Genomic DNA, 144,179 nt, shown 5'->3' with positions numbered 1-144,179 from the left:
ATGGAAACTCAAATTGGGGCTCCGCAGTAACCTAGAGGGGTGGGAAAGGCTGGGAGGTGGGAGGGGATGCAAGAGGGAGGGGACATATCTACACCTATGGTTAATTCATGTTGATGTGTCAGTTAGAATAGGAAAAAGGAGTCCAGAAGGGCGGTGGCTAAAAGACAAAGAAGGGGAAAGTCCAGGAAAACAGAACAAAGGAAGGTCTGAGGACCGGAGTGAGAACCTCAGGTAAAACAAACAGCTCTCCTGGCAAGCCCAGTTTACACAGGGTAGGCTCCGGGGGAGGAGAAAAAACATATAAAAAGAGGAACCCAAATTGATCTGGCTTCTCTTCACATCTTTAGGGTTGGCCCACCCTCATGACTCAAGGATATAGTTTCCTTTGCTTTCTAAATAAAATTGAGCTGTAACACGGAGCTATAATGAAGGAGGAAACAGTCAGAACAGGCTCTGTCTTGAAAGCAGGACTCCATCTTGAGCCAGACTGTGGACTTTGACCTATATGCCCAGTATCTGTGGAAACGACATACCAGCTGGAAAACCAGGCCCCCAGAAGAAAGAGCCTCGGGGCTTGTACCTAGACTCTCTTTTGCCTAAAAAAATACCCTAGTTATCTGCGTAACAGAATAGAATCATACATTCTATTATGCTTATTGGAGTATGACCACAGGCCTATTGATAATTGTCCACTGTTAACTACCTAGGCTTTAGGCAAATGAATCACAGGTTAACTTTGATTATATCTTTATTTTCAATTGTTCAGACTAGTTTCAGGGAATTTGGGGAGGTGGGTTTAGGCACGTACACTTACAGTATATAAGGTTTTCACAAAAACTGGTTGGGGTCCTTGGCTAAGAGGAGATTCTGCCTTGGGAACTCTGGTGTAAATGGTGTAGCAAACTGCACTCCACTATCTGCATTGTTCTTCTGAGTGAGTTTGTTTCCCAGAAAGCGTGGCTACAACAGTGACTCTGGTCCCTCCGAGGGCAATAACACCAGTCCGTCCGTTGTGTCAATGAGACAGAACCAAAGAAATTACAAACTCCCTCAACAGATGCATGACAGAAATCAAGCCAATATTGTAAAGCAACCATCAACCAGTTAAATATAAATAAATATAATTATACATATTAAAAGAAAAATTTTGCCAAAACCCTTCCAGCTGCTGGAACCTTTTCAGGGCATGAGCCTCCTTATTTCCTTGCAGGGCCCTGCAGTAAACACTTCTCGGCTTCAGACTCCAACATGCCAGTGTGTCTGGCCTCACCGTGCATCCAGCACACGGACTTGAGTTAATCACACAGCCAGGTTTGTCCCAGATACATGTTGGCTAAGCAGCTCTCCTGTGCACCTTGGGCACTCCTGGGTGTCCTACTTAACCCTCAGTAAATTCTAAATGCAATCTTGTCCTGACTCCCAGTTCTTTCTTTAGCACCCTATAATCTGATGTTCCTTCTCATGCCGCCCATGAAACTCCACCTTCACTCATTTCACTGATAACCTAGTAAATGACGACCAAAAGTTATTCGCTGATTATTATCTCTTATTTCTTCCCAACATATGTAGCATTGCTATGTCTCTGGATCTTTGTACAGAGAGAAGATGTTCAATAAACAAGGGTCAGCGTTTGTTAACTTCTCCGACTTCTCCAGGCCCCCTGCCAGCTCTGCATCCACCAGCTTCCCGAGCTGTGTCACGCCCACATGCCAAAGCCCAGGCCGGAATCCGAACAGCCAAACACAGCCCAGTTCTCGCCTCTCTGCTCCGCACTGCAGGCCACAGGGACAGTACCTGGTTCCCTCCTTGCACGGACCCGGCATCTGCCTCCCCCGTGTTCTCCTCTCCAAGGGTCCCAGCCTCGATTTGCGTTTATGAAACGCTTGGGGAACTTTTTAATTGTTGGTGCCAGGGCCCCCTGTCAACCCAACTATTCTGACTTGATAATCCAAGCTGCAGCCATGGGCATCGCAAATGTTAAACGTCCCCAGGGGATGCACTTGCCCGGAATCTAGGTATACTTCGGGTCCTCGAGACAGAATTGCCAGCTTCCAAATACGGCAGCCTGGGAAGAAAAAAATAGGAACGCACACGCCCCCGGGGCGCGCAGAGGCCCGCGGGCGCCCCACCCCCGCGTGGGCGCGGCCGTCCCGCCCTTGGCCTTGGTCTCCAGGCGGCGCCAGGGATAAACCCCGAACCTCACCGGGCTAAAGCCAGAGACGTGGTGCCGGCGGCTGAACAGGCTGGCTTCTCTGCTGCAGCTGTCCCGGGTGAGTACCGAGGTCTCCGGGAGGCTAGGGTCGTGCGAGGCCAGCCCGCGGCGTTAAGGTTAATGGGGGTGGGGGCGCTGAGCATGCGCGTTTGGGGAGACCCGGCGGCTGGGTGCAGGGGCCCCGAGGCCCCCTCTGCGTCGGCGATCCACGCTTCCCGGTCCCAGAACCGAGCTGCCAGCCTCCCGCCCCATCCCAGAGCAGGGCGGGATTCCTCCCGGGTGTCCTCGTTTTCTTTCGGGCATTGTGCCCAGGTGCCCCACTCTCCGCTGCTCTGTGCACCCACCTTGGCCTTGGTCTGTCGCTGCCCCTCTCCAGACTTAAACACACACACACACACACACACTTCACCCCGTGCCCCCTTAGCAGGGCAGCAGAGCCCTGGCCTGGGAGGCAGGCCTCATCTGTTTATGCTGCACCAAGTTAGCTCAGCTATAGGACTAAGTGGGTAAGCCATGGGATGAAGACGCCAAAGAAGTCTTAGCCTGATGAAATTTAACACATATGTTCCCTGACTTCCTAAGGAGCAGTCTTTACACTAAGAGAGAGCCAGACATTTACCTGTGTTCCTCAGTAGTTACTATTAGCCTCTTTCTCTGGCATAGCCAAGTATCTGTAATTCATATGCTAGCTGGAACACCAGTCACAACCTTAGCTGGTATTTATTTTGCTGTCACTATGCGTCTGGCACTCTTCTGGCACATAGTAGGTGGGTGTGGATGGGAGATAAACCTGGCAGCACTCAGATCTAGCCCAGCTCCTCTCCTTCCACCCTCACCCTCACTCCCTGCCTCCTGGAGAGGGCTGTGCTCCATGGCACAATGGGTACCTTTTTTTCCCCTCCAATCTGCTCAGAAGTTTCACATAGGTTTGTTGTTGTTGTTTAGTCGCCAATTTATATCTGACTCAAGTTGTGTGCCACCCTATGGACTGCAGCACACCAAGCTCCTCTGTCCATGGGATTTCCCAGGCAAGAATACTGGAGTGTCAATCGAAAAAAATACTTTATTGCTTAAAAATGTAACCATCATCCTAGGCTTCAGCAAGCTATAGTCCTTTTGCTGGTAAAGAATATTGCATTGATGTTGATCGCTGCTGACTGATCAGGGTGATAGCTGCTGAAGGCTGGGGTGGCTGTGGCAATTTCTTAAAATAAGACAACAATGAAGTTTGAGGGGGAAAAAAAGAATGCTGGAGTGGGTTGTCATTTCCTTCTCCAGAGGATCTTCCCAACCCAGGGATCAAACCTGCATCTCCTGCATTGTAACAGATTATTTTCTGGGAAGCCCTTCATAAGGAGCAGTAGAGATCATATTATACTCCAATACCAGTGGTGCTAGTGGTAAAGAACCTGCCTGCCAATGCAAGAAACGTAAGAATCGAGGATTCGATCCCTGGGTCAGGAAGATCCCCTGGAGGAGGGCATGGCAACCCACTCCAGTATTCTTGCCTGGAGAATCCCATGGACAAGAGGAGCCTGGCGGGCTGCAGTCCATGGGGTCACGCAGAGTGAGACACGACTGAAGCAACTTAGAATGCAGCATGCATTAACCTCGTATAACTTCCACACCTTCCATATTTCATACATGTTGGCTTGTTCTAGTAGAATCCCCCTGTTCAGAGAAGGAAACTGAAACACAAGAGATGCCACAGTTCTTACCAAGGATGCAGAGAGGTCAGTGCAGTTCAAGATTTCCAACCCACAATCTCCAGACCTCACTGCCTGTGCCGGTACCCCGCAGACACCCTAAACCCCAATGAGGGGGACCTCAGGAGGCCTAGCTCTAGAGAACCTGGGAAGCATCTGCTGGGTTGGGTTAAGAAGTGGCTTGTCCCAGGGCTTGTGTCATGCCGGCATGGAGACAAGGGAAAACTGAAATCTAGAACCCCTGAAACGAATAACTTTTACATCAGCCAGGAGAGTGGTGAGGCTTCCAGCTATCTTCATGGTGCTGGAGACGCTGAGGAGAGAGGTAGACCATTGTCCCCCTGGCGAAGGCATACATCATGGGGTCCCTGAAAGGAGTTGTCCACAGCTGGCCAGCGTGCGTTTTCTCACAGAGGAGTGTTTCATGCACAGCCAGCTGATGTGGATTTTCTCGTGGAAGTAGTGTGGATGATGCCAAGGCTGCCTCCTGGGGAGGGTGCCCAAGGCATGGCATCCCTGTGGGAAGTCTGACTGTCTTCCTTCAGGCCTGAAGGAATCCATCCCCTGACTGTGTGTTTAAAACGAGAATCTGAAGACCACTGTTCACCCATTAAGCTACCTTCTCTCCAAGTCCTGTGGGCCTGGGAGATTCTATCAATCATCCAGACGCAAAGATGACAAAGAGTCTGAGAGCCATTTCATCCGAAGTGTGGTAAGCTGAGTGCTCCACAGCAGGAAGCACTCCTTGTTGGACCGGAACATCCAGCTCCCCCACCCCCACCCCCACTAGCATGCCTATTCCCTGGACACGTAGAGCAAACCTATCTCAAGGCTCACACTCTTCCATCCCTGTGCTGGGCAAGCTGCTCCCAAGCCCTCCCTTGCCCTGTTCATCATTTGCATGTCCAATCAAAGGTCACTTTCCACAGATCTCGCCTGTTGCCTCCTCCGTTGACTCCCATCTAAAACAGGTCTCCTGGCTACTCTCTAGAGTGCCGCCCTACACACGCAGTTTTCTTTATAACACTGCAGCTCGAACTGGTATATTCATTCTTTCATTAGACTCTTATCTCCCCAGGGCAGAGATTATGGGAGATGGGCCACCAACTCAGCCCCAGGGCCCAGCATTGTACCTGCACAGGATCCATGCCCAGGAAATGTGACAATGAGCTCACCTAGCCTGCACAAACTAGACCGGGATCCTGGCTAAGCCACACACACATTCTTTCTGGTCCTTGGTCCCATCTACGCATGCTTGCATGCTCACTCAGTTGTGTCCGACTCTTTGCAACCTCATGGACTATAACCTGCCAGGCTCCATCTGTAGAAAGAGCCAAGAAGCAGCAATTTAGTTTGCCACTTCCTAAGGGTCTGACCACACTTCAAGCCATCCTTTAATGAATCTATGAGAACTAGTGTGTCCTCAGCCAAGCTTCAAAGTCAGTGTGGAACTGCTTCACTTTACTAATGAAGTCCATCTTCTGTCCTCACATCCAGCTCTCAGCTGGCCACCCCATTCAGGGAAACCCCTGCCCACAGCACAGTATGCCCTTTCTCTCCTCGTCTGGAGGAAATAAGACATTCCCTTCTTTCTCAGGTGCTTGTTAGGAAAGCATCTTATACGCTCATTCTCACTAAAGTGTGAGTGACTGATAGGGTGGAGGCATTGAGCCCCATATATGTTTGCCTTTTATTCATTTGGCAAACTTGTCAGGTACTTCCTGTGGGCAGCACTGTGAGTCTGAGAAACAAGCTAACATGATAAAGTGCTAGCTGCGAGGCTGCATTGCGCTCACACATGCACAAACATTCTCATTCTACTTGCAAAACCACCCTAGACCACAGGACCAGGAGGTGAGGAGACCGAGGCCCAGAGGCGCAGCGTGGCCTGCCCCAGGCTCCAAACCAGACAGGCACAGGGCCTAGCTATCTCACCCCTTCCCCAGATGTCATACAGTTGCAGGGCCAAGTAGTAAGGGATATAGCGTGGGAGCCTCAGAGCCTGGAAAACAGGTACTTGTGCTGACGGCAAGTTGTAGGGGCCGAGGTTTAGAATGTCTAATTACTTCTCTTCAGGATTTCAACATTTTTCTCTTGAATCTCAGATTTTAAATAACAACAGTGCAATGAGGAAACAGAAACCTCAAAGGAGGCAAAAAATAAAACCAGAAGGGAGCAATTGTGTCATTAACACGATAGGGTCAAGACCTTGAAGGTGAAATCAACCTACAGGACATATTATGGAGAAAAACTAGCTATAAGAAAGAGGGAGCTTCTGCTTTGGGTTAAATGTAGCCGTGGTTACAGTTTCTGGGTAACGAGCATTTCTGTCACCTAGAACACATAACAGGCATTCGGGTATGTGATGAGCTTGGCACTGTGATGCAAGTTGGTCGAGATGGTCCCTGTGGACCCCCTCCCCCCTTTCTCAGTTCAGAGTCTGCTACCAACAGGGATGATTACATGATTCTTAGTTTCTTTCACTTCTGCAAGGAAGTATGGGCCCCATGGAATAAGGTCCTTATATGAGTCCCTCTTGCTTTATAGGTGTCAGCCAGAACATGGCCCTCAAGCTGAAGTCAGCCAAGAAATTGTTCATTTTCTTAGGAAAATCAGCGTTGGCTCTTGTGGAGGCTGTAGTGTTTGCTATAATCCCAAAGCCACGGAAGAATGTTGCTGGTGAAATCGTACTTATAACAGGCGCTGGAAGTGGACTCGGAAGGCTCCTAGCCCTCAAATTTGCCCAGCTTGGGTCGGTGCTTGTGCTCTGGGATATCAATCAGGAGAGTAATGAGAAGACCCACAAGATGGCTGGGGAAGCTGGAGCCAAGGGGGTCTATGCCTATACCTGTGACTGCAGCCAGAAGGAGGAGGTGTACAGAGTGGCCAACCAGGTAAACCTGTGTGCTTGCTCTTCCTAAGGGCAGTAAGGACTTGATGTAGTCTCGGATGTTCATCAGTTTCTCTGCCTTCCTCAGTGCTAATTTGCCTCTCTTTAAAAAATATAAGTGTGTGGGAATTAGCATTTTTGAGTTCTTGCTATGTGCCACACACCATGCTTGGCACCCTCTGAATTATACACCTATAAAGTCAGGCCTCTTATTATCTCCACTTCACAAATAAGAAAATGGAGACTTAGTGCAGGTGAGTTTCTCAGGTGACTTAACTGAGAAGTGCAGGTAATAAGTAGCAGAGCTGCAAGTGGGATGCGAGTCTCTTGACTCTGAAGAATGCCCTCTGGCCAGCTCATGTGCTGGTTGTCCGGGCCCCCTGTTACCATGTAAGAGAAAGGCTATAGCACCCTTCATGGAGGCATAACAAAAACTGAGAAGCAGGGCTAGTAAATAACCTGCTGGGAGTCACAGAGCTAGGGGAGGACCACGCCAGGAGGTGAACCCGTATCTAGCCTGATTGCAAGTCCAGCTGTTTCCCCCACCCCCAACAGTGATTTCCATTCTACCTGCATTTCTCTCACGTGGTCATATGAAAAGCGAATATGTTATTCATCCTAAAGACTCTTAACTGCAGCTGCCCCTTTGGTGACGGTAGAGAAGTATGTATAAAGAACACTTTCAGGAGCCCAGAGCTCCAGTGGATTTGCAGAGCCCGAGGAGATACATGCCCATGTGGTGGCCGCTTCCTCTTCCCTCATAAGGATTTCTCTAACCGCTTCTTGTACGAGCACTGCACACATCACTCCCCTGGACTACTTTTTTGTGGCTCTCAGTGTTCTCTGGTTTCGAGAGAAGGAAGAAAGTAGATGTGCCTGCTGGAAGGTTCCTGCCCAGCTTGTGGGCTCTAACAAGGCTCTGCTTGCAGCTTCTCATCTGACTCTCCAGTGGAGGGGTGTGCACGTCTCTGGCCAGTGAGTTCCTTTTAAGTTGTGACTTTTGTCTTTTACATCTGATACATGCGTTACCACCACCATCACCAATCGCACACTTACGGCAAGTCTGGGGATCCAGACCAGACAAGCTGGCATGGGCTTGTGCGGGGACCACCTTTCAAAGTGTAGAGGGCTCTGCTGCAGCTACTTTTGCAAACTAAGCTGTTTGCACTTGGAACACAGGCTCCTGCCAGGTTGACTTCCCCTGGCTATGAGCCACTTCTCTGTCTATGAGCCACTCTTAAGCAGTGACTGGTTCACATTTAAAGACAAAAGACTTTAAGACATTCATACTATAAACCAGCCATTTCCACTTCTTGTTCTTGATAGAGGAAAGGTAACCAGGAAATTTTTATCCCGTAGAGGAATAATCAAGGTGCAGATTTTTAGAGCTGATGTGACAGTGTTTTACTTCCACAGGGCCCCATAACTTTGAAATCTTGTGTCCCTAGATCATAGCTTGGGACCAATTTCAGAAAGTCTATCCTCGCCACCTGGCATCCTGGTTGAGTCGTTTATTGTTCAGAATCACACAGCCCCGTTCAGCATGTGATTGAGCCCCAGGAAGAGTGCCTTGACTGCTGTTCAGCTTTGATTTGACTAAATATTTCAGCCACTCTCCATATCAGACTTTAAGTTAGATTGTTTCCAGCACTTCCATCCGAAAATTTCAACATGAAACATGAGGTTTCCTTGGTCTCCGTTGCAATCCTAAACTTCGCCAAGGCTAGGGATCTCATTGGCTAGTGGACACTGAGCGTGTCACCTTCCTTGCTGGGACTCAGGCCTCCTGGGAGAGTGAGAGTGGCAGTGTCTGCTCGTCAGTAATCCAGCCCGTCTTCCCCGCTGCACCACCCACACAGGCAGGCTCACACCCACATCTGCACACCCACACTAGTGCACACACAGCAACAGAGCCAGACACAGATGCAAGTGGTGTTGCAGCCAGGCGTTCCCTCTGATTCGGGGAACTCAGGGCCCCTGCTATGTGATACAAATTACAGGAATGAGATTCAAAACACGAAGGCAAGCCAAGGGATGGCTCCACTGCCGGCTGTCAAGCCTGGAAAACCCTGTGCTCAAAAAAAAAACAGAAATTTGACCAAGCCTGGGTCACTTGCTCACGGTTTGCTCTAAAGGGAAGGCTCCAGTGGCACTCCCAGGACTTTTATTTCTTAAATGAAAGTTATTAAGTATCTAGTCTGGCCGGTGCCAGTGCGACAGCAACAGACGGGGGCCCCTCTGATCCTCCCTTCACAGACCTTACACCTAAACGTTGGTGTTGGGGAGAGGAGAACCAGCTAAGGGGTGAAAACAGGACGGACAGGTTCTGAGCTCCTGTATGTTTGAAACATTCATATGACTATCACACTCCCTCATTCCCTCCCTGCCCCACCCTCGCTGCTACAAGTGCCAGGGCTTGATTTACATGGCTGGTATCATGCCTGATATAGCACCACGTTCATCTAAAGGCTGTGCTGCTCATGCTTCTTTTTAGCAGAGGACAAAGTCACTAACCGTGTCACTACTGAGTATAAGAATAACGCTCCCTGTAGGAAAGTAGCATTGCAGGTGTTGCAACCACCATAAGAGGGGAAGACGAGTAGGCAGGCATTAGACTTAGATCTCTGATGTGCCATGAACTCTGCAGAGGAAACAGACATGCTTTGTTTTTAGAGGGCCTTGCAGCAGCAGTCTGTCTGAGTTAACAAGGACAGAAGCATCTAAAACCACAGGAAAATAAATCCAGTTCACGTAAAGAATTATGGGCGCACCTCATTTTATGGCACTTCACAGACATTGCATTTTTTCTACCAGCTGAAGATTTTTTTTTTGCAAATTGAACGTTTGTGGCAATCCTGCCTTGAGCAACTCTTAACGGCACCCTTCTTTTGACAGCATTTGCTCAATTCGTGTCTCAGCATCACATTGTTTCTCATGATACTTCACACTTTCGTTATTATATTTGTTCACCCAAATATAATTTGTTCACCCAAATAGCTGTCATCAGTGATCTTTGTTACTGCAGATCAGTCAAGGCTTAAATGATGGCTAGCGTTTTTAGCAAAAAAACATTTCTCATTAAGGCAACTTGTTTTTTAAACCTAAAGCAATTGCACAGTTAATAGATGACAGTATAGTGTAAACATAACTTGTATATGCACCAAGAAACCGAAACATCTGTATGACTCACTATGTTGTGGCGTCAGCTTCACTGCTGGTGGGGCAGGGGTGGGGGGGGCGGGGTCTGGAACTGAACCTGTGTATCTCCAAGGTCTCCCTGCGCTGCCCTGGTGGTGCTGATTTCCTTATCCAATTCAGGTGAAGAAAGAAGTTGGTGATGTTTCCATCCTGATCAACAATGCCGGAATCGTAACAGGCAGAAAGTTCATGGACTGCCCAGATGAGCTTATAGAAAAGTCTCTTGATGTGAATTTCAAAGCACATATATGGGTAAATACTTTTTCTTCTCGTTAGAAACGTCATTCCAAGGTGGTGCTAGGGGTGAAGAACTCACCTGCCAGTGCAGGAGACATAAGATATGTGGGTTAGATCCCTGGGTCAGGAAGATCCCTGGAAAAGGAAATAGCATCCCACTCCAGTATTCTTGCCTGGAGAGTCCCATGGACAGAGAAGCCTGGCGGGCTACAGTCCATGGGGCTGCAAAGAGTTGGGCACGACTGAAGCGACTTAGGCTTCCTCTTGTTCTCTTACAGTAGTGAAAGTGTTAGTTGCTCAGTCATGTCTGACTCTGCCAGGCTCCTCTATCCATGGGATTCTCCAGGCAAGAGTACTGGAGTGAGTTGCCATTCTCTTCTCCAAGGGATCTTCCTGACCCAGAGATTGAACCCAGGTCTCCTGTATTGCAGGCAGATTCTTACATAATCCACTGCAGAGTAGACTCTTACAGCAGTACTGGTCTTAAATAAAACACAGACTTCTCAGTTCTAGCTCAAGCTGTCCTCTCCTGATCCAACTTAAGCTCTACATCCCCACACCTCTGCTCAGGGAATCCTGCAAAGACACAGCTGCTCTTGTGTCCTAATCATGTACTGACGGCCAGTGTCCTGTCTGGTACCATCCCAGGCACCTCGTGAATAAGCCTTCAAACAGCCCAGTGAGATAAGGGCTCATAGAAGTTAAAAGTGACCATGCTTAGACATGACCAGGTGACCTCATCACTTGCCTAGGCAGGAACTCCCTTGAAATGAAAGGAGGCATAATTAACAAGCAGACATCCACCAGGTCTGTTTGGGGGCACACAAAGATGCACAGTCAACTTTGTTGTTGCTGTTCATTTGCTAAGTCATGTCTGACTCTGCAACCCCATGAACTGTAACACTCCAGGCTTTTCTGTCCTTCATTATCTCCCAGAGTTTGCTTGAATTCATGTCCATTGATTGAGTGAGACCATCCAACCATCTCATCTTCTCTCACCCTCTTCTCCTCCTGCCTTCAATCTTTCCCAGCATCAGGGTCTTTTCCAATGAGTCATCTCTTCACAACAGGTCCCCGAAATATTGGAACTTCAGCTTCAGCATCAGTCCTTCCATTCATATTCAGGGTTGATGTCCTTTAGGATAGATTGGATGGATCAAGGACAGCACAGAGATCCTTTAGGACTCTCAAGAGTCTTCTCCAGCACCAGAGTTCAAAAGCATCAATTCTTCAGCCCTCAGCTCTTACGTCTATACATGCCTACTAGAAAATCCATAGCTTTGGCTATGCGGACCTTTGTTAGCAAAGTGATGTCTCTGCCTTTCAATATGCTGTCTAGGTTTGTCATAGCTTTTCTCCCAGGGACAGCAAGCCCACAGCAGCCTGATAACTACATGCCTTGAACATTAAAAAGCATGATCCTGACTCTCAAGGAGAGGTGCCACACTCCAGTTGCATTGTCCTGGCCTTTGCACAGACCAGTAACATCAGCCTCTCCAGCCATGCACACACCCTTGTTCTGCCCCTCATGATCACGTCTCCCTGACAGGCCAGATGAGTTTAAAAACAAAGTGATATTTTTAAACTGAAACCAATAGCCACATGTCCTGTGAACAAAGTTCAGGAAAAATTTGAAATTCAAATATAAGCCAAAGGAGGAAAAAAGGCACCATAAATCTAAATAACCATATCTTTGACTGGTCTTACTGGTTTGTGGACTGTGGATACCACAATTAAGATTTTCCTGTACTGTTTCAATTATTTTATTTTTGTTGTGTTTTTAAAAGTCAAATATGAGCAAATGTAAGTTTGAGTAAATTATTTTTAATAATTGAAATTCCAATTAAAATACTTGAATAACCACCAGAAAAATATTGATCCACAGTTTAAACAGTTAAGGCGGTTACTTGCCAGATATTTAAGTTTGAATGTCCCATTTCCTTCAGGTATTTTTTTGAACTTAATTTTTTTCAATCATGATGATTATATAAACATCTGAAAAAACATATGTGCTACAAAATGTTAAATGTTTACCTTGATCTTCTTAGACTTACAAAGCCTTTCTACCTGCTATGATTGCTAATGACCATGGACATTTGGTGTGCATTTCAAGTTCAGCTGGATTAATTGGAATAAATGGACTGGCAGGTAAGAGAAATATGGTATTTCACAACCTCAGCTTGAGCAACAGCTCTGTCTAGGTTTGTCATAGCTTTTTTCCCAGGGACAGTGAGCCCACCAGCAGTCTGATAACTACGTGCCTTTAACATTAAAAGGCATGGTCCTGACTCTCAAGGAGAGGCGCCACACTCCAGTTGCATTGTCCTGGCCTTTGCACAGACCAGTCACATCAGCCTCTCCAGCCATGCACACACCCTTGTTCCGCCCCTCCTGGCTCTTGCTCATGATCACGTCTCCTGCTCATAATCAGCACTGACTTGGTGCATTAATAATAAATGGTAACAGATGAAGACATATGTTCAGTAAGGTAAGTTGTTGAGAACTTTATCATCCAGGGAAACTGCCCAGCTGCTATACTTACACGAAGTTGAACTATGCACTTTATTTATTTTTTTAACTGTTTTTTTTTTTAATTTTAAAATCTTTAATTCTTACATGCGTTCCCAAATATGAACCCCCCTCCCACCTCCCTCCCCATAACATCTCTCTGGGTCATCCCCATGCACCAGCCCCAAGCATGCTGTATCCTGCGTCAGACTGAACTATGCACTTTAGAATCATTAGGCCTTATGCAGTTGCTTGGAATTAATAAAAGACCTAGATGGGTGGGATAAGGAGGTGGGAGAGAAGCTCAGAAGGGAGGGAGTATACATATACATATAGCTGATTCGTGGTGTTGTACAGCGGAAACTAACACAACATTGTAAAGCAATCATCCTCCAATTTAAAAAAAAAGAAGAGAGACCCTACTTATAAATTCCTTATTCAAGTGATTAGCATAGTCACCTTCCCCGAAACTCACCTGACACTGTAATCAGGGTGTTAAGGAGGATCCTTCTGGGACTTCCTTGTGGTCCAGTGAATGGGAATCTGCCTTCCAATGCAGGGGGTGCAGGTTCATCCCTGGTCAGGGAACTAAGATCTCATGCTGTTTAGTCACTCAGTCCTGTCTGACTCTTTGCGACCCCACAGGCCACAGCACACCAGGCTTCCCTGTCCTCCACAATTTCCCAGAGTTCACTCAAACTTATGGCCATTGAGTCGATGATGCCATCCAACCATCTCATCCTCTGTCGCCCCCTCAATCTTTCCCAGCATCAGGGTCTTTTTCAGTGAGTCAGCTCTTTTCAACATGTGCCCAAAGTATTGGAGTTTCAGCTTCAGCATCAGTCCTTCCAATGCATATTCGGGTTGATTTCCTTTAGTATTGACTGGTTTGATCGGATCTCCTTTCTGCCCAAGGGACTCTCAAGAGTCTTTTCAGGGCAACTAAGCCCATGCACCACAACTACTGCGCCCACACTCTCGAGCCTGTGCTCCGCAGCTAGAGAAGCCTCCAAACTGCAAGTAGAGAAAGCCTGCACACCACAATGGAGACCCAGTGCAGCCAAAAAAAAAGAGAGGACCCTTCTGCTCTATGAATTTTCCATAAGTGGTCTCCCCTGGCTGGGAGCTTGGAGAAAATATCTTCACCCCAGGAAACCTAAAATTAACTTTATTTTGCTGTTCCATCGATTAAAGACTGGCAAGAATTTGTTGTCACTTCCATGTCCCTTGCAACCGACTTGACATTAGCAGTGGGGAGGGGATAAGACATACAAGATCTTTGGTGAAGAGGGCCCACTGGGGAGCTGGCTCTAGGAAGTCCTGCCCTTCCCCCCGGGGTGCCCCCCAGAGGTTCATCCATCAGAACCCTAATTGCAACACTCAGGTAGCAGACCAGCCAGCTTGGCTGACTCATAGCTGGTTCCAGATTCACAACACTGGTCTTAGCAAGTATCTCTCAGCTGCCACATAGGTTTCCAGAACCACTTATTACCCCAATATCAGCAGTCTGTACATGTCTCCCTGTAGCCTGGGTCTCCCTGCCTCTGTCCTCCTTAGAATCCATCAGGCATTATTATTACCCCTCTCTCTCCTACATCTGGGAAGTCACAGGTCCTTGACATAACCACAGGTGTATTTATAGGGCCTGTTATTCCTTTTGTTAGACACAGCATCTCTCTTCAAATGCAGGTCTCCTCCCTGGCTCCCTTAGAAACAAGTATTCCCGGTGTGGGCAGCAACTCACCAGAATCAGAACCACTGGGGCTGCTACTTGGAATGCAGGTTCCCTGACCCTGGGCTGTACCTGCTCATCCCAGTCTCAGGAGTAGAGGAGCTCAGTGAGCTATAGTTCTACCAGATGACTCATGATCCCAGAGGCGGCTCAAGACCCCTCCTCTCACCTCCCTGCACCCCTTGCCACTTCTGTGTCTTTTCCAGCGTCTGGGGCAGCAACTGCCTGATACCTTATGCCTGGCACGTGCAGCCTGGTTCTTGCTGGCTGGAGTAGCTGCTCCCCAGCAGAGCACCAAGGTGTGTGTTTTCTGCTATGTGAGGCAGAGGGTAGGATAAGTCACCTAAATGCCTTTTCTTCTCCTGACATTTCCTTTCAGCAAACTGAATGCCCAGGTTTTGACATGAAGTGAGTGTAACCAAGGACAGAAAGCTCAGAACTGACCCAGATACCACTTCCTCTGCATTTGAAGATAGTCGAGCAGTCGAGGTTGAAGGGGCAATGTGTTCTTTGCAACCCCATGGACTATAGCCCACCAGGCTCCTCTGTCCATGGGTTTCTCCAGGCAAGAATACTGGAGTGGGTTGCCATGCCCTGATCTTCCCAACCCAGGGATCAAACCCAGGTCTTCTGCATTGCAGGCGAATTCTTTACTGTCTAAGCCACCAGCAAAGCCCAAATAAGAAAAACTTTGTTTTCCTTCTGGAAGTGGAAGAGTTCCAGTTGGAAGAAAACTTGCTCTGACAGGTTATCATGACCAACACTGATCTCTGCTGCCTAGGCTTCCACTTGACTTATTATTAGTGTATGTTTTTTTTGGCTGCACTGGGTCTTTGTGGTGGTACTTGGGCTTTTCTCTAGTTTTGGCATAGAGGGGCTTCTCTTGTCGCAGAGTAAGGGCTCTAGAGTGCATGGGCTCCATAGTTGTGGCTCGTGGGCTTAGTAGCTCCGAGACATGTAAGATCTTAGTTCCCTGACCAGGGATCCAACCTGCGTCCCCTGCCTTGGAAGGCAGATTCGTGACCACTGGACCACCAGGGAAGTCCCTTGACTTATTATTTTATTTCTTCTGTGTGTCCTCCTGCCCCATTTGGGCCAGAGTTCTTTGGGACAGAACCCACATCTCGTGCCCCATGTCAGGGCTGCAGAGTGCCTTACCGTCACTGCCACGGGAGTGAAGTTCAGCTGTGTGACTCCCTGCAGCCCTGCTGTTCCTCAAGCCCACATGGCCATTGTCATCTGACCTTGAGGTGATCACCGACCTTCCCACTCACGCCTCACCTCTTCCAGGCAGAGCAGACCAAGATCATGTAAAACAGGAACTCTGAAATGGGTTGTCTCTGCCGGTATTCATGTTATGAGGAAATCTTCCTGTAATGCCATTTTAAAACTTTACACTATATTATAGTATCATTTGTCTTTTCAGATTACTGTGCAAGTAAATTTGCAGCCAATGGATTTGCTGAATCAATATTTTTAGAATCACTTGCCAAGGGATGGAACGGGATCAAAACCACTATCGTGTGTCCATTTTTTATAAAAACCGGAATGTTTGACGGATGTACTACTGGGTAAGCATATCGTTTGATTTCAAAGGAACTGTATTTTGAAAAATGATTGACCGTCGATTTTATTTTGTTCTGGCTAAAGTTATTTAAAAAGACTTTTCTAGCATTCAGCCTGCTTTATAAATGGTTTTAGAATTTATTTCCTTAGATGTGTTAGTGATTAAGACACTGGGTTTAATAGTGACAGTTTATCAAGGCTTGGAGAAGGAAACAGCAACCCATTCCAGTATTCTTGCCTGGGAAATGTCATGGAAAGAGCAGCCTGGTGGGCTGCAGTCCACGGGGTCGAAAAGAGTCAGACACAACCAAGCATGAGCACAGCACACAAACATCAAGGCTATATCCACGTCTTCAAGGCTGGCCTCAACCTGCTCCCCCATCTCCTTGGCACTCCTGTCACACACCCCCTTTCTGCCACCAGCTCCATCCTGCTCTCATCCCTGATTCCACAGAAGAATAAGAAGTTGTTGAAGGGGCATAAATATACAGTCTGCACTCATCAGATGACAGGCAGTTACTTTCAAAGATGCGCTTTGCAACATTTAGGCCATTTGTTTAATTTGGTTTCACATATGTGCCTATTATAACATCATTGTATTAATTAGAATCCCTGATTTCCACTTCGAATTCTAGTTATATCATTACTCACCATATTGATAATAAGAGAGCAAGTACAGAAAAATATCAAATCTGGAAGGAAAAGAAGCCAATAAATGATAATGTCTTGTGTGTGCATGCTTGCTAAGTCACTTCAGTCGTGTCCAACTCTTTGCGACCCTATGGACCGTAGCCTGCCAGGCTCCTCTGTCCCTGGGATTCTCCAGGCAAGAATACTGGAGTGGGTTGCCATTTCCTTCTCCAGGGGATCTTCTCGACCCAGGGATGGAACCTGTGTCTTTTATGTCTCCTGCACTGGCAGGCAGGTTCAATACCACTAGCTCCACCTGGGAAGCTCACAACTGTTTTATTGTAATTTTTAAGAATTGCTTTCTCTAATTTCTTTATTTTTTTTAACCCTCTCCCACCTCCCCCAGCTGTCCTTCTCTCTTACCGATTCTGGAGCCAGAATATGCAGTCAGGAAGATAGTAGATGCTATCCTGCAAGAAAACATGTACCTGTATATGCCCAAGTTTATATACTTCATGGTGATTTTAAAAAGGTAATGTTTCTGCTCCTATTAATTCTCAACATGCCAGTCCAGTCAACAGCTTACTCCAGAGCCAACAGAGAGGAGCCATTTAAAAGATAACTGGCGGTGGGGTGGGGGGGGGAGATAACAGTTTTTTATATATTTATATATTCTATATTTATATTTTTGTTTTCGTCTGTGCTGGGTCTTCACTGCTGTGTGGGTGTTTCTCTAGTTGCAGCGAGTGGGGACTACTCTGTAGTTGGGGAGAGCAGGTTCCCCACTGCAGCGGCTTTTCCTGTTGTGGAGCAAGGGCTCTAGGATGCATCCTGATTTAAGCGTCAGGATGGCCACATGGAGAAGATAATATTTGACCAGAGACCTGAACCTGGGAAGGGCAGGAACCCCCTGGATATCTCAGGCTGCCCCCAGAGGGACCATGAGCCCAGGGCCCTTTTCTTGTCCCCACTCCTAGGACAAGTCTCCGGTTGGCTGACTGTGCCCTTCCTCGTCCTGCGGTGTGAACGTCATGATGGACAGGAACAAAGTGTCAGGAGGGGCGACCGGGATGGAGAAGATGGACAGTCTTAGTTGGGTCTTGCCAAAGCTCTGAGGGGCTATTGCGTGGACTTCTCTCTGTTGTCCAGGAAAGAGGGCAATGACCTGTTTGGACAGTGGGAGGAACTGAGTGTTGAGAGCCCAGTTGCACTGTGAGCAACAGGGCGAGTTTGCAAGGCAGGATCAAGACTCCTCAAGGCTGCACGCTTCCTGTCCATCATTACAGAATGTAGTCAGGCCTTGAGACTGACACAGAAGTGAGTGAATAATGTAAATAAAGCAACGAGAAACACAGAGATCCTGGGCCAGTGTCCTCCCACATGGTGGACGAGCCCTAAGTGACCTCAAGACAGGGACGTTCAGGTGGGTGTGAGTGACTGATGTCTTCTGCAGCAAGTCAATGGCCCTGCTTTTCAGTGGAACTCATAAAGATGTCCCATGAATGATAACCAAGATGTTCCCTCTTGTGTTCTCTTTAGCTTCTTGCCCTTCAAGCTGGGGCTGCTTTTGGGTGAGTACTTGGGGGCCTTTAATGTAATGGATGGCTTCACTGGCACCAGGAAGAAAAACTGAAGACCAATTCTGTGGCTGACATCCCCGGATACCCACAGTTACACGACATCTGTTTCAATGAAGAAGTGTCTTTGTTGACAGAATGTACCTGGAGACCACAAGCACCAGTCTGCTGTCTGGACTAGTATTTGCAACCAGTGCCTCTGAAAATAATGTTGCGCTCTGTTTTTCTGTTGAGTTTTTTAAATTAAAAAAAAATAGTCCATGTTTGGTGTTTGCTTGCAACTGCTGTGGAAGTGATTGTTGCTGTTGTTTTAGTTACTAAATCACATCCGACCTTTTGTGACCCCATGTGTGGAAGTGAGATAATCCTCTCTCTCTTGTGAATTGCTCATCATTTTGGTCAGGGTCTGTGGCTGAACATGCACTGGACATGGGAAGTGAGGGCTGAGAAGAAGCCTGGGTGCATGCGGAGGTGGGGTGTCCTAAGGACGCAGAGCTCGTTCCCCATCACCTTGTTCTCAGACTTGGCCTTGTTGAAACTGTGCCATCTGGCATGGAAAGGTCAACCTCCCACATTCTTCTCCCTACACAGATACTCGTCCTCCTCCCCACAAAGATGCTTGTTTCTATAGCCCTGGGTACTCAGACAGCAAGTGCCAGACCTGCTGAAGGTTCCCCAGGGGCACCATGTCAGGGAGCTTTCCTGCACATTCCTGCATAATCAAGGGCCAGTGATACTGGCGTGCCTGCTAAGTCACTTCACTTGTGTCCAACTCTTTTGCGACCCCATGGACTGTAGCCCACCAGGCTCCTCTGTCTATGGGATTCTCCAGGCAAAATACTGGAGTAGGATTGTCATGCCCTCCTCCAGGGGACCTTCCGGACCCAGGGATCGAACCTGTATCTCTTACATCTCCTGCACTGGCAGGCAGGCTCTTTACCACTGGCGCCATCTGGGAAGCCTCAGTGATCCTGGACCAAACTTTAAATAGGATCTCGTTGCTTTCTTAGAAGATACCAAAGAGCGGTTGCTTATGACCCTGAAGAAATGACCTTCTCCAGAGTTAGATAAACTGTTCCCTATTAAACCAGAAACCATTCCTGTGGGTAATTTCAAGTATTTCATTTAGTAGTTCAAACTGGGTATCTCATAAGGTACTTTTTTTTTTAACAGAAGGAACAAATTTATCCATTTATATTCATCAGGGCTGCCTTCATTTCATTTGTATTGCATGCTTAGGGTTTAATCGACTGGCCAACTCTTTTCACGCTCTGGAGATTAACTAGAAAAGCAAGATTAAAAGAAAAATGTTAATTACCATAGTCCCAGAGCTCCTTCCCCGGGTGGGTGGAAGCACCTGCCTTGTGAGAGAAACAGCAGCCTTTGTCCCCTATCTCTGTCACTGGAGAGTGGGGAGGGGGGATGAGCACCTTGGGAGTCTCTGTGAGAGTCATTTCTGGGGTGAGATGCTCTTAGAGGGACGGCCATCTCAGGAAATGCGGCATCTAGAATCCATTATGGACTGATTGCTCCTGAGCTGCCTGTAGGATTCTGACAACTCTGCCCCTGTATTTCCTTTCCCTTCAGAAAGTCTTTTTTTAAGAAACAAAAAACAAAAAACCTTGTTTTTCATAAAATTAGCTCACAAAGACATTTGAAAATATGTTTTCTTTTTGCAAAAATGGGTGATTATTTTCAGTATTCCAAAGCAACTGTATCTTCCTTGTTTAAAATACTTTGTTTGGGCTTCCCAGGAGGCACTAGTGGTAAAAAAAAAAAAATCCACCTGCCAATGCAGGAGATGCGAGAGATGTGGATTCAATCCCTGGGTCAGGAAGATCCCCTGGAGAAAGAAATGGCAACCCACTCCAGTATTCTTGCCTGGGAAATCCCATGGATAGAGGAGCCTGACGGGCTAGAGCCCATGGGGTTGCAAAGAGCTGGACCCGACATCACACACACACATATGTCAGTGATTATATAAACTGCAGAAGTGCTGGGCTAAAATATTTTGTTTTTTACTGTGGTTTTTTTTTTTTTTTTTTTTTGGAGAAGAAGGAAATTCTTCAACAAAGTAAGGATTTTGAAAAAATATAGGCCTTAACAATATAGGCATTATGTATTTTTTTAAAGCTTATTTTATGATCATAAAAACAATAGCTCATATTTGTTGTGCCTGGCACAAAGCTTTCCACTTTACACACATGATTTCATTAAATGAGAATCATAATGGTATCTAACGGATGCTGAAGAAGAAACGGCATTTATTTCACAAGGGTGACATCCTCCTCAACCAGGGACCTGCATTCAGAGGATCAAAGACCCACTTACATCGACCAACTCCTGTGCCAAATCCTTGGCTAACAAGGTTAATTAAGAGTGAGGCACACTATTGCTCCCATATTACAATTCCAAACACGTAGATTCTAGGGGCCTGTCTCTTTAACTAAAGAATAAAGAAGAGACTCTAAGGGGATTTTGTAGAACAAGGGTCTGAGGCATAGTGGACACCCACCACCTCATAACTGCATTAACAGCAATTATTTCTAATTGGAGTGCATCTTGGCTGGACAACTACAGAGGCCCAAAATTCAGTTGCGGTTTTATAGTACCCGTACAATTGTCTAAATGAATTTGGATCTACTCGAAGCACTCAGAGGGGAAGAGGCCACATGTAAATTAGAGAATTCCAGGGGGTGATAAATACCAAGGTGAATTAACACCACCGGGGAACAAGCATCCTCAGAGAGTGTTTCCTGGCAGTTTCCATCTGAAATTTAATCCTAATGAAGCCATGATCAAGAGCCCAACACCCAAAGAGGCCTCAAGACTCAAAAGGGAGACAAGAGCTGCCCCCAGGAATGGGCACCCTGCCCTCCAGATTGCATCACCTCACATCCTGCAATCAGCATACCGCTCAAGAATGAGGAAGAACCCTTGATCTTGGAAGAAGTTTGGCTGGGGAAGATATGTATGACCATGGTTTTGTGACAGCTTTTTGGCTTATTTTTTTATTATTATTATTTTAATGTTTACCTTTATTTTTTATTTGTTTGGCTGTGGTGGATCTCTAGTTGGGACATGTGAGATCTAGTTCCCTGACCAAGAATCAAACTCCAGCCCCCTGCACTGGGAGCATGGAGTCTTAGCCAATGGACCACCAGGGAAGCCCCTGGCTTGGTTTTTACGTTGTGATGCTGTAATAGTCAGCTCAGATTGGCCCACCACGACAAAACAGCAGAGACTGAAGGGCTTAAATATCAGACATTTATTTTCTCACAGTTCTGGAGGCTGCAAGTCCAAGATTAAGGTGCCGGTGGGTTCAGTTTCTGGTGAAGGCTCTTCCTGGCATGCAGTCAGCCCTCTTCTCACTGTCCTCACATGGCCTTCCCCTGTGTGTGACCACTGAGAGAGAGAGGCCATGCTCTTGCTATAAGGGCACTAATGCTATCATGAGGGCCCCACCCTCATAACCTAATTGCTCCTACTTACTTCCCCAAGGCTTCATCTCCACATATCATCACACTAGGAATTAGGGTTAACAACACCACGTGCTATCAGCCAGAGTTAGTCAAATGATTGAACTAGCCTGCAATGGAGGCTGAGTGTGGTCCCTGACTTGCACTGCATGAGCCAGCTAAACATCAGGGGTTATAGCACTATGGAAAAAGATAAAGACACCTGTTGATGTCAACTTACAGCTCTGTCACAGTCTGCTTCCCCAGATGGCTATGTATCCTCTTCTCAAATAGAAACCACAGACCCACTCTGCCTTCAAGACCTTCCCACTCTGCATCTCAGGCAAAGTCCAGGACATCTGGACCAGGGCAGCACTCTGCATCAGGTCCAGAAAAGGCTCTTCTCAGTCTGATGACCAAGAAGGTAAAAGGTGATATTTGCTGCCATGCTGGATTCAATGGTCTAGAAGACAGGCTTTAATGGAAGCTGCTGGGGAAAGGCTTGGACCACAGTCTTATTTCTGCTAAGGCCACTGTCTGGAATCCACACTTCCCAGGACTTCTCATCAGCCACAGAGGGTGCTGGTTGCTTCAACCATTCCAGGCTCTACTCTGCAGGTAGAGAGGGCCTCCTGGAACAGACTTTCATCCTCTTAAACCTCCACTTGCACATTGGTGCTCTCCAGTCTTAAATTCCAGAAGACTCTGCTGAAAGCAGCAGAAACATCCAAGTTGCAGCAAAGTTATGAATTTGCCTTAGCTTTCCCCCTTATACTGCAGTCTCCCTTAGTGGGTGACAGAGCTTTCAAGCTAGAGCAAGGTCAATGTGAATCCATTGTTCCCATATGCCAAACAAGGATCACCAGATTTCTAGTCCATGAGATTATGAGCCCTTGCCACCTCCCACATGAGAACTTGAACTTACATCACATATTTTCATCTCTGCCATACACAGCATTGCTCAACATGGTATTGAGTTATTGTTTGCTGTTCAGCTGCTAAGTCATGTCCAACTCTTTGTGACTCCATGGACTGCAGCACACCAGGTTTCCCTGTCCTTCAGTCTTCCCCAGAGTTTGCTCAAATTTATGTCCATTGAGTCGGTGATGCTATTCACCCATCTCATTCTCTGTGGTCCTCTTCTCTTCTTGCCCTCAATCTTTCCCAGCATCAGGGTCTTTTCCAATGAGTTGGGTCTTCTCCAATAAGTCGGCTGTTTGCATTGTGGACAAAGTGTTAGAGCTTCAGTTTCAGCATCAGTCTTTCCAATGAATATTCAGGGTTTATTTCCTTTACGATTGACTGGTTTGATCTCCCTACTGTCCAAGAGACTCTCAAGAGTCTTCTCCAGCACTAAAATTAAAAAGCATCAGTTCTTCGGCCCTCAGTCTTCTTTATGGTCCAACTCTCACATCTGTACATGACTACCAGAAAAACCATAGCTTTCGCTAGACAGACATTTGTCAGCAAAGTGATGCCTCTGCTTTTTAATATGCTGTCTAGGTTTGTCATAGATTTTCCTCCAAGGAGCAAGGTATTGAGTTATAGATTAGTTTAAAAACAAGGTTCAGTGACCCAGGGATTCAACCCACATCTCCTACATCTCCTGCATTGGCAGGTGGGTTCTTTACCTCTAGCACCCCGTAGGAAGCCCACTGGAGTGGGTAGCCATTCCTTTCTCCAGGGGATCTTCCCAAAACCAGGGATCAAGCTCGGGTCTCCTGCATTGCAGGCATATTCTTTACCATCTGAGCCACCAGGGAAGCCTATCAGTGGGTTTAGATAATTCTAAAGTTTGAAAACAAAACTTCTTTGTAAGTCGATTGTTAAATTTTTAGGACTTCAACTTTCACATTTATTTCCTAGATGCTTTATGAGAAAAAAAAAATTAAGGGTGATAGTAAGACAATGAATATAACTCAAAAGATTATGTATAACAAATAAATTACAAAAAAATTAAAATAAGGTTAGCTGTGACTGTAAATAACAGAGAGTTAGGAACTATAAGCAGAGAAGTCAATGGCACCCCACTCCAGTACTCTTGCCTGGAAAATCCCATGGATGGAGGAGTCTGGTAGGCTGCAGTCCATGGGATCACAAAGAGTCAGACATGACTGAGCGACTTCAATTTCACTTTTCACTTTTCACTTTCATGCATTGGAGAAGGAAATGACGACCCACTCCAGTGTTCTTGCCTGGAGAATCCCAGGGACGAGGGAGCCTGGTGGGCTGCCATGTATGGGGTTGCACAGAGTTGGACACGACTGAAGTGACTTAGCAGCAGCAGTAGCAGCAGCAGGAACTATAAGTGTATTCTGTCATGGGAAAGTCTGAAGGTGAGTGGAGCATGCCTTCCATGTGGGCTCTGCTCTATGAAGTTCCAGTGACCTGGGCCACAGACAGCTCCTCACTTGGTCATGCCCATAGTGTGGCAACAGCATCTCCAGCAAGAAGGCAGCTGTCATAGACCCCTCCAGGCAGCAGATGTAGGAAGGAATAAGGATGAAAAAGACACAGGCACAATTTGCCTTTTAAGAATATTTCTAGAAACAGCCACACAACACACTCTTCAAACGTTATTAGTCAGATGCAAGTGAGACTGAGAATTGTTGCTTTTATTATAGCAGCCATGATCCCATTTAATAACTGCAGAAATTTCTAAACATGGGGAACTGGGCCTCAGTGATCTCGGCCACAGGCTTTCTCAGATCATAGATGGGCACTCAAATCAGTTGAGTTGTGCAACTTACATCAAGTGATGTGAGCTTTCTGAAACCCTTTTGCAATGCTGCAAATGACTGTAATTCCTCAAGTGTAATTCCTCATAAAGAGCCTCTTGATAAAAGTGAAAGAGGAGAGTGAAAAAGTTGGCTTAAAACTCAACATTCAGAAAACTAAGATCACGGAATCCCATCCCATCACTTCATGGCAAATAGGTGGGGAAACAGTGGAAACAGTGAGAGACTTTTATTTTGGGGGCTCCAAAATCACTGCAGATGGTGACTGCAGCCATGAAATTAAAAGATGCTTGCTCCTTGGAAGAAAAGCTATGACCAACCTAGACAGCCTGGTAAAAAGCAGTTACTTTACCAACAAAGGTCCGTCTAGTCAAGGCTATGATTTTTCCAATAGTCATGTATGGATGTGAGAGTTGGACTACAAAGAAAGCTGAGCACTGAAGAATTGGTGCTTTTGAACTGTGGTGTTGGAGAAGACTCTTGAGAGTCCCTTGGATTACAAGGAGATCCAACCAGTCAATTCTAAAGGAAATCAGTCCTGAATATTCATTGGAAGGACTGATGCTGAAGCTGAAACTTCAATACTTTGGCCACCTGATGCAAAGAACTGACTCATTGGAAAGACCCTGATGCTGGAAAAGATTTAAGGTGGGAGGAGAAGGGGACAATAGAGGATGAATCGGTTGGATGGCATCACCAACTCAATGGACATGAGTTTGAGTAAATTCTGGGAGATAGTGGAGGACAGGGAAGCCTGGTGTGCCACAGTCCATGGGATCACAAGGAGTCATACATCACTGAGTGACTGAGTGACTGAACTGAACTGAATTCCTCATAAGGAGTAAATAAGCTGACAGTTATAAAATGCCCGACGTATGGTTTGGTACCTACTAATGCTCAATACTCCAGAATCCCTTGGACAAAGGAGCCTGGCAGGCTACAGTCCACAGGATTGCAAAGAGTCGGACACAACTGAGTGATGAACACACCCACACACAATGCCCAATACACACCAGATTTTTACTGTGTCCTCTATGTTAATCCCAAACACCTAATTTATTGCCTTCAGTTTTCTGATGGGTCAAAGAAAAGTAATTTGTTTTCGGTTTATCCAGATTTTGTTGTTTAAGATTGGAATGATGACTTCATGTCAGAGATGAAACCTGATGCTTAGAAGATGAAATCTGAAACCAGAAGTTAGCCATCTATCAGCTAGTTCTGCATGCTTATGTTTAACACGGTTTTTCAAAATATAAAGATCCCTATCATCCTCAGCTTTGTGGCTTCTACCAGAAGTTCAAGGTATCAAGAAAATGTTCCACTTGAGAGCCTGTGACTGGGGCGTCTCTGGCAGTTCATTGGTAAAGAATCTACCTGCCAGTGCAGGAAACACTGGTTTGATCCCTGATCCAGGAAGATCCCACATGTTGTGGGGCAACTAAGCCCATGTGCCACCAACTGTTGAGCCTGTTACTGAGCCCATGGGCCACAACCACTGAAGGCCATGTGCCCTAGAGCCTGTGCTCCGCAACAAGAGAAACCACTGCGATGAAAAGCCACATAACACAATTAGAGAGTAGCCCCACTCACCACTACTGAAAAAGGTCTGTGCAGCAAGGCAGCCGAAAATAAATAAATAAATGATCTTTTTTTTTTTTAAGAAAGAGCCTATAGCATACATTTGCACACCTAATACATTTTGTACACATAGTACTTTGAAAGTGAAACAACATGGACATTCAGGACATATTTTTGAAAGGAAGACAGGAAGAGATAGAGAGAAGTTAGAAAGGAGAAAGTCAGGAGGAAAGAGAGAACAAATAGGAACCATAAGATAGTCAAGATCCAAAGTTTATCCAAAATTATATCAATATAAGTGACCTACATAGAGTATAGTGAGCAGCAACATGAGTAAAAACATCAAAGTAGAACATTATGTTGTCTTTGTGTGTGTGTGTGTACTCCAAAAGATAGCAAATTCTTTTAGATTACAAAGAATTAAAAGAATATTCTATACCTAAATGTCCACTAACAGGAGGAATGGATTAAAAAAATGTGGTACATATATACAATGGAATATTACTAAGCCATAAAAATGAATGAAATAATGCCATTTGCACCATCATGGATGGACCTAGAGAGTTTTATACTGAGGGAAGTAAGTCAGACAGAAAAGGAGAACTATCACCCTATATCCTTCATATGTGAAATCTAAAAAGAAATGATACAAATGAACTTACAAAACAGAAAGAGTCTCACAGATTTAGAAAACAAGCTAATGGTTGCTGCAGGGAAGGGAGAGTTAGGGAGTTTGGGGAAGGTTGGGAACATGCTGCTATATTCAAAACAGATAACCAACAAGGACCTACTGTATAGCACAGGGAACTCTACTCAATATTATGTGGCAGCCTGGATGAGACAGGGGTTGGGGGGAGAGCAGATAAAGGTGTATGTGTGGCTGAGTCCCTTTGCTGTTCACCTGAAACTATCACAACATTGTTAATCACGTATACTCCAATACAAAGCAAAGAGTTAAACGTTTGAAAAAGAATATTCTGTAGAAATCCATAGCTGTAAATAATCCTACTTTCTGCAGTGAAATACTAAAATACCCTTAACATATAGGTTTTAGAATGTCGTTGCAGCCATTCTGACTGGCATGAGATGGTACCTCATTGTGGTTTTGATTTGCATTTCTCTGATAATGAGTGATGTTGAGCATCTTTTCATGTATTTGTTAGCCATCTGCATGTCTTCTTTGGAGAAATATCTGTTTAGTTCTTTGGCCCATTTTTTGATTGGGTCATTTATTTTTCTGGAATTGAGCTGCAGGAGTTGCTTGTATATTTTTGAGATTAATTCTTTGGCTGCTATCCAAAAGTCTACAAGCAATAAACGCTGGAGAGGGTGTGGAGAAAAGGGAACCTTCTTACAGTGTTGGTGGGAATGCAAACTAGTACAGCCACTATGGAGAACAGTGTGGAGATTCCTTAACAAACTGGAAATAGAACTGCCATACGACCCAGCAATCCCACTGCTGGACATACACACTGAGGAAACAAGAATTGAAAGAGATACGTGTACCCCAATGTTCATCGTAGCACTGTTTATAATAGGTAGGACATGGAAGCAACCTAGCTGTCCATCAGCAGACGAATGGATAAGAAAGCTGTGGTACATATACACAATGGAGTATTACTCAGCCATTAAAAAGAATACATTTGATTCAGTTCTAATGAGGTGGATGAAACTGGAGCCTATTATACAAAGTGAAGTAAGCCAGAAAGAAAAATACCCATACAGTATATTAACGCATATATATGGAATTTAGAAAGATGGTAATGAGATGGTATGCGAGACAGCAAAAGAGACACAGATGTATAGAACAGTCTTTTGGACTCTGCGGGAGAGGGAGAGGGTGGGATGATTTGGGAGAATGGCATTGAAACATGTATAATATCATATGTGAAATGAATCACCAGTCCAGGTTCGATACATCATACAGGATGCTCGGGGCTGGTGCACTGGGATGACCCAGAGGGATGGGATGGGGAGGGAGGTGGGAGGGGGGTTCAGGATGGGGAACACGTGTACACCTGTGGCAGATTCATATTGATGTATGGCAAAACCAATACAATATTGTAAAGTAATTAGCCTCCAATTAAAATAAATAAATTTATATTTTAAAAATGTCATTGCAAATGTGTTATAAAGAATTTCAAGTGGTACCAGACACATTGCTACAACCTTTAGAAGTTTAACATATACACACAACTATATATAAAATAAATAGCCAACAAGGACCTAGTGTATAGCACAGGGAACTATACTGAATATTTTGTAATACCTATAAAGGAAAAGAATCTTTAAAAAGAAACAATATAGGTAGTTATAGATATGCCTCCCTTATGGCTCAGATAATAAAGAATCTGCCTGCAATTCAGGAGATGTGGGTTCAGTGCCTGGGTCAGGAAGGTCTCCTGGAGAAGAAAATGGCAATCCACTCCAGTATTCTTGCCTGGGAATCCCATGGACAGAGGACCCTGGTGGGCTATAGTCCATGGAGTTGCAAAGAGTCAGACATGACCAAGCAACTAAACAATGATGATGAACTAGCATGACAACAAGAAACCTTTGAAAACTAAAATCTTAAAGACCTCCCCACACTTCAATGGGCTTTTTCTCCAGGAATCCCAGCAGGTTCTCAGAGTAAAGGTCTGAGAAAGATCCCTTCCTGGCTCTGGGAAGAAGGATCATTGGGAAAGACCCTCACACCAAAAGCCTATTTACTCCCATTCCCAGAACCCAATAAAACATGTTTGGCTTTCAACCAAAAATTGCAAAGCGTGCTTTTTGAAAAAACACAGTCTGAAGAGACATAGTAATTACTAAAACCAGACTGACATATGACACAGATATTCACATTACCAGGGGAGAAATTTACAATAAATAGATTACTATGTTAAGGGCTCTCATGGAAATAGTAGATAACATGCACAAATAGGTAATTGTGATACTGTGATTTGTATTAAGACATACAAATTCCTCTTCCCCAGTGCTGGCACAGAGTTCCTAAAACTCTCGCAACTCCTAAGTGATGAGTGATAAAGAGAAAATGGGTGTCCTAGTACTCACCTGATAAGTCCCTTTCACTCACACCTGAGTTTAGATTAATGGGGAGACTTTTGGAAAGTCCCCAAGGGTCCAGGCTGGTTGCCAGGGGAACCAATTATGATTACAGGGTTGGAACTTTCAACCTCTGGGAAGGGAAGAGTGGCTGGAGGCGGAATCAATGCCTATGTAATACTATCATGCCTGTGTAATGAAGTTTCTGTAAAACCTGAAGGACAGGCTTCAGAAAGTGTCCCTGTTGGTGAATGCTTTCCATGGCTGGAAGATGGGCACTCCCAGTCCCAAGGGCACAGAAGCTCCTGTACTCAGAAGCTTTCCCACCTCTACTCAATTCATCTCTTCTTCTGGCTCTTCATCTGTGACCTTTATAACATCCTTTATAATAAACTTAAATGTGTGTTTCCCTGACTTCTGTAGGGCTTCTCTGATGGCTCAGATGGTAAAGAATCTGCCTGCAATGTAGTAGAACCAGGTTCAATCCCTGGGTCGGGAAGATCCTCTGGAGAAGAAAATGGCAACCCACTCCAGTATTCTTGCCTGGAGAATCCCTGGGACAGAGGAGCCTGGCGGGCTACAGGCCATGGGGTCACAAAAGAGTCAAACACAACTGCACAACTAACACTATCACTTCACTTTCACTTTATAATAAACTCATAAATGCAAGTCATGTTTCTCTGACTTCTGTGAACCATTCCAGCAAATTAATCAAACTGAAAAAAGGAGGCATGGGAACTTCCTATTTCAAGCCAAGAGGTCAGAAACACTGGTGACAACCTGTGCTTACAACTGGCATCTGAAGCGGGGTCAGTCTTATGGGACTGAGCCCTAACCTGTAGAATCAGATGCTAGCTCCAGGTGCATAGTGTCAGAACTGTGTCTATTTATAAGACACTCAATCAGCGTCCACTGAGAACTGGAAAACTGCTCTATGTGGGGATAAAACACACACACACACACACACACACACATATCTGATACTGGAAGCGTTATGAGTGTAAAAGTCTTCCCAATGCAGTTGGTGGTTAGAAAACACTCATCAGAGTGATGCAAACAGAAAGATGGAAACTCTAAGAAAGAATCAAAAAAATAAAAAGATAGAACTTCAAAGCACCATAACAGAAATGAATGTCTTTGGTGGGCTCATTAGTAGACTAGATATAGCCAAGGAAAGAATCAATGAAATTAAAAATGGATTGATACAACCTAGAGGAGTAAGATGGGGTGGGAGGTGGGAGGGAGGGAAAATATGTACACCCATGGAGAGAGCTGACAGAATGTGGTCCACTGGAGAAGGGAATGACAAACCACTTCAGTATTCTTGCCTTGAGAACCCTATGAAAAGGCAAAATGATAGGATACTGAAAGAGGTACTCCCTAGGTCAGTAGGTGCCCAATATGCTACTGGAGGTCAGTGGAGAAATAACTCCAGAAAGAATGAAGGGATGGAGCCAAAGCAAAAACAATACCCAGCTGTGGATGTGACTGGTGATAGAAGCAAGGTCCAATGCTGTAAACAGAAATATTGGATAGGAACCTGGAATGTCAGGTCCATGCATCAAGGCAAATTGGAAGTGGTCAAACAGGAGATGGCAAGGGTGAACATCGACATTCTAGGAATCAGAGAACTAAAATGAACTGGAATGGGTGAATTTAACTCAGATGACCATTATATCTACTGCTGCGGGCAGGAATCCCTCAGAAGAAATGGAGTAGCCATCATGGTCAACGAAACAGTCCGAAATGCAGTACTTGGATGCAATCTCAAAAACGACAGAATGATCTCTGTTCGTTTCCAAGGCAAACCATTCAATATCACAGTAATCCAAGTCTATGCCCCAACCAGTAATGCTGAAGAAGCTGAAGTTGAATGGTTCTATGAAGACCTACAAGACCTTGTAGAACTAACATCCAAAAAAGATATCCTTTTCATTATAGGGGACTGGAATGCAAAAGTAGGAAGTCAAGACACACCTGGAATAACAAGCAAATTTGGCCTTGGAATGCGGGATGAAGCAGGGCAAAGACTAATAGAGTTTTGCCAAGAAAATGCATTGGTCATAGCAAACACCCTCTTCCAACAACACAAGAGAAGACTCTACACATGGACATCACCAGATGGTCAACACCTAAATCAGATTGATTATATTCTCTGCAGCAAAAGATGGAGAAGCTCTATACAGTCAACAAAAACAAGACCAGGAGCTGACTGTGGCTCAGATCATGAACTCCTTATTACCAAATTCAGACTCAAATTGAAGAAAGTAGGAAAACCACTAGACCATTCAGGTATGACCTCAATCAAATCCCTTATGATTATACAGTGGAAGTGAGAAATAGATTTAAGGGACTAGATCTGATAGATAGAGTGCCTGATGAACTATGGAATGAGGTTCGTGACATTGTACAGGAGACAGGGATCAAGACCATCCCCATGGAAAAGAAATGCAAAAAAGCAAAATGGCTGTCTGGGGAAGCCTTACAAATAGCTGTGAAAAGAAGAGAAGTGAAAAGCCAGGGAGAAAAGGAAAGATATAAGCATCTGAATGCAGAGTTCCAAAGAATAGCAAGAAGAGATAAGAAAGCCTTCTTCAGTGATCAGTGCAAAGAAATAGAGGAAAACAACAGAATGGGAAAGACTAGAGATCTCTTCAAGAAAATTAGAGATACCAAGGGAGTATTTCATGCAAAGATGGGCTCAATAAAGGACAGAAATGGTATGGACCTAACAGAAGCAGAAGATATTAAGAAGAGGTTGCAAGAATACACAGCAGGACTGTAAAAAAAAGATCTTCACGACCTGGATAATCACGATGGTGTGATCACTCATCTAGAGCCAGACATCCTGGAATGTGAAGTCAAGTGGGCCTTAGAAAGCATCACTACGAACAAAGCTAGTGGAGGTGATGGAATTCGAGTTGAGCTATTTCAAATCCTGAAAGATGATGCTGTGAAAGTGCTGCACTCATAATGCCAGCAAATTTGGAAAAGTCAGCAGTGGCCATAGGACTGGAAAATGTCAGTTTTCATTCCAATCCCAAAGAAAGGCAATGCCAAAGAATGCTCAAACTACCACACAATTGCACTCATCTCACACACTAGTAAAGTAATGGTCAAAATTCTCCAAGCCAGGCTTCACCAATACATGAACAGTGAACTTCCAGATGTTCAAGCTGGTTTTAGAAAAGGCAGAGGAACCAGAGATCAAATTGCCAACATCCACTGGATTATCAAAAAAGCAAGAGAGTTCCAGAAAAGCATCTATTTCTGCTTTATTGACTATGCCAAAGCCTTTGACTGTGTGGATCACAATAAACTGTGGAAAATTCTGAAAGAGATGGGAATACCAGACCACCTAACCTGCCTCTTGAGAAATCTGTATGCAGGTCAGGAAGCAACAGTTAGAACTGGACATGGAACAACAGACTGGTTCCAAATAGGAAAAGGAGTACATCAAGGCTGTATATTGTCACCCTGCTTATTTAACTTCTATGCAGAGTACATCATGAGAAACACTGGACTGGAAGAAACACAAGCTGGGATCAAGATGGCCGGGAGAAATATCAATAACCTCAGATATGCAGATGACACCACCCCTATGGCAGAAAGTGAAGAGGAACTCAAAAGCCTCTTGATGAAAGTAAAAGAGGAGAGTGAAAAAGTTGGCTTAAAGCTCAACATTCAGAAAATGAAGATCATGGCATCTGGTCCCATCACTTCATGGGAAATAGATGGGGAAACAGTGGAAACAGTGTCAGACTTTATTTTGGGGGGCTCCAAAGTCACTGCAGATGGTGATTGCAGCCATGAAATTAAAAGAAGCTTACTCCTTGGAAGAAAAGTTATGACCAACCTAGACAGTATATTCAAAAGCAGAGACATTACTTTGCCAACTAAGGTCCGTCTAGTCAAGGCTACGGTTTTTCCAGTAGTCATGTATGGATGTGAAAGTTGGACTGTGAAGAAGGCTGAGTGCCAAAGAATTGATGCTTTTGAACTGTGGTGTTGGAGAAGACTCTTGAGAGTCCCTTGGACTGCAAGGAGATCCAACCAGTTCATTCTGAAGGAGATCAGCCCTGGGATTTCTTTGGAAGGAAGGATGCTAAAGCTGAAACTCCAGTACTTTGGCCACCTCATGCGAAGAGTTGACTCATTGGAAAAGACTCTGATGCTGGGAGGGATTGGGGCAGGAGAAGAAGGGGACGACAGAGGATGAGATGGCTGGATGGCATCACTGACTTGATGGACACGAATCTGAGTGAACTCCGGGAGTTGGTCATGGACAGGGAGGCCTGGCGTGCTGCGATTCATGGGGTCGCAAAAAGCCAGACATGACTGAGCGACTGAACTGAACTGAACTGAACTGAATGGATGATTCATGTTGATGTATGGCAGAAACCAACACAATATGTGAAGCAATTACCCTCCAATTAAAAATAAATTGATTTTTAAAAGACAATTTAATTGAGAGTTCCCAAATTGAAATGCAAAGAGGAAAAGATGAGGGGGAAAAAACAGAACAGAACATTAAAGAGCTGTGGGGCAATTTCAAATGTGTATCATATGCATAACTGGAATACCAGAAGGTAAAGAAAGAGCTTCTTATTCCTAATTTTCCAAAAGTTTCTTTTACTAGGATTAAAAGACTCTCTTCTGGATTCTTGCTGAAGCAATAAGAAAGTGTTGCATGATAATATGCTTTGGCAATTCCCCTTTTGGGCATGAACCCTTTCCCTTCACCTGATATTTATCTGTTTGTGTTACCTGCCTTCCCACATAAACGTGCAAATTTGGATTCTGATGGCATACGTGTATGTCAGTCGCTCAGTCATGTCTGACTCTTTGTGACTCCTTGGACTGTTGCCCACAAGGCTCCTCTGTCTGTGGGATTTTCCAGGCAAGAATACTGGAGTGGGTTGCCATTCCCTTCTCCAGGGGATCTTCCCAACCCAAGGGTTGAACTCCAGCTTCCTGCATTGCAGGCAAATTCTTTACCATCTGAGTCATATTGCCTGTGAATACAATCACTTTGCTGTCTTGATGGATGCATCACCAGAAAATCTAAAGTTTTCTGCACAAATGCTCCATGTCCCACAGATCTGGACCTAGCAACCCAGCACCACTGCTCTCTGCTCACTCCTGACCAGTGACAGCTGTCAACCTGGATACTCATACAAGCCCTATCCAGACTTTTATTTTTTAAATAGCACATGAAATCAGATATGTACTACTTACTCTTAAATTTTTCATCATGATGAGAAGTGTTATGTTTGTATTACATTAAAAATTATGTTTCTAAAAACTCTTATGACTATTGAGAAGTGCTTCTCACCATTGATTCAGGTCTTTAAAAAGCAGGGAAACAAATTGTGCAGAATCATAACTACATAAAGGGAAACTTAAAACAAATTAAAGTCATATGGAGAAAAGCTTATGTCCGTAAGCCTTCACAGGTAATGTGACCGTGGTGATGCTTTTTTACATCTCTCTCCTGCGTCTCTCAAATGGTAATGAGGATATCATACATGCTAGTGGAGTCCACTCAGATCCCTTTTGCCCGGATACGCCCACCCTAGCTGTTGCAAGGGATTCCTAGCAGCTGATACTTGGAATCTTCACCCCAGGCTCCTTCCTGCCTGCCTGAGCCAATCCACATCTTCAGGGCCTGGGTTTGTTTGATTCAGGCTAGAAAGAGTGGTGTGTGTGTGCGCTCAGTCATATCCAACTGTTTGTGACCCCATGAACTGTAGCCTGCCAGGCTCCTCTGTCCATAGGATTTTTCAGGCAAGAGCACTGGAGTGGGCTATAAAAAGGAACATGTTTGAATCAGTTCTAATGAGGTGGATGAACCTGGAGCCTATTATACATACTGAAGTTAGAAAGAGAAAGACAAATATCATATATTAACGTATATATATGGAATCTAGAAAGATGGTACTGACAATCCTATGTGCAAGGCCGCAAAGGAGACACAGACAATAAAGAACAAACTTTTGGATGCAGTAGGGGAAGGAGAGGGTGGGATGATTTGAGAGAATAGCACTGAAACACACACATTACCATATACAAAACAGATAGGCAGTGGAAGTTTCACGTATGACACAGGGACCTCAAGCCCAGTGCTCTGTGACAATCTAGAGGGGTGGGAGGGGGGTATAAGAGGGAGGGGACACATGTATACCTATGGCTGTTTCATGTTGATGTATGGCAAAAACCATCACAATATTGTAAAGTAATTATCCTACAATTAAAAAAAAACCTAGTGGGATACCATTCTACAACTATTAAAAAAAAAAAGAATACTGGAGTGGCAGAGGGAGAAAGAAAGAGAGGGTGGGCTAGGGAGGCTCCCTGTGTCTGTTCTTTTAAGGGCACTAATCTCATTCATGGGAGCACCACCCTCATGACCTAGTCATCTCCCTAAAGCCCCACTTTCAACATCATCACATTTGGGAGAAGTCAGAATTTCAACATATGAATTGGGAGCCAGGAGAGAGACACTCAGTCCCTAAAACACTATCTCACTACATGTTGCTGTTCTCAGCAGCCTGTCTTTAATTCCTTTCTCACCATGACACACATTCCCTGGCTGGTCTCCTAAGGGCAAAAGAAACAAAAGAAAAATAAATGGGACCTAATTAACCTAAAAACATTGCACAGAAAAGGAAACCACTGACAAAATGAAAAGTCAACCTACCTAATAGGAGAAAATATTTGCCAATGATATGATCGATAAGGGATTAATCACTCAGTCATATCCAACTCTTTGTGACCCGATGGACCCCAGAAGAGCCAACCATGCTCCTCTGTCCATGAGATTCTCCAGGCAAGAATACTGGAGTGGGTTTCCATGCCCTCCTCCAGGGAATCTTCCCCAATCAAGGAACCTAAACGAGTCTCTTCCATCTCTTGCATTGCAGGAGGACTTTTTTTTACTGCTGAGTCACTAGGGAAGCCCAACGGATTAATACCCAAAACACTTAAGCCACTTATGCAACTCAATATTTTTTTAAAAAATCTGATTTTAAGAAATGGTTGAAAAACCTAAGTAGACATCTTTCCAAAGAAGATACACAGATGTCCAAGAGGCACATGGAAAGGTATTCAGCATCACAAACCATCAGAGAAATGCAAATCAGGACCACAGTGAGATATCACCTTATACCTGTCAGAATGGCAGGTATCAAAAAGTCACTCTGAGTGTGAGCAAACTGCTATTTTTCTTTGGGGACAGAAGGTCTCTTTAAGGCTAAAAGTCATGAGTAGATGCTGTATCCCTGTGAGGCGGTTGCAGAAGGAGAACAAAGCAGCAAGATCAGGTACATATTGCCACAAAGTAGAACCTCCAGGGAACTTTATATTATCCAGATCGCCCTCCAGGATTTGTGAGAAATTGGAAGATTCTCAGCAAAACTCTGAGGCATTACTGCTCAAAAGAATTGTTTTTCTTCCCAAGTGAAGGCAAAAAGGTAATAGGTAGTTTGTCAGTTGGATACCTAGGAATGCACAGCATCAATTAGTTACAATAGAGAATTTACTTTTGGTGGGAACTGTTGTTGTTTACTTGCTCAGTCGCGTCCGACTCCTTGCAACCCATGGACTACAACATGTCAGGCTTTCTTGTCCTTCACCATCTCCCAGAGTTTGCTCAAACTTATATACATTATGTCAATGATGCTATCCAACCATCTTATCCTCTGTCTCCCCCCCTTCTTCCCCTGCCCTCAATCTTTCCCAGCATCAGGGTCTTTTCCAATGAGTCGGGTCTTTGCATCAGGTGGCCAAAGTATTGGAGCTTCAGTATCAGTCCTTCCAATTGAATATTCAGGTTTGGTGTTCTTTTAGAGGTCCAATCTGGTTGTAAGAAAATTAGCTTTGTGGATTTCCAAGGTCCCTATCATGACCACTGATGTGCTAACCTCCTTTGGTCAGGTGGGTCTGCTTAGTTAGAAAAGGGCACAAGAAAGGACTATGGTTTTTAAACATAAAATCAGCTGGAATCCCTGCAGAGGGTACACTCTCAAACTCTTTAGATAACTAGTATCCCATTTCTCATCTTTCCCTCCTAGAGTAAAAGAATAATTTTGAAACAATCTAAACAGCTCAGTTTACAGCTCAGACAATTCAAACAGTTCAAACCTCCCAAACAACCTTCAGGGCTAATAACAGCCAGTTGTAAAGGAACAGCTAGGTCCCAGAGGAGCCGAGTTGGGCTTTTCAGGCAGTTCCTATAGGTCAGCTCCTCTTCCAAAGGAACAGCTGAACAGCTGAATGGGAATGGTTTTAGTGAAACATATACTGCAAAAATCAGACCAGGGACTTCCCTAGTGGTCCAATGGTCAAGAATCCGCCTGCCAATGCAGGGGACACAGGTTAGATCCCTGGCCCAGGATAATCCCACATGACTCGGAGCAACTAAGCTCCTGCCCCAAGAGTACTGAAGCTGGAGTAGCCTAGAGCCAGTGCTCCAGAACAAGAGAAGCCGCGGCAATGAGAAGCCTGCTGACCACAACTACAGAAAGCCCACGCGCAGCAATGAAGACCCAGCACAGCCAAAACTAAGTAATAAAAGAAAAAAAATCAGACCAAAGTACCAAACAAGTACACTCATACAGAAGAAGGATTTCACCCGGGGGAAAAAAAAAAAAAAAAGAAACCCCAGCACCTTAAAGATCCCAAATTAAGCCTAGAGAGCGTCAAACGCAAAGAGGGTGGAGGCTGCGATGAAGGAGAAAGACTTACCTTCAAGTTCCAGGGTCCTTGAGAGAAGCCGAGAGCTTGATGGGCTCCACGTGGCTCCCGGACCTTCTTGCTCACCAGCCCGGCACCCTCAGGGGTCTTCTCTGGACCCCACGTGGGCCACCAGGATGAAGACTTGAAGTGGACAGACTGTCCGATGCTTCTCAAGCAAAGAGGGTCTTATTCGGGACCCGCAGAGTCTTGCAGCTTGGGGTCGGCAACCACAGCAAGTTCCTGCAGGCAAGGGGAGATTTTTTAGAGGGGGAAAGAAGTGGGGAGGGATTCAGTAAGCACATGGCTTGTCTTTGGCTGAGTCCTTCCTGTCTGGCTCCGCTACTGTCACAGGGCGTGAGAGCTCCGCCTGCTGGTCTCCTGGAGCTATTTCACTAAGGTTTCTACTAATCTTTTACATCTTCATCTGCAGTATGTAGATACTGATAATATTTAGTGTTAGTCGCTAAGTGGTGTCTGACTCTGCGATCCCATGAACTGCAACCCGCCAGGCTTGCCTGTCCTTCACCATCTCCCTGAGTTTGCTCAAACTCATGTCCATTGAGTCGGTGATGCGGTCCAACCATCTCATCCTCTGTCTTCTTCTGCAGCCTTCAGTCTTTCCCAGCATCAGAATCTTTTCCAAAGAGTCCACTCTTCACATCAGGTGCACAAAGTATTGGTGCTTCTGCTTCAACATCAGTCCTTCCAATGAATATTCAGGGTTCATTCCCTTTAGGATTAACTGGTTTGAACTCTTTGCTGTCCTAGGGACTCTCAAGAGTCTTCTCCAGCACTACAGCTCAAAAACACCAATTCTTCAGTGCTCTGCCTTCTTCATGGTCCAGCTCTCACATCTATACATAACTACTGGAAACATCATAGCTTTGACTAAGTGGACCTTTGTTGGCAAAATAATGTTTCTGCTTTTTAATGTGCTGTCTAGGTTGGTCATAGCTTTTCTTCTAAGAGCAAGCATCTTTTAATTTCATGGCTGCAGTCACCATCTGCAGTGATTTTGGAGCCCAAGAAAATAAAATCTGCCACTGTTTCCTTTTTTTCCCCATCTATTTGATGTGAAGTGATGGGACCAGATCCTATGATCTTAGTTTTTGGAATGTTGAGTTTTAAGTCACCTTTTCCACTCTTCTCTTTCATCTTCATCAAGAGGCTCTTTAGTTCCTCTTCACTTTCTGCTATTAGGGTGATATTATCTGCATATCTGAGGTTGTTGCTATTTCTCTGGGGAATCTTGATTCCAGATTGTTGCTACTCATCACCAAGTCCTGGCAATTTGGTGCCCCAGGTATCTCTACATCTACCCCTTCCTATACCCAGACCTTTATCCTTAACTGCCACCACTCTTGGGCAGGCTCTTATCCTCCCAGCTAGAGTTCTATAAGAGCTTTTTGCACTATCTCCCTGTCTCCTTAAATACCATCCTTCCCTCAAGACCACCATGCTGGCTCCTTGAAAAAGCAATTTCAAAACCATCTCAGTCCCTTGCAAAAACAAACTCAAAAAACAAACAGAACAAAATAAACCTCTCAAATGGTACCACAGTGACAACAGGGAAAGTTCACACACCTTAGCCAGACACTCAAGATTTTCCTAATATATTTCGGCATTTCTCAGACACAACCTCTGACCACTTTTAGCACATTCATCTGAAACCTGTTACGTTTCCTGGGCAGGAATCCGGGATCTCCACATTTAACAAGCTTCCCAGACATAAACCGGGAACCCTCATGTCTACCCTCTTGAGTCATTTTCCATCACTCTCTGCAGCAAAAACGATGTTTCCCAACCCTTGATGCTTGTTAAAATCACCTAGGGGAGTTATTTTGTTAAATACCAGCACCTAGGCATCTCCAGATGAATTAAAGAAGACTATCTGGGGATTAGAGGCTTCCCTGGTGGCTCAGTGGTAAAGAATCCACCTGCCAATGCAGGAGACACAGGTTCGATCACTAGGTTGGGAAAATCCCCTGGAGAAGGAAATGGCAACTCATCCCAGTATTCTTGCCTGGAAAATGCTATGGACAGAGGAGCCTGGCGGGCTGCAGTCCATCAGGTCGCAAAGAGTCAGACACAACTTTAGTTTCTACTAAAGAGCAATATCTGGGAATGAAATCCAGGGATTGTTATTTTTTAGAAAGTCCGCAAGTAATCTGATGTGGACCCAGGACCAAGAACCACTGGTAGCATTTAGGGTCGAGCTGTTCGGAAAAGTACCCTCACGTCTATGATGTGTTTCATCTCCATTCCTCTACCCACAACCCTCCTCACCTAGATGGACCTGCGCCCAGATGTCTGCTGAACCAATTCCTCTTTATCCCTCAGGACTAGCTGTAGGTACTGCTGACAATCCCCCGCAGCGTCCCCACACTCCCTCCCACAGGATGGATTTGGTCCATTCTCTCTGGGCTCCTATAACGTCAAGTACATGTCTCTACTATTGTAGTAAGTTATGTAGTACATAATATTATAATAATTCTGTCTCCTCCAAATAAGTTTTGGTGCTCAGTCGCTCAGTCATATCTGACTCTGCGAGCCCATGGATTATAGCCTCCTAGGTTCCTCTGTCCATGGGATTCTCCAGGCAAGAATACTGGAGTGGGTTGCCATTTCTTCCTCCAAAGAATCTTCCCGACCCAGGGATCAAACCTGCGTCTCTTATGTCTCCTGCATTGGTAGGTGCGTTCTTTATCACTAGTGTTACCTAGAAAGTCCAAATACGTTTTGAGCTAAAGGCAAAGCCCATAAGCCATACATCTTGCATCCTTCTGAACTTAGCAGTATCTGGCATATCTTTGTTGTTTTGTTTAGTCACTAAGTCATATCCAACTCTTTTTCGATACCATAGACTGTAGCCCACCGGGCTCCTCTAGCGATGGAATTTCTTAGCAAGAATACTGGAGTGGGTTGCCCTTTCCTTCTCCAGGGGATCTTCCCAACCCAGGGATCACACCTGTGTCATCTTCTGTATTGGCAGGCAGATTCTTTACTGCTGAGCCACCAGGAAAGCCCCTTCTATCATATAGTAGGTACTGACTGAATGATTGTGGATTGAATAAACAAATGAATGGAAAAAATGAAGGGATTGATCTTTTTGATAAAATAGTAGGTGAGTCATCTGTCTAGACTAAGAGGCCTGGGGTGAAGTTGCTCTGTCGTGTCTGACTCTGCGACCCTATGGAGTATATAGCCCACCAGGCTCAGGGTGAATTTAGAGTATTGAAAAGAGGAGGATATTTGGGACTATGCTTGTGAATCACCAAGAGATGAATGGGAAAAGTGAATTTGCATATATATTCAAGTAAAATACAGGAGTAGAATTCTTTATTGTTCTTAAAATATTGGTTTAGCCATGCAATTCATTCTATGTGCAAGCACTGTTAAGTGTTATAAGACTGTATGTATGTATTTAATTGAGACCCAAAGAGGACTTAGTTACTGTTGTAACGGACTTGTCAGTCCTTTACACCCTAGTGTAAATAAAAGCTTTGAAGGTAGGAGAAGGGTGCCATCTACCGATAAAATGAAGAATAACAGTGACTTGACAGCTTCAGTGATTTCTCATTTTTACATTGCTCCTAGGAATTGTCTCACCTAATCTCATACTCTGTCCACTGCATATTTAATCAAGTCTTTTTCTAGATTATTTTAAGCACATCACTATTTAGGAAAACATTACACCACCTCCATACATACCCCATGACTATTTTTAAATGTTGTTCACATCTTTCTTAAAATTTTAGTGTGCAGTTTTTTTTTTTTTTCCCTAATGTCCTTAATCAAAAATTTTAAAATAGAAATTAGTGGATAGCACAGCTGCAAAGTCTGGAAAGTTATTTATCTTTAACAAACAAACAAAAGACACCACTGATTTTGTTCATAGATTCCAGGGGAAAAAGAATTTTTGACACAAGGCAAGGGCCAGATGTCTTCACCTTATTTAATACAAATGAAAACGATGTGCAGCTAAATGCATCACTGGCTCCTCTGCAAGAAGGCATCCCTGGCCTGGCACTGCAGTCCTCTCCGTGCACTGTGCATCATGGAGCTGATGAGTTCACACGGACAGTGGAGAGACGGTCACCTGAAACCCACTCTTTAGGTCCTGTACCCACTGAATGGATAATATTCTGTGCATCACACAAGGTATTTTCTCAAAAGCCTTCCTCATACACAAGAGACATAGTTATCACTCAGAGTGGAGGCAGAACCAAATAGTGAGCCTGTTTCACGACCTTCCTGCTCAGATCCCCTGAAAGTTCAAATGTAAGCTGTTATTGCTGCTGTTTAGTTGCTCAGTCATGCCTGACTCTTTTGCAACCCCATGGTAGCCCGCCAGGCTCCTCCGTCCATCGAATGTCCAAAGCAAGGATACTGGAGTGGGTATCTTCTCCAGGGGATCTTCCCAACCCAGGGATCAAACATCTCCTGCATTGGCAGGGGGCTTCTTTATCACTAATCCACCAGTGAAGCCCTTCCAACATAGGTAGAAATAGGATTTATTGAGCAGTTTCTATATGCCAGTCACTGAGCTTTTTACCTTATAGATGGTGTATTGTTTAGTCAGTTGGTCCCCTGGTGGCTCAGACAGTAAAGAGCCCACCTGCCAGTACAGGAGATGTGGGTTTGATCCCTGGGTTGATATGTGGTTTTGATACCAGGAGTAGGAAATGGCAACCCACTCCAGTATTCTTGCCTGGAAAATTTCATGGGCAAGGGAACCTGGTGGGTTACAGTCCACGGTGTCACGGAGAGTCAGACACGACTGAGTGACTGGGCACACACGCCAGTACGGGAAATGTGGATGTGATCCCTGGGTTGAGAAGATCCCCTGGAGAAGGGAAAGGCTATCCACCCCAGGATCCTTGGCCTGGAGAATCCCATGGCCAGACACACCTGGTGGGCTACTGTCTGTGAGGTCAACAAAGAGTCGGACACAACTAAATGGCCAACACTTTTGTTGTTTAATCAAAACATTCCTGTGAGGTAGATTTTATACACAATTTAATGATGGAGGAAAGAGACTAAAGAAACAGAAGCTTACACCAGCTGGTAGGTCTAGTAAGCGGTTGAAATTGCAAAACTGACTTCTTTGACCCTCAAATCGATTTCATTTTCTCTCACCAGGGCTGTGAGCAAGACTGTGTAGCCAAGAACAATGGTTAGAGGCAACGCCAAAAGGGACACTAATTCTTACAAGGGGGAGGCAGAGTGGAGTGAATCCCCACTGGTTTGAATTCTTCACAATTGCTATAGGAAGTGTTTCTCAAAAGACTTACTTTGTAATCCTAATCATTGTTGTGCTTCCCTGGAGAAAGTGTGGGGCTGGTCCAGCTAGATTTAGGAAAGGCTCTGTCTCGCATCTTCTCTGACAAGGGTCACAAAGGTCAATAGTCTGCAACACATTACTGACTGGGGATACCTCTTTTGTTACCAGAATGTTGTTGCCCAGAGACATATCAATGTTTTAGAGAGTGATACAATTAACATTATGTATTAATATGACTATGGCATGCCACAGTCCATGGGCTTGCAAAGAGTTCAACAAGACTTAGCAACTGAACAACAACATAGCAACTGAACAACAGCAACAATTAACATCACCAGGTAAACTTGCTAGGGCTTAAAATTGATCAACGGTTCATTAGCCAATGTATGATTATCATTCACATTTGCTTGGTTAGGCTTTTGTTCCAACCTTTATTGTTGTTCAGTCACTGAGTCATGTCCGACTCCTTGTGACCCCATGGACTGCAACAGGCCAGGCTTCCCTGTCCTTCACCATCTCCTGGAGCTTGCTCAGACTCATGGCCGTTGAATCAGTGATGCCATCCAACCATCTCATCCTCTGTTGTCCCCTTCTCTTCCTGCCCTGTGTATATTATATACATAATTTTTTTTAATGACACATTGTGAAATTTTGAGTGAAGAACTTTACAGCGGATTTTATGCAGATACTTTCTCTGATTGTCCAAGTGACATGTATACTAGCGTCTCAGAGGATGATAGTTCTTCAGAATATAGTGTTGATTCAAACCATGTGAATATTAGACAAACAAAATGGCAAAAAACCTTAGAGACCAATTTTGACTTGAAAAGTTAAAATGAAACCCACAGTGCTGGAGAATGCTCCTTTGCATCTACAGAAGACAACATTTCACAAAAATCTGAAGACTTTACAGGTGTGTCAGGTGTAAGTATTGACCGTAATAACCATCAAAGTATTAGCGAAATAACAGAATTAAATTTTGGCCAACCAAAATAAACATCACCTACCACAGGCATTGGTTTCAGCAAAAATCCCCCTAGTCAATATTTAAGAGCTCTAGGAGGTAAAGAACTCTGTTTAAACCGGCTTATCCAAGGCTTCCTGCCGAATTTTTCTTGCCCCTCTTTGAACATCCCAGTGAAAACAGGTTAGAAAGCACCAGTGAGGAGTGGACTGGTTGTAAGCAGGGCATGATGTGTGATGTTTATGTTTTTAAATAGGATCTGGCAGTGGGGTTGGAAACGGCTGATTAGGAAATGCAGCCAAAACCTGAAATAAGATATTTAGTAGGGGAATTAGGATGGAGAGAGAAAGACAAAAATGGAAAAATATTTATGAAGTAAAATGAATAGGACTTGAAGATGTATTAGACACCAAAGGGAAATAAATACTAATAATACATTATTTATTCTAATATTGAATAATTATTACATGATGTTTTCAAACTATAGCGCTGGAGAAGATTCTTGAGAGTCCCTTGGACAGCAAGGAGATCAAACCAGTCAATCCTAAAGGAAATCAACCCTGAAAATTCATTGGAAGGACTGATGCTGAAGCTGAAGCTCCAGTCCTTTGGCCACCAGATGCAAAGAGCTGACTTGCTGGAAAAGACCCTGATGCTGGGAAAGATTGAAGGCAGATAGAGAAGAGGGTGACAGAGGATGAGGTAATTGGATGGCATCACCAACTCAATGGGCATGAAGTTGGGCAAACTTTGGGAGATGGTGAAGGACATAGAGGGCTGGTGTGCTGCAGTCCATCGGGTCTCAAGGAGTCAGACACGACAACTGAACAACAAATTACCAATCTGCAGATTTCTAGTTGTTTGGGTAACTGGATATGAGACAGAGAAACTGGCTTAACCTTTTAAATTCAGTGCTTTCTCAATGTATTTACCCCTAATGCTGCTTTTCTTTTCTCCCCCTTGGAGATTTCCAAAAGAATTGGTGGCCTGCAGGACTTGCTTTCAGAAATGTTGCCATGGGAGTTCCATGTGTTAGAAAAGAAGTGGCCTGGAGAATCTTCTCAACATCAGCCAACTTCTGGGTGGAAAATTCTGAGAAAATTGTTATGGAGACAAATTCATTTTACTGTTGAAATGAATAGCAGGACCACCACTCCTTTGAAATAACCTGGAAAGGGGAGTAGGTGAGCCACAGCCTGTGTAGAGGAAGGGAAAGAGCCTGGGAATGGCATTAAGTAAGTGAAGTCATTTTTGTCAGGTCCGACTCTTTGCGACCCCATGGACTGTAGCCCACCAGGCTCCTCTGTCCAGGGGATTCTCCAGGCAAGAACACTGGAGTGGGTAGCCATTTCCTTCTCCAGGGGACCTTCCTGACCCAGGGACTGAACCCACATCTTTGAAGTCTCCTGCACCGGCAGGCAGGTTCTTTACCACTAATGCCACCTGGGAGTGGTATTGGGAGCAGCTGAACTGCGGTATCCGACCCAGAGGCTGTGCTCCACTCACTCCCCAACGCGCTCTCTCCATCATCTGTCTGGGTGAAAACAATGCCACTATCTTGCTGATGCCCCACCTGGACATGTCTCCACAGGCCCCTTAGGCCTTGCTCGGTGTGTGTGTCACAACCTCCTTGCTCAAAATGTAGCGGGGCAGGACCCCATGGGTTCTTTCCAGGACAAGCCTTCCCCCATATCCTCTGTTGCAGCTCTTCCCTGAAGAACCAGGATAACAGCACTGGACACACATTTCCTGAGTTGCTTTGCAGATGTGAAAACCCTCCATCAAATGGAAGATGTTAACTATTTGAGGACCATGAACACACAACCCCAGGCCTCCTGTAGCCTAAGGACCAATAGAGTGAACCCCTGTGACCTCACCATCAGCCAAACAGAGAACTGTGCTCAAGCTGATCACAAACTCTGCAACCACACCCTCGCCCTACCTGGCTTTTTAAAATGCTTTGCTGAAACCCTCCAGGGACCTCAGAGCTTTTTAGGGCACGAATCACCTGTGTCCTTGAACGGCCTGCAACAAGCCTGTCTCTGCTCCACACTCCAGTGCTTCAGCGCGTTTGGATTCACGGGGCAGCAGGCACATGAACCTGCACTCGCAATAACCCTGGAGATGGTACACTGTGGAACAACCAGCGACACACCTCTCTCCACTGAGTTTCCCATGGTCCCTTTCATTCTTACTCTGAAGCTTGAAAAGAAGCAAGCTTCTTCAAGAAACTCTCTCCAATGTCCTCTCCAGCATCTCAGGATAGTTGCTCTCTGTGGGTCCTTCCAGAAACCTCCAGACATGCCTGAAGCTCCAGGTGGGTACAGCTCAGGATCCCACTCTGGGATCCTCGTAAATCAAAAGGGCGGAGCCAGACAGAGTGGATGGAAGCAGGGTTTCAGGAACACAGTGCTAAAGACAGAGGATTTATTGAATGCCCAACACACCACAGGGTTCCCCTTGTAGCTCAGACAGTAAAGAATCTGCCTGCAATGCAGGAGACGTGAGTTCAATTCCTGGATCAGGAAGGTCGCCTGGAGAAGGAATGGCAACCCAATCCAGTACTCTTGCTTAGAGAATCCCATGGACAGAGGAGCCTGGCAGGCTACAGTCCACGGTGTTGCAACAGTCAGACATGACTTAGTGACTAAACCACCACCACTTGCCACAAACAAAGTCCATATTTTAATTATATGATATTAAATACATTCAATAAAATATTAAAGTCTATATTTTAATTTTAAACATTTTTCTATTTAAAACCCAGGCCAGAAAGAAATTCTTGAAAATATGGTAACTAGTACAGCATCAGGGTCACTAAGTTTAATAAGAATCTTTATTTGGATGGTTGGATGAACAGCTGGTTGTTTGGCTATTATTTTTGGTTAAAGTTTATTATAAAAAAATACCAAATGTAATATTTATTAAATACTGCATTAAAATCAGTCAGAGTTTTTATTCTCTAAGTTTAAAAATTGTAGTTGATGCAAATGAATCACAAAATGCGTATATTTACCCCTTCGGTCATGTGTGAACATGACCAACATTACGCTGTTGTTGTTTGGCCACTAAGTCGTGACCCCATGAACTGCAGCCCACCAGGCTTCCCTGTCCTTCACTATCTCCTGGAGTTTGCTCAAATTCATCTTCATGGAGTTGGTGATGCTATCTAACCATCTCATCCTCTGCCGCCCTCTCCTCCTTTTGCCTTCAATCTTAACCAGCATCAGGGTCTTTTCCAGTATATTGATGGAAAAGAGGAGACAGTAGGAAGGGCACCAAGTTATCTGAGGAGAGGCGAGATGTTGTCCACAGAGAAGAAAAGAAAACGAAAAGAACTAAGGAGTTCCCATAGCGCAGAGTGGACCAACAGGCTAAACCTCCGATTTTGCCTGTTATCTGGTGAGCCCGCTGAGGGCGGGTGAGTCAGACTCACTGGGGAGGCAGTGCAGCAGCTTACCACCAGATGGCAGCATAGAGCTACTTCCATTTTCACCCTTGGCCCGCATTGCCGCTTCAGGATATCGAACTTTATTTTTTGTGTTTTAGTTGTTCAGTCGAGTCCAACTCTGAGACCCTATGGACTGAAGCCCGCAAGGCTCCTCTGTCCATGGGTTACCCAGTCAAGAATACTGGAGTGCCGTCCCCCACACACACCCTCTCCCCTCTCTCCTGCTTTGCAGGTGGATTCTTTACCACTGAGCCACCTGGGAAGCCCCGCTGAGCTATACACAACGTTTCAAAGAAGGACTGGACTCACAGCTATGGAAACAGGAATTATTCCAGCCAGACTCCTCTTATTGCACTACCCAAGACCTGAGCACACTGATGCTCCTGAATCCCACTTCTGTTCACTTTCCCTCATCCCCCTTTCCTTCTTGCTGTCACTGGGAATGTAGGATAACTAGTAAATCTGATTTATTTCAAAAAAAGAATCATTCTACTTCCAAATTAAAGAATTGCTGAGTCCATTCTGCATAAAGCATTTCTGCTGTTCTTTCTAAACCCACAGTGGTTCAGCTATGGCTAAAACATTTATTAAAACAAAACACCATTTGCCATGTTTAACAGTACCACCAGTAAGAGGCAAACCACATTTTAACAAGAGTAGTTCAAAAATAAAGACGCCACAGAAATCCAATTGCTTTTCTGCAGAAAAGTCAAGCTTTTTGCCATCAACATCCTTTAAGATTAATTTCCACATACTTAATAGCTTCTAAATGTGTTCGGTCATGTCCGACTCTTTGCCACCCCATGGACTACAGCCCACCAGGCTCCTCTGTCCATGAAATTTTCCAGGCAAGAATACTGAATGCGTTGCCATTTCCTACTCCAGGGCATTTTTCCCACCCGGGGATTGAACACGAGTCTCTTACGTCTGCCTCTAAATGGATTCATACAAATAAAGTAAACTGCATCCTCAAACCCAAGGTATTTATGAATTTTCATTGTTGAACTATGCAAACAAATCATTTTCCTTTACAGCCACCAATAGGAATAGCATTGCAGCGATCTATCCAAGGATAAAATACTGTAGGACAGTCAGTCAACCCATTCATTTTAAATTCGGGCCAAGTCATTCAAGGAGAATTTCACACATGTACATGACGTCCCCCAAATGCTATAATTTACATTTGGTGCTTAGATTTTGTCAGCAGATGTGACATAACTATGCATCCAAATGGTTCTCTAGGAACTACACACTGTACAGAAGCTGAAGACACGTCATTCTCGCTTATGTCAGTGTTTACTTTCACTTGCAAGTCTCCTCTAATTTGCCTTTCTGTTGTGATAGAACCTGCCCTGGTGTTGTAGTCACGCTCTCACTCCTTGTTTCTGTGCTGTTGTTCTTCGGTCAGAAAGTCGTGTCCCACTCTTCGCGACCCCACGGACTGTAGCCCACCAGACTTCTCTGTCCGTGGAATTTCCCAGACCAGAACACTGGAGTAGGTTGCTATTTCCTTCTCCGCTGGATCTGCCCATCCCAGGGATCGAACCTGTGTCTGCTGCATTGGCAGGCAGATTCTTTACCACTGAGCCACATTAAACTTAATGTGGATTAATTGTAAGTCTACATTAATTTTTAGCATATTTCCAAAACTACCTATTAATAATGACACTACATTGAGCTGAAGATAACTAAAACATCGACTCTTTGAATTATGTAGGCTTAACCTACAGTAATATTAGTTAGTGACAGTAACAAATCATATCATGTGTCTCCTAGTATCGGGCACTGGAAAAGTAACAATAGCTCTTAGATAGGACTCCATCCAAAAAAACCTACAACCTGAAGCTAATCATGAGGAGATCGAAGATCAGCCAAACTGGGGAACATTCTACAAACAAATGGCTTGTACTCTTTGAAAATGTCAGTCATGAAAGACAAAAGGAGAAACTGATCCCGATTGAAGAAAATGGAAGAGACGTGAAAACCCAATGCAACGTGTAATCCAGGATTCCAGCTTGAACCAGGGGGGAAAAATTGCTAGTCAGGACATTACTAGGAAAATTGGTGAAATTTGCATAAGCTTCTCAGGCGACTCAGTAGTAAAGAATCCGCTACCAGTGCAAGAGATGAGGGTTCGATCCCTGGGTCGGGAAGATCCTCTGAAGAAGGAAGTGGCTACCCACTCCAGTATTCTTGCCTGGAAAACCCCATGGACAGAGGAACCTGGCGGGCAACAGTCCATGAGGTAGCAAAAGAGTCAGACAGGACTGAGCGACTGAGCCCAGCACAGCACATAGATTAGATAATAATGCAATGATGTGAAGTTTCCCGATTTTAATCATCGTACACGTTTGTGTAAGTGGATGTCCTTGTTCTTAGGAAATATACACTTAATGTGTTTGGGGATAAAGGGCAATGTACTCTCAAGAGACTCAGAGAGAGTCTCATGTGTAGGGGAAAGAGTGTGCAAACACAGAAAGTGTTAACAACTGGTGAGTCTGAGTGAAGAGTAGGTCAGAATCCTTTGGACCATTCTTGAAATTTTTCTGTTAGTTTGAAATTTTTCAAAATTAAAAGTAACTCGTTAAGAAAAACATGTCAGCCAGAAAATTATTCCAGACTAAGATCCGATAAGGCAATTTTTGTTGTTGCTATTTAGTTGCTAAGTTGTGTCTGACTCTTCGCAGACTCCATGGACTGTAGTCTGCCAGGCTCCTCTGTCCATGGGATTTCCCAGGCAAGAATACTGGAGTGGGTAGCTATTTCCTTCTCCAGGGGGTCTTCCCGACCCAGGGAAGGAACCCACATCTCCTGTCTCTTGCATTGCAGGTGGATACTTTACCACTAAGTCACCAGGGAAGCCCAAGACAACTTTTAATTTATTCTTTTCTTACTGAATAACATATACCAAGGTGAAAAAATAGAATATTTACAAAGTAAAATCACCCTAAATCCACCTCCCTAACCTGAAGGTGTTCCCACAACTACAGATTTCCTCCTGTCCTTACTACCCTATAGCTCTTGTCCCCTCTCTGTTCCCATCACCTGTTTACAACTTCCCCTTGAAGGTTGGACCCCCGCCTCTACCTGTCCCCTCCCCACCTAATCTTACCAGAGCAGCTAAGGTGTGTTCTTTTGTGTTTGGTACTTCCCACAAAGTTGTGTACATTCACCAAAAACCAAAATACATTATGTATTTGGGCACATAATGAGGCAAGTGGCTAAATATTTTTGCATTTGAAGACATTCGAGCTTTGTTTAATCCTAGTAAAATCCCTTCTCCTCTCACTCATCCTCAGAATTCATCTTCTACCCAGTTGAAAAGGAGACCAAACATCCCCAACTCCACTTTTGTTCTTCCTCACTGCTGTCTTTATCTCACACTATACGCATGAAAGCATAAGCTTTCCAGGTGCTTGATGGTAAAGAATCTACCCGCCAATGCAGGAGATGTGGGTTTGATCCCTGGGTCAGGAAGACCCCCTGGAGGAGCAATGGCAAGCCACTCTGGGAAATCCCATGGACAGAGGAGCCTGGGGTGGGGGGGCATGGCAAGGAGTGAGATGCGACTGAGCACACACAAACATGCATGACTCTCCATAGGGCGCTGCTGAGGCCAGGCGGTGATGTTCACACCTCTCAGTTGAGATCAGACAGGGCTCTGCCCTCCAAGTGAGCCAGAGCCTCCCCAGTCTCACCAAAATCAGCAGGTCAAGGGATAGGCATCTGCCAGTAGCCAGCTGTAGGCCTTTGGCAGACTATAATCTTTCCTGTTTTCAATTTTGAATTAAGTCAACCAAAGCCAGGATTAAATAATTTCTAAAAATCACTTTTAGTTCTGAAAGACTATGATACACAATTCGATAGCCCGGAAATGTAGAAATAATCAGAAAATCAGAAGCGGAAAAATTTTGAAACAGCATAATAAAAGATGATTATGAACAACGTGGGTTTATTCTAGGACTTAGATGCAGAGGATAGAAGAATCAGACTCTCCTCACACATACTGGTGGAATAGAATTAGCTAATTAGAGACTGGGGGTTTCACAATGAGACAGCTAATGACTTAATAAAACAGTTGACCATGACTTACCACTACGGATGGATGACACATCTCTAAATGCTGTAATTAAATGGATCGGAAACCAAATTCTAGCTATGAGTAAGCTTTTCTTCCTTTATACTTTCAGTAGCTTGGGAAGAAAAGTAGAGTCAGTTTTTTAAGTCATTAAATCAATGGTTCTACAAGTTTAGACCAGAGATAAGAGCATTTTGGACGAGGAGGGAAGGATTGATGACAACAAGCCCAATGTTGAGTTAGTGCACAGGGGAAGTAAAGACTAGGCTGGTTGAGTGACTTGTCGAAGGGCACACAGCATGGAGGTTCACTCCCAAAATGTCTGCTGGGCGGGGTACCCCACTGCTAAGCACCCTCATCCATCAGACACTTCTCACCAGCTAGTATCGTGCTGGTCGCTGGGCTCTTATTGAAACCGTCACCTTTGACACTGATTTACACGCTTCACCCCTGTACACACTTCACCCCTGAGGCTGTCAGCTTAGGTAGGCTGTGTACAAGGAGACCTTTTGTAGTGTTGGGAGTCATTCCAGCCCTCTGGGATGGAGTCCAAGATGCACACCTTCTACCTCCCTGCTGTGGGTCCCTCTGGCAGCCATCCAGGTGTTTCCAACTCTTGCAGCAGCAGTAGATGAAGGGCTCCACTTGGCTCCAAGGGTGTGTATATCCATCAGCGTGCCGTCTAGAAATCGGCAAAACTTGAAAGCCCAGTACATGAGCTTCCCTGGTGGCTCAGACAGTAAAGAATTCGTCTGCAAGGGACTTCCCTGGCGGTCCAGTGGTTAAGACTTTGCCTTCCATCGCAGGGGTTGCAGGTTCAATCCCGGGTTGGGGAGCTAAGATCTCACATGCCTTCTGGTCAAAAAAAAAAAAAAAAAAAAAATATATATATATATATATATATATATATATATATATCAGAAGCAATATTCTAACAAAGCCAATAAAGACTTTTTTTAAAAAGGTCCACATCAAAATAAACAAACAAAAATATCTGCCTGCAATGCGGGAGACCTAGGTTCAATCCCTGGGTCAGGAAGATCTCCTAGAGAATGCAATGGAAACCCAATCCAATATTCTTGCCTGGAGAATCTCATAGACCAAGGAGCCTGGTGGGCTATGGTCCATAGGATTACAAAGAGTCAGACATGACTAAAACGACTTATCACGCTTGCAAATTATTTAACCACTCAAGTCAAAGGTTTTCTTCTCTGTGGATGAAGGCTGCTATGAAGAATAAATGAGTAAAGAACACGGGGTGGACCATGCTGATTTCTGCTCACCAGGCAGTTATACGATGACTCTGTTGAAGAGTTTGACTGTCCCATTTTAGATGAAGAGAGAACAGTTGATAAGTTAGAAAACCAAATAAGTGAAGGTGGAGGTCTTGATGACTACTATGGTTGTGATTTCTTCTCTGAACTCTGGTTACATATAATATTTGTGCTGAAAACAGACAAGTGTTTTGTACAAGAGACTTGAAACTAGGGGTTATAATGAGAAGAAGCTAAAAGACAATATTCAGTGTGAAAGTTTTCTAGTTCTTGATAAAGAACCCTTAGCATTCTACAAGGAAGAAATAGTGCATTAGCTGCCAAGCAATAAACCAGAAGATCTAGAGGGTAATACCAATCAGATATTGAAATGGATTGAGCAGTGAGTCAAAGATCCTAGTTCTTGACTTAACAAGAATGCCATTTTACAATCACTGTTGATATCTCTCTGCCATCATCATACATATTGTTTAATTATCAGTAAGACTTTCTTACTGAAATTGTGCTGTTGGACTAGGAGGTGGATAGTATAAACGTTTATGCTTGTTTTTTTTTTCCCCCATGAGAAAGTCAAACTCAAATGTAATGAATAATACTATTATTAAAGGTTGAGAGTTAAAACTGTAATTGCTTAATGGTTCAGTTGCTTAAGAAAAAATGTGTTAGTCGATCAGTCATGTTCAACTCTTCGCAACCCTATGGACAGTAGCCCGCCAGGCTCCTCTGTCCATGGGATTCTCCAGGCAAGAATACTGGAGTGGGTTGCCATTCCCTTCTCCAGGGGATCTTCCCAACCCAGGGATTGAACCTGAGTCTCCCACATTGCAGGCAGATTCTTTGCCATCTGAGCCACCAGGGAAGCCAGTAAGTAAATAAATCTGACCAACAGCGTAGAAAAGAAAAGAATAAATGAGGAGAAAATGCAAGATATTCACAAAAGTACCTGGCACAGCACTTGGTATGTAGTAAGCATTTTAAAAATATTAGTTATTGCTATTAGTGGAAATGCAGTGGCAGCAACATGGCAGGAATAACAGCAATATCGCTTTATTTGGGAGACAACTTGTAATTAATAACAGTGGAATATCTCTGAAAAATGTTCCTGGCAGAATTCATGTTTCCATCTTTGACTGGAGCTCGTTACAAATTACCATCTTCTCTGAACAGAGCAAGAACCTTTAAATGAATGTCTTGGATGAACTGGGAGGGCACACCATCCAGTAATGTGTAGACAGAGAAACATTTTTTTCCCTCCTGAACTGTTCCATTGGACTTATTAAAAAGCCTTTATTCAGCTGCTTTCATTGTTGGGATACTAATAAAAACAATAAAAATTTCTGCCAATATTTATAATATAAAAATATTCACTGGCCTCATGTTCAGAGCGTCTTAAGCGTTTACCTGAAGTCAGTTTATTCTCTTGAGGTACCATTAAATGAGATGCACACTAGATTTTATGTGCTTGTGCTTAGTTGCTCAGTGGTATCCGACTCTTTGCAACCCCATGGACTGTAACCTGCCAAGCCCCTCTGTCCATGGAATTCTCCAGGCAAGAATACTGGATTGGGTTGCCGTTTCATTCTCCAGGGGATCTTCTAGACCCAGGAATCGAACCTGGGTCACCTGCATTGGCAGGCAGATTCTTAATCGTCTGAGCCACCACAGAAGCCCAAGTTGAAATAAAACCAAACATGTTATATGCAAAATACTCCTCCCTCTACTGGCTTGGATAGAATGTTATGACCCTGGGCCATCCCTTATTATTTCTTCATTTCTTCATCCGTCTCCTCATCCATGAAAATAGGAGCCTTAGTGGCTGCCCTAATGGTCTTCCAAGGTTGTTATTGGAGATGAGATGAGGAAAAACTTGGATCCAATAATTGCAATTGAAGTGGTACAAATTTAAAAGTTGTTCATATTTCAGAATGTGAGCTCACTGCCCTACACAAACACTGGTTCTCAGATTCTATTTGTGCTAACTGAAAAACAAATTCCGTGGTTGGTACATCTGCCCTGCCATTGGGGCCTGAAGCTGGCTCTCGGGAAGGGAGACAGGCCGACTCAGAACTTGCTGGAAAGTGTTTGGATGCTCACCTATCTGTGCTGCAGACAGGGAGGCCACAACAGCAGGAGCCTTTCCCAGAATGCTTGAAGGAATGTAACCAGGCTGTCTCAGAGCTGTGTGCAAGCCAGAATATATATTGACATGATAGACCACAATGGATTTAAGTGTTTAAAGTCAAAAATACACATTTAAAAATAAGTGCTTGAGTTGGCTGCTTGAGCAATACCTGGGTGCCGGAGCAAATTTGTTTAGAATAAATCACGGAGTATACAGTGGCTCAGACGAAGAATCTTCCTGCAATGCAGGAGACCCAGGTTCGATCCCTGGGTCGAGAAGATTCCCTGGAGAAGGTAATGGCAACCCACTCCAGTATTTTTGGCTGGAGAATCCCATGGACAGAGGAGCCTGACAGGCTAAAGTCCGTGGGGTCACAAAGAGTCGGACATGATTGAGTGACTAACACACACATACTCTTTGTTAACTTTTTTTGCACCCAGGCGAGGACAGTCAAAGGGGAGAAGCACAGTTCCGTGGACCACTTCCTCATTTCTGCGTTATGGAACAACTGCAGCTGGTGGCAGAGTTGTATCACAAGGCCAGCAAATCCTGCCGGCCTCTGTAAAACAAGGTTTAGCTTCAGATAAACGTGCTTCTATGTCCCCTGCTCTGTGTCCTTCTTTCTAACGCTTCACACACGTCCCTTACGCTTCCTGTAGCCCTCCTTTTGATGGCAGAGCAGAAACTCTGCTGCAAAGAATCTCCCGAATTTGGGAAAAAAATGCAAAAATGTCGGCTGCCTCTTTTGCCCTGATGTGCCTGGGGATGTGCTTCCCAGGTGGCTCAGCGGTAAAGACCTCGCCTGCAATGCAGGAAATACAGGAAATGAGGGTTCCATCCCTGAGTCAGGAAGATCCCCTGGAGGAAGAAATGGCAACCCACTCCAGTATTCTTGCCTGGGGAATCCCAGGGACAGAGGAGCCTGGTGGGCTACAGTCATGGGGTCGCAAAATCAGGCACGACTGAGCACACACACGCCTTCTGAGGACACACAAACTGCTCTCTTCCTCTGGTGATGCACAGCTCCTGTGACCCTCCCAGGCTGTCTCCATTGCTTCAATTCAGGTGTTATATTGTGAAATATTTTGTCTTGAGTGACATCTTGTGTGGGTGGGCTAGCCAAGGGTTCTGAAGCACAGAGATGAGCTTGTCTCATTCACTTGGCTCATTTAGGGAGACACCACTGCCTCTAGCATATTCTAAGAAGCAATAAATTATTTCATTATTTGGTGAGATTTCAAGTGCCAGCTTGAAGCATAAGGGGAAAAACCCTGTTGAACCAGGCAGGTGATCAGAGCACTCTTGGTCCTGTCACGTCCTCGGATATGCAGACACTCGGCCATCACGTAATCACAGGAGAGGCAAGGGGGTGGCCCTGGGAAGGTCTCGGAATTTGCCACAGGGGCCTCACTCCTCCACTTCTGACCTGGTTCTGCATCCCAGGGATGGGAATTGGGGAGCAGGACCCCAGTCTCCAACACAAATGTAGAGCAGTAGATCAGAGGTGCTTGATTCTCTCTTTGGCCTAGAGGGGCCCTCCACAATTGAGACAGATTTATCAGGTTTGCCTGCCTCTGTCAGAGGTGAAGGTCCAATAAATAGTTAGCTCGCCCCCCAGCAGTGGGTAAACAATCTACCTGCGATTCAGGAGACATAGGAGACACGGGTTCTATCCCCAGGCCAGGAAGATCCCCTGGAGGAGGAAATGGCAACCCACTCCAGTATTCTTGTCTGGAGAGTCCCATGGACAGAGGAGCCTGGCAGGCTACAGTTCATTAAGTCACAGAGTCAGACACGACTGAGAGACTGAGTATGCACATCAGTGGCCAACACAGCCTGTTTCCTCCGAAGGAAGGAAGCCTTTCTTCCCTCTACTTTCCATCTATGGGTGACATTCCTCCTACCTCAAGTGAGTGTCCTGCTCATCCTTCACCAGCTCTTGGCTGCACCTCTGAGCTTGACCACAGGTGTACAGGGCCGCGTCCTGGAGGAAAGGGAGAAACTGAGGCAGTCATGCAGGTGCTGGTGGGGGGGGGGTCACGTCAGCGGGCAGTTAACTTCATTCCTCATTTAGGTATTAGAATCCCCCTGTGGGGAGAGATCTCTTTCTTCAAAGGTGTTTAGTGCTCTGTAGACCTGTCGGAAGTGTTTCTGAATCCCAAACCTTCCTGCAGAGCCTCTGTTAGTCCACAAGAGCACTCACTCCTCACTGCCTGTGGTTTACAAGTTCATGGCACCCTGTGGGCTTTGGCTGCCTGGGCCCTGGGGAGCTTCGACACTGCTTTTCACTGTGTGTTTCCATCACCTCCATTACCTATGATTTCCAGGTTCTTAAATTCTTATTCCTGCGCTCCCTGGGACATTCGTATGACCTATTTTACTTGCACATACTAAACCAGGAGATGATCATTAGAAAAATGAGGTCAGAACAGCAAGAAGGAGAGTCATCCATTTGGGTGGTGGCCCCAACTGCTGTCACAGAAATGAGCTTTGTTGCCCTTGAATCAGTACGTCCATGCCCCCTTCCCATCCCACACCCACTGCTCCTTGACCCTCTTCTCTTGCCTTTATGGTCCTTTTAGTCACAACACTTACAACTTTCTAATAAGCTATCTAATAATAGTTTATTTATTGTGTTTATTGCTTACTCATTCTCTCTTTCTCCAATCATATAAGTCCCATGAGGGTACAGGTTTTTGCCTATCTTGTTCAGTAATCAATCTTAAGTTCCAAGGACAGTATAAGGCATTGTAAACACTCAATAAATAGTTGCTGGAAAATAAAAAAGAAATATTTGCTGTACAAATGAATGAATGCCAAAAGATAGATACCTCTCTGATGCTCAGGTCATAAAGCATACCCTTCAGAGTGTTAAATCTTTTCCTTGCTTAATTTCCTCATCTCTAGGTACAAAACTTCAGCAAAATTTTAAAACTTGGCCATTCTTTCTTCTACTTCCTTTACCTCCTCTCACAACTGTAAACTAGAAATTTTATTTAATCTAAACATAACCAATTCCTTGGTCAAGTCTGACTCTATTCTCCAAAGAACCCCATGCTTCAGTAAGAAATGCATTCTCTCTCAGGTGTTCACACTCTTCTAATTGAGTCCATCCCATTCTTTGTTTTATTGTTCTGAGAAGTACTCAAAATTTCAGAATCATAAATATTTCCGGAAAAAAAACTCTTCAAGTTAATATAATTGTCTATCTTTGCAAATATGCTACTGTCTTCTGGAGGATTGCTGCTGCTGCTAGTCCTATCCAACTCTGTGCGAACCCATAGATGGCAGCCCACCAGGCTCTGCCGTCCCTGCAATTCTCCAGGCAAGAGTGCTGGAGTGGGTTGCCATTGCCTTCTCCAGTGCATGAAAGTGAAAAAAGAAAGTGAAGTTGCTGAGTCGTGTCCGACTCTTAGCGACCCCATGGACCGCAGCCTACCAGGCTCCTCGGTCCATGGGATTTTCCAAGCAAGAGTACTGGAGTGGGGTGCCATTGCCTTCTCCTCTGGAGGATTACTAGTGCCAAATCATACAGTCTTGCGCAGCTGGCCCTCTCCCTTAGAGATACCCAGATAGTAGAATTACTATAATTAGTTTTGCAATCACTCAGCACCAAGGAACTCTTACTCAAGACCGGGATACTGTTTTTGAGATGACAAGTTCAACAACATGGAAGGAAGTGGTACGGATCTAAAGACTAGTCTAGAGAAGCAAAAACAAAGTCTAAGATCTCTGATTTTCAAAATGTAATCTCCTGGAATGGAGAGTTCATGGGTATGTTTTGCTTTTCCTTCTCCTCAAAAGGGAGGGACACAGAATAAAAATAAGTGAGATTTATCAGTGCTTCCTATGGTCCAGTTACCGTGCTAAGCTTTTGACAGTCATCGTCTGATTCCTGGCCCATGTTAACTGTATAATATTGGCATTTCACAGTTGCAGAACTGAGACTTCTACATTGAAGCAATTATCCAGAACCCACTGCTTAGGACAGCTAGGAAAAAGTAGGGTTGCCCCTACCTTCAATCACCAGCCGCACCCATCCCATCCTGTCCCTTATTTCCTCCGCTTTCCACATCTTCTCCCCACGCCCATCCTGAAAGGATAAATAAAGGGGCTTCTGAAGAGATACAAGTAAGTGACCCAGACACTGCTCTGAGCCCTCTCATTTAGTGAGGGGCTGGAGTCATGCCCCCACCAGGAACAAAACTCAGAAGCGGCGACCATGTAGGGTGTGCTGCTGTCTGCACTGTTGTTGGGTCTTGTTTTCCCAAGAAATGTAGTCCACAGAGCTTGTGAAAGACATTCTTCAAAAGTGGAAATTACATACAGAAGCTGTCAAGGGTCTGGAATGCGGTTCTACAGGATATCATCCATGTTTCAAGGGAGACGAGATGACAGCTCCAGCTGCCAAGCCCATGAACCACAAAGTGGAAACACCCCCACCCTGGCCATGAGTCCCCAAGTCTCTAAGAAGCCCGGGTGTGTGTCAGGAAGCACTTCAACACACCAGATTGACAAAGTCCACCTTTTTATACCGAAGAGCCTCCTCTCTCTGCAGATGACCCAGACCTTGGCCTTCCTCTTCCTTGTTCTTCACAACAAACAGTGTGGTCATCACAGCAATGTTATGTTCCTCTGATATCTCTGGAGCAGACACAGGCATGGTGACAGGACATCCAGGATCGAGCATTTGGGGGAGATTTCTTAGAGGTTTGGTGAAGAGTCAGTCACACGGTCACACAAATTAACTTATAAATTTACTCGTATAAATCCTTATTCATGTTTACATCCCATGTGGAAGCCTTTTATTTGTGTAGACTCAGTAAGTATTAAATGGTGAAATGAACAGTAACTGCAACACTAGGCAGAGTCAGGAGCTGCGAAGAAAATGGAAAATATTGTGAGGCCATGTCTATACAGGTGAGGAACGTGAAGGTCAGAGGCGCACAGCATCTGCGTGGATCACTGCTTATAGGGCGCAAGTTTTGCTCCTGTATCTGTGACCCAGCAAGACGCCTGGCTTCCCACAGGGTTGGGCTGTGAGATTAACAGGACGTTTCTGACACTGCCTTAAAAACTGCAAGGTGCCACCCAAACAGAAGTGTCAGGACAGCCTCTGCTTCTGCAGTTTTGCACAAGATGTAATGGGGACAACCTAGGTCTACAACTGGGCGCATGACAGAACACGCATCTAGTTACAGAAAGAGTGGAATAGTGCTGGGTGGGGAGCTCAGGTACTGGGAGGGTACAGGTGGCAGACGGTTACTTCTGGAACAGGGCAAGGACTGGTGAGGAGAGCTGAGCCACCATGCGTCTGCTCAACAGAGCAGAGGATGCCTTTGTAAAAGGAGTAGAATGCTCCCAGATGTGGGCAGGACGTCAGCTCTGTTTATGCAGCTCAGGCCCTAAGCACTGAGGCACAGTAAACTTCTGACTGATGTGGTAAATAGCTTGTTCTTATAATTTGCCCCCCACCCCAAAATGAAGTTTTTTATTTGTTCTTGCTTATCAGAGGTTTTGGGTATACATGAAGCAAGTAGGATGGGGGCATGGAGTGCAAAGTTGAAGCTCTGACCACATGATCTGAAGAGCTGACTCACTGGAGAAGACCCTGATGCTGGAAAAGATGGAGGGCAGGAGGAGAAGGGGACAACAGAAGATGAGGCAGTTGGATGGCATCACCAACTCAAAGGACATGAATCTGAGCAAACGCCAGGAAATGCTGACGGACAGGGAAGCCTGGCATGCTGCAGTCCATGGTCACAGAGTTGGACACGATTGAGCAACTGAACAAGAGTGTGAGAAGAAATCTGTAAGGACAACATTCTGGGCCAAATTATACAATAAAACTATAAAAGTAAAGGAGTAAATGAAACAAAGAATTTGACTTCTTGCAATCTTCTCCAACAGAGATGTGTTTAGGGGGTCAAGTAAGATTGTCCTAGTTGAAATCATAGTTTTCAGGGTAGACCAAGAATTAGGCAGGCTTTCACTGATTACCTATAAATCCACTATCTTTTTATCAATGCATTTGAAATATCAATAGTACCTACTTGCATGCCACACATGAAACCTGCTGTGGGACAACCTACAGGAAGTTATGGCATTTTTTAGAGACACATTTCCAGGACGAAAGGCTCTGAAAGCGCCAGTGGTTTGCTCGGGCTGTAATGGCAGCAAGTGGCAGAGCCTGGACTGAGTCCTGGGAACTGATTCCGAATGCAGTGCTGTTTTCCCACCAGGTTTGGGTCTGGCTTCTGGGTATTACATGGATTTCTGCTTTTGGAAGCTTTATTTTCACTGTGAACCACCTTTTTCCTCAGTGTTCACCACACTGGGCAGGTCACTCTCTCCTCCCCCACAACCCCCACCTCCCACTCCTGTCTCAACACCCTATACTTGCCCCGCCTTCACCCCACCCTGATTCTTTTTCTCCAGGACGATGATCAGGACTGGTGGAGAAATCTGAGTCGGTATCAAGCTAATCTGTCGTCTCTAAACACAGTAATGAGGGGACTTCCCTGGTGATCCAGTGGTTAAGAATCCGCCTCCTAATGTAGGGGGGCCCAGGTTTGATTTCTGGTTAGGGAACTAGATCCCACATGCCACATGGTGTGGCCAAAATAAATAAAATTTTGAGAAGAGAAAAAATAAACAGTGATGAAACACAGTGAATCTGAGCGCACAGCCCAAGGGAATGTTTGTGAGTGGGGCTGGTCCTATAGGCCGGCAGGTTTGCAGTATGTAAGGCAGGAGGTCTCCTAGAAGCAAGCAGGTGTTCAGACGTGGACTTGACATTTGGTTGTGCAACAGCTCCATCCAGGGCAGAGGCAGAGCCTGGTGGCCCTGACAGAGTCACCTGCCTCGGGCCAGGGAGCAGCAGCGGCCACCAGGCCATCTCAGGCATCAGGCACACTTGTTCCTGATGCAGGCACCTGTCCATGAAAGCTGCTTCTGGGGTTCTAGCTGCAGACCAGAACCAGTTCACCTCATTCAATCTCCTCTTCAGAATAGAGCATTTCACACTTCTACAAAATACAAAACCAAAAAGGTGAAGTTAAAAAGTTGGTTCAGGTGGCACTGGTGGTAAAGAATCTCCCTGCCAATGCAGGAGATGCAAGGGACTTGGGTTTGATCCCTAGGTCAGGAAGATCTCCTGGAGAAGGAAATGGCAACCCACTGTAGTATTCTTGCCTGAAAATTTCTATGGACAGAGGAGCCTGGTGGGCTTCAGTCCACAGGGCTGCAAAGGGTTGGACATGACTGAGCATGCACAGGTGACTTTTTTTTTCCAGGTTCTACCACATCTGATTATGTGAGCTCACAAAGTGAGAGCCACCATGGGGTTGAGGGGTGGGGAGTGAGATGGGCTCTGATGAGGTGGTACGGAGGCTGCAGAGGCAGCCAGGGGCTGAAAGTCAGGGGAGATCTGAGTGCAGCGCAGGAGGCCAGGGTGCTCAGCTGGGAGGACTAGGTCACTCAGGGTGCAGGAGACCCCATGTCTGGAAAGAGGCAGCTGTGTACCTGTCTCCCTCCCTGAAGACTAGGGCCCTTGAGGACAGAGCCTGGGTCTTGTGTGTCCAAAAACACACCCTCCCCACCCTGCTCAAGCCTGTGCCCTTTACACATGGCACTGGATGGCCAGGACCGGGTAAACAAAAGGAGGGAAGGCAGATGTTTATCCTAAGGTGACGGCAGGTCTTGGGAAGTTCAAGGAGGGGGGTTGCTGGGTTTCCATTTGGGGAAGGTTCTCTGGGCTGCAGTACCAAGGAGGGCCTGAAGCGGACCAGGATTTCTGCAGGAGACAGTGTAGATGGTAGAAGGGATCCTGGACCATCACCATAACCTCTGACTCAGCATCTCCACAATTACCCTTCTCAACACACGTCAAGTGTGTTGACTTGACCTTTTTTTATCTCAGAACCCTGCAGAGCTTCCCTTTCTGTATGGAGTCAAGTTTAAGTCCTTGTAACAGCCTTCGAGGCCACACACAATGTGATCCTAAGCCACCTGTCCACAGCCCCTGGCACTGCCTTCATCTATTCTTTCAGCCAGTAAGAGGATGTGTCTGTCAAGGCCATTCACCCTCTGGGAAGTTTGCTTCTGCCTCTCCCAGGAGCCCATCCTCCAGGGAGCACCTCAAAGTCTCCTGAGGCCAGTGATGCCTTGCTCCTCCCGATGGTTACCCTAGCACAGTGTGGGCACTTTGCTAAGGCTTATGGAGTAGATTCAAACTGCAGGGCTTGCAGCTGAATTCATTTAATACTGAGCAGCAGAAATCATAAGCAAAAAGACTGATCCATTTAATTACCTCAAAATATAAAATACTGCTCCGAAATGAAAATACAAAGTTAAAAGACAAACTGGGAAAAATACATAGAATACATATGACGAAGAGGTATTAATTAATTTTCTTACCAAATCAAGCATTCCCCAACTGGTTCACAGCAACAATCTAAGAAGGAAAAAAAAACGGGGGGGGGTGGAGGGCAAAGGAAGTAAATACTCCCATTCCATTTTTCACTCATCAATGGATGGAAGTTTTAAAGGGCCCAGCGGGAACCAGGGCCTGAGGAACAAGGAGGGACTCACAGGCTTTTCATCCAGGACTGTGAAGGTGTGCTTCCTGGGGAAAGGAGTAACTACAAAATTCAAACTACTGAAACCTTCAGCCTAGAAATTTCACTCTTAGAAATGCAGCACATAGATAAAGACAGAACAAGCAAAGCACCACAGCTGACATTATTTCCAAGAGGGAAGGAATCCATCTGTGGGAAATGGGTCCATAGCCTAGTATCTCACAAGGAAAGACCTACAGTGGGCCTATAACCGGCTGTGCAGAACTATTCCAAACTACACTGCTCAGTGGAAAAGGCTAAGAGCCTCCACTTACACACTACCACGTTCCTTTTTTGCAAACCAAATAAATATACAGCTACACCTGCTGTTTAGTCGTTGTGTCCAACTCTTTTGCGACCCCACAGACTGTAGCCCTGCCAGGTTCCTCTGTCCTGGGATTTCCCAGGCAAGAATACTGGAGTGGGTTGCCATTTCCTTCTCCAGGGGATCTTCCTGACCCAGGGATCGAACCTGGGCCAGAGTCACCTGAGAAGCACCAGATGTGCCTGTACTTGCATGCAAGACCTTGAAACCCCCTAACATTGGCTGCTTCTGGTCAGATTTATCTACACTGTATACCTGTTCACGTCATGTGAATCAGCCGCATTTTCCAATGTGCTCAGTTTTAAAAGCCTGCTCTCCTGCTCTCCCCAAACACATACACAGCTGTTGATCATTTATTATATACTACAAGCTTCCTAGGGAGGTGTTATGGACAGAGCTGCTTCTTGGAGTAGTTGACATCGCTACGTCCCATTATAGTGGATGACATTGCTTCCACCCTTCAAGAGCTTCTGGATAACTACAAATATGCAGCTCTTAGAAGAAACACAGATGTTAACCTTCGGACTTTTTTGTAGACATGACACCAAAAGCTACAACCACCACCACAAATTGGACTACTTCAAAATGAAAAGCTTCTGTTTCAAAAGACACCATGAAGTGCAAACGCAACATATTCAGAATGGGAGATAAAATTTACAAACCATGTCTTTTATCAGGGATGTGTATCTAGTGTGTGTAAAGGACTCTGGCAGTGATAAAGATACACAACCCAATTTAAAAATAGGCAAAGGATCTGAGCAAATATTTCTTCAAAGATCTCTAAGTGGCCAATATGCATGTGAAAAGATGCTCAGCATCATCAGCCATCAGGGAAATGCAAATCAAAACCACAATGAGATAGCAGCTCAGGCCCTCTAGGATGACTGTCATCAAAGGCAGGTATTACAATAAACGTTAATGAGCATGTGAACAAACTGGAACTCTCAAATACTGTGAAGTGGTGCTGCTACTCTGGAAAACATGCTGGTTCCTCAAAAGACTGAACGTGCTTACCATATGGCCCAGTGCGGCCGCACTAGTTCAACTGCTGGGCATATACCCAAACACACACTGTCTATGCAAGAACTGGTACACACAAGTTTTAAGCAACACGCCTCATAAAATAGCCAACAACACAAACAACCCAAATACCTGTCAACTGATGAATGTATAAATAAAATGTGGTGTATTCACACAATGGAAGCTTTGTCAGCAACAAAAGGAATGAAGCACTGATACAAGCAATGGGACTGAACCTTGAGAACATGAGGGTGAGTGAAAGAAACCAGTCACCGAAGATCACAAGGTGCGTGACTCCATTTACAGAAATGTCCAGAGAAGGCAATTCTACGGACAGAAAGTAGGTGAGTAGGTGCCTGAGTGTTGGGGATGTGAAGTGGCGATGAAGGGTGGTGTGTGTCAGGAGCAGATCAAGAGTGCTACAGGTACAGTCTTTCTTTCTGGGGTGATGGCTCCTAAAATCAATTGTGGGGATGGATGACAATTTTGTCAATATACTACTAATAAAAACCATTGCTTTGTACACTTTAAACAAATGATTTACATGGTATACAAACTGCACGTTGATAAACCTGCTATTTAAAAATAAAAAGAGCTAGGCCAGGACAAATAAATGTGGATACTGGTATGTACATTTTAAAAGGTGACATTAAAATTCCACTTTTAAATAAGCCTAGAAGTACTGAACTGTTTCTTACACAGTAAGTATTCATTGTCAGCTCCTATCTAAATCCATCATTTTTACAGCAATCAATACAAATCAAAGAATTTCTGAAACAATTCTACCTTTTATTCAAATAGAATCACATTTGAAAATAAAGGTTCCATAGTTTAAAAACCTCTGACCTGGATTTTGGACTAGGACCAACGAGCTGGACAGTTTGTGTCAGCAGCTGTCGTAATACTCCTGCACCAGAACCAGATGAAGAGAAGGGACGCAAACTATCTGTTTTCACTTTCTGTACACATGAAATTTGATCAAATAATGTGTCTTTTACAAAGCAATCCTGTAAATGAAAGACCCTGGATTTTAAAAGGTGGAATTGAGATCTGCTTTACAACCCCACCCCAGTCATGATACTGAATATTCTCGCTTTTATATCATAAAATGAAGCTCAGCTCCAGCCTCATTCTGCATTGCGATCACCTGACGAACCCCAGCCCCTCCCTGTCCCATCTCATCCTGCAGGTGAAACCCCACCTCTGAAAGCACCATCTTTTCTTTAGAAGGCTGTTCAGTAACCAGACTTCAGTCTCAGAATCCTTTGACTAAGCCCATCCTTAAGGAAACATAAAGAAAACCAGTTCTCTGTATGTCATTTAAAGACACCTGTGCCTCCCCAAGGCTTTTTAAATCAAGGTACACGAGTGAGGTCATCGGGGCAGAGACCTTAGTAATGTGCCTGGGACTGAGGCCCATCGGGTATCCACCCTAGACTTGCTGTCCAGTCTTCTCCCTACCACTCAGTGCCCACCTCCCCTCCAGGAGGCCAGTCCACACACTGCTCTCCACACATGGCTCCAGCCTGCCCTCTTGTCGTGCTGTCACGCACATCACTTCCCTTCCTTGGAGACACTGCCTCCCTTTCACCCCCTTAATCCCTCCCTTGTTCACATCTTACTTCTTTCTCTCGAAACCCGGCAGAAAAGCTCAACTCTCCACTGAGCTGTTCCTAAGGCCCCCTTGCCTTCAGAAAGTCTTGTGAAGTAGAGGACGTGGCAGAGCTGGCGTGGCCCGCTCTCATCGCGGCACTGAGAGCAAAAATGGAGGAGGACACGAGGCTTCCCCCAAGGAATCCGCGATCTATCTGGGTAAGGCCTGAAAAGTCTTATGAAGACACAGTAACCACTTATTAAAAATATTTATCTGTTCCTAAGTTAAATAAATAATTTTAATGCAAACACTCAATAGGGCATCTTCCCCAATGCTCCTAAAATCTCGTCTCTCTCTGCTGCCGTGGGCATGGGCGGCTTCACTCCATTTTGTCTTCTCTGGATCATGACGGAGTTCTGCAAGTATGTACAAAACAGAAGAAACCAGAATCAGTCATATACTAAATGCCAATCAACTGCCAGTAATCGGGTATTGCGTTTTCTAAAAGGAAACATAAAAGGGCAGGTTAAAAAAATAATAATAAATTCTAGGACTCTAGATAATGTTTTGAGATTATTATCCATTAAACAGAAGTGATTCCCTTGGTGGTGGTGGTAGTTTAGTTGCCAAGTCCTGTCTGACTGCTTTGCAACCCCATGAGCTGTAGCCCTCCAGGCTCCTCTGTCCATGGGATTTCCTAGCCAAGAATATTGGAGTGGGTTGTCATTTCCTTCTCCAGGGGATGTTCCTGACCCAGGGATCAAACCTGCATCTCCTGCATTGCAGGTAGGTTCTCTACACTACTGTGCCTCCAGGGAAGCCCCATTATTCCCACAGGAATAATATGTCCCCTGTTACTAGGATGGGGATACAGTGTTGAACTACCAGCCCAGGAGCACAGCTCACCAAGAGTTCAGGAACAACTGCCCAAAAGAGCCAACAAGTGACCACAACAAGTGAGTGAGCAGAGGGAAAGGAAGCCATTGGAGCCAGTGCTCAGAGAAGCAGAAATTACAATATATGTGAAAAAGTGGGGACCATGGGCAGCAGTGGGGGAAGAAAAGGCAGATACACGTGGTGACAGGGCAAGCCCGCCATTCCATCCACCTCTAGGAAACTAACACGATGGCAAGACACTGATCCACGTAGGAAGACCCACCTCAGCTGGAGCTGAGTTGTCACACGTGGGAGGGGGTGAGGCACCCAACGAGAGTGCCCGAGGGTCCTGAGGGCACACAGGGGTTGTGGTCAGAAAGGTGGGCTTTCCACAGCCATCACTAAGGAAGGGTGGTGGGTTCTGACAAAGCTCAGGCTTCAGACTCATGCATAACAGATGAGTTCTGACAGAGGTGACCGAGCCAAGCTTACCCAGAACTTCCGGCAGTTCTTGTACTTCAAGAAGTGAGAGGAACAGCTCTCCTTGTCATAGTTGTTTTCAGCCATGCATCTGGTAGATGCGTCCGATTCCTTAAACATGTAAGACAGGCAGCATTTAGGAGGCAGAGTGGCATCTAAAAAACAGATACACACACTTCTGAAGCTGCACCTCCCCAAGCAGATAACTGGAGATAGTTTCAAAAGGGAATTAGCTTTCCAACCATCCCAGCATCCGTTACGCTCAAGGCCAACACCTTCCTCTTCATAGTTGGGGTCAGTATTCTCTGTATCTGATTCACAGGAATTTGAGTCGAAGCACTGAATGAGATCAGTCAGTTAACCATTTTATCAAGGCGGCTGAGACAAGGTTCCACTTGGATGTGCTCAGTCATGACTGCAGGGAGCTTTTCTGCGGGTCCAGGGTTAGGGCTCAACACTTTCACTCCCAGGGGCCTGGATTTAACCCTGGTTGGGGAACTAAGACTGCACAGCAGGGCCAAAAGAAAAAGAAAATTCACTGCTGCACAGCAGAAGCCAAACCCCATCTCCTGACTCAGAGGGCACCTCTCCACTCCTCCAAGTTCTCACCCGGACTTGAACGTTTGATGTTAAGGTGGTTTCAAGACCCTAAGTAAATAGCTAACGACTGGTCTACAACAAGGTAAATTAATGACATTCATCTCAACGTCTGTTTGGCTATCATTCACTCCATTATGCAAGTAAATACACTATTATGTCAGTAATTTTAATAGGTATCATTAATATCACTTCAAAACTGAAGTGACCCACACAGGGCTACAAGTTCAAAGGAGGGCAGCTGCCATTTGGGAATTAAAGTTTAGCTGTCTGAACTGGAAGTAGATTGGATAACAAACTTCAAAGCGAAAGGCATGATTCTGAGAAGTCATCTAAAGGAAAACTTTAAGGGCAAGTAATTTGCTTCACAGATCTGAGAAACATGGTTTATCTAAAGCAACTCAGGAAAGCTGCTGAAAACAGATTTTAAATAGAATAAAGCCAATACTCCACGCCAAATATTTAACAAATGCGTACATTTGGAAAATTCGTGAGTCAGGAAATACAATTTTCATAGCACCAGTCCGATGGCTGCCTTATTCAAGGATGACAATGCCACAAGAACTGCTAATTGTACCAAATAAATGCCAATAAAAGCTTATTATAACAACAAAACGTTTTGTTTACATGATACCCTCGTGAAAACCTTCAGGCTTTAAATAACTCTAACTCAGTTATCAGCCCTTCACTCTCAGCGAGGTGGTCTCAGGGACATGATGAAATCACTGCTATCAAAACAAATTCCAGTAACCACTTAAAAATACCTACTTTCCAACTTTGCATGTTTGGACTCAAGAATTTCCTCAGTGTTGCACATGCTTGTCTAGTGTTAAGAGTGACAACTAAAAGCTTGTATGCTCTACAAATTAGGGAAACTTAAAAGAGATGAGTCTTTGTCAGCTAAATGATGAATATCTAAAAATACTCTTGTGAAATAAGGATACGCAGGCCATGAATATTTCTTGTACAGGAATAACTTTTATTCAATAATTGAAGAAAAACTGACATCCACAAAATCAGAAGATGCTTATTTTTCCAACTTAATACTTGTGACAATTCAAAGCCAACCAGCTTACCAACAAGCAAGGGTTTACGTCAGGATCCCTCAGCCTCCGTGTCACCATGGGCATCCTAAGTGTCTTCTCCCTGCAGGCAGAGGTTGGGAAGGGTTACACAGGGGATGACACACAAGTCAGTTAAGCCTCATCAACTCCGCAAGTACAGTACCTGAAAAGTTAACTTTGGCATAAAGATTTTCTAGTGAGGAACTCACGCGCTCTCTGTATTTTCAGAATGAAGACTTGGATGTGATTCTCCTCTACACTGACTCATGCCTCAGCACAAACACCTGTCTAAACTGTTTAAGTGCCTCTACTGAAATCTGACTACAATGTTCAGAGAAAAAGATAGTTCTGCTAAAATTCAGTTTTAGTTTATTCCTATTTCTAAAGGTGGCTCAGTGGTGAAACCGCCTGCCAATGCAGGAGACAAGAGTTCTATCCCTGGGTTGGGAAGATCCCCTGGAGGTGGTACTGACAACCCACTCCAGCATTCTTGCCATGGACAGAGGAGCCTGGCAGGCTACAGTCTATGAGGTCGCAGAGTCAGACTGACTTTCAGGGACTAAAAGACAACAATATCTATAGACTAAGCAATTAAATGTATTAACAAAACAAAAATACAGCATGCACTCTAATGATTACTTCCTTATTATACACTGACTAGCACACAAAATAAGGGTGGAATAATTTAGTATAACCCAACTTTAGCAAAAGTGTTTGTCAACTAAAGTACCTGAATGTCTACTCTGTGGCCTGTCCTGTGTTGGCCAATGTACCAAAAAAAAAAAAAAAAAAAAAAAACCACACACACACACCAAAGTTACTGCTCAGTGTACATTTTGAAAAGTTAAAAAAAAAGAAATCTGAAATTTAACTTCCCAAAGGCATCTTCTATTTAACTGATACCTCCAGGGATAAAGGAAGTGAGGGAACACCACTGCAGCACATTCATCTTCCGCCTAAAGCCCTATAGGCATACAGCTTGAAGGAGCCTTTATCAATTAAAGATGATCACAGTTCTCTAAGAGCCAATTAGGGATTCCAAGTCAAATCATATACTCTTATAACAAGTACGTCACCTATATCCCAGGACAAATGCCCTCTCTAATGAGTCTAACTGAAATTGGTATGCCTGTTATCTTCAAAGACACATCATAGAAATGAACTAAAAGAATTTTTTTTAAAAACTCAACTACTTTTAAACGCAATTTAAACGCAATTCTTTATTTCAACATATTGGCACATTATCAATGAGTCAGCCACAGATATTTTTAAATGCTCTGCACTAACTTTATGGAACTTACTCCTGAATCCTGCTCTAGCTTAACTGTCTTTTACTTAAAGATCAAAGAAGACAGCAAATAATGTAGGATGACCTACCCAAAACACCAATGAATAAAAAACTGCATCAGTATAACTAGACAGAGCTCTGAACTTTTGTACAAAATGGTTTCTACTTTCCTTCCCCAAGACGGGACCATCAAAAAACATGAGCCATGTTAAAAGAAATAAAGTACATTCAGGAAAAACAATCAAACCCCCATGAGCTCCTAAAAAGTGGAGGTATTCTAGGATCATGAGTCAACTAGTTCCCTTTCTCTTTTACAAGAAAGATCAGTATGTCCAAGCTAAAGGGGATAACCTTTGCAAAGAAGGATGGAAAAAAGTCTAACCATTTCGGGTCCTTTCAGTAAGTAATCCTTCTATTTTATGATCTTCATTGACCAATACATAAGTACACCTAGCTAACAAAATTTCTTGGCAGGAAGAAAATTCAAGATGCTGTTCAACTGTACCTAGAAGCTTCTTCCTCTCCCGCACAGAATTCCTTCACAGGCTTGACTTCTTCCTAAGACAGGTGAGGGCACAAAGTGAACTCACGGCTTTCTTGTCTACATGTGTCCTGTGTTCTGAGCACAGAGCTCTGCTCCACTGTTCACACTCCTTGAATGTAATCTCAACAATGATCAGACAGACTGAACTCAGGTTGCCCCCCTTCCGTGAAAGCGTTCTACTTTTTATCACCATCGTCGGTTAGAAATTCTTTAAAAACCATACCACCTAGGTAACATCACATATACCGAATCAGGTTTGCTGTAGGAGTTTATTCACCGTTCGTTTCCTTTCCCTTCCGGGTTCTAAATACCAATCAATCTAAGTTTGGATTTCCGACTGTCACCTGCTCTGCACGAATCCACATGTAATAACTGTAAATGAAGAGGAAATGTCAGTTCACAGTGAGGATCGGGGCTGAAAGCGGGTGTTCCGCTAAGGAGGCCTTGTCTACTTGCTCTCTGAAGGTAACAAACAAACGTGCCTAAGCTCTGTCCGCAGAGGACAGTCGGAGAGAAACCAACAATTTGAGGGAGGGGGCGCAAAAAAGCACAGCACGTTTGAGGAAGAGCGCTCAACTCTTTTTGCAAAGGGCAAACTGCTTTAAAAAGTATTTCTTGACTTTCCATCCAGTGATTCCATGTCTCCACTCGGAGCAGCTCTGCAAGGAAAGGGAACGCTCCTGACCCGTCCAAGGCCCCGTACCGCCAACACCGCCCGCGCTACCAGGCTGTCCGAGCCCAGGCAGGGCTGCGGGCCTCCCCACCGCAGGAGCAGCCGTCGGGAACCCGTAACGCGTCCCTCGAGGCATTCGAGCCTCCAACATATGTCTGGGAGCAGGCGGCGGATCAGGAAGTCGGGGTGGCCTTGCGGAGGGGGCGGGGAAGGCGAGAGGAGATCCCAGATCGAGGCGAGCCCTAGGCCCGCGGCCTCTCGACAGCTGCCCGTCCAACCTCGTGAGCGGTGGACGCAGGTGAACACACCTTGCTCTCACTTTCGACGGCACCCAAGAAGGCAGGGGGTGAAAAAAAAGCAGGGAACTGGGGGAGCGGGCGGGGGGGTGGGAGGGCGATTACCCTCCAAAGGCTGAGAAGTAAGGGTGAAGAAAGGGCTGGGGGTGCCCAGGCAGGGGGCACCTCCCTCGCCCCCGGCCCGAGGAGACCCGCGTTGCCATGAGGAAGCGCAACGGCAAGAGGCCCGCGCTTAGGCGAGGCCTGGTGGAGGCGGCTTCACGCTGGAGACGCGACTGCGGGTCCCGCGGCGGCCCGGGCGCGCCAGTCTCTTCCCGCAGCCCTGCAGCCGCGGCGGAGGGCAAGGCGAGGGGGGAGAGTGGGGGGGGGGGGGGGGGGGGAAACCACTCACCTCGGGCGGCCGCTCCGCCAGCGCCCAGGCCGTCTCCAGCTCCAAACACGTCAATGGCTCACGCAGCTGGGCCTTAAGTAGCGCGCATCCCAACGTGCTGCCCCCGCTCCGCGGCGGCCGCCGACCCAATGAGCGCGCCCCGCCGCCTGACTGACAGCCGAGCGCGGCCCTGCGCGGCGGGGGCGGGCGGGCCTCGCCCCGCCCCCAGCCTGAGGGAGGAGGGACGAGACAGGAGGAGTGGGCGGGGCGGGGCTCGCGACCCCGCCTCCGCCCCCGCCCCGCCGCGCCCCCCGCGCCGCGGCCCGCCTCTTAACACTTTGGCTTGACGGGCGGCGCGGAGGGCCAATCGGAGCGCGCAGCTGCTGCGGCGGCGGCACCCAGTGGCCGGCCCCGGGGAGGAGCGCGCGGGGAAGGGCGGGCAGGGCGGGCGCAGCGGCGGGCGGGGGTAGGGGGCGGGTCGGCGGGAGGCGGGGGCGGCGGCCGAGCGGGCCGGGGGAGGCGGCGGTGGGCGCGACGTCGGCGGCGGCGGCGGCGGCGGCGGCGGCAGCTGCAAGTTGGGCTGCAGGGGCAGCGCATACACTACAATGGCTGCTGGAAAGAGGCGTAAGGAAACAATTTCCAGGCCCGCCGCGTCCAGCCCGAAATATGAGAAAAAAATTATTAGAAATTCCGCGGGCGGTGTAAAGGCGGCGGACGGGCCGGAGGGAGGATGTTAAAGCCCCGCGGTGAGTTCTCCCGGGGTCCGGGGCGGCGGAGAGGCGTTTAGCGGGAGAAATATCAGGGTTATTTAAATTATGGGACTCGCTGAGGGGGCAGAGGAGCCGCGGCGGCGAAAGGAGGAGGAAAAAGTTTGTGCTGCTCTCAGCCCCTGCTCAGGACCCCAGAGAGAAAAATAATAATAAAAAATAAAATAAAAATAATCGGGCGGGGGTGCGGGGACTCCCGAAGTCGCTTCTGACAGGGCAGGGGGCGATGCGGCTGGAGACCCGAAGGTGAGGTCGGTGGGAAAAAAAAAAAACCCTTTATTCAGGGTCTGGAAAGTTTGAAAAGTTTTCCTCCTCCTCCGCCTCCTCTCTGGTGCTGCGAATATTGTGACAGCGGCAGCGGCAGCAGCGAGAGCGGAAGACATTAGAGACCCGAAAAATAAGGGAAAAATTAATATAAATTCGGTTTTGAGAGTAAACTCTCCGCATTTTCTACCAAAACATCCCGGGGGAAGGTGGGTCCCCAAAGGGCCTGGCGGAAACCCGCAGTCGGCAATATTTGGGGGGCACTTGGAGTGACTTGGGGGGAACTTTGCCCCTTTTTTCAAAAGAGGTTTTTCTTTTTTGGAGAAATGCATTTGTTTTCGCCCTTTCCTCAGGTGGGCGAGTCGGGGTCGGGGTGCGGGGTCTGCGAGGAGGTGTGAGCCCCGGGTGTGTGGCTGCGGGGGGGGAGGGGGGTGCTAAATGAAAGCAGGAGATCTGCACAGACCAGGGACAGCTTGTTGTCAGTATCATAAACAACCAAAATGGAGGGAGAACTCAGGCATATAACCAAATAAAAATTTTTTAAAAATCGCAAAAAAATCCCAAAAAATCCGGGATGCTCCCCCTTTTCTCGCTCAAGGTAAAAGGATGAACCGCCTTTCCCCTGAAGTCCATTTTGACTTTGCAGGGACCAAGGAGTTAATATTTATTTATTTTTTCAAAACTTTCGAAGGGCAAAAGCCTTTTATAACTCAACCGACAATGAGAAAACGTGAAAATCCGATGCTCGAGAAGGAGGGGGAGGGGGGGGGAGGTGGTAGTGCAGAAACTGCTAAACTTATTGGTAATGTGGGCTGATCTGACATAAGATAAACACTATATTTGCTATTTTATAACTCTGTTTTAATGATCGTTGCGGGTTTTTTTTTCTCCCCCCCCCCCCTCGGTGGAAAAAAAAAAGTGATGCCATTTTCTTAATAGAGTTAATATGTGTGATTGGAAGAATAAACCCTTTCGGCTTTGAATTGCATTTTCGTCGCATTTATGCTTCAGGTTTTGTTGGTGGCTCCCTCCTTTCTTTAAACTAGGCTCTACAGAGGAGGGGTAGAGAGAGGTGGTGCACACAGAGGCTGGTGTGCAAGACTGGAGCACCTTTTGGGGTGGGGTGGGGAGTTACTAAGCTGCTCGCCTCCTGACACGTTTGCTTCACCTGCTCATCCTCAGGATAGAATGTCCAGCCGAGGTTTTCTGGTTTTATGTATAGAAAAGGATGGTGCCTCTTACATCACAGTGAAGTTAATGGGAAAGTGCTGCTGATGTTGGTTTCCACGTGGGATGTGGGACAGAGCAGGGCGTTTTAAAGGGACAGCTTCTCTTTTCTTATGATTTTTCATCACCTACACAGAAGCCCTGCGTGAGGACCAGCAGTAGAGGTGCTGGAAGGGTGTGGTGATGGAAGAGCCTCCTCTTTCCATGACTCAAACGCACCCACCTTTAGCAGTGATGGAGGGAAAGGAGGGCTAAAGCAGGCTCAACAGAAGATGGATATTGTGTAGATCAGTTTGTTTCCAAGCTGTTCTTTTGTGTAACAAGCCCTCCCAGGAACTTTGCATGTTACATTGCTGTGCTCTGGAAGCTGATTTTGGAAGGAATTGTGGAAAAATGGAAATAGTTTAAGGTGTGTGGTGTAATGGTATAGCATTATTGAACAGTTATGAATTTTGTGCAGTGAGATCAAAGAGCTGTGTATGCCCATAATATGATTTTACAGCCATTTTGTAAAAGCTGTAAAATACCTAATACTCAATTTGGCTTAAGGTACACTGAGGACTTCTGGTTGAAAACTGTAGACAGAGTGGTGGAGATTCTTACTCTGTAAGCAGTAGGCATTTCTTTAAGGGGGAAAAAAAAAAGCACATACACCAACACCATGGAAAAGTTTACGCATACCCATTTTAAAGCCCCATCCTATACATGTGCAGTAACTCTGTGCCTCTGAAATGAAAAGGTTTTAAAGTCCTGTGACCTACTGGTTTGCATCATTTAAGCTGAATTTATTTGTGTTATTTAACAGGAAATGTTTACTGATCATAAACTACTATTGACTCTGATGGCTTAGATTTTCACAATATTTTCAAAATTGAAAATATGTAAGTTGTGTGCTGTACTCTATTGGACATTAAGGTTCACCTTGAATAGAATTTATTTGTGTTCCGTTTTCCACAGGTATATGAAGTTTCTGGAATAGATGCCTATTTTCCTTTGTTTTTATGATTTATAGAAATGGATTAAAGTAAGGACTGGATTTTTAGACTTCTTATATAGAGTACTTTTTCTGGCCATACTGTACAAATTATTATTTTGAAGTCTGGTGTACGTTAACCTGTGTTCACATCTGAACTCTTACCTGCACCTTTCTGTAAATACCTCCATAGTAGCAGTTACATCAGTGTAGTGTGGTTTCTGATTTTGGAAGCAATTGCAACTTTCTAAGAACTCATTTAAAAAATTAATCCCATGAACCACTGTTAAATCAAAATTGATTGGAAAGTGATTAAACTGTCAGTGGAGAAGGGAAACTCCCCCCACCCCCCACCCCCAAATATCTTTGCAGAGATTTCATGGTGCCATTAATACTTATAAAACCTTTGAAATTTATCTTACATGTTCATTGTAGTTTGGCTGGAGACAGTTACATTGACTATAAGTAGTCAAATTCAGTATAGATTTAAAGTGAGTTAGACTTTTAGATCTTGAATAGTTGCCACTTTGACAAACCCATTACTGATATCAATAAATTCAGTTTCTGTAAATGTGAAGAAGTATTTCTTCCAGTTACATGTGACCATGGAGTTATTCAGTTTGCTTGGACACTTCACATTATGATTAGTTTATTGCCATCCTAAATAAAAGTGCTGGTATTGTGATTTTTTTTTTCTATATCACAAAAGGTGGTATGAAACCTTCTTCATGTTTGGGTTTTACACACCTCAATACTTGTCTGAATCAGAAAATACACTCAGAGAACACAAGTATAAAACCTGTAATTCCTTGGAGAGTCTTATTTAGCTGGGACATAGCATAATTACTCATTTGAATTGATGGTATTGAGCTTTTGTAATGCCTATGAAATACTACCTGTTGGACATCCTTTTTCTGAAGCTACTATTAAATTGTACCAATTAACAGAAATAAGTTAAGGCTGTTGTATATTCATAATCTTTATTTCAGGTAGAATTAGAGAAGCCTCATAGCTGGAGATGTTTATTTGAAATTTATATGCCTAATTTTGCTATTGGACATTCTGTAAGGAATTTAGCTGCTGTGGAAGATGATTTATAAATGTGGGCTAATTCTGATAAAATTCAACATTTGCATATTTATTACAATCTAAATATTTTAATAAACAGACCAGTATATTTTCAAAGTTGTAAGTGTACTCTTGGTGTTTTAAAATCATACAAAGGTGTTCTTTTTTTTCCTTTGTTTTTAATATAATCCTGGTTGTCACTGTATACATCTTGGTTTGGTATTGTGGAAATTTTCCTTTCTAAGGATTAAATTGTTATTTGCTGAATGAAATATAATGCTGCTATCTTTGAGATTTGAAAAACTTGAGAACTAAAACATGTATCTATAGCTGTCTTTGAAGTTTTGTTTTGATAATCATTTGCCCCTTAAGCTGTGTAATCAAAATATTGGTTCCTTCCAGGAATGTTTTAATGTTTTTTATTTAGAATCTTGTTCTTTGGAAAATTAATATGTCTGAAAAGTTACCTGTTACACATATATACACACAGAAACACACCCAAGAAAAAAGTTTAACTGAGTAACTTTACTTACACAGTCTGGAATACTTGTTCTTTTTGATGTGTTTCCAAATGTATAGGAAATAAATAGAAATTTTCCTCTTTATATTGATAACATCTTAGATTCTTTAGTTAAGTTATTTGAGTAAAGGAAGAGTTTCAGAAGAAGGCAAGAACAACTGAATGTGTTCAACAAAATCCAGGATAGTGAATATGTTCAAGGTAAAAAGGCTAAAAATTGTCCCTTGAGCCATTTTTTAACTGTTTTAAGAACCCGATAAACACCTTATGTGAAACATCAAATACTTTGAAAACATATCAGACACTGCAGAGGAGCAAAAATGTACCCTTAATTTCTTTAATTGTAACAGGAATTAATGTAGGCAGCATATTTAACCAATTAGTAAGTATTTAGGTAGCCTTGGAAAAGTATTTACAAATAAGTTAAATGTGAGGGCAGGGTACAGTGAATTGATGAACTGAAAGGTAACTGTGATTTTAGAATTCATGCAGGGGAAGTCTTTGCCATTTTACAATAAGACCACTTGGAGGTAACTAATTTTTACTTTTGTGTGTATTTCAGTACCTAATTTTTTTCTTTTTTTGAAAAAGCCTGAGCCTGACATCTACTGTGTTACTACATTTCCTTTATAACAGGGCAACTTTTATATCTCATTAACAAATTTAATTTGAGAAATTAAATGCAAAATTTTACATTGTAACATTTTCTGAAAGTATTGATGTGTAGTTATTAACATTTGGAGTTGTGAGAAATACACATGTATGAAAGCCTAGTAGCCGTTATTGCAGAGGCATAATTTGATTTTTAGTTTTGAGTCACTTGGCCTAGTGCCCAGTAGCTTACATTCTACCCTGGGTGTCCACCTGTCTCTGCCTCCTCCCTCCAGGGTGGTATTGACAAGGGTATGGTGATGAGGAACTACCAAGGGTGCTTTGGTATTTTTGCTTTCTGATTTTGTGTATGCACTGGTGTGTGCTGTTCAAGTGTTAAGGTTTTTGTTCTTTTTTTTTTAATGCTTATCAGAGAACAAAATCCCAATTTTAGAAAACAATATCTCATTTTTAAAAAGTGAAGTGGTGTGATACTGCATTAAAATTGTTAGTATTGAAAAGTCCTTGGATGTCTTGTAAACAGAGTTACTGCAGAGACATGGCATTAAAACTAACCACAGTGTGTGGGGGGAATTTGAGATGGCAACCCAAGAAATGGGTATGCCTATGTAGAAGGAATGAATTTAGGCAGTTGTATCCTAGGTTAATAGGAGGAACAATTTGCTTAAAGTGTTTCCCTGTGGTTTTTTTTAAGTGAAAACTTTTTCCTAATCTAAATACATAGAAAACCTAGAAATATGAATGTGTTAGAAAGCAAAAATGTTCTTTTTGATGTATTTTTTTTTCTTAAAAAAATTTTTAAGGAAAAGTGTATTATAAGAACCTAAGTGTCCAAATTTAATGGGGAAATATCCAAAATTAATGGGGAAAGAACTAGGTATAAGAGAATATCAGATTTAATCGTGGAAAATTTAAAATTTGACTTCTGTGAATAAAGAATAACTAACTATAAAGCAAATAATAGTAAATTTACTCCCCCAAAATGAGAGTGATAATTGGGGGACTCTGTAAGAGAGTATTTTTAATACAAATTGCTGGTTTATGGTAACCTTTTAAAAACAGATTCCTCCCCAATTTTTCCTCCATATCTTTAGACTTGTAGTAAACTAAATTAAACTCTAAGAATAATGTGTAGCGATTATTTGGAATACTTTATTTTTAAATAAGGAAAAATGATTTTTTGTTATTTTTTTAAGAGTAAAGATTATTTCAAATGTGTACCTAAGTGAAGTGTTCTGAAAAATCTTAGAAACTGTTGAAAATTATTTTCTTAATTCTTTATCAGAAACTTTAAAACTTCCCATTAAGTTAATGAAATAAATTTTAAAACCTTAGTTTAAGAACAGAGTACTTTGTGGACTTTTTTTTAGGGCAATTTGAGTCATTTCTTCCAGACTCAGTAACAGTTTAAAAGCTTTTCACAAGGTAAAGATAAGAACACTCACAAACTTTTTGATTTCTGAAGTGTTTTTAGGGGTAGGCTGACAGTTAAAGAAATTTTTTTCCCCATTTATTAATTAGCAATTGATTTTCTGAAGGAGAATCTAGATCTATTACAGTATTGTGTTCAAGAGTGGAATTTTCTTTTAATATTAGAAAATATTTTGAGGGTAAAGGAGGCATCTTTTCTTCAAGGGTCTCAGCAGACTGTGGTTATCTGTCATTGCAGAGCCTTGAGCCCTACCTTTTTTTGAGAGTCAGAGACTCATCTTAGGCTTTCAGATATTAAATATTTAAATTATTGTCTCAAACCAATGTTGGAATTGCACATTGTTTATTGATTATTTATGGTATCCTATCTTTTAGTTTCTGAATATGGAAATGTTAATTGTCAGATGAAATGCTACAACTACAAGGCTGCCATCTGATTTTTTGAAAAATTTTATCTTTTAAATCAATAGTTTGACATTAGAGCCTTGAGTTTTGAGATACATTTTTGAAGACTGTTAAGCCAGAAGTCAGAGAATGAGGAATTTAGTCCCTTGACTAATAGGCAGAATTAGAAAAATGTTTCAATCAATTTTTTTCTACTTGAAGATATTTTAGTAAAAAGTTGACTGAATTGTTCTTAATCAGAAGAATTTTACAAAATTGAACCTGAAAGTTTGAGGTAGTTCAAATGTGTAGGTTCAAAATAGTACCAGTTGAATTTTAGACTAGTAGATTTTCTCAATAACTTGATTTTATTTCCTTGTATTGCCTTAATGCTGGAATTACATAGAGCCCGCGTCACTTTTCATCATATTCTAAAACAGTTACACTAATAGGTTTTATTTTTATCAACTTTAAACAATGAAATGAAGATATTATTTTGTATAAGGGTACATTACTTTTTAAAACTATTTTGTGCATTTCCTAAATTTAATTTCTTTAACTGTTCCATTCCAAGGAAGAGAAACTAGCTGCTTTACTTTAAAACTAAATTAGCTCTAAATTTGCAGTTTATGGGAGAGTTGTCACTTTATATGTTTAGATAAGATCTATTATAACCTTAAATGTAAATGTTAATATGATTATCATATCTGATTATAAACTATATCTCAAACATGAATTTGCTCCCCTTCTTCTAAAATTGTTTTCTGAATAAAACTGAGAAAATATTTTTCATGTTATTGTTATTGTCTAAAGTAATTTAATTGGGTAAGTTTTCAATGTCAATTATATTCCTCTTCTAATATTAATAGAATTTTACTTAAAATTACTATTCAAATACACAGTGTCTCAGCAGTAAAATAGAACTAGATATATAATAAAATAGTTAATTATACTATGAGTGGTGGAAGCAGTCTTAGTAGTTCTTATTTGGAATAGTTTAAAATGGCTCAAACAAACTGCCCATGGGTATAAGGCATACCTCTAACAGCAGCTAGTGATATTTTATAGTTTTCTTTTTCTGCTTCATAAAGTTTGAGCATTCTCAGAGCTACTGTCATGCAATAAATAACTGATTTAACTATGCCCTGTGTAAAGTACACATATCAGGTTTAGCTTTTAATATAAGTTGCTTTAGCTTTCTTGTAAGAAAACTGAATAAGACAGATATCCCATAGTTATAATTTGGTAGACATCACATCACATCTTAAAAGATATTACAGGAAAAATATATTATCATAATCACCCAAATCAAAATGAAAATAAACTATTAAGTAATTGTTTTAATTAGACATAGAATGGTGGTTTTAAATATTTAACTAGGTAACTTGATGTACTGCTGAAATATAGGGAATTTTAGTTGAAAGTTGTTATTGTACCCAAATCTATTTTGTATGCCTCAAAAGTTTGTGAATAAAAGTGAACACATGTGACAGTCTGGTAGTTTACAGACGTTCCTAAACATCTGTCCTTTGACAGTTAGTGAAAATGTATTTTTTAAATATGTGGGCAAAATTATTTCAACAATTATAACATTCAATTATTATACTTATTTTTCAAAGAAAAGTGGAGATGAATGGTTTAGTGTTGCTTATATCTCTTATCAGTTGCATATTCATTGCATTTGAAATTTTAATCATTAAAGCATTTGATACTTTAGGGATATTTTAGGCTTTTTAATTTGTTTTAGTAGTGTAACAGTGTTTTCCTTAAAACCGTTTCTTTTTGAACATTATAATCTATTTAAATAGTTATTTTAAAACTTTAACTGCTTTTATTTAATAAGAGAATTTCTGTTCCCTAGATCATGTTATTCTTAAAAGAAGTTCCTATCTTGAAATACTCTTAATCATAGCTAAAGGTTATCTTTTTAAATATATACTAGAAGCTTTTCTTCTTTCTGGAGTTAGACATTTATCACTATGAACTTACCTCTCATGACTGCTTTTGCTGCATCCCATCAATTTTGGTATATTCCATTTTCATTTTCATTTATCTCAAGGGTTTTTGTTTTTTAATTTCTCTTTGGATGTCTTCTTTGACCCTTTGGTTGTTCAGTAGCGTTTTGTTTTATCTCCACATATTTGGAAATTTTCTGGTTTTCTTCATGTAATTGTCCACTAGTTTCATACCATTGTGGTTCAGAAAAGATATTTGATGTGATTTCAGTTCTCTTAAATTTATTGGGACTTGTTTTGTGACCTAACATATGGTCTGTCTTGAAAAAATGCTTCATGTGCACTTGAGAAGAATGTGTATTCTGTTGCTTTTGGATAGAATGTTCTGCAAATATGCATTAAGTCTACCTGATCTAACGTGTCATTTAAGGCTGATATTTCCTTATTTTCTTTCTGGATGATCTAACCATTGGTGTAAGCTGGGTTTTAAAGTTCTGTTCTATTATTGTATTGCTGTGTGTTTCTTCCTATGTTTGCTTTATATATTTAGGGGCTCCTGTGTTGGGTACATGAATAGTCACAGATGTTATATCTTCTTGTTCAAAGAAACAACCTAAATTTTAGAGATATTTTAGAAACTAGAAAAAGAGCTCAAGGAGCTAGAAAGAGAAAGGAAGGAAACATGAAAGATTAGAGAAAAAATGAAATAGAGACTAAAAAGATCATAGAAAAAAATCAATGAAGCTAAGAGCTGGTTCTTTGAAAAGGTAAATAAATTGACAACCTTAAGCTAGACTCATCCCTCCAAAAAAGAGGACTAAAATAAGAAATGAAAGAGATAGTATAACTAATACCACAAAAATACAAACCATCCTAAGAGACTGCTATGAGCAGCTATACGCCAACAAATTGGCGACCTAAAAATGGACAAATTTCTAGAAACATAACAACCTACCAAGATCGAATCATGACAAGATAGAAGATCAGAACAAATGAGTTACTGGTAAGGAGATTGAATCAGTAATCAAGACTTCCCAACAATCAGAAGTCTGGGATCAACCAAATGCATTCACTGGTGAATGTTGCTAAGTCGGGTCAGTCGTGTCCGACTCTGTGCAACACCATAGACGGCAGCCCACCAGGCTCCTCCGTCCATGGAATTTTCCAGGCAAGAGTACTGGAGTGGGGTGCCATTGTCTTCTCTGCTGGTGAATGCTGCTGCTGCTGCTGCTAAGTCACTTCAGTCATGTCCGACTCTGTGCGACCCCAGAGACGGCAGCCCACCAGGCTCCCCCGTCCCTGGGATTCTCCAGGCAAGAACACTGGAGTGGGTTGCCATTTCCTTCTCCAATGCATGAAAGTGAAAAGTGAAAGTGAAGTCAGTCAGTCGTGTCCCACTCTTAGCGACCCTATGGACTGTGGCCCACCAGGCTCCTCCGTCCATGGGATTTTCCAGGCAAGAGTGCTGGAGTCGGGTGCCAACATTAAAGACTTACAGGCATACCTCATCTTATTGTGCTCTATAGGTATTGTGTTCCTCACAAAGGTTTGTGACAATCCTGAATCAGGCAAGTCTGTTGTTGCCATTTTTTCCAACAGCATGTGTTCACTTCTGTGCACATTTTGGTAGTTCTCACAATATTTCAAAGTTTTCCATCATTACTATATTTGTTACGGTGATCTGTCATCAGTGATCTTTGATGTTACTATTGCAAAAAAAAAAAATTGCAACTCATTGAAAGCTTAGATAATGATTAGTATTGTTTAGGAATAAAGTATTTTTTAATTACCTTGTTTTTTAAGACATTCTGTTGCACACTTAATAGACTACAGGATAATGTAAACATAAATTTTAAATGTACTAGGAAAACAAAAATCATGTGACTTGCTTTTTGCAATATTTGCTATATTGCAGTGGTCTGGAACCAATCCTGCAATATCTTTGAGGTATGCTTGCAATTTCAATCCTTCTCAAACTCTTCCAAAAAATAGAAGAGGAGGGAACTCTTCCAAACTTATTTTACAAGGCCAGCATTACCCTGATACCAAAACCAGAAAGGATGCCGCAAGTAAAGAACCTCATAGGCCAGTATCTTTGATGAATGGGCTTCCCAGGTGGCTCAGCGGTAAAGAATCCACCTGCCGATGTGGGAGACTCAGGAGACATGTGTTTGATCCCTGGGTTGGGAAGATCCCCTGGAGTAGGAAACAGCAACCCACTCCAGTATTCTTGTCTGGAAAATTCCATGGACAGAGGAGCCTGGTGGGCTACAGTCTGTGGGGTCACAAAAGAGTCAGACACAGCTGAGCAACTGAATAAGCAGGCACGCATCTTTCATGAACATAGATGCAAAAATGCTCAAAAAAGCATTAGCCAACCAAATTCAATAATATGTTAAAAGGACCATACACCATGATTAAATGGTATTTATTCCAGGGATGCAAGGATGGTTCAACATCCACAAATCAGTGTGATATGTCACGTTAACAGATGGAAGGATAAAAACTACATGATCATTTCAATAGATATAGAATAGGCATTTAACAAGATTTAATATTTATTTATGATAAAAAAAAAACTTTCAACAAATCAAGTATAGAGGGAATGTACCTGAACATAGTTATAACCGTATAGGGGAAGCTCAGAGCTAACATCATGAGAACCTTTTCTCACTCAAAGATGAGAACCTTTTCCTTGATAATCAGGAGGAAAGAAGGATACCTACTTTGACCACTTTTAGTCAACATAGTATTGGAAGTCCTGGCCAGCCCAGTTAGGCAAGAAAAAGAAATAGAAGACATCCAAATGGGAAAGGAAGAAATAAAATTGTCACCATTTGCAGATGGCATGATACTTTATATAGAAAACCCTAAAGACTCTCCCCTGACCAAAAAAAAAAAAAAAAAGTTAGAACTGGTAAATGAATTCAGTAAAGTTGCAGGATACAAAATAAGTATAAAAAAAACTATACATTGCGTTTCTATATGTTAATAATGAACTATCCAAAAGAGAAATGAAGGAAACCATCCCACTTAAAGTTGTGAAAGACCGTATTCTGAAAACTGTTAAGACATTCATGAAAGAAATTAAAGAAGTCACAAATAAATTGAAAGATATCCTGGGCTCACAGATTAGAAGAGTTAACATTGTTTAATGTCCATATTTTCCAAAGCAATCTACAGATTCATTGCAATCACTATCAAAATTCCAAAAGCATTTCTCAGAGAAATAGAACAAACAATCTTAAAATTTATATGAAACCATAAAAGACTTGGAGTACCCAAAGGAATCTTGTGAAAGAAAACCAAGCTGGAGGCTTCACACTTCCTTAGTTTCAAACTATACAAAGCTACAGTAAGAGAATAGTATGGTATCAGAATAAAAACAGACACATAGATCAATGGACCAGAATAGAGAATTCAGAAATAAACCCATGCATTTTCGGTCAATTAATACATGACGAAGGAGCCAAGAGTGTACAGTGGGGAAAGGACAGACTCTTCAATAAACCATGTTGAGAAAACTGGAAGCCATATGCAAGAGAATGGAACTGGACCACAATCTTAAACTATACACAAAAGTAACTTAACTATACACAAAACTAACTCAAAATGGACCAAAGACTTGAGCATAAGACCTGAAAACATAAAACTCCTAGAAGCAAACATAGGCAGTAAGTTCCTTGACACAGGTCTTGGCAATGATTATTTTTAATCTGACATCAAAAGAGAAAGCAATAAAGGCAAAAATCGAAAAGTGACATTACATCAAACTAAAACTTTCTCTGTGGCAAAGGAAATCTTTGACAAAATTAACAGACAGCCTACTGAATGGGAAAAAATATTTGCACATCATATATCTGATTAGGGACTAATATTCAAAGTATATAAGGAAGTAATATAACTCAAAAGCGGAAAAAAAAGAGTCCAATTAAAAATAGATCTGAGTAAACATTTTTCCCAAGAAAACATGCAGATGGCAAACAGGTTCATGAAAAGACACTCAACATAATTAATCGTTAGGGAAATGCAAATCAAAACCACAGTGAGATAATACCTCACAGCTGTTAGGATGGCTGTTTAAAAAAAAAAAAGCTAGAAATAACAAGTGCTGGTGAGGATATGGAGAAAAGGGAACCCTTGTGAACTGTTGGTGGTGTAAACTGGTGCAGCCACTATAGAAAAAACAGTATAGAGTTTCCTCAGAAGATTGAAAATAGAAATATTGTATCATCCAACAATTCTACTTCTGGGTATTTATCCAAAGGAAACAAAAATAGTGACTTGAAAAGGTATATGCACCCCCCGTGCTCATTGCAGCCTTATTCATGATTGGCAGGATATGGAAACAATTGAAGCGTCCATCAGTGAATGAAGGGGTAGGAAAGATGTGGCATGCATGTGCGTGTGTGAGATATATATTACTTCATCCATGAAAGAGGATGAAATCTTGCCATTGATGACAAAATGGATGGACCTCAGAGGTCTGTGTGAAACAAGCCAGAGATAGGTGCACACTGTATGATCTCTCCTATGTGGGATCTAATAAATAATTTTTTAAAAACCCACGCTCACAGATACATAGAGCGAGTTGGTGGTTACCAGAGGCAAGGAGTGGCAGATGGGAGAAATGGATGAACTGTTTTTGGTTTTGATTTTCAGTTTAAATGGGAAGCAAAAACAGCAAAAAATCTATACTAGAGATCCAGCTGGTGTGCTTAAGCATTGGATCTGACGTGGTGCTTGTTTCATCATACTCATTTCACCTATTATCAGCCAGTGCAGGAAGAGGAAGAGAAAGCAATTTGTTTGAGAGAAGGGCAGTTGATCATATTCAGGGGCTGACTCATAAGAGCTTTTCTAAAAGGCATGATACCTCTGCCAGAATTAAAAGGAATTTCTTAATTAAAACCATAATGCCCGTGTGTCTAAGAAGTGTTTTCATAATCAGGTTTCAGGCACACTTGTGTGCCTGCGCTGGCCCTTCCAAGTGTTCTGCTGTTTGCACGTATTTGCTCTCAGTGCTGCCACCCTGTGTATGGCACTGCCTCTGTCCTGTCTGCACCAATTCTGTGTGTGTGTGTGTGTGTGTGTGTGTGTGTGTGTGTGTGTGTGTGTGTGTGTGTGTGTGTGTTTTATGAAGCAGTAGTGTCCAAAACTACTTCGGGAGAGTGAACATGGATATCACAATAAATTTTAAAGATATTTTTGTATACTCTGCCCTGTGTTTAGTGCTGTACTAAATCTAGACTTCTAAAGGTTACACAATTCAGAAGTATGGTATACGTTTATCTGTTTCATCCGTCACTTCACTAAAATAAGGTGGATTGTACTAGTAATGTCAGAATAGCTTGAAATTAGTGAAATATGAAAGCAGAGGGTTTGATCCTTTATAAAGTTGAGAAATATTATAAGATGTTTTGTTTTAGCCAAGTTTTAGTTAAAAATTCTTCGTAGCAAAAGCAAAACCAAAAATGAGCACAAAAGAGACTGTTTCTGTTTAAAAGAAAAAGAAACTAAATTTGATTGGTTAAATTATTCCCTGAATCATTAGCCGACATGACTTTTAAATTACATCACCCCAAATATTTTGAGTATTGATACTTTGCATCAGCGGTAAAGTAGTTCGCCTGGATAGCAATCTTTGTTTTCACCTGTATTATCTCATCTAATTTCTACTGCAGTCTTGTGAGATAGAAGTGCATGTGTAATGCGTATGCAAGGAACAGTAATGACTTCAGAAACTGAAATTGTGTTACTTTTTATGAGCAAGTCTCTAGACTGTACAGGTCATAGAAGCTCAGTACATTAATTTGCTAGAGAGTAAACCTGAATTATCTCCATATTGAGGATTTACTTTTAAAATCAATTTGTCTTAAAGCTAAAATTTTCAGTCATGAAGTTGATACTGAGTAACTCCAGTTAGAAAGTACTACTTGTCTAGATATTTTTTTAAAGTTATAGATAAGGGGAAAATTTTTTTATGAATTTACTAAGTTAAAGGAGATTTTCAAAGATGTACACCTAAACTGTTTTTTAATGACCTTAAATTAGTACAGTTTTACTAATCTTTGCTTTAAAATACATTTATAGCAAAGCCTTCTGATATCAGAATAATGAACATCTCTTTTTAATATTTGTCTAGTTTTAGTGCAGTAAATGATGTAATCATATATCATAATTGAACATACTGTTTAGTTTGGTTAATTTCAGATTTTACCACTCAGGAGAATTGAAAGAACATTACGCAATATGTGGTGTCATTCCAACTACTGCAAAATTCCAAGTCAAGTTCAAAATCTCTTTTTAAAATTTTTTCTGGGAAAGATTGAGGGCAAAGAGAGAAGGGGGTGACAGAGGACGAGTTGGTTGGATGGCATCACTGATTCAGTGGACATGATTTAGCTAACTCCGGGAGATAGTGAAGGACAGGGAAGCCTGGCGTGCTGCAATCCATGGGATCACAAAAACAGTTGAAATTTAGTTGATTAACAGTGATTCAGGTGTGCAGCAAAGTGATTTATTTATATATATTCTCTTCCAGATTCTTGTTCATTATAGGTTATTACAGGATACTGAATATAGTTCCCTGTGCTGTACACTCAGTCCCTGTTATTTACCCATCTTATATATGGTAGTTTATGTCTGTTAATTCGAAATTCCAGATCTTGTTAGCATGTGCTTATCTCTGCAAGTTTAGGGAATTAGAGACACACGCCAACTTTGATGTTGGCCATTTCTTGACTTTGTCCAGTCTCCATGCAACAATGCTTTTCACATATACCTGTCTACCTCTTAGCTGTCCTAATGTTAAGTCCCATCTCAGACTATCTTTTTTTTTTTTTTTTTAGTTTCTTTATTCTTTCTCCAAATGAGAGCCAGAAGTGGGGAGAATAGCTCCTGCCCGTCTTAGGGTACTGATGTTGGCCTTTCTTTTTTCCTCGTCTTTTTTTCTTTTAAGTACCTTTCAGATAATAGGTTGATATATGAAAGAGATGCTACCAAGCAGTATATTTTAAAATGCGAAGTGAATGATGGACAGTAAAAGCTAGATCTTCAAGGGAGGGGAGAGGTGGCCCTGGAGGTGGGCTTTGCACAAGGTGTGATCTGCGACTAGATAGAAGGAGGGAGGACATTCCGGTGCAGCGGATGGTTTCAGTAGGCTTTAGAAAGAGGCAGAAGTGTGCTTGTTGTCAGCAGTCTCCAAGAGGACCGGTCCGCCTGGAGGGGATGCTGTGGTTGGGAGCAGGGCCAGGTGGAACTGCAGCAGGGTGCTGGGGCCTGCCGTGAACCTCTTCACCCGCAGCCTGAGGAACCTGCAGTCTGCGCTGTAGATGGCACTGCAGGTTCTTGAGCAACAGGGAGGGTATTTGGAAAACGAAGTTCATTCAGAATCCAGAATGAACTGAGCCTACAGGTGTGAGACTGGAGTCAGAAAAATGTTAATATGACCCGGATTTGGAGTGGTGATCCACTGCTGCTCAGATCTCCATCACCAAGCCCATTCTCACTAGCAAGTTCCAGACCTTCATTCTCAGGGCCGCTTGGACGTAGCCACCAGGCATCTCAGACTCAGCATCTGTACAACTAGCAACTCAGACCTCAGTCATCTTATTTACGGCCCCACTGTTCTTTCAGGCCCCTGGTCAGGAAACTGTCCTTTCTGCGTTGAGTTGGAACTTCTGTTGTAACTTTTAGTACTTCTGTTGTAGAGATACCAAACCAAGTGGAAACATAAGGGAAGAGTAGGAGGATTCAAGTGGTCCTGGAGCAGGGAGTTTGGGGGGTGGGGTGGGGTGGGGTGCGTCCAGCCAAGAACAAGGGAATGATGAGGGCCTCGGCCTGCAGCACCCACTGGATGCTGTCCGGGAACTGGGGCCTAGGGCATGGTGAGTGCGCAGAACACTGGTCAGTGAGGCTGGGAGGGAAGACTGGGGTCAGGGTGGACCGGTCCTCACCGTTATGGAGCGACCCCATGGTTCAGAGCTGGGGCTGCAGTGGCGTGATGCCCCCTCTTCCCTGGGTCTCCTTCTCACCCCTCTGCTCCATCCTCTCATTGTGAACCCCCAGCATCTGGCCTGCTCCGAGCCCCCTTCCTCCATCCCCTCCTCAGGTCACAGAGAAGCTCCTTGCCCAGGCCCTGCCTGGCAGCTGGATGGAGACGGCCTCAAGTCTCCTGCCCACCCGGGACTCCAGGCCTAGGCCATCTCCACGTCCATGTCCTTGTACAGGACAATCTGTTCTGTCTCCTGTTCAGTTCGCAGATTGACAGAGGGCCCGCCATAAGCAAGGGATTCTGCCAGACTCAGCCAGGTGGGAGGCAGGAGACGGTAAGCAGCCATCTCACCTGTGGGCCCCCCACCCCATGCCTGGGCCCTCCTATTGTGTGCAAACAGATGGCTGCCCGCCACCAGCAGGCCAGCTTTGTAGCCAGGCTGCAGAGACAAGCACACGCACCCCAGAGAAGGACTGACATAGATGACAGGCTTGGGGAGGATGTACGCATACACCCGGAACTGGGGGAACCCAGAGTCCCAGGGAGACACACCCCCACCGCAGTTGGGGAGACACATAGGTATAGGTATGTGTCTCCGTGTCTATGCCTGTCGTCTATTGTTCTGCAGAGAGAGAGCAGGGGAGAGGCGGAGGGCTGAGAGCGCCCCCGGCTCAGGCCAGGGCGGGGACAGACACACGGTGGGGAGGGGTACACAGTCCCACAGTGAGGGGGGTGAGTGACATAGCGATACATGTCCAGAAGGCAGGTGTGTGGGGAGAGACAGACACCCAGAAATGGTGGGATACAGACCAGGGTGGCATGGGCCACTCACTGGTGGGGACAGAAGGAGGCCCACACCGGAGGTGGGGGAGTCACGCCTGCAGCAGGGTGTGACGGGAGACACCCGCATTGGGGCATGGTGACAGAGAGGCCCCTCTGCACCCAGGAGAAGCTGGACACCCGCCTAGGCCTCCAGAGCCAGGGAGAGATGTGCACTGCAGGAGACGGACGCCCAGAGGGGAGAGGGACACACACACACCAGGAGTGGGAGACAGGTGGCTGCACCCCCGATTGGGAGAGGAAGACAAGCAGCAGAGAAGGGAGTTGGCACAGGACACACGTGTCCATACACTGCGTGCACACGTGGAGGTGGGGTGGGGAGAGGTGTGCGCACACCAGAAGGCAGACAGGAGCAGGGGCACACACACAGGCCCCCGAACCATGGACACAGAGCTCACCTGCACCTTCTCTCTCTGTGTCCCCCTCCAGGGTTGGGGTGATGTGTCCTGATGCCCCATGGGTTTGTCCAGAGAGAATCGGAAGTTATCTCGACTGCTCAGGGGACCTGACCCTCCAGGCCACCCTCAGGTCACAGCTCCACGCAGAAGGCCAGACCTCAGTCCTTTTACTCTCATTAAAGGACCAAACCGCCGTATAGCCCCATCAAAATTGTTTTTCTCCAAGCATAATGTCCACGTCATCACACCCATCTCCTGGGTCCTGAGAGTAGAATTCAGAATCTTGGGTGTGCCCAGACTCTAACCCATGAGTCTCAGCCTCTCCTCCTGGCCCCAGCACACAGTGAGCTTGGACTTGAGTGGGGGTGTCCATGTCGCCCATTCGTGGACCCGGGTCTTATTTGTCATGCAATCTACCCTCACCCTTGCCTAGCGTAGCTCTCGGAAGATGTCCACTCCTGAGCTGAAACCATCAAAGCTGGGTCTCAGTCCAGCTTCCCACCTATCCAGTACTCCTCCGGAGTCTCCCCTCCCGGCCAGATGCCTGCCTAGTGTCAGGTCGAGGAGCTTCCTACACCCAGAGCACCTGCCTGCACTGCTCCCTCCTCACCACGTGGTCCGGGGGTGGGAAGGTTCCGTGGGGAGCACATCACCTGCTGTTACCTTTACCAAGCGCTCACTGCACTCTCCCTGCTGGCACGCTCCCACCTGGCAACTCCTTTAAGCCTCATCACAGCCCTGTAGATGGTTTCTGAGCTCATCTGAGTTCCAAGTGGGAAAGGAGGAGGAGGCTGAGAGAAGTAACCAAGGACTAAATGAGACAGTGCCTGAAAAAGTCTCCACGTGGCACCTAGTTCATACACGTGCTCCAGGGGCTCCCATTGTCTGTCAGCCCTGTGACTCTGGTCTGTGGAATTCTCACTAGCAGTGGTGACTGTGTTAATAGTTCTGTCATAGAACCAGGACCTCTGAGAGTCTGCTGCTGCTAAGTTGCTTCAGTTTTGTCCAGTTCTTTGCGACCCCATGGACTCTAGCCTGCCAGGCTCCTCTGTCCATGGGATTTTCCAGGCAAGACTACTGGAGTGGCTTGCCATTTCCTCCTTCAGAGGATCTTCCTGACCCAGGGACTGAAGCTGTGTCTCTTACGTTTCCTAAATTGGCAGGCAGGTTCTTTACTGCCTAAGAGTATAGTAGTCTTTTAATAGACTGATGCTACTTTATTAAGTGATTAATATTTTCCTTTTATTTATACTCAATATTTGATAGAGTAGGAATATCTATTTTATGTTCTAATTAATACTAATCTATTAGTAGCTCATACTCTAATAGAGATTCCTGTTAGAATTTATAGTAGACATTAGGTAACTTTACCCTAAGATCACTGAGAAGACTGGTCTGTCAGGCTTGCTTGTCAACAGCCTGTTCCCCTACCACCAACCTTATAGTATGGGGCTTTTCAGGTGATACTAGTGGTAAAGAACCCGCCTCCCAAAGCAGGGAACGTAAGAGCCTTGGGTTCGATCCCTGGGTTGGGAAGATTCCCTGAAGGAGGGCACAGCCACCCTCTGCAGTATTCTTGCCTGGAGAATCCCATGGACAGAGGAACCTGGTGGGCTACAGTCCATAGGTGGGCCATAGACTGTAGTCGCAAGGAGTCAGACACAACTGAAGCAACTTAGCCAGCACGCAACCTTATGGTATGGGCTTCCCAGGTGGCGCTAGTGATAAAGAATCCCCCAACATTATCTGCCCCCAAATCCCTTCTTCTCTTGGCTGCTGGGCAGCTCTGCTCTCCTGCCCAAGGCTCACCATCTCTTTTCCTGCCGCACCGAAGATAGATATATGTTTACCCCACTGGTTCTGTTTCTCTGCCAGTAGAGATGTTCAGCACTCTCCAGGCCAGGCTGTTGGAAGCTGGACTCTGCCACTTCCCTCCAACCAACTGTCCTCTTTTCCTTCAGACCTTCCAGGCCTCACCTGCTTTCTCAAACCTCGCCACTTCAGGCTCCCATGTGTGTGAGCAAGTGCGTGCACACTCCCCGCACACAGGTCCACCCCACTGCCAAGCTTGGCAGGTGCTCACCATCCCCCTCTCCTGTGTGATGCTCCCCTGGGTGCCGGTCCATCGACTCTCTCCACGACTCGGGCCCTATCCCCTGTGGGGTGCCCACCACCTCCATCCCTCTGTGTTCAGCCCCTTCCCAGTCAGACACAGTTCTCTGATCTTGCTAGACTGATATAGCCTTCAGTCTTGTTACAGTTAAAAACGACCCAGCCATTGTATGCTAAATGATTGTTTGAAAGCCTGAATCGTGAAAACTCTCTCTCAGAATATTTATTTGTGGAAAATAATGTACACAGTTCAAAGGCTGTGACTAATAAATGTACTTGTTTCTATTACTTTTACATCCTTTCAAGCTTCAAGTGGTAATTGCCTGGCTTCAGCAGAGCATGTAGAGTGGCTGGTTGGCCTGTGACCCTGGGTCAGGGTTTCAGATACGATCCTGTGAATCCCTTCACAGAAGCTGTGAGTCAGAAGCTGCACGTGTATATTATCTTTTCTGACTTCATCATCGTCAGCTGGGTTTTATTGAGCATCCATGGGAATTTGTACACAAGAGACGCTGGTTTGATCCCTGGGTCACGAAGACCCCCTGGAGAAGGACGTGGCAACTCACTCGTGTTCTTGCCTGGAGAATCCCATGGACAGAGGAGCCTGGTGGGCTACAGTCCATGGGGTTGCAGAGTCGGGCACGACTGAAGCGACTGGGTACACACTCACAGCACGTGGAATTTGTAGTACATCTCATACAGATTTATTGTGGAGGTTACGTTTAGTGCTGCTTCTAGAGATGTGTTGTGAAACTTATTTTAGAGTGTGTCAAAAATGCTGAAAAATCAAAAGTGGAGAGAACAGTAGAATGCATCCTTATCTACCCATGACCAGTTTCAGCAGTTACCACCTCTGTGGGGGACGGGGTGGTCCTCCTACCCATGCCCACCCTTTCTCCTGCCCACTAATTTAATACAGAATCATTTCCCATCACTCGTATAGTTTTGGTAAGTATTTCCAAAACATACACTCTTTTTAAAGATATAGTCCCAATACAACTGTCACACCCCAGAAGAACAGTAATGCCTTAATGTCATCAAATACAGTGTTCCATTCTTCCCAGTTCTCATCGTTTTTTTAAAAAAACAATTTGCATGATTCAGATCCAATAAGACCTGTTTATATAGTCAGTTGACATCTCTCTCAAGTCTATTTTGATCCATACGTTACCTCTTCCTTTTTTTCCCCTTAAAATTTTCTTGAAGAACTGATTTTTGGGGGTTTTTTTGGTTTTGTTTGATTTTGTCCTGTAGAGTTTCCCACAAGTCTGTATTTTGTTGATTGCATCCCTGTTGGATATTACTTAACATGCCTCATTTTATGTGAGAATCAGGTTCTGCTTTCTGCCTCCAAACATGTTAAAGTCTCCCAGAAAGAAAAGTGGAGAAGGTGGAATGTGGAAGAAGTAAATTTTGAATGAAGTGCTATAAGCAGTAAGAATGACGTTGATATACGTATAGTAAATCTAGATATGTGATATCTTATTTCTGGTGGAATGTTGCTATGCACATCATCAAAAATGATGTTCAGCACTAACAGGTATTTCCTTCTAGTATAATTTTTCTTTGAACTTGTGCAATACTTTTGTAAATTGGGACCTTCATTGTGTGTGCTAACACCGTTTAAAGGTTATTTCCTGCATACTTTTGTGTTACTTCTACATACACTTCAGAAGCTAGGCTCCTTTGAAGGAGCATCTTTGAGTTCAGAGCGTCCTTCGAATGAGCACCGCGTGTACTTAGCCTTCCCTGTGCTCGGCCAGGTAGCTCATGCCCCGTCTTCGCTTGATGCAGTGAGGGGCGGTCTTATGCTTAAGTCGTTATGTGCGTCTCATGTTGTTTTCTTCAGGTAAACTCTCAGGTGTGAAACGAGTGGAGAAAGTGGTAAATGCCTTCTTTCACTTGGCCATTGTGTGGCCAGTTTGACTTCTGGAAGTTGCCTGTAGTACCTGGGAGTGGTCATTTCCTTAGCTCTGCCCAGCGTGGCCATGACCACAGTCTATGCTTTTTTATTTCTGTCGTGTATATTTATGTTTCATATCTTGCCCCTGCTTAGCAGTCCCCCCACTGCAGCCGTCATTAATATGTCTTTGACACCCGAGGCTTCTAATCTTCTCTGCACCAAAAATCTCAGCAACCCAACCTGTTGGGGTTTTGCCTGAGAGGTTGGCCCTGAGTGTGGGAAGGCACAGCACCCGCCTCCACAGTGTGGTGTGTGATGTGCGTGGGTGTGGGCCACCGTCTTGGGCTGCTCAGGACTTGAGTTCCTCCTTTCTGTCCTCTTCCTTTGTTTTAGATCATTGATATTTTGGTTTAAATGAAAGATGACTGTGTATTAATATTTCAAGTTCATGGTAGGATGAGGTGGAAGAAACTCACCTGCCAAATTCTGAATTAGAATTTGCAAAGCACACAAATTAAGGGAGTAATTACTCACATTACCCCAAATTCCTTTTTTAAAAAACTAAGGATTCAGATGGGCACCTCTTTTGGTGTCTTGGATTATTAACTATGGAAGGGATGTCGGTTAGAAATCTCAAGTATTAGAAATATTGAAACATCATAATCAGGATACTCTGAAATCACAATACATCCTGAAAATACCTCCCATTTGCATAATACTTTGCTGCGTGTCGTCATTCCTTGAATTGCTCACTTCTGCAACCAGGTGACTCCACGGCCTCATGTGTAGTGTTGAAGTAACAGCTGAGCCCCAGGCCTGTACCCACCACGACTTGGTGACATGGTGTGGCCACTCCTGGCCCTGCCTTGGTCATGTTCCTCCCTCCTGGGTACCCTCACAGCCCCAAACTGCTGAAACTCCTCAGGCACAGCAGTCTGGTCTCCTGTGCCCATTCTCACGTTGGCAAGTTTTTCTCACTGCCCTAAAGGAATCGGTCAGGTTGAGGCTGATGCAAGTTATGTGGAGTTCTTCTGGACATGAAACTGAACAAACTCCGGGAGATCATGAAGGACAGGGGAGCCTGGCGTGCTGCAGTCCCTGGGCTCACTAAGAGTTGGACACGACTTAGCGAGTGAACAACAACAACAGCTTCCCTGGCAGAAGACTTGATCAGTGGAGAAGGTCCTTCCACCCTGAGGCAGAACTACACGGGGAAGACTGAGGGTCAGGCATAACCACAGCATTTAACAAAACCTGCGCTGGAATGATGGTCCTCCTTGGGGATATTCTCCCCTCCTCTGCCCCTGTGACCATTGTCCGGCCCTCCTCACAACCTGTGCTGGCCTCACTGCTCCAGGGTACCCATAGGGAAAGGGAAGCAGGAGGGGCCATTCAGGGGTAGGCGATCAAGAGGTACAAATTGTCATGTATAAAATAAGCTACATGTGTGCACGCAGACTCAGTTGCCTGTGGCCCTTTGCGACCCAGTGGACTGTAGCCCTCCAGGCTCCTTGTGTCCATGAAATTATCCAGGCAAGAATACTAGAGTGGGTTGCCATTTCCTCCTCCAGGGGATCTTCCCGACCCAGGGATCAAGCCCACGTCTCTTATGTCCCCTGCCTTGGCAGACGGATTCTTTACCACCAGCACCTGGGAAGCCCCATGTTAGTTTCTGCTATACAGCAAAGGGACTCAGTTACACATACACATGGATCCACTCTTTTTTAGATTCTTTCCCCATAAAGGTCACTGCAGAGTACTGAGTGGAGTTCCCTGTGCCATCCAGGGGGGGGTCCTTACTAGTTAGTGATCTGTTGTAGATGTAGTCGGGTGTGTTTATCCGGAAGTGTGTTTGGACAGCACCTTCCAGGTCCTGTGGAGGTGGGGGCCACTCTCCTCTGTTGAGGAGAACGAACGTTCTCGGCATGGCCACCAGGTGGCACAGTGACTGCAGCGTCCCGGTGTCTGGTGAGGGTGGGCCCAGCCAGGAACCCTGGCAAGGTGCTCCTGACTGCTGGGCCCCAAGGGAACCCAAGGGAGTTTCATTTAAATGCTCAGCCAGTTCCTCATTGCTCACAAAGGGAAATCAAGTAGGGTGGGCAGCTGTACCCCTCCACAGGTCCACATGGCCAACAGGACAGCTTCCCCCCGCCCCCCTTCTCTTCCTCCTCCTATGCCTTCAGCACATATGTGAGCACCTCCTTGGTGCTCCCCCCGTCCTAGTTATCCGGGATGTGGAAACAGACGAGGAAAGGCAGGATCTCGGCTCTGAGGGCACTTTCTCTGCGGCCTCGCCAGGGACCCCACTGGAGGCAGACCCAAGAGTCTCTCTGAAGTCTTTTGTCACCCCCGAAGGCTCCTTTCCCCCTCGCCCCCAGCATGGATTGACTTTTTTGTCGTCTTAAGTGGGCTTCAGTTTAGAAAGCAGAAGAGTCACCCATCAATGCACTGCTGTGACACATTTTGTCTTCGCCATGATTTTCTGTGGCCACTTTGACCTTACGTCCTGGTTAGCCCACTTAATCTGGAACTGACTGTGCTGTCTTTACAGTTAAGGATATTTAGATCCAGAAAGGCCTTGAGGCATGTTAATGTGGCGTAGGTCAATACACGGAGAAATCCATGCTCAGGTCTCTGGGTCATCAGTCCATTAATGATAGAATCAGTGCCAGTAATGTTTTTTATAACTTATTTTTAAAATTTATTTTATTGAGGTATAATTGATATACAGTGTTGTGTTAGTTTCTGCTGTACAGCAAAGTGATTTTGTTACATATGTATCTATATATTCTTTTTCACGTTCTTTTCCATTATGTCTTATCATAAAGTGTTGAGTTCCCTGTGCTCTGCAGTAGGGCCTGGTTGTTTGTCCATCCTATATATAATAGTTTGTATCTGCTAGTCCCAAACTCCCAACTCATCAATACCAGTGAAGTTTTTGAAAAACAACAACAACAACAACAACAACAACGAAACAAGCAAGTCCAGGATTGTGGCAGGTGCCTATAGATAAATTTGGCAAACACTGCATTTGCTGGAGAGAGCTGTTTGACAAGGTCAGCCCAATGTAAATGCATTTAGTTAAAATTACATCTAAATACCAGGGCTTCCCTGGTGACTCAGACAGTAAAGAATCTGCCTGCAATGCAGGAGACCTGGGTTCAGTCCCCGGGTGGGGAAGATCCCCTGGAGAAGGGAATGGCAACCCACTCCAATATTCTAGCCCAGAGAATCCCATAAACAGAAGAGCCTGGTGGAGTTGCAAAGATGTTTAGAAACATTTCCTCTGCAAAGGGTGAGCAGGAGCGTGAGAATAATGCAAATATGATCATTTAGAAACCTCAGAAAACACACGTTGTTTGTTTGAGACCGTGGGAAGTTACTGTCCAAGAGTGCAGCCATCTTCATTGTGTCAGACTTAGCCGAGGACATATAGGAATGCTGTCTCCTTCCCTCTGTCCCTAATCCCTCCACCAGCCTGGCTCTGCAAGATGACATTCAGTTCACAAACCCTTGCCAAGCCCACTTCAGTTTCAGGAGGATGTGGGGAGGGCGCAAATTCAAGATGCTGTGTGACCAAGGCATTTCCATGTCACAGCATTCACAGTGAGGAATTTGGGTTTAGTGTGTACCTGGATAAAGTAGGTGTTGTCTCTGGTTTGTAGTAATCTTACTGTTTTCACAGGTGTGTTATGATCTTTTCCCACAGTTAGAAGAGACGATCTAAAGTAAGCTGTTTCAACAGGTATCAGTTTTCATATGCATCTCACATCACGTGTGACGGAACAGTTCTTCACACATAGTCCTGCCCTGCCTGTCCTTCAGAGATTCTGTTAGCTCTGATTCTATATAGGAGACTGTGCCAGTAAAGAGGGAGGGAAAAAATGAACGCTTTTTTTTAAGCACACATCCTGCCGTTTGGGGTCAGCACTTATTCCTGAGTCACTCACTGAATAGGGGACTTTGGGACCCTGAGCCCTGAGAAACCCCACTAGAGATCTAGGTATGTCCCCACAGTAATGCTCACAGGCCTGCATGGTCCCATCCTGCCCTTAGGAAAGGGTTCAGCCGGATCAGACCGGGTTCTGACTCTCAGAAATTGGGGCCTGTGCCTCTGGTCCCCACTCTCTTGGCCCTGAACCCAGGTAATAGTCTGTGTTTTGAGGCCCTCTCCAAGTCAGAGTTCCATAGGAGCACCGTGAAGACAACGGATCGCCAGACTGTACTGGTCATGGTGACGGAAACACACAGACCTGGTCGCTCAGTCCTTATCAGAGTGTGGGGGGCTGGGTGGCACTCTCCCACCTGTGCAGAAGGAGCCCCCCAGGTCCTGACTAGGGCTTCAGGGGAGAGGATCCTCAGGCTTCATACTGATGGGTGTAAACCCCTTTTTGTTAATTATTGACACCTATCAGCAAACACTGCAATGGCCTGAGTTTCTAAGTAAGGAAGATCGCATTTCTTTAAAAGAAAACATGCTAACCTGAAACAACTGATAGGAAAATCACCACTGAATTCTGTTTCAGAAAGCCACACGAACACACAGAGGTTGGCTGTTTGTTGAATGATTTAAAACTGTGTCTGGGGATGGGAGTGGGATGGGAGGAACATGGTATACAGACACCCACATTTAGGATAATTTTAAATTAGGAGAATAATTTAAGATGTCCAGCTCCCGTACAGGACTCCTCCACCATCTCGAGCTTCCTCCTGTCTTTCTCTCTTGGCTACAAAAAACAAATTGTGTGAAGTCACCCAGACCCACCATGCAGTTCCTGACTCCCTACCTGCCCGTGTTTGACTGATAACCTACTCATTCTTTGATTGTCTTGGCTCAACTGTTACTTTATTATTTTTTTAATTAATCAAAGGCAGGCCTCCCAGTCAGCGTGACACTTCTTTCTTTTTAAGGGTACTGCTAATTAATATATTTAGAAGATCTGTCCCCAGGCTGAATTGCAGCTCTCCACTGAGTGCTTCCTTTGGTATTTGATAAATGGAACCTGCCCCAGACTATTTATTGTGTGTAGGTCTCAGTTCCAGGCAGAGTGTATTCCCGGAGCCTCTAAATCACTGAGTATGATGTGCCAGCCAGCATGCAAGAAACAGGTGAACCTTGCTGGCTTCCTCCAAGGGCGACAGCTGAGAATGTTGCTCTGAGAACGGCCCGGACATCTTATCCTTTCTAGTAAGGACTGAATGTGACTCTAACAGTTAACCCAGGATCCCGTTCATCTTTTTTTGTTTTTTTCTTTCACCCTCTCTGAATGGGAAGGAAGGATTTTAGTCATTTTGAGCCATAACCATTATGAAGAATTTAGTTGATGAGTTTGTCATTTCACAGAAAAGTAGAGGGGATTTTTTGTGCAGACTGCAGGAAATTCATACCATGGTTTGTTTCTGAGATTCATCAATTTTAAGTTTCTCTCAGTATGAAAACTTACCTTCTTTTATTAGCTTTAGGTGGCAGTAGTGGTAAAGAATCTACCTGCTAATACAGGAGATACAAGAGACATAGGTTCCATCCCTGGGTCAGGAAGATCCCTTGGAGGAGGAAATGGCAACCCATTCCAGTATTCTTGCCTGGAGAATCCCATGGACAGAGGAGCCTGGCGGGCTACAGTCCATGGGGTTGCAAAGTCGGTCACGACTGAGCAGCTGAGCCATAGCAGCAGCTCTGAAGTATAATCGGTATCTAGTAAATGGCACGCGTTTAAGGTGCTCAGTTTGCCAGGTGGTGACATCAGGGATGTAGCCGTGAAGCCAGCAGCGCAGACGACATAGTGAGAATGACCGCCATTCCCAAGGGTTTGCTCATGTCCTTTTGTGAACGCTGCCCCATCCCACCCTGTCCCCAGTAACCGCCGAGCTGTTTCCTGTCATTGTAGATGGGCTTGCATTGCCCAGAATGGTGTATAAATGGAATCATGTAGCATGCCCCCATTTTTCTGCCTGACTTCTTTGACTCAGCCTGATTATGTTGTGGTTCATCCTGTTATTGTGTGTATCAGTACTCTGTTCCTTCTCATTGCTGGTGATTAGTTCACTACTTGAACCTACTACAGCTTGTTTATCCCTTCACACACTGATGGGCATTTGGGTTTTATCTAGTTTTTCAGTTTGACAAACAGGACTGCTCTGAATATCCACTTTCAAATTTTCATACAGACGTGTGTTTTTTTGTCTCTTGGGTACACAGATAGGTATGAAATGGCTGTGTCACATGTTGGGCACATATTTAACTTTTCAAGAAACTGCCAAACTTGTTAAAAGTGATTGTACATTTCTACCTTCCGGCCAGTGGTGTGAGTCCCACCGGCACTTGATGCAGTCAGGAGGTCGGTTATTTTTTTTAATTGTAGTCATCCCAGTACGTAGACAGCAGTGCGTCCTTGTGGTGTGATTTGCATTTCCCTCCTGATCCAGTGGTGGTGTGCATCTTCTAATGTGCTTATTTGTCATCCATGTATCTTCATTGCTGAAATGCCCGTTCAAACATTGCCCGTTTTTGATTGGGTTTTGTTATTGTTGAGTTTCAGAAGTTCTCTGTATATCCTAAGTACAGGTTCTTTATCGCATACCTTCTTTGCAGAGTTCTTCCAGTCTTCCGGTGGCTTGTCTTTTCCCATTCTCTTCACGTTGTCTTTTGGAAGAGCAGTTTTAAAGTTTGATGGAGTGTAATTGATAAATTTGTTGCTTAATGGGTTGTGCTTTTAGTGTTGTAGCCAAAGAATTTTTGACTTACTGAATGTCACAAAATCTTTATCCTGTTTCCTCACAGAATTTTCATGGGTTTAGGTTTTACGTTTGTGTCCATGATCTACTTGTATATGGAATGAGGTAACGATACAAGTTCTTTTTTTTCCCAGCATCATTATTTGAAAAAGCTTTTTTTGGTGGGGAGGTAAAATGATTTTTTTATAATTGTAAAAGTAAGACATTTGTAAAATACAGAAGAATAAAAAGTCTATCTTGGCTAATTTTTTAAAATAACTTAGCAAGGGACATTTAAGGGTATTGTGAGGTGAGTGGGGAGGAGTAGTTCTAAGTGTGTACTTTAGAAAATAGGAATCATAGTGTATTCTGTGTCCTGCTTTTAAAAATTCTTAACATTATATTGGTGCTTAATCATGTGATTCGTTGTTTTTAAATGCCAGGTTTTTAATGGCTGACTGTTTTATTGCATAGACATATCCTACTTCACCCCTTTTATTAGACATTATCAATTTATTCTTTTTTTAAACTTTCTTAAAATATGCTTCGAACGTGCTTATACGTAAATCTTTATTTCTTGATTTTTCTCCTTACATTTTTAGAAATTGTTTATCAGATCAGCATACATGGACACTTAAAAGGCTTTGAGTACCTATTTCTACAACATATTCCAGAAAAGCTTCAATAATTTACACTCCCAACAGCAATAGCTAAGAAACTTAATTTTTTAAATAGATCTTTAAATTCTTTTTTGAAGTATAGTTGATTTAAAATGTTGTTAAGGAATACAATTTATGATTCAATATTTTTACAGATTATAATCCATTTCAGATTATTATAAAATATTGGTTATATTCCCTGTGCTGTCCGTCATGTCCTTGTGTCTTATTTAAGAAATTTTTAATTTTTATGGCAGGTTTTGTGTGTTAATATAAAAGCCTCAGGGATGCCTCTAGACACCCCCTTCTTGTCTACCACAGCATCACTCTAACCTTGGCCACTGTCCCCAGGCCAGGCACCCTACTCCTCCCCCATCCTAGCCACCCACACCACCCTCCTGCTTGGCTCTGCTGACAGTAACCAAGTTAAGGCAGCTCCTCACACCCCTTACCCCTTTTACCAAACAATCTACAGGACGAGTGTAAGTCTCTCCCACATCTGTAATCACCTTAGATGAAAGCCTCTCTGTTTTCTCGGGCACGGTTTTGCCTTGTCTTCTGTCCCTGCCCTCCTGCCTCCCTATCCTCAGCACCTCAGCCCGCTCCTGTCTCTCTTGCCAGGCACCTGACTGCCACCAGCCACCACCCTACCATTTTTCTCCTCTTCCAGTACAAAGCTCTGAAAGGAAGTCTCTCTTCTCCGGAGGTCACTTCCTGTCCCTCCACTGGCACCCAGATTGAGGGGAGCCCGTTCCTGGCCCCAGTCTCCTCACTTCCTGGCTCACCTTCTTTCTTGCTGAAGCTTGATGCTGTCATTCCTAAGTGGTGAACTCTGCACAGGTGTACAGGGTGGTTCTGGAACTCTTAGCAGTCCTGTCTTTTTGTGGGTTTTGCCACCTTTTCCTTCTCAAAGCTCTGCCTGATCGCCCCCACCCACCACAGATGGCCTGGTGTCATCCTATCATTGTGTCAGGAGGTTGTCTATCCACCTTCCATTCACCTCCTGTGTTGATGCTGTCGGGCACAGGGGTGGCCTCTCTCTGGAAAGGCTTCTTCTTGCTGGTTTTCAGCTCTGTGCCCATCCAGCTCAGTCCTTCGCAGCCCATGGGACAAGCACTCCCTGCCCCTTGTCCTCCCCCCACCGCCTTTGCTCCCCGCATCCAGCCCATCTCCCCGGTACTTGTTCTCAGGGCTGTGAACCCCTTACCTGTCTCACACTTGATTCTCGTCACAGTACATGGGTGTAAGAGCCCCCAGCCTCGGACGTCACTGCACTTTTCTCATCTGAACCCTTATGATGTCCATGACTACACCCCACTCCAGCCAGGGGTCACCTTGGCCTGCACGTAACCTGCACTGGTGACCCGAGTCCTGGCTTACCGGCGTGCTCCCCAAACCCGTTTTCTTCTTCTTTATTGTACATTCTTCAAGCATAAGCCTGTAGTAGTCTTCTCCTTTTCTGACCCTCTGTGTTCCTAGTTTACACCATATAATGTCTCTGCCGTCGATCTGTCATGCTAATACCACCTTACGTATGGTTGCGCACTGACCCCTGGACCAGCAGAGTGAAGCAGATGGTTTCTGCATGGAGCTCGTGGTGCCTCTTTCCCTGGTAGTCAGCACCACAGACGTAGATCTCCATCACCTGTATAACGAAGCTGAGGACAAGATTCACAGTAGAGGCTTCAGAGTTCATCTGGGGTTTTCTTTTTGTTAACAATGAACTCACCACCTGCGAATTCACCTTAAAACCAGTGACAGCCTTATCTGAAGACCAGCTCAGGGGCTGGGTGCCAGTTGTCCTTGTTCCACCTCCACTTCAGGGGTGCTCTAGGTTTGCACACCGTCCTCAACCCACCCCCCTGAGAACACAGAGCCCACGAGGAAACACTCATCCATCAGGATTTCTCCCTCACCTGTTGTTCGGAACAAAATACACACCCCTAAAGGTTTTTCTCAAAACCGTGTTACAGCAAAAATAGTGCATGTGTTTAGAATGTCAATGAAGAAAATAAGCAGCAATTCTGAGAAACAGCAGTCAGTACACTTGGACTCTTTTACTGAATTAAAAACATGAACAACCTAGATAATTTCATGGTGGTTCAAGGGGAAAGTGCATGAGTCTAGGCATATTGATTGGTTTGCTTTTCATTTTTCCATGTACTGTAAATATTTTTCTTTGATTCACATTTGTTCCTAACAGATTCTGAGCTAGATTTCCCACTAAAGTATCAAGATATGAATAAGTGGTAATGAATAAGAACAGCACTGCGGTTCATGTGCCATTAGCCAAGCTGGTGTGACTTTTGGAACTTGAGACTAACTCTTCTTTTCTTTTTAGGTCGCCTCTTGGTGGTGTGTTGCCCGTATCTGGCACCCAGAATGCCTCACTCTGTGGCGGTCTATTAATAAGGTTGCCTTGCTAGACTTGGGAGCAGAGCCCCCGGTAGGTGGCTTTAATCATTATATGGCACGGCTTTCCAAGTGATCGCCTATTCCAGTTTCTTCATAATAGAAGATACAACATTAAAAGCTTTGGAAAGCCTGCCACATAATAAGCATGCCACTTATTATTCTAAGGTCCATCAGAATGTATCGTGCTCATCAGGACCTCGTTAATAGTTACGGTCTCACAGAAGGATCGGAATCCTGGCAACGAGCAATTTTTCCCGTCTCGTGCACGAAACGCAAAGCTGCTGTAAAAGCTTATTTGTCCACATTCCCCAAATAGCCCGCAGATAAACTCTTCCTCCTCCCAAGTCTTGCCCAGAGTTTCCACTGTATCTCTTTCTGTCCACTAGGAAGGGTCTGGGTACCTCCGAGCAGGTGGGGAGAGGGCTGACCCTGTCAGATGGGATGCGGCAGATGCTAGAATAAGGATCCCAGTGGAACAGCAGCAGTTCGCTGACCTTGGAACGAGGACACAGTCAGGCTGCTAGTCTGCAGCCTGTAGGGGCAGCTCAGTGGCTCAGATCACAGTATAGCCATACTTGGAAATCCAGGCACATGTGGATTTGGTACCAGGTAAGTCTGTCAGCAAGACTTGAATACAGGATGGAGGTTTAGGGGCCTGGACCCTCAGCCCTGGGATGGGAAGGACACAGATGGCCATGCCAAGTGCCAGAGGATGATGGGCTCGAGTCACCTGAACTCCACCAACAGCAGGCAGGCCATGCCTGGGAAAGGGGGACACTGCCAGAGGCCGAGGGCCAGACAGGGTCTCACAGTTCACGGGGAAGGAGCTCTGATCAGATGAAAGGCCCACAAACTGATCTGGCTGAAATGTCCCAATCTCAGCACAAAAATCAAGTCAGAATAAACTTACAGTTGTTCCTATGTTATAAATATTTTTAGTTATATGTAAAGATGTTACTGGTTTTCTAGTGTTACGGGTTATGGATTTTTTTTTTTCCCCTCTTTCTATTTCATTGTAACTTTTACACTTGCTTTGAATGAAGCTGTTTTGGAGCAATTAGAAAAAGAAAATTTTTTTCATTTCTTTTACTTAGCCAACTCGGTTCGCACAGATTCTCTCCCTTCTTATTTCTTTTAATCTGTAACTAGTCAAAAATTACCTCTGACATTTTCAGCGTCATCCCCTCACTGAAGATCAAATGAAGAACATCCTCTGTTAAGAGTTTTGAATTTTACTTGGTTCCTCTTTCTTTCCCATAAAACATTCATTTCCCAACAGTAAATCACAGTGGAGACTGGTTGCATGTGCTCACAGAGCTATGGAGCTGAACATTCAGCAGCAGAAATGTTCCAGAACTCCAGGCCAAGTGCTCCCCAGGGGCACCTTCCTGCCCGTTGGGTCACCTGCGGGCCTCGAGGGGATGTGCCCACATCTCCACAGCTTTCCACACCCACGGCTTCCCAGCGGCTGAAATGCTCACTAGGTCTCCACCCCAGCGCCGGAACTAACATCTTCCTCCTGTGGGGCTTGTCTTCTCAGCTTGCTTTGAAACTCACTTGAAATTTCAGGAGCCCCACAACATGTTCACCTGCTTGCTTTGATTCCTGAAATTCCTTAAAAGGACTCAAGTGTGGTCCGTGCATGTTCATCCAGCATCTGGCATTGTGCCAGGGACGTGGAAGGGGTGACCTGTGGTCTCTCCCTGCAGATGAATTTATATTCCCGGGGGAGAGACAGGTCACTTGAACAACGACTTGACCCTCCGTGTTAGACATAAGAATCTCAGAGACATAGAGTTCTGAAAAGCTTCATTCTGAAAAAAGTTCACTCCATCTCAAGTAAAACTGGTCAAGGAATCGAAATATCAGGTCTCTTCTAATCGTGACAGCTAGGGGAGGGCCAGGGTCCTCTGGCGGCGGGGACAGCAGCCGCCCCTGGCTTAACAGGCTTGCCTGGAACAAATCCCATTCACCTTCAACTTGGTAGGAATCATTCAAAGTGGTTTTGCCCCCAGACAGCCACACGGACACAGGGAGGACAAGGGGAGGGCACAGGTGGAAGCTTCCCAGGTGTGGGTTCCTTTGTGTTTTCGCTGTCTGGTCACACTTCACAACATCTGTGCCTTACCGTGTACCGCAGCATAAGCCGACATCCGCAGTGCACCCGACTTTGAGATGGCTTACGACTAATTCTCTGCATGAGCTTTTGTAACTTAGTGAAACTCTCTTTCCTTACCCCTTTTGTTTTAATGTGTACTCTTGCTGAACAGATAGACAGATTCAGTGTGCGTGCTTGGGGAGGTCAGACTCGAAGCCTGGGTGATGCTGTATTTGTCATTTTAATAGCACTAGGCTGTTAACCATCTGTGCACAGAGGCAGCCCTCCAAATGTTCGGGGTCCTTCAGTGTGAATATTTTTATAGTTAATGTCCAGCATTTTTCTTGTTGCCCTAGGAATTTAAGGGGTCAATGGTAAGAAAAACAAAGAAACAAGTCATCCCAGTTTGAGACACGTGCAGTTTTCAGATTGGGCTGACCTGTGACGCCTGCTTTATAATCCTAGCCTGAGCACCAGTATTTTGGGAATGCTTTATGCAAAAAAAGAAAGAAAAGAAAACCTTTAGAAATAAAATTGTGATTAAGCAATCTTAACTTTGTATTCAGGTGTACTTGAGATCTTTTGCTCTCTCACTCTTTCTCTGGCATCTTTGCTTCTCTTTTGCATCATTCTGTGCTCATTTCCTGTTTGCAAATACTAATTGTCTAGGTGAAGAAAGTAAAAATGCTCTAATATAGCACCCATCTGTAGTTTCTAGTTGTTTTTTTTTAAATTTTGATATGAATATACACCATTTAAAAAAAGGGCTTCCCTGGTGGCCAAATGGTAAAGAGTCTGCCTGCAGTGCAGGAGACCCAAGTTCAATCCCTGAGTGGGGAAGATTCCCCTGGAGGAGGGAATGACCACCCACTCCAGTATTCTTGCCTGGGAAATCCAATGGATAGAGGAGCCTGGTGGGCTACAGTCCATAGTGGTCACAAAGAGTCACACACGACTGAGCAACTAAGCACACATACACACAAACAAATAAATTAACCAAGGAAGACATTTCTTAATTGAAAGATAAAATTTATTTGGATAAGTTTGTTTTATTCATCCAGCTATCTATTCTTTCTTCTGGGGACTCTAGAAAATGAAATAAACAGCCCACACCTAAGTTCAAGGTGGCCCCAAAAGGAACATCCTCACTGTGCAGATGAGAGAACTGACATCGAGTTTGTTGATGCCACTTTGGAATTCGTTGACTTTTTCCTCTTGGTTCTTAAACACAAATAGGTCTGTAATTCCTTTCACTTCTCTGTTGGCTTTCAGTATTTGTCTATTAAATGTTAAAGTCTTTCAAAATACTGTAGGGCTACGTCGCGTGGTAAATTTCAGAAGGGCTGTCCTAGAACTGCTTTTTAATGAATTGCTCAAAAGTTGAAAATACCACATAAAGCAATTCCAAAAAGGCGTCCTCATAGTTGACTGATTTTCATTAATGACATCAAAGATAGGAAGATTAGTTCTGTGATTATCAGTATTCCAGGTGTAAAATGAGACATTTGGGTACCTGGTTACAACTTGGCGGGCCAGGTCAGGCGCAGCCCTGCTCGCTGCTGTGTCTCCTGCTTCTGGGCATGTGCCCTGCTCCATCCTGTCCTGTGGCATCGCAGATTCTCTAACCACCTAACCATCTAGCCATCCTTCCTGCTCCATGCCAGGCACGGACGCAGGCTCCAGGCATGTCTTCACTTTAAAAATTTGCTTTAGGAATGAATGGGGACCAAACTGATTTTATACAGTCATACTGATTGACTCCTTCCTTAACAGTAAAGTCAGTCAGAGAATGCTTGTTCTATGAAACAAAATGAGTATTTCAGACAGGTTTTAACTGCAGTTACTGGGTTCAGTCCCTGGGTTGGGAAGATCCCCTGGAGAAGGGAAAGGCTACCCACTCCAGTATTCTGGCTTGGAGAATTCCATGGACTGTGTAGTCCATGGGGTTGCAAAGAGTCGGACACAACTGAACAACTTTCACTTCTCTTCACTGTTGTTTTAATCTAAGGCCTTACAAATAGCTGTTTAGAAAGTCCCTTTCTAGTGGCTTAAGTTTAGTTTATTGGACCAAATTATATCTACACTGTATTATTTTTTACTTGATCTTAGATACATGCATTCTGTCCTGTGTCTACTCTGGGGATTGAGCCTGTAAGTTCACTTCCTTGCTGGAAAGCACTTGTCTTGCTTTAATTATTTTCATTCACTCAACAAAAATTTTACTTCCTTTTATGGGAAACAACAGTGAATATAACTAATACAGCTCCTGCCCCAATGCTGCCTACAGTCTATTTTTACTTCTGTTTTTTAGGTTTTTATACTTAGAAGATAAGTTATTATTCTTAATAAGGGATTTTACAGACCTGCAAAAACCAAATGCTGTAAAAGTTTGCACATTATCATACCATATCAAAGAAGTGTTCTAAGTATGCTGTTGCCCCTCAGAATTGACTTCAATTATGTTATCATGTTAGTAATTTCTTCCACATTATTCAAAGCTTTATCGTGTTTTATACATATAAAGTATTATTACTAGTAAATTTCCTTTTCCAACCCACCTGTTTACTAATACATGAAAAACATGTTTTAAGCAAATGTTGACATTTTCTTAATTGTTTACTAATGGTGTTTTATGACTAGCATAAAGGAGACTGAAACTTTGATTACGATGGCTTTTGCCCTTAATTAGCAAAGTACATCCTTGACTTCTAGCTTAAATATGAAAGAGTTATCGATGCAGGTAAGTGTTGTCAAAATTCACAGCTCTCAGAGAAACGACTATCAGAACTGTGAAACTTAAAGTACAAAGTACAGAAATAGTTTTAATTCAAGCTTTTTCTTTTGTCAGTATCCTCATAGGAATTCATTTTAGTAGACCCTCTGATGTATGATTCATTTCGCTTGTTATTTTTCTGCATGAGTCACCATTTCACAATATAAAACGCAGGGAGATAATAAACCTGTGTGTGTGCACGCACACACTATATTCCCTTTAATTATTGTTTTTGTGTATGCAAAGTCGCCCTAGGAAAAATAACATCTGGTAACAGCAAAAACTGGGAAGGTATTCTGAAGAGTGTTACTTCATCGTAGGGTAATTTAAAATAGGTATATGTATGTTTTCTACCTTGCTCCATGATTCTTTAGATCAAGACAAAGAACTTTGTAATTATTTGGAAAAGCATGGTAACCCATCTTTGATGTGTAAAAAAGAAAAACTGGAGTGCGAATTTCATTGCAGAATTTCCAGAGGAGTCATAATGCTTCTTTAAGACTTTGTTAACAGTATAAAAGAGAATACACACGTAATTTTAGTTGACATTTTAGTTAGGAATCCATGAATGGAAACTATATATTTATGTTTATTATGCCAAGCCAAATAGTTATAAACTATAAACAGCTTCTGGTTTCCTTTGTTTGAGGAAATAATTAGTCACTCATAAGAACTCAAAATAATTAGGCTGAATTCAGGGAAATTAACCATGACTTTGGAATTATGTTTTGTGATAAAATGAATGAAAATGATGTCTGTTATTTTATTTCAGGCTGTAAAATATGTAAGTGGAGTGATTTGTAGACTGTTGTAACATTTCAAATCAAAATAGATGTAATTTTAACCTGTACTGAATTATTTTGATTCTAAAGGATTTTTTCTTTATTAGAAATGCCATTGAACAGTAAGCATAAATAAAAATTTTATGGATGTATTTGAGATGCAGTAAAATTTATATTGGTTGGGGGAAAAAGGAAAAAAATTAAATTTGTTGTTCACTAGTCTACTTTGGTTTTAGATTTTTGTTTCTACCTATAAATCGCTATCCACTGAGACAGATATGCTACTTGTTACTTTAACTGCTATTTAAATTACCATAAATTTACTTTACAAACTGTCATTAATTAAAACAAGCATTTTAAATCTTAAAGGTGTGTCTGTTTGGGGGTCATATTGGCAGTTCTGATAGAAAAAAGAGGACTGTCCCCTATTCCTTCATGCCTTTTAAGTGTAATGACAGGATTTATCCACTTGCACATTGGTTTGCCAGCTTGCCCTTCTACAAAGCAGTAGAATAAGACCGACATAGGACACTGGCCCCTTCTTGACCACATTTATGCTGTCAAGATGTTCAGCTTCTCTGGGCCTCTCACTTTAAAATGGACATAGTGATAAAAGCATCTGCTTCTCAGACCCATTGAGTTCCAGGGAGGTCATAGAGATGAAAACACCCTCCACTGTGTAAGACATTTATATTATTGAATTAGCATAACGTGCAACACAGGCTTTCATACTCTTAATTACCCTACCAAAAACCCAGTATGTGCCCAGGGCAAGTAAGTATTCACCAAGTTTATTATTTTGCAATTTTGAGGTGCAGAATTCAGTTCTTCTATTTATGCATGTTCTGTGCTTTACCAGAAAATGGAGCCTTTGCTTTGACTTTGTTGAGCATCCTTTATTAGTCTAAATTTTTGTTTTCCCTTGTCTTTTCAACTATAAGAATACTGCTTTCACATATACCTATAGTATTTTTGTATTGATGCTTGAATGCCCTCTATTAAATATTGTATCTACAGATCATCAAATTCTTAAAAGTATGTGAAAATTTGATTTCAGAGGAAATTAATTAGATGTGTGTTTAGAATGTTAGGGCTTCCCTCATAGCTCAGTCAGTAAAGAATCTACCTGCAATGCAGGAGACTCAGGTTCAATTCCTGGGTTGGGAAGATCCCCTGGAGAAGGAAATGGCAACCCACTCCAGTATTCTTGCCTGAAGAATCCCTTGGGCAGAGGAACCTGGCTGGCTACAGTCAGTGGGGTCGCAAGAGTTGGGCACAACTGAGTGACTTTCACTACACTTCACTTCACTTCACTTAGAATGTTAAGTAAAATTATTGTCATTTAACCTGTCATTGGAGAAGCTTATTTTGTTTCAAGTATTTGATTTATATTCTCCTCAGATTCTCATAATCATGATTTTTGAGTTGTTATCTTTGAACCATTTAGGATTTACTTATTTCTGTGTGCCCTGTACTCTCTACTTTTTTTTTTTCCCTTCTCTTTGACCATTTCTGCTATTTGTTCTTTTCACATTTACTTGTACAATCAGGAATTATTAGCAGATTTTTTTTTAATACATGTTCTTAGTCTACTAAGGATCTTGCTACTAATAGGCATTTTTAAGATATTTTAAGATTTTTCAACATCAGTCTCTTAAAACACCCCTTCTCCTGTAGGAAACCTATATTTAACTTCCCTTGCATGCTTTTGAAATCTAAGGAGTGCAAGGTTATTGCCACATGTCAGCAAGCAGCGCTTGCAGCATCCTGGGAAATACAGTGGGGGCTATTGCAGGTAACACACATGCAGCTTAGAGAAGGCCATGTTGCACAAGCATGGGCAGTGTGAGCTTGGGAGGTGCTCTCCTCAGGGAGCCCGCTGTTGTTCTGAGCGCAGGCTGCTGGTGCACTGTCCCCAGGAGAGAACCGAGCTTGTCTGTTGTTGAGTAGTGTTTAGCTTCATGAAAATTTGATCCATTTGGTTTACAGTCACCCTAACAGGCATTTCTCTGAATAGGCGAGTTAGGATTAAAAAATTGAATTTGGGGAAAAGTGTGGGGTCATTCAGCATCACAAGATGCCATTTATCTAGGTAATACTGTCTTACTTTTCGTTTCTGCCTTAATTTGGTCATGTAAATGTGCTCAGAACTAATAAAGATTTGCAACTGGTAAAAATTAATGCATGACTCTACAGCCGAATACTGAATGAAAGCATGTGTCATGAAATCGCCATTCTCTGATCTCGTATTTTCCATCACTTACGGACTGGTTCCGTTTAGAGTGTAGTCCATGCTTATTTTTTGTTTCATAGGTTGGCCAAAATGGGAAGGACTGGATTCCACTCTCTTCCACGAAGAGTCAATGGGACTGGCTAAGATCAAGGTCTGAGGCTTCGTCCATCCATCATCAGGTATGCATTGAACAAAAATCACTACAGTTCTATGCATGTATCTTTGAAGTATTTGGTTAATATTCATATTATGAATTTGGATTTTTATACAATGTTGAGTCACAACTTTATCCTATAGTTTTTAAATGCACTGTAAGTAATTTAAAATTTGCAATATATTGAGTTAAATGATATTGTTAGCCATGAAAAAATTTCAGCTGGTCTTAGAAAAGTGTAATATTTGAAATATGCAATTCTTCATTGCTCAGTCTGTACATCCAAAGATAACAGAATTCTTGTGTTACTCCACATTGAGTGTCACCAATTTTCATAGGATCAGTGTTTGCTGCATCATGATGCAGTTTTAGTACATTTTTTTCAGTAACTTAAAAACTGTTTTTCTCAACTGGAATTCTCTGCCCAATTATAGTTGGGTTCTTCTAAGATGATAATGGCAAAATATGACCAGTCTTTGAAATATTTTCAGATATTACTTATACATGGGGGTTTAGATACTTTGTATTCCATGTTGACTTAACAGTTGCAAAATTTAACAGCTTGTTTCCCACACCATTCTAAATAGATGCACAAAAGCATCATGTTAGGAAATCTGATAGTCAACATTAACTCTCTTTTCCTGCTTTGGCAGAATGCTTTATACCGACTTACATTGTCTTTATTGGTTACAGCAGAGTAGCTGTTTAAATATTTCTGAGAGAGGCAGAGAAGCTGTGTCTTAAATGAAAATATAACAGGAACAGGCCCTTGAGATTCAGAAAAATCTAAAACCAGAGGGAACACATTGTGTTAGCAGTAGTGATGTCAGTTGCATTAATTGTGTTAATGTCACTTTAAAAAAATTTTTTTTTATTTTTTAAATTATGAAAAGTATGATAACACATATACAGGGGACTTGGAAAATACAGAACAGAGTTACATATAGTTCTAATACATATTACAATTTTTAAGTAGATAAGATAGTTTTTAGTTAGAGTTTCTCAAAATAGCAAACTCTTAAAAATTAATAGAATGAATAGATAGAAAAGTAGAAGGATATAGTCTACCCAAAAAGCACTGTGCACTAGTTCAGTGTAACTAAGATTTATCCAGTTTTCACATAATAGCTGGGTGCAGATGCTTTCTTCTCTGCAATAACCCTCTGTGTTTTTTCAGTCTTTTTACCTTCTTGAGGCTTTTGATGACCACGTCTAAGGTCTTTCTTGGTGACGGTCACATTGTACTTGAAAATATGTGGGTTATTTTCCAATATCTTTTGATATTTATTTCTCACATAATTCCACAGTATGTGGGAACTTGAATTTGCACCCTGCTGTTGTGTGAAAAAAGTGTTCATGTCACTTTTAAACTGCAGGGCAAGGGTCAGTCTGATGCCAAAACACAAGTGATAGAAAGAAACTGGTTTTCATTGCTTTTTGAATATATAATAGGATGAGAAATCCAATTGATCAGTAGTTGATAACATTTAGCCACCTGCCAATTTCCAATTTAAAATCAGATCTTTTTGAAAGAGGTTGCCGGTGTTATCAGTTCTGTGTCTCTTAGAAATAGAGTAGCCTGCTAAAAACTAGCATTCATGAACCTGAGGAATCGTTTACCTTTTTAATATCAAATGGATCTTTGAGGAGCTGGTTTCTTCCTCTGAGAAATACAGTTGATAATATTTACTATCTCTTGTCCACAAGTTTTCAAAGGTTTCAGTCAATCTAAGTTTTTACGTAGACATGGTCTTTGCCATACACGATATACATTTCATTCTTTCTTTCTCAAAGCCCTGATAATGAGTTGAAACTCTGACCCACCTTTTTCAAACTGACACCTCCACACTGATGTCCCCCTGCACAAGTATTGTACTTACCACTCTCACAGGTCACAGGTGTGTCAGAGACTAGCCCCCTGTATCTGGCTCATCCGCTCTCCCTGGGTGCCCCATGAACAGCATCTTCCTCTGTGACGTGAAAGACGGTGGGGAAAATTACTTCAACCAAATCATTGCTTCCACCCAAGAGACAGGGAGCCATGACCCTCACCTTACATAACACCAAAACGGTTCACCACCTCAAGAATGCATATTTGTCCTGAAGACAAGTCATTTCTACTCTTGAGTCAGAAACCCCTCTTCGTGTGATGACACTGAGGTAAAGAATTGATTTTCACCTTGGGCAGTGAGTTCAACTCTTTCAGGCCTCTGGTATCTCTGTCTTAAGAACTCCTTCCCTGGACTGAATGGTTCACAAGGTGCCTGAAAGAGTTTTTGGCTGATTATCTATATTTTTCTACGACACAAATTGTGACTAGAGCTGCCTCGCACAAATTAAGAGGATTTTTAGACATTAAAACATACGCAGAAACATGTTTATGTTCTCAGCGAGATTTATGTTCTCTGGGTCCTGGTAAAAAGTGAAGCTTTTAATGATGCTACTTTCCCTGTCACGTCTTGATGATTCCCGAGGGTTCCCTGCCGCCCTCCCTGAGTACGACATTTGTCAGGTGGGATCTCAGGGGATCTGTGAACTGTTCATTCTGAGCAATGCCTTAATATGTATTTTGACAAATATAAAAGAAGCCTACAGATATTACATTAGACCAGCTGAATCCATTTTATGGTTTCTTCTTTCTTTTTTAATTCGAAAGCATCACATAGCAAGTAAAACTTCTAAAAATTAAATCTAGTTACAAACTAGTTGTTTCTTATTTTTTTTTCCAGTCCCTTTTTGCTTTCTTTTACGACCACATGAAACTTGAGAAGCCACCTAAAGCTAAATCATTTAGTGGAGTTGGGCAGTTCCCAAGTGTCCAACAAGAAGGCCTGCTTTAGGCTGCGATGGCCACTGTCATTCCTGGTGATTTGTCAGAAGTAAGAGATACCCAGAAAGTCCCTTCAGGGAAACGTAAGCGTGGTGAAACCAAACCAAGAAAAAACTTCCCTTGCCAACTGTGTGACAAGGCCTTTAACAGTGTTGAGAAATTAAAGGTGCACTCCTACTCTCACACAGGAGAGAGGCCCTACAAGTGCATACAACAAGACTGCACGAAAGCCTTTGTTTCTAAGTACAAATTACAAAGGTATTAAACTCTATTTGTCTTTCAGATTCTATTTTCTATTATGTTGGCTATTTGAAGCCATTGTTAACGTATATATTTGTATCCACCTCTTTCCGCTGACTTGCAGAGAGAAATGTGTAAGTAGATTAGACGTTTTAGCATTCTAAGTCACAGAGTTTTATGTGTTAGTGCTTTTGGATCTTTTTTAATGCAATGCTTAAGCGAGAGTAGAATGTCCATTTGTACAAAGAAATTGCAAGAGAAAGGGTATGGACATTAACGTGAGTATATTCTGTCTTGCTCAGTTGCATTTGCAATCACTAAAAACCAGCGAGAACTAAAGTGGCGACTTAGATGATTCCAGGTCTGTGGTGTTTAGGTGTGTACCCTTTGTAGCAGACGCGTAGTGAGTTAGAGAGTGTCGGTGAGTAGGGCAGGTCTGTGTTAGCCTAGCAGCTTAGCTTCCGTTTGAACAGGGAGGCCAGGCCATTCTTACCATGATGCTGACAGAATATGTCTGTGTTCAAGGCACATGGCTACGCACTCTCCTGAGAAAACCCACAAGTGTAACTATTGCGAGAAAATGTTTCACCGGAAGGACCACCTGAAGAACCACCTGCACACGCACGACCCCAACAAAGAGACGTTCAAGTGTGAAGAGTGCGGCAAGAGCTACAACACCAAGCTGGGCTTCAAGCGGCACCTCGCCCTGCACGCGGCCACGAGTGGCGACCTCACCTGCAAGGTGTGCCTGCAGACGTTCGAGAGCACCGGTGTGCTGCTGGAGCACCTGAAGTCGCACGCGGGCAAGTCGGCGGGCGGCGTGAAGGAGAAGAAGCACCCGTGCGAGCACTGCGACCGCCGCTTCTACACGCGCAAGGACGTCCGCCGACACATGGTGGTGCACACGGGAAGGAAGGACTTCCTCTGCCAGTACTGCGCTCAGAGGTTCGGGCGCAAGGACCACCTGACGCGGCACATGAAGAAGAGCCACAACCAGGAGCTCCTGAAGGTCAAGACGGAGCCCGTGGACTTCCTGGATCCCTTCACCTGCAACGTGTCGGTGCCCATCAAGGACGAGCTCCTCCCGGTGATGTCGCTGCCCTCCAGCGAGCTGCTGTCCAAGCCGTTCCCCAGCACGCTGCAGCTAAACCTCTACAACACTCCGTTCCAGTCTGTGCAGAGCTCGGGCTCTGCCCACCAGATGATCACCACCCTGCCTTTGGGCATGACTTGCCCCATAGACATGGATGCTGTCCACCCCTCCCACCACCTTTCCTTCAAGTACCCGTTCAGTTCTACCTCATACGCCATCTCTATTCCCGAAAAAGAACAGCCCTTGAAGGGGGAGATTGAGAGCTACCTGATGGAGCTGCAGGGCGGCGTGCCCTCCTCCTCCCAGGACTCTCCAGCGTCCTCGTCCAAACTGGGGTTGGAGCCGCAGCTTGGGTCCCTGGAGGACAGCACGGGGGACCTCTCCCTGTCCAAAAGCTCCATCTCCATCAGTGACCCCCTAAACACACCAGCATTGGATTTCTCTCAGCTGTTCAATTTCATACCATTAAACGGCCCTCCCTATAACCCGATCTCGGTGGGGAGCCTGGGGATGAGCTACTCCCAGGAGGAGGCACACTCTTCCGTGTCTCAGCTGCCCCCGCAGAGCCAGGACCTGCCGGATCCTGCCAGCACCATAGGGCTGGGCTCTCTGCACTCGCTGTCCGCAGCCTTCACCAGTAGTCTGAGCACGAGCACAACCCTGCCCCGTTTCCACCAGGCTTTCCAGTAGAGCCCCACGTGCGCATCGATGGCTGAAACGTACGCGCAGCCCTGCCTTAGCTGACCATTCTGGTTTTAGTGCCTACTTTAAGACAGTATCACAGTTTCTGCTTCTGTATAGTACCAATTTTCATTAAGCCAGTATAAAATAGAAACTAGGTTTTTAAATGAGCTTCAGAACCATTTGTGTTCAGCTATGTTTACCTGGGTATTTTGTCCTGATTCACTGCCAACTGTCATATTTTAAGACAATTTCTCACATAGGAAAGCCATTGTTAGCAGTCAAGTCTCACAGATCCCATGTTGTGACTTACTGTTAGATCTTAAACTTTGCATTTTTGTCTGAGATCAATGGCTCTACCTTTTGACATTTGGCTCCTTAAAAATATTTTGCTACAGAATGTAAGTTTTCTAAAACGTACGTGAATGACCTGAGAGTTTAAAAAATTTTACTAGCCTCTAAATGGATTAATAAGGAAATGCTTCAAATGAATTTAGAATCCAGTCTGGGGACATAGCATATGTTTCTTAGATATAAACATAATTTCAGGTCAGTATATTTTGAAGACTTGCTATTGTCTGGCTCAGATGTTTGCTGTCTTTTTTATGCACATATAAGAAAAATCCTAGACACAAAGCGCACCAGTATTTGTAGCAAACAGACCCCCGAGGAAGGTGACATGGCAGTCCATGTTACTTAAGAGTTGGCCTTAAATTAGTACACAGGATGTTTGCCATGTTTAATCCTTGTTGCTGCCTTTCCTGCGTTCATGCAAATAGTCTATGGTGTCAAGAGTCTTCAGCGTCAGTCTTTAGGTGCGTCTCTTTCATCTTCTCCACCTTTCACGGCCAGAGGGTAGGTCGAAGACAGCCAGCCATTTCCCTTGGCTTCTCACTGCACAGTTGGTCCGGAGTCCAGAGCTGTTGGGGAACACAGGTGTGCTTATCCCGGGATGGGGGGTTGTCCCGTCGTCTAGGGTGAGACCCCCCAGGCAGGGCGACCAGTGGGAGGCCTGCCACTCTGCTAGGGACTTGTCTGGGAACCACGTCCCCTGTTGCCAGGGTGGAAATGAGGGGTCAAGTCATAGCTTAACACTTACATTACTTCTTGCTCCCTTTGATTCAGTTTTCTCTCCCTGAGCACCAAAAGCAGAAAACAGAACAACCCTCTTCGCCAACCACCCCCACCCGCCGCACTGTGGTATCTTTCTCATTCAGTGTTAATTCGTTTTTCCCTGCTGTTTTTGGGCAGAGACTTTAAAGTTAAATGCATTTGAAAACTATTTGAGTAATGATTACAAAATTTAAGTGACTAAAAGTATATACAGTAAACCCCACTTTTACAAGTCACTGGGAAAGTGGGAGGAAGGTCACAAAGAAGCTGAATTTGCAGAGGAGGGGAGAAGAGCACGGTAAAACAAGCACTGTCTTAGGTGATGTGAAAAATAACAAATGCGTGGTGTTCAGTGAATACAGTAGTTATTACAGGCTTTCCTCACCTTAGACAACCAGCACATTTTCTCAAAGGTCAAACTATTCTATTTTTCTAATAATCGGTTGGGGCGTCAACCTAAGAAACATATCTTATTAAGCACTTGTTAACACCTTATTTGGGGACCCTGTCTGTCGGGGTGGGTTTGAGGAGGGAGGGTTTATATAGAAGAGTATATATCTCTTTAAAAAAAAATATTTCTGAGCACTCATGAGCCCTGTGTGGAAGCTTCTCTTCCCTTTGACAGGGCCAGCTATCACTGCGGATTTCCATGTTTACCAAGAAGTTCTAAAGATGAGTGCAGATTACTGAATATAATACATTATTTAAACTATTGGGGAGTAGTATAATTTGTGGAGAGATGTAAATTGTAATAATGTAAATGGGGGTTTCACTATATATTATATGTATGTACACACACGTGTATCGCACTTCATAGAATCAGAGTTGCTCTCGTATGGAGCTTTGGCTCCAGTATTTTTATCATGCTCCTATTTGTTTTTGTTTTTTTAAAATCCCAGGAGCAGTAGTTTTTATACGTATGTATTTAAATTTTATTATTAAAATTTACATTTTATTAAAGTGTGTTCCAAAGGCATTAAAATTATATATGTTAATAAGGAAATACATTTAAAATTTTTTCAAACTGCTCCTGAGTGTTTGCCTAGGAGACTGTTTGCTCTCAAAGTAGGCTTTTAGCTCTGCTGTGTGGCTGCCCGCTCTAGTTTCTATGAAACAGATTGCTTACTTAAATCATTAGTTGAATGATTAGTGTTCAATATTGCTTTAATCACCGTCGAGAGGAAAAGAAAAAAGAAAAAAAATTTTGGTGACAGAGCACAAATAAATAGAAAACCTGTTTTTAAATAGAAATCACGAATCACAAGTGTGGAAGCACTACTTTATTTTTGACTAAAATTTGCTTAAAGAGAAGTCAGATGAATGAACTGAGATGTTGGCCTTTTAGTGGGCTGTATTTCACTGCTAATAAAAAAGTAAAAAGGGAGTACCAGGATTTATTAAGTAAAGCATTTTGGAAATGGGGAATGGCGCCATGTAGGTGTACATATATATATACTTAGCCTAATTCTCGCCCAGCATACCTTCCAGGGCACCAGGGCTGAAATTGTGGACTCTGTTTTCACATGTACACACCCCTTTGCCTGTTGCTTTCCCACAGACTTGAAAATCACACTTCCAAGTAAGAGGGAATTCTGCTCATTCATTTTTTAAACTGACTATAGTGGTCACTAAACCCCCTTTGAGAGAATCTCTATTAACATGAGGTAGACTCATTTTATTTTAATTGCACAATGGTCTGACAAGGCTGTAACACCGAACTGGCTCTTTTTTTTTTTTTTTTCCTTAAAAAGAAAATGGACACTTTTGATGTCAACTGGCTGTGATTAAAAATAATGATTGCCAATTCTGTTTTCATTCTCCAGTGGCCAGAATCATCATCCTCAAAATTTCTAGTAGTGCCTTTGCTTGGGTTTGTTTTTTTTCTTTTTTCTTTTTAAAGGGATTATTATTGAGTAAAAATATTTCAGTTTAGAATTTGGACCTCAGACAAGACATTGAACCTCATTCAGTTTGACCTTCCACGTGTTTGTACAAATTAAGGTCACCAGATACCGAAGCACGGGCATGGAAGGATACTGACACTATAAGCAATATTCTCCACGGATGGACCCGAACATCACCTTGATAGCTTCTGGTCACTGCTACAATGTGCATCTTAAAACCCTGTTACCAAGTTCCGTTGTTCATGTCCTGACTGATCACGTGCTACTCTTTGTGCAACCTGTTAATTTCATGTAGGTGTCTCTTCCAAACTATGTATTTTTGCGGATGTGTTGCTTGTGTTTTATTCTTAGTCTTGTGCAACATAGTGATATATTGTGTTAATTTGGACAGTAGCGGTTTTTAAAAACCATATACTGACTGAAAACATGAGCCAGAGCTGACTGCTTTATTAAGCTAATAATGAATGTTAAAGAGTACATATTTCAGGATTATTCATCTAGTAAGCAATACACATATATAGGCCAATATTTTTTTAAAAAATAGAGCTTGGTCAACCTCTATACTACACATATTACAAGATATAGCACTTTCAAAACGAATCTAAACCTTTACAGAAAAACTTTCTTATAGGTTATGCCTTTTATTTTAAGACTTATTATAATTTGTTTCAAGTGCCATTAGAGGATAGATATATAGGCCTTTGATGTATAATGCTTTGTGTTCAAGAATGGTAGACGGTATTTTAAACAGGTACAGTTTTACAGTGTTTTCTTATCAATTTGCTATATTGCACAGAATCAGTGTGTGTCTTTTCATAAGGTTTTACAATGGTTTATTTTTTTACAAGGTTTACGTGACTCAAAACACACTGTCTTCCCAGTATGTAAGTTAAAATACAAAAAAAAACATATTCACCCAAGTTGCTTCCAGCCTACTGAGATCCAGGTGACATTGGAGGAGATCTTTTAGACGTCACGTATTCTTCATTAGCAATGGCAGACTGTTAACCTCTGAGAAATGAGTGCCTACGTTGAGACCTTGTCTGTCTTCTCTCACACTGTGTCAGCAGCCATGTCAATCACACAGATAATCTGTGGTGATCCCATAGATCCACGTTAAGCTGTGTTGTGTAGCTCTGTGCTGAGAACCCATGCAGAGCTCCTTTCTGATCCTATATACATCTAAATGATACGACCCGCAACGGGCAAGGCACGTTCCTATCACCCCCGGCCCTTCTGCAATATTGTCAACCTCTAAGGATGGAAGGCAGTGTCTTTTGATAAGTTACCTAGCTTAGAAAGGACAGAACTATTGCTAATGTGTAAAACACTTCATTGTATAAGCTTCAGTGGTACAGATGACCCAGAATGAATGTGTATCTTCTCAGAAACACTCCTTCAATATTCTGTTGGATCATGCTGCTAATGTAACTTGGGATACAACTCTTCATGGTGCTACAGACTTCTCTGTCTCGTTCAGTCGTATTTTTTTTTATCCATAGGAAAAAAAAAGGACTACATTAGGTGTAAAGGTGTACAATATATTTTTATACTGTGACTTCATTTGTCTTTAACAAGACTTTTACACCACCCACCACAATGTATTCATGTGCACTTGCGAAAGGAAACCTTGGACGTGCAAATGTTATACCAGAACAAACCCAGCTTTGTCCACAAAGGTGACCGTGACTCGGAAAGAAACATGGGCTTTATAATATGGTGTGGAGTGAAGAACGTGCTGTACGTTACTAACAGCCCTTTGAATTTAACAAAAACTGGGCATCCATTCGGAAATGGATTGCATCATGCCTGAACATAAGCTGGACTGCTGAAATTGTATTTTTAGCTGATGAAAAAGTGTTTGGACTAGTACTCTAAAAATGTTCTGATGATAAAGTTTTGAGTCAAAATAGAAAAGAGAAACTGCATTCCAGGCTGCATTTTGTATATTTTTATTGCATTTAAAATTCGCTCTTCTGTGATACCGGGAAATCAAGTGGCTTATCCTGTATATCATGTACTTAAAATGTATTCACAAACTACTGTTGTGTTTGTATAAAATATAGACAAAGATCATATTTTCTGTGTGTGTATAAGCTCTGTAAAATAGCAATCACATTATGAAGCTGCAGCGAGACTACATTTTAAACATACACATCCAAAGAAGCAGGCTATTTATTGTCCAGTTACCCAGTTATAAAATATTCATTTGCTGCTAATTAAACAATAGTACTGCAGCTTCTCATGGCCTACAGTGTTATGTTTGCTGTAAGAAAAAGATATGTGAACTCCACAAAAATATATGAATAAAAATTATAGAATGGCTTTAGATAATGTAGATCTTCCTGAAATTATAACAGATGATAAATTCCTATTTGGTATAACATTTTTTCCCTTTGAATTTGAAATATTTTCTCATTTGATAAATATGATTCTAATAGCTGCCTCTAGGACAATACTTGGTTGTTGAAATGTAAAGTTCTAGGGTTTCTTTTGTTTTGTCTTAAAACTTTTGTACCTTGAAAGGAAGGATAGAAATTGTAAATAAAAAAGTCAAAATGTTGTGCATCAAAACTTTAATCCAGGCGAGAATTCAAAGAATCTCCCAAAGGCTGTTAGAATGTATAGATCAATCATGTTTTTTATTCATATGAGATAAAATTGGCATTAAGCATTCCCTTGGCATTTACTGTCTGTTAGTCCTGTAAATTATCATTTTAGACGTTCTCTTTGGGCTACTTGTCTAAAACTTTGCTGAAAACCCTCCCTTGACCATTCACCTGGACTAGAGTGATGAGCTCACAGATGTCATTTTGTCTCAAATTCATCAGTTAAACAGTGATGCATGTTTGAAAGAAAGAGATTAATTCTGAAAATCCAGTTAATAATCTGACCAGGAACCAGTGGCAGGAAAAAAAAATTTTTTTTTTATTTCTCATAGCACCTCTTTCATTATGATAGGAGAAATTGCTTCTTCACCTTTGACTTTCCTGTCCTAAGGTTCTCTACCTTCAGAGAGGTAAAGAAAACGCACAGTGACTCCCCATTTGGCAGTTCCCCTTTTCACATACTTAATTCCAGCAAATCTAAAAGCATTTCTTTGTTAATTCTTAGCATTAACACTACAGACATTTTTATTTAAATTCACGCGTATGAAATGTTTCAAGGACTATTTATAGAAGGGAAAACGCTATTGCTTTTTATAGTCAGAATACTCTGAAAAAGGATGTTTGGGGTTAATTCACTTAAGGTGTATTCTCCCTTATGGAAAAGCAATTAGAAGTGTAGTTTAAGCAAACCATTCCACATAAGCATTGCACCATAGATCCAGTGGGGCTGAAAGACTTCTTCATTCAGGTTTTTGTTAGGTGAAAAGTTCGTACTGATGATTTATCATTAAGGGGAGGAAAACTTCAGTCTGACTATAGACAGCTTGAGTTTTTGCTGCCACTTTTCCTTAAATGAGCATTTCTTAAGCAGAAGGCACGTCTTCATGCAAAGTCCTGGGCTGTTCCCAAGGAGTCAGCTTTACAGAAAGAGGCTGGTTCCCTGATGATCCACTGGAATGAGGATGACACCATCGTTACAACAATGGGAAAGTGTAAATGCGGTATTGAGTTGTACCCAGGTACCCGTTTTTGTAGATCAAAAATGATCAAATGTTGGCGGTTTCGGGCCAGAACTAAAAACAACCAAGCCCAGAATGTCTTGACTTCACCTGCTTTCTATTCAACACAGAGGTCAATAATAAATCTGTCTACTGAAGATGTTTTGACTCCTGACTAGCATGATGGTTAATTTTATGTGTCCACTCGGCTTGGCTGTGGTACCCAGACTGGATGCCTGGTCTAGTCAAGCACTGGTCTAGCTGTTGCTCTGGAGGTTCTTTGTTAGATGTGGTTAACATTTATAGTCAGCTGACTTTAAATAAAACAGACTGCTCTCCATAATGTGGGTGGGCCTCATCTCATCAGTTGGAGGCCATAAGAGAAAAAACCCATTCTCCAGGAAAAGGGAGGTCTGCCTTCGGATGGCTTCAGATTCGACCTGCAGCATCAGCTCTGCACGGGTCCCCAGCCTCCCTGAGTCTCCAACCTGCTGGCTTGCCCTGCAGATTTCAGACTTGTCAGCCTCCACAGTTGTGTGAGTCAATTTCTTGTAGTAAATCTCTATCTCTATTGTATGCAGTATCCTATGGCTTCAGTTTCCCTGGAAAACACTAACACAGCTAATTCAACTGCTGTTCTTCAGAGGTTCTGGTTTTACCTCAAAAGGAGTGGCAACATCTTTCTCTGATACACTGTAATAGCAAAGAATGCAAATTCCCAGGTTCTCAGAGAAAAGTATCGTATATTAACGCATATAGGTAGAATCTAGAAAAATGGCACAGATGAGCCTATTTGCAAGGTGGAGACAGAGACACAGACATAAAGAAGGGACACGGACACAGCGGGAAGGGGAGGGTGGGACGAACTGAGAGATTGGATTGACATATATACACGTGTGAAACAGTGGGAAGCTGCTATATACCACATGGAGCTAGAAGGGGTGTGGGGGATGGGGCTGGGTGGGATGGCAGGAGGTCCAAGAGGGAGGGGATAGATGTATACTTACAGCTGATGCCCTTTGCTGTACAGCAGAAACTAACGCAACATTGTAAAGCAGTTACACGAAGAAAGAAAGAAAAACTGGTTAAAAAAAAGTTCCCAAGTTCTGACTGCTTTAGAAAAGAGATAAACAGCACAGTGCCTAATGGAGATTGTACCTATAAAGGAGTCCTCAGGCTCTCCTTTTGCATGCTAGTATTTTGACTGCCATGATTTTTTAAGTATTTATTGAAGTACAGTTGATTTGACAATGTGTTAATTTCTGCTGTGCAGCAAAGTGACTCAGATACACATATATATATCTATACATTCTTCATATTCTTTTCCATTATGGCTTATCACAGGATACTGAGTACAGTTCCTTTGCTCTGCAGTAGGACTGCATTATTAATAACTGCAGTTATTGCAGATGAAAATGGTTTTCTCCTAATGAACCGGTTTTCTTTTAAAAAACATGTCAGCAGTCTAATCTTGCTTTACCCTATAGAGGCATACTTGACATGTAAACCAATGTTTATCCTAACGCACACATGGAAACATTCATAAATTAAATCCTTTTGAAAACATGGTCCATTTGTAGTAATACCTCAGTCAAGGTCTTGAGATTCTGGGAGAGATGAGAGTTGGAAATGTAATGGTGCCTCACATAAGCTGCAGAAGTTTCCTGTTTTAAGGTGGCAGCATTTTTGCAAAGGTTTAACTTTTGGTTTAGTCTGTAGAGAACCCTCATCTTTTTCTTGGAGCCCCTTTCAGTGTGTTGTTCATGCTGTTTCCGAAAACACATAATTGATCTGCTGTTTGTATCTACACACATCTGGTGACATTTCTAAGATCGCTCCTGTAACCAGATTTTCATGTCCTAGGAATGTGCGTTATGTAAGTAGGTTAACAGACTAAACCATGCCCTATTTCAGATTTTAAGCTGTCAGCTTTTCCCACCCCAGAATTATGTAGTGGTGATCAGTGGCTGGGTGGGATGGCAGGGTGTGTAATAAATACACACCCTTAGAAACATCTTCAAGACCATTTTGTTTCAGAATGCAGGCAGACCAGTTCGACTATTCCCAGTTTCCTAAGTTACATTAACTTTCACAGGAGTGAAGTGCACCTACTGTTGTATTTTCTGTCCTGAATCCTTTCATACGCTATTTCTGTAGTTATTCCTAACCTCAACATTTACTAAAAGAGCTTCAGGTTAATGCCAGTCAGTGCTTTAAGGGACCCTGAAAATTCTTTCCCACTCTTGACAGCAGTCTGCCCGTCTCCTCTTACTTTTTCTGTCATTTTCATGTGAAGTCACTCACTGTTCTTGTGCTTATCCCTCCCTGTCATATGCCTGCTTTCTCTGCTCCTGCCTCTGAACTCTGGGGCTTCCCAGGTGGCGCAGCTGGTAAAGAATCTGCCTGCAATGCGGGAGATCCAGGTTCCTTCCCTGGGTCAGGAAGATCCCCTGGAGGAGGAAATAGCAACCCACTCCAGTATTCTTGCCCAGGGAATCCCAGAGACAGAGGAGCCTGGTGGGCTACAATCCATGGGGTCACAAAGAATGGGACACGACTGAGCATGAGCATGCCTGTGAATTCCACATGCCAAAATCTCACCATCCTCTGCAGATGGGGACTGCAGCCATGCAATTAAAAGATACCTGCTCCTTGGAAGAAAAGCACTTGGCTGTGACAAAGAAAAACTATGACAAACCTAGACAGCATATTGAAAAGCAGAGACATTACTTTGCTTTTACAAAGTCAAAGTTATGGTTTTTCCAGTAGTCATGTACAGATGTGAGAGTTGGACCATAAAGAAAACTGAGCACCAAAGAACTGATGCTTTTGAACTGTGGTGTTGAAGAAGACTCTTGAGAGTCCCTTGGACTAAAAGGAGACCCAACCAGTCCATCCTAAAGGAAATCAGTCTGGAATATTCATTGGAAGGACTGATGCTGAAGCTGAAGCTCCAATACTTTGGCCACCTGATGCCAAGAACTGACTCCTTAGAAAAGACTCTAATGCTTGGAAAGATTGAAGGAAGGAGGAGAAAGAGATGACAGAGGATGAGATGGTTGGATGACATCACCAACTCAATGGACATGAGTTTGAGCAAGCTCGGAGAGTTGGTGATGAACAGGGAAGCCTGGTGTGTTGCAGTCCCTGGAGTCGCAAAGAGCCAGACATGACTGAGCATCTCAACTGAACTGAACTGAGCCCTTTCTTCTTCTTTTTTTTTTTTTTTTTTTTGACAGCACCATGCAGTATATGGGATCTTAGTTCCTTGGCCAGAGATCGAACCCACATCCCCTGCACTGAAAGCAGTCTTAACCACTGGGCCACCAGGGAAGCCTTCCCTCTAGCTGTTTCCTGATGATCACTCTTCCATTCACGATACCTTCTCAGCTTTCACCCACGAAAAGTATCTTATTTTCCCTGTGAACTTTTATTAGATCTTCTCAGGGCTGTGTCTGTTTTTTTTTTTAATTCTTTTAAGCCCCTGAATTCAAAGCTCTGTCCACTTAGTTTCCTGCATACCGCAGATAATGAACACATATTTGTTGCCTCAAGGGCAATGATGGCTTTGACCTTTCTCAACCATCTTAATAATTAGGACATATAGCTTAACAGAAGTACTCTTTCAAAAGTTGACCCTAGAAAAAATTTTATATGACAGTCATAATGCTGGGGTTATCTTTGTAAAGGCTTATTTGATACACTGAAGACTGTGTGATCGTACTTAAACCTCACATTTTGTTCTGCCCTCCTGCATTGAAATAAGCTAATTCTATAATAGTGTACCCTTTCTTCAGAAATAAACCACTCTAAACACGTTCACTGCAATGGACCAAAATTAGGGAAGAACCTTTGATGATTCCAATTCTTGTAACTGTACTTCAAAAGCTCTGTGAAATTGTTAGCTCTGTTTAAACTTTCTGGAAGTTGAGTGACTATCTAGAGATAAGTAGGTAGGGTTCTTAAGATGTTATTTCACCAAGTACTATGATAAGTTCTCATAACAGAAATTATCATTTGGAAATCTCCTTAGATCTTATTCAAATGTTAGTTTGCATTTACCCTCAGCAGTTAGGCCAGTGAGTGAAAAACCACAGAAGGAGAACCTTTTTGTTTGCTTATTCTACACACAATGAGAGTCAATTTGTGCTCAGTTGTGTCCTACTTTTTGCTACCCGGTGGACTGTAGCCCATCAGGCTCCTCTGTCCATGGGATTCTCCAGGCAAGAATACTGGAGTGAGTTGCCATCGCCTTCTCCAGAGGATCTTCCTGACCCAGAAATCGAACTTGTGTCTCTTGTGTCTCCTGCATTGGCGGGCAGATTCTTTACCCCGGGCTACCTGGAAATGAGAGAGGTTGGTAATCCTTTCACATCGAGATGGAAAAAAATAAGAAAGGACATAAAATTAAATAATACAATCAAACTTGATGCATATAGTAAATAAAACTTTTGTCATTTGAAGGAATACATCAACACTCATATGTATGTCCAGGTATTACAAAATCTTTTATGTGTGTGATCATAAATAAGGTAAACACATTTTCAAAAAGGTAAGTGTTAAGACCATGTCTTATTAATAAAATTAGAAAAAAATTAGTCATATTCTTATATGACTTCAGGAACTTCCCTGGTGGTCCAGTGGCTAAGACTCTGCTCTCCCAATGCAGGGGACCTAGGTTCAGTCCTTGGTCAGGGAAGTAGATCCCACATGCTGCAACTAAGAGCTTACATGCCACAACTAAAGATTTTGAATGCCAAAACTAAAACCTAGTGCAGCCAAATAAGTAAGCAAATAAAATACATACATATATATTACAAAAGCACCAACTCCAGGGACTTCCCTGATGGTCCAGTGGTTAAGACTGGGCTTCTACTGCAAGAGGCGTGGGTTCGATCCCTGGTCAGGGAACTAGATCCCATGTGCCACAACTAAGATCCTGCAACTAAGACCTACCTGGCACAGCCAAAAAAATTATATATATATATATTTTTTTTAAGGCTATGACTTTATTTTTTTTTATCTTTTAAAAATGGCATTTATTTTATTAAAAACTTTTTTTTTAGTTTTTTATTTTTTAAATTTTAATATCTTTAATTAAGGCTATGACTTTAAAAAATAGGTAACTACTGGAAAACTAAGAAACATCATCCTAAATATTCCTTGGATGAACAAAAAGTTCCAAACTGAAATTACATGGGGAAAAAGGCCATGAAATAAGAATGTGTCATATTAAACCTCCAAAGTCAATGTTTAAGTTATGCTGGGAAAATATTAGGACTTGAAAATTCTTCATTATTGAAAGAGAAAGAAGATAAAAGAATGCTCTCTTTAGCTATGGGGAGACTGGTAGCTAGCCTCCAAATCCACTCCATTACCATTGTGAAAGAACAGTAGCGGGGCTCATGACATGTCTAGCTGGGGCCTATTACACTGCACCCCAAAGACCCCCTTGCAGCTCAGTTGGCTGTGGAGCTACATTGTCACCAATAAAACATAAGTGACAGTGTTGCATGCTGCAGGGGACTGACATCACATTTCCTATCCCCTCCGCACCAGCTGGAATGAAGGCAGGGAAGTGACCCAGTTGTAAAGAAGCACACAGGACATTGCTTTAGAGCTCTGTCACACTTTCTGAAAAAGGTCAGAGAGGAAATAATTTAGGTTTTGTGGGTCAACTGATTGCTGTCATAACTACTCATTGTGGCTACTGCCACTCATACGCAGTCATAGACACAATGTAAACCAATCAGCATTGTTGTGCTGCAGCTAAACTTTATTACAGAAGCAGGCAGCAGGCAGAGTTATCCCTCATGTAAGGACTTCTGTGGCTTCCCAGGTTGCTCAGGGGTAAAGAATCTGCCTGCCAGTGCAGGAGACACAGGTTCAATCCCTGGGTGGGGAAGATCCCCTGGAGGAGGAAATGGCAACCCACTCCAGTATTCTTGCCTGGGAAATCCCTTGGACAGAGGAGCCTGGTGGGCTACAGTCCACAGGGTCACGAAGAGTTGGACAGGACTTAGGGAGTAAAACAACAACAAAGAACTTAAAGGTCCTTAGTTAGATATGCTGATGTGACTTCCTATTCAGACCAGTACGGTGGATTACATTGTTAGATTTTCAAATACTGAACTACATTTGCATGCCTTGAATCAACATCACTTTGGTCTTAATGTACAGTTTTTTGATATGTAACTGAATTCTATTTATTAATATTTTGTGAAGGATTTTTTTGCATTAACTCTTGTGAGGAATGTTGGTCTTATAGTTTGCTTTTCTTATAGTGTCTTTGGTTTTCATATCAAAGTAATACTAACTTCATAAAATGAGTTGGAAGGTGTTCTCTCCTCTTCTATTTTCTGGAATAGATTTTGTAGAATCTTAATTTGTGTGTGTGTGTGTGTGCTAATTTTTCTTTAAGCCTTTGGGAGAATTCTCCAGTGAAACTGTCTGGGCTTCAAGATTTCTTTTGGGAAAGTTTTTAAATTTAAATTCAATTTTCTTAATACTTAAAGAGCAATTCAAATTATGTACTTTTTATTGAGTGAATTATGGTCATTCATATTTTTTGAGGAATTGATCTATTTCATCTAGTTTCCCAAATTTATACATATATTAATAGAGTTGTTTGTAATATTTTTTTTTGTTTGCAGAGTCTGTAATAACACTCATTTCAGTCTTAATATTGGGAATTTGTCTTTTCTCTTGATAAATGACAATGTTGCTAGAAGTTTGTCAATGTTGTTGATCTTTTCAAAGACCTAGATTTTGTTCCATTGATGTTCTCCCTTGCTTACAATCACATTGTTTTTGATCTCTATTATTTCCTTCCTTAAGCTTCTTTTGAATTTATTTGCCCTTCTTTTTCTAAGTTCTTAAGGTGAGGATATAGACTATTGATCTGAGACTTTCCTTTTTTCCTAACATGACAATTTGGGGTTAAAATTTGCCTTCTTAGCACTGCACTAGCTCTGTCTCACAAATTTTCATATGCTATTTGCATATTCGTTCTATGTTGTTGTTGTTGTTTTTAATTTCCTTTGAGATTTCCTATTTGACACATGGAATATTTTGAAAAGTGTAATTTAGCTTCCAAGTATTTGGAGATTTTTCCTGTTATCTTTCTGTTATTCCTTTCTAGTTTAATCCCATTGTGATCAGAGAACACACTCTGTTTGGTTTCAATTCTTTTACATTTGCTGTTTTTCTGTGTGTGTGCGTTTTTTTTTTTTTAAATGGAGGGGCTTCCCTGGTAGCTTAGATGGTAAAGAATCTGCTTACAATGTAGGAAACCCAGTTTCGATCCATGAGTTGGGAAGATCCCCTGGAGAGGGGAATCGCTATTCACTCTAGTGTTCTTGCCTGGAGAATTCCATGGACAGAGGAGCCTGGTGGGCTACAGTTCATGGGGTCGAAATTTATGCAGGTTGTCTTGATACGTTTCATGGACAATTGAAGAGAATGTGTTAGGTGGAATATTCTGTCAGTGTCAATTTGATATGGTAAATAATAGAGAACAGGGAAACATGCTGAAATACACCCGTAAGTATTTGTTGTTGTTCAGTTGCTCAGTCGTGTCCGACTCTTTGCAACCCCATGGACTGATGCACACCAGCCTTCCCTGTCCTTCACTATCTCCTGGAGTTTGCTTAAACTCATATCCATAGAGTCAGTGATGCCATCCAACCATCTCATCCTCTGTCGCCCTCTTCTCCTCCTGCTCTCCATCTTTCCCAGCATCAGGGTCTTTTCCAATGAGTCAGCTCTTTGCATCAGGTAAAGTATTGGAGCTTCAGCTTTAGCATCAGTCCTTCCAATGAATATTCAGGATTGATTTCCTTTAGGATTCCTGTAAGTGTACAATCAGTAAAAATCCAGATGGGGGAACGTCTACAGATAAAATGGTCCACATGCATCAACAGATAAATTGTAAAGACAAAGAAGGGATGGAAAGTCAGCCTGTAGATTAAAGGCTTAAAATATACAGCAGCGTAGATAATGTATGATATTAACCATAGTGTCCAGGGATGGACACATGGGTGATAAAAAACACCAAAATACACACAAGGAAGCGATTACTGTCAAGTCAGAGTAGCAGTGACTTCTGGAGAGAGAGGACTGGGATGAACAATATGGAGGGGTTACTGAGGTGGCTGGCAAGGTTTTACTTATCAGCTTGTGGATTTCTTTCTTTCCTTGGGTGGCAGTTACAAGCAGCGGTAGGCTGGTGTGTAACAGCTGACTCTCCAAGGGGGAAAGAAAGCCCTGACTTGTAGAGGTTCCTGATCTCCATCATGTAAATACTACCACCGTGGCCAATTTCAGTCTACCAACATGATGTCATTGTGGAGCTGGGAAGAGATTACACAAACAGCTCTTAGGGGCTGTGTGAGCTGGCGCCAGGGCAACACTGGAAGTGTGTGTTCCTTACAATAATTCACTCCGCTGTACATTTATTTTTTGAATATTTTAAAGTTAAAAAGATTAAAAAAATTTTTTTGCACTGGCTAAATGGCCAATTCTAGGACTGGAGCGGGAAATATATAAAAGGAGCCTAGAGCATCTTTTTGTGTCAGAAAGTATAGAAGTGTTTAAAGTAGAAATAAAAGCCCCATAATGATGAGGTATGTCAAAGGGAAACAGTAGCCAATTGAATGAGTTTCCATGGCCAAAGCTGGGTATAATTTTAGCAAGAAGATAAAGTATAACCCGAAGTATAATATCCACGACTACATATTGATATAAATAAATGGAGGAGGAACAGACATACCTCCTGGGCAGAAAAATCCAAATAATCTGTGTATCCACACAACTGCATAATTCCCTGCCCCTTAAGTAAGGGCTGCACATAAGGACCTCTTTCTAATGAGGACAGTATGGAAAGGGGGTAAAAATAGAGATTTTATAGCAGAGAAACCTGATAAATACAGCCTTAGCCAGGTGAGCAAGTGCAGCATGAATGAGGTAAGCTGTGCTGATGTCACACACCCGCCACATGATGTGATGAACGGCAGTCGACTCGTGCCGTCTTCTTCCAGAAAACCATCGTCCCCGGGGTAAGTATGAGAAAAGCTCCAGACAAACCCCGAATGGGAGACACTTTATAAAATGCTCAACCCGGACTCCTCAGAACTGTCCAGGTCATCAAAAATAAGGACAGGCTGAGGATCTGCCCTAGGCAAGCGGAGCCTGAGAGCGTGTGGCAACAACATGTAATGTGTCTGTCCTGTGTGGGATCCTGGGTGTTTGGCAGACATTGGTCTCAAAAGCTGAATGAAGCAAGCCTGTCACGTCCAGAAAGAAACCACTGACAGCATTTGTAGCTGCTGATAAAAATCTGCTTTCAAGAGAAAAGTGAAATTTTGGAAACTTTTATCCACACCTTGATGTGGTGGCTTCTCATTACTTTCTGATGAGATGAGTGGTAATATCAACGAATGTAATTTTTTGGTATTGTGTAATGAAATGTGTCAACATCTGGAAGGTTTGCATAACTCAGGGAATTATTATTTTTTTCAAATGACCAATGTTACAAATTCATACCTCTGTAAAAGACCCATTCAGTGTTCAAGAGAGACCATTAGATTTTAATATTATGCAGTACAAAAAGCACATTGTTACAGTTTCAAATTCTACATGGCAACTAACATTTAAGAAACCGCCACTTGCCAAGTTTGGATATAGTTTCAAAGTAGAATAGCCACAATTATTTGAAAACATTAAAAAAAATGCAGCTGTGCCTATCTCTGCGACACTAGTTTCCTTCAGATATTTCATCCACAACAACATATCACAACAGACTGAATGTTCAAACAGGTGTGAGGAGCTGGTTGCTTTCCATTAAGCCCCAACCTATAGTTAAAAGTACTTGCAAAAATGTTAAACAGTGTCACTCTTCTCACTAAACTGCTTTTCTTTGCAAAAGAGTTGGTTTTTTATTAAACAAATAAAAGCTCTATTCCTGGAGTAGAGGCAAAAAAAAAAAAACAACAACAACAACAACCATGGATCCATGGTGGTTGGGAGGGGGGGCGTTATTTTTTATTTTTTTGAGGGGAGGATGTCTCCTTGCAGGTAACGGTAGTCAGGCACTGCTGTTGGGGCACATTGAGAGGAATGCAAGGATAATGGCTGAACTCCTTCTAGGAAAACTCCTCAGTCCCTAGTAAAGTGCACAGACGTGGCTGGCTCTTCCAGCATCTTGCCCGCGATGTAGCTATGATGCTGAAGCTGGCACACCAACTCAACCTTAAGTCCTGTGACAGCTCTGACCATTTCCTTCTATATTTCATGTTACGTGGAATAACCCTTCATCACTTAAACCGATCTTAATTAGCTATTCTGTGACCTGTGATAGAAACCATTCCACACTGATACGTGACCTCACACATTTGGGAACAGGGAGGTCACAATCCTCCAAAGGACAGGAATTATTTTGTTTTTTGGTAGATCTAAATTTATTTCTCTTAGCTTTTATTTTGAAAATTACAGACCTACAGAAAGTTTCCAAGTACAGTGAAGACCCATATAACCTTTACGGAGATACCATTATTTTGTCACGTGTTATTCCTCTCTCTGGAAAGGACAGGAGTTCTAATGTTGGAGTTGCCCGGTTCTGAATGGGTGAACTCCATTTCTCTTCCTTCTCCTTCCTCATCTTCAGTTCAGTTCAGTTCAGTCCCTCAGTCGTGTCCAGCTCTTTGCAACCCCATGAATCACAGCACGCCAGGCCGCCCTGTCCATCACCAAATCCCAGAGTTCACTCAGACTCACGTCCATCGAGTCGGTGATGCCATCCAGCCATCTCATCCTGGGTCGTCCCCTTCTCCTCCTGCCCCCAATCCCTCCCAGCATCAGAGTCTTTTCCAATGAGTCAACTCTTCACATGAGGTGGCCAAAGTACTGGAGATTCAGCTTTAGCATCAGTCCTTCCAATGAACACCCAGGATCTCCTTCAGAATGGACTGGTTGGATCTCCTTGCAGTCCAAGGGATTCTCAAGAGTCTTCTCCAACACCACAGTTCAAACATCAATTCTTCAGCACTCAGCTTTCTTCACAGTCCAACTCTCACTTCCATACATGACCACTGGAAAAACCATAGCCTTGACTAGACGCACCTTTGTTGGCAAAGTAATGTCTCTGCTTTTCAATACTCCTCATCTTAAGACCCCTCAAAGCAATGGCCGTGGGGGTGATAAGGACTTCCAGCGTCAGGAAGGCTAAATGCAGGATTTGTATGCAACAGAACAGGGCCCTGAGTGTCCTGTAGCGTTCTCCCCCACTGTCCCCCGGCCCCGGGCCCAAGAGCAGATGTGAGGTTGCACTGCTGTGTGTGTAATTTCCTGCGGTGGCTCTCAGTGAAGTTCTGAGTGGTGTAAAAGTTGGGGAATAACCCTTTTTAAACCGCTTATAATTGCTATTAAGTCCTATTAATTTTCCTGTAATTAATAGGACTAAGGACCAGTTAATGGTGGTGGTGTTTTTTCAGGGTTAGTCAGTAGAGTAGCACTCACACCTCATGCATCACATGGATGTTTGACAGAATCAGCATTTGTCCAGGGAGAGCCTCATACCTGCTGCACTCACCCTCAGGAACCTAGCTCCTCAATCTTTGTGCTTCTTGTGCTAAAACGGCAGCTCTAGATAATGGATAGCCCCAATTATTTTTCCATTAACTTCTAAATGTTGGCAGATACCCCAGAAATACCTTGGGACTTCATTCAAAATTAAAACTATATATATATATATATATATACACCGAGTATGAGTAATATTAGATACATATATATATAGTTTATACTACATACATACATATTTATATTAGTATTACTGTAATGTATACTAATATAAACATGTACATATTGAGTATTACTATTAATATAAACTTGTTCATATATGCCTATGTATCTAGTATTACTCAGCCATATAATATATATATATATATTATATATTACTTAGCATTAAAAAAAGGAACAGTGAAATTCTGCATTGGTAACAACATGGATGGACCTAGAGAATATTAAGCTTAGAGATTACAGACAAAGAAAAAACTGTGATATCACTTATTTATGGGAGCTAAAAAAGAAAACAAATATATATGCAAAATAGAAATAGACTCACAGATACAGAAAAAAACCAGTGGTTACCAAAGGAGAGAAGGAAGCAGAGAGGGGCACTTTAAGGGCATAGGATTAAGACATATAAACTATTATATATAAAATAGATAAGAAATAAGGATGCACTGTACAGCACAGGGAATTATAGTCATTGTCCCTTAATAACTTTTAATGGAGTATGTGCAGTAAAAATGCTGCATCACACTGCTGTCTGCTTGAAATGATTATAATATTATACATCAACTATACTTCAGCTTTTTTAATGCCATAATATTGAAACATCCTGGAAGGAGGAAAGCTACCTTTGAGAGCCTCCTGGACTTTCCCTAAATGAGAAATAAACTTTTTTTCTTAAAAAAAAAAAATGTTTCTAAACCACAGAGGACACTGAAGGCAGTCGTGGCTTTGCCCTCCTCAGCCTTACATGTTAGTTACTGCCTAGTTATCAAGTCCAATACTGAGGACTAGCAACAAGGTACAGTGGATTCACCTACTGTACTCCTTGGAAGGAAAGTTATGGCCAACCTAGACAGCATATTAAAAAGCAGAGACATTACTTTGCCGACTAAGGTCCATCTAGTCAAGGCTATGGTTTTTCCAGTAGTCATGTATGGATGTGAAAGTTGGACTGTAAAGAAAACTCAGTGCTGAAGAATTGATGGTTTTGAACTGTGGTGTTGGAGAAGACTCTTGAGAGTCCCTTGGACTGCAAGGAGATCCAACCAGTCCATCCTAAAGGAGATCAGTCCTGGGTGTTCATTGGAGGGACTGATGTTGAAGCTGAAGCTCCAATACCTTGGCCACCTGATGCAAAGAGCTGACTCATTTGAAAAGACCCTGATGCTGGGAAAGATTGAGGGCAGGAGGAGAAAGGGACGACAGAGGATGAGATGGTTGGATGGCATCATCGACTCAATGGATATGGGTTTGGGCGAACTCCGGGAATTAGTGATGGACAGGGAGGCCTGGTGTGCTGCGGTTCATAGGGTTGCAAAGAGTCGGACATGACTGAGTGACTGAACTAACTAACTAACTAGGCTCCTATTCACTTGTCACTTTCTGATCCTTCCTCATCACCACCATGCAAGTCGAGGGGGATGGATAAAGTCTCTAAGTTTAACACTTCCTAGCATCAACTGATCACTCTCAATGAGATCTCTTGAGTCCTAGACTTAATCATCTTTCCTTAGTCAGTTCAGTTGCTCAGTCATGTCGGACTCTTTGTGACCCCATGGACTGCAGCACACCAGGCTTCCCTGTCCATCACCAACTCCTGGAGCTTGCTCAAACTCATGTCCATCGAGTCAGTGATGCCATCCAACCGTCTCATGCTCTGTCATCCCCTTCTCCTCCTGCCTTCAATCTTCCCCAGCGTCAGAGTCTTTTCCAATTAGTCAGCTCTTCGCAACAGGTGGCCAAGGTATTGGAGGTTCAGCTTCAGCATCAGTCCTTCCAATGAATATTCAGGACTGATTTCCTTTAGGAATGACTGGTTGGATCTCCTTGCAGTCCAAGGGACTCTCAAGAGTCTTCTCCAACACCACAGTTCAAAAGTATCAATTCTTCAGCACTGAGTTTTCTTTACAGTCCAACTGTCACATCCATACATGACTCCTGGAAAAGCTATAGTTTTGACTAGTAGGCAAAGTATTGTCTTTGTTGGCAAAGTAATGTCTCTGCTTTTTAATATGCTGTCTAGATTGGTCATAGCTTTTCTTCCAAGGAGCAAGCATCTTTTAATTTAATGGCTGCAGTCACCATCTGCAGTGATTTTGGAGCCCAAGAAAATAAAGTTTGTCACTGTTTCCATTGTTTCCCCATCTATTTGCCATGAAATGATGGGACCAGATGCCATGATCTTAGTTTTCTGAATGTTGGTTTTTAAGCCAGGTTTTTCACTCTCGTCTCTCACTTTCATCAAGAGGTTGTTTAGTTCTTCATCACTTTCTGCCATGAGGGTGGAGTCATCTGTATATCTGAGGTTATTGATATTTCTCCCAGAAATCTTGATTCCAGTTTGTGCTTCATCCAGCCTGGCATTTCACAGGATGTCTTCTGCATATAAGTTAAATAAGCAGGGTGACAATACACAGCCTTGACGTACTTCTTTCCCAATTTGGAACCAGTCTGTTCTATGTCCAGTTCTAACTCTTGCTTCTTGACCTGCATACAGATTTCTCAGGAGGCAGGTAAAGTGGTCTAGTATTCATATCTCTTTCAGGATTTTCCACAGGTTATTGTGATCCACACAGTCAAAGACTTTGGCATAGTCAGTAAAGCAGAAGTAGATGTTTTTTTGGAACTCTCTTGCTTTTTCCATGATCCAGCAGATGTTGGCAATTTGATCTCTGGTTCCTCATCTGGAAGTTCATGCACTGTTGAAGCCTGGCTTGGGGAATTTTGAGCATTACTTTGCTAGGGTGTGAAATGAGTGCAGTTGTGCGGTAGTTTGAACATTTTTTGGCATTGCCCTTCTTTGGGATTGGAATGAAAACTGACCTTTTTCAGTCCTATGGCCACTACTGAGTTTTCGAAATTTGCTGGCATATTGAGTGCAGCACTATCACAGCATCATCTATTAGGATTTGAAATAGGTCAGCTGGAATTCCATCACCTCCACTAGCTTTGTTCGTAATGATGCTTCCTAAGGCCCACTTGACTTCACATTCCAGGATGTCTGGCTCTAAGTGAGTGATCACACTATCGTGGTTATCTGGGTCATGAAGATTTTTTCTGTATAGATTTTCTGTGTATTCTTGCCACCTCTTCTTAATATCTTCTGCTTCTGTTAGGTCCATACCATTTCTGTCCTTTATTGTACCCATATTTGCATGAATTTTTCCCTTGGTATCTCTAATTTTCTTGAAGAGATCTCCAATCTTTCCCATTCTATTGTTTCCCTGTATTTCTTTGCGTTGATCATAGAGGAACTTTTGACCACTGAGTACTTCTCTCTGTGTGCTGGAGACTTGATAAATGGATTTATATATTGATATTTAAAGGTTCATTTGCATTCACTTAATGTTTTAAAAAATGTGTTATTTTTTAAAATTATAACTTAAAAGACCAAATTTTGAAGTTGACTGAATTGTTTTTGGATCCAGGGATAAAGGGCTATTGAAAAGAGTATTTATATTGAACTAGTCAGATGAGAACAAGACCCAGTTTCCCCCACAGTCAATCTCTCCCATTAGGAAGCTTCCATAAGCCTCTTATCCTTACCTGTCAGATGGCAGACAGAATGAAAACCACAATCACAGAAAACTAATCAAACTGATCACATAGACCACAGCCTTGTCTAACTCAAAGAAACTATGAGCCATGCCATCCATGTAGGGCCACCCAAGATGGATGGGATATGGTGGAGAGTTCAACAAAACATGGTCCACTGGAGAAGGGAATGGCAAACCATTTCAGTATTCTTGCCTTGAGAACCCCATGAACAGTATGAAAAGGCAAAAGATAGGACACTGAAAGATGAACTCCCCAGGTTGGTCAGTCAATTCAGTTGCTCAGTCGTGTCCGACTCTTTGCAACCCCATGAATCGCAGCATGCCAGGCCTCCCTGTCCATCACCAAATCCCAGATTTCACTCAGACTCGCGTCCATCTAGTCGGTGATGCCATCCAGCCATCTCATCCTCTGTCGTCCCCTTCTCCTCCTGCCCCCAATCCCTCCCAGCATCAGAGTCTTTTCCAATGAGTCAACTCTTCACATGAGGTGTCCAAAGTACTGGAGTTTCAGCTTTAGCATCATTCCTTCCAAAGAACACCCAGGACTGATCTCCTTCAGAATGGACTGGCTGGATCTCCTTGCAGTCCAAGGGACTCTCAAGAGTCTTCTCCAACACCACAGTTCAAAAGCATCAATTCTTTGGCACTCAACTTTCTTCACAGTCCAACTCTCACATCCATAAATGACCACTGGAAAAACCATAGCCTTGACTAGACAGACTTTTGTTGGCAAAGTCATTCCTTGGTAGGTGCCCAATATGCTACTGGAGAAGAGTGGAGAAATAACTCCAGAAAGAACGTGGATATGACTGGTGATGGAAGTCCAATGCTGTAAAGAACAATATTGCATAGGAACCTGGGACGTTAGGTCCATGAATCAAGGTAAATTGCAAGTGGTCAAACAGGAGATGGCAAGAGTGAACATCAACATTTTAGGAATCAGTGAAATAAAATGGACTTGAATGGGTGATTTTAATTCAGATGACCATCATATCTACTACTGTGGGCAAGAATCCCTTAGAAGAAATAGAGTAGCCCTCATAGTCAACAAAAGAGTCTGAAATGCAGTACTTGGGTGCAGTCTCAAAAACAGAATGATCTCTGTTCATTTCCAAGGCAAATCATTCAGTATCACAGTATTCCAAGTCTATGCCCCAACTACTAATACTGAAGAAGCTGAAGGTGAACGGTTCTATGAAGACCTACAAGATCTTCTAGAACTAAAACCAAAAAGTTATGTCCTATTCATCATAGGGGATTGGCATGCAAAGGTAGGAAATCAAGAGATACCTGGAATAACAGGCAGATTTGGCCTTGGAGTACAGAATGAAGCAGGGCAAAGGCTAACAGACTTTTGCCAAGAGAACACACTGGTCATAGCAAACACACTTTTCCAACAACACAAGAGACAACTCTACACGTGGACATCACCAGATGGTCAACACTGAAATTAGATTGATTATATTCTTTACAGCCAAAGATGGAGAAGCTCTATACAGTCAGTGAAAACAAGACTGGGAGCTGACTGTGGCTCAGATCATGAATTCCTCATTGCCAGAGTCAGGCTCTGGGAAGATCCCACATGCTGTGAAGCAACTAAGCTCATTCTACAACTACTGAGCCTATGCTCTAGAGGCTGGGAGCCACAGCTACTGAGCCCACATGCTGCAGCTAGTGAAGACTGCAAGCCCTAGAGCCTGTGCTCAGCAACAAGAGAAGCCACCACGATGAGAAGCTCACACACTGCAACTAGAATGTAGCACCTGCTCACCACAACTAGAGAAACCCCGCATGCAGCAAGGGAGACCCAGTGCAGCCAACAAATAAAGAAAAGCGTTTCCTTTACAGTCTCCTTCCATTACTCAGAACCAGAGATTTTCTGAAGTCAGAGTCCTGGGTCTGGACTCCTGCTCAGCCTCTAAGGCCCCATGGGCATTTGCTTCCAGAACTGGCTGTCTGGATTTGCTGGACAGCCAGACCTCTAGCACTGTCCACTGGCCCCACTACCAGGTCACCAATCTTCAAGGGTTGAGAATTGTTCCACTGGGTGCCAGTACTGTTGGGATGCCTCTTCCACAGGGTGAGCAATTGTGGCATCAGCTCCTCAGTGGTCTGCATGATCCCTTCGGGAAATTCCAATGTAAGTACATAATCCAGCACCATGAGACCCAATACTTCCAATCTCCATCATGAGGGATGCTGGGATGCTTCTTACAAAATGAATGCTGGGCTCTTAAGAACACCCTCTGTAACCACCGAGTTTCACATTTCCTGTTTTCCCCACTACCTCCCATCGAGTCACCAGCAGCCACTGTGAATGCAGGCATGCATGCTCAGTTGTGTTCGAATCCTTTGCAACCCCATGGACTGTAGCCCACCAGGCTCCTCTGTCCATGGGATTTCCCAGGCAAGAGTACGGGAGTGGGTTGCCATTTCCTTCTCCAGGGGATATTCCTGACCCAGGGATTGAACCTGGCTCTCCTGTACTGTGGGCAGATTCTTTGTCGTCTGAGCCACCAGGGAAGTCAAAGTTCATGAGAAGTTCTTACTTCATGCAAAATTAGTCCTAAGAGTCCAAACACTGGGGTCTTTTTTAAAAAAAAAAAAAAAAGTTTATTGTATTTATTTGGCTACACTTGGATGGGATCTTTAGTTGGAGCATGTGGGATCTAGTTCCCTGACCAGGGATTGAACCGGGCCCCCTACAGTGAGAGCTCGAAGTCTTAGCCACTGGACCAGCAGGGAAGTCCCCACACATTGTTAACAGCTCCCCATCTCTCTTTTACCAGATCTTTGCTGTGCTTTATTCTGTATTCACTTCTCTCTCAGGTAAGCAGTCTCCTAAAGGTGCTGGTTCTTCACTGACCTAGAAAATTCCCTAAACTGAGGCTTATTGAATCAATCATTATGGCCAAGAGAAGGAAAACATGATGATTAGATAGACCTGGAGACCCTAATCAATAAAAATATCCCCTTAACCACGGGAACTTACGGAGAAGTTAGTGTCCAAAATAATTAAACTGTGCTAACACTCCAAGTGTCTCAGACATGCCTGGTGATTACCCTGTGATGGTTTTCCCCTTCCCAAGAAGGCCACAAGAATCGAGTCATCACAGTTCTGAAGAAGAAGGAAAGTACCCTGGGAACGTCTGAATGAGTGCAGAGCACAGTTGGGAAGGACTGTTTTCAGGACAGGCAGAGCAGGGTCTTCAGAATCCTCTCCCACAACCCAAAGTCTTCCTCGGTGGCTCAGTGGTAAAGAATCCACCTGCCAATGCAGGAGACATGGGTTCGATCCCTGGGTCAGGAAGATCCCCTGGAGGAGGAAATGGCAACCCACTCCAGTATCCTTGCCTGGGAAATCCCATAGACAGAGGAGCCTGGCGGGCTACAGTTCATGGGGCCACAAAGAGTTGGACATAACTGGACACACATGCACAAGCCCACAGCCCTAACAATAAACATGAAACAGCATGAGGGTGCGGGAGACAGGACATCATCACAGCTGGACTCAGGATGTAGACACACTAGGGAAGTTTACACTCCAAGTCCCCCTTACTGCCCTGGCTTTGCCAGAGGCCAGTCCCCTGGTGAGTGTAGAGGACAACAGTCTCTCTCTGGCTGCATAATATCCAGCACTTCCTAACAATGCCTTGGTTTTCTTTTCAGAAATTACTTCTCCCTACAATGTTTTGTGGTCTGGTTAAGATAGTATATCCAGGTGCCCGCTTTCCACAAGGGGAACCAAAGCTTCACGTACTGTCTTACCCCACGCTGTGCCACCAGGAAGGGAGAACGGTGGATGAAATAGACCTGCAAGTCACTCCATCTGAGATGAAAATAATGACCGTGGGACCCTCAGTCCAACAACTGTCAACCTGGCCATACTTTTCTGTCCAGATTGATTCAGTGGTTCCTGTTCTCTGGTCTCAGTTCTTCCCAGGTGGCGCTAGTGGTAAAGAATCCACCTGCCAATGCAAGAGACAGAAGTGACATGGGTTTGATCCCTGGCTCAGGGAGATCCCCTGGAGGAATAAATGGCATCCCACTCCAGAATTCTTGCCTGGGAAATTCCCTGGACAGAAGAGCCTGGTGGGTTGCAGTCCATGGGGTTGCAAAGAGTTGGACATGACTGAAGTGACTTAGCATGCATGCATGCTCAGGTCTTGCCCACTTCTGAGTGTATTTCTTCAGGTTCCCAAGTCTGTGATCCTGCAAAATCTCTCCAATAAACTTCTCCTTGCCTAAGTTGGTTTCCACTACTTTGGGGGAACCTAAGAAGCCTAACTAATACAGTGGTTAACCGTGGATTATAGTAAATTGAATGAGGCTGTTCCTGCTGTGTCAATGC

At 43.4% G+C, this 144,179-nt stretch overlaps 3 protein-coding genes across 7 annotated transcripts; 2 read left to right on the top strand and 1 right to left on the bottom strand.

Moving 5' to 3' along the window:
* Positions 1–2,215: 2,215 nt before the first annotated feature.
* Positions 2,216–18,537, top strand: SDR16C5 (short chain dehydrogenase/reductase family 16C member 5). Of its 2 annotated transcripts, XM_012183366.5 has the most exons (7): positions 2,216–2,270; positions 6,466–6,812; positions 10,127–10,258; positions 12,292–12,391; positions 15,910–16,054; positions 17,086–17,211; positions 18,219–18,537. In XM_012183366.5, the coding sequence occupies exons 2-7, from the start codon at positions 6,480–6,482 to the stop codon at positions 18,310–18,312; spliced, it is 930 nt and encodes a 309-aa protein (XP_012038756.1). In that variant the 5' UTR covers positions 2,216–2,270; positions 6,466–6,479; the 3' UTR covers positions 18,313–18,537.
* A 44,729-nt stretch (positions 18,538–63,266) lies between these two features.
* On the bottom strand, positions 63,267–72,802 carry CHCHD7 (coiled-coil-helix-coiled-coil-helix domain containing 7). Of its 3 annotated transcripts, none has more exons than XM_060393423.1 (5): positions 71,640–72,802; positions 71,355–71,407; positions 69,574–69,643; positions 67,913–68,011; positions 63,267–66,960 (listed from the first exon to the last, which is right to left on the bottom strand). In XM_060393423.1, the coding sequence occupies exons 3-5, from the start codon at positions 69,625–69,627 to the stop codon at positions 66,856–66,858; spliced, it is 258 nt and encodes an 85-aa protein (XP_060249406.1). In that variant the 5' UTR covers positions 69,628–69,643; positions 71,355–71,407; positions 71,640–72,802; the 3' UTR covers positions 63,267–66,855. The 3 variants fall into 3 exon arrangements, with proteins under 3 accessions (XP_060249406.1, XP_042110166.1, XP_014953253.1); XM_042254232.2 differs by having other exon boundaries at positions 72,754–72,802; XM_015097767.4 differs by lacking the exon at positions 71,355–71,407 and having other exon boundaries at positions 72,754–72,802.
* A 493-nt stretch (positions 72,803–73,295) lies between these two features.
* Positions 73,296–124,636, top strand: PLAG1 (PLAG1 zinc finger). Of its 2 annotated transcripts, XM_012183720.3 has the most exons (4): positions 73,296–73,478; positions 112,937–113,035; positions 115,740–116,098; positions 116,606–124,636. In XM_012183720.3, the coding sequence occupies exons 3-4, from the start codon at positions 115,857–115,859 to the stop codon at positions 117,861–117,863; spliced, it is 1,500 nt and encodes a 499-aa protein (XP_012039110.1). In that variant the 5' UTR covers positions 73,296–73,478; positions 112,937–113,035; positions 115,740–115,856; the 3' UTR covers positions 117,864–124,636. The 2 variants fall into 2 exon arrangements, with proteins under 2 accessions (XP_012039110.1, XP_042110165.1); XM_042254231.1 differs by lacking the exon at positions 115,740–116,098.
* The last annotated feature ends 19,543 nt before the right edge of the window (positions 124,637–144,179 follow it).

Source organism: Ovis aries, chromosome 9 (genome assembly GCF_016772045.2).
Source record: "Ovis aries strain OAR_USU_Benz2616 breed Rambouillet chromosome 9, ARS-UI_Ramb_v3.0, whole genome shotgun sequence".
In the NCBI taxonomy this organism is placed as follows: Eukaryota; Metazoa; Chordata; class Mammalia; order Artiodactyla; family Bovidae; genus Ovis; species Ovis aries.
The sequence above is the reverse complement of the archived record's forward strand: the minus strand, read 5'-3'. Positions and strand labels throughout refer to the sequence as shown.

Excerpts from the sequence above, each read along its gene's own strand:
- SDR16C5 (XM_012183366.5), top strand. The coding sequence starts at position 6,480 with ATGGCCCTCAAGCTGAAGTCAGCCAAGAAATTGTTCATTTTCTTAGGA. Across the intron at positions 10,259-12,291 it reads ATTTCAAAGCACATATATGG|ACTTACAAAGCCTTTCTACC; the intron begins GTAAATACTTTT and ends TGATCTTCTTAG. Across the intron at positions 16,055-17,085 it reads TTTGACGGATGTACTACTGG|CTGTCCTTCTCTCTTACCGA; the intron begins GTAAGCATATCG and ends CACCTCCCCCAG.
- CHCHD7 (XM_060393423.1), bottom strand. The coding sequence starts at position 69,627 with ATGCCCATGGTGACACGGAGGCTGAGGGATCCTGACGTAAACCCTTGC. Across the intron at positions 68,012-69,573 it reads ACGTAAACCCTTGCTTGTTG|GAATCGGACGCATCTACCAG; the intron begins GTAAGCTGGTTG and ends TACATGTTTAAG. Across the intron at positions 66,961-67,912 it reads AGAACTGCCGGAAGTTCTGG|AACTCCGTCATGATCCAGAG; the intron begins GTAAGCTTGGCT and ends ACATACTTGCAG.
- PLAG1 (XM_012183720.3), top strand. The coding sequence starts at position 115,857 with ATGGCCACTGTCATTCCTGGTGATTTGTCAGAAGTAAGAGATACCCAG. Across the intron at positions 116,099-116,605 it reads TCTAAGTACAAATTACAAAG|GCACATGGCTACGCACTCTC; the intron begins GTATTAAACTCT and ends TCTGTGTTCAAG.